This window comes from Haemorhous mexicanus, chromosome 6 (assembly GCF_027477595.1).
Source record: "Haemorhous mexicanus isolate bHaeMex1 chromosome 6, bHaeMex1.pri, whole genome shotgun sequence".
Lineage (NCBI taxonomy): Eukaryota > Metazoa > Chordata > Aves > Passeriformes > Fringillidae > Haemorhous > Haemorhous mexicanus.
In genome coordinates, this window is record NC_082346.1 from 25,712,642 (window position 1) to 25,836,274 (window position 123,633).

Consider the following 123,633-nt stretch of genomic DNA (forward strand, 5'->3'; position numbering starts at 1 on the left):
TCTGTTCTGCCCATCATGGTTTCATGGCACATTGGCTAAAGAATGGCAATTATAGGACACCACATGCTCATGATGCTATACATCTGCCAGAAGGATACCATTCCTTTTGACATATTTCCACTTTTGTATGGAAAAAGCCAACAGCATTGCCCTGCAAGAATGACATTGTGTGTGTTTCATTGTGCATTACCAAGTAGTCATCAAAAGCAATGATGAGCTTAACTCACAGTGTTTTCCCAACAATTTTAGTCAGCTCATCTACTATTGTGGCATTGTACATTACCTAACCTAGTTTTCTGAAATTACACAAGAGAGAAAAAGAGCACTAGCTATACATACCTGGAGGCAGAATGCAAAGCTCTGTTTCTCAAAGTACACATGAAATGCACCTCTGCAATACCTGAGAGAGAAGCTCTCAAATAAATCCATTGGTTGAGTTGCCTTCTTTCTTTATAGTTCCAACCCTTCTCTCAGGTTGGGGATTGTTATCACAGTTGGAAGCTGTTAGTTTCACAAGGTAGGACAAAGAGGTAAAGTCCCGTTTCATGTTTTCCCTCTCATGCTGTTTTTTTACTTTCTTGTTTTGTGAAATATGGCACTGTATCACTGATCAGCTGGACTTTTCTGTTAGGTGGAATGAGAAAAACAACCAAAGAAAGCAGCAAAAAGTAATACTTCATTTTCCAACAAAGAATTGAATTTCACTGGATTGGAAATCAAGAACCAGAGACATAACATACTGCACAAATCCTACTATAAGTCCATTTACAACTTTGGTGAAAGATGCCTTTGAAAACTCTTCCCTAAAGGACTTGTCTCTTACAAAGAGGAATAAAAGGGGAAGATGGCAAAAGAGAGATAGGAGGAGACAATGTGAGGTCTCAGAGCTACTTTTTATTAAACTTCATGTTGAAACCAAACTGAGAATTGGCAAAGCTTCCAGGAAAATTTAGCAAAGAAACAGCTTGCAGTAATCTACCAACCAGGGTTACTATGGCAATAGCAGTACACTGTGAAATTTAGTAGATATAATTTTCCATGATTCACTGTATATTTTTAGCTATTTTTCTTTTTGTTCTCTCAGGCTGATTTCCTCTGAGAAGAAAAGGAAGGACTGAATGGTTAGGTCATGCCCTCAGAAAAGATAGAAAGGTGTCAGTTGATTCTTAAGCGAAGCTCTTGTGTTCCAGCCTCAAATGATCACCTGTCCTAAGGAAATTTGGGGTCTCAACTCCTACCCCATTCATGCTGTCTTGAACCTTTAAGACTTCTGTTCCCTGTTTTTTGAAATCCTGCCATCCCTTGTTCACCTTAATTTACTTCTCTAATGATTCTTCCTTCTACTTCACAGTCTGAATCACATGAATAATTTTTCTCCTTTTCTTTTTTTCCAGCTATTATCCAAAGCTAATCTTTTCTAGAATAACACCTCTTTTCATTGTTGCATGTTTTCATTTTAGGGTCTCAAAAATCTCCTGTGTCCTCACAATCCAATTGCACATCACCTGCTGACTGATGTCCTGCCCATCCCTGAGCATCAATCTGCAGGACTTCAGACAACTCCCCTCAGTTTACATACTGACTATGACGTTCCACAGTGTGGAATTTTCCTTAGTGCAGTTCAGCTGCTCCCTCCCAGCTTCTTGTGCAGCTCCTTACCAACAGCCTGAGGAACTGAAAAGTCCTTGCCTTAGGGTAAGCACTACTCAACAACAACTAAAACATCAACATTGTTCTAGTATGAAATCCAAATCACAGCACTGCACCAGCTACCAGGAAGAAAATTATCTCTACCCCAGCTGGGTAGAGATCAGGACACACCCTACATGTCAGAATCCAAGTACATTTATGCAAATAGAAATCTACACAGAATCCCAGGCAATTATCAGGATGTGCTCATGCTACTGTTACTTGACCTTCCTTGCTCTTCACCTCTGACCAATTTTTAGTAGAATTCACTTTTGGATTGTCAGTCTGCATTGTAAAAAGGGCTCTGCAGAATCCCAGAAGACAATAAGTATGTCGCAAACACTGATAGCTGGATGACTGTGGAGCCAACCAAGGATTACTGGCAATAACAGACAAGGATTGTTGGCAATAACCGGGGATTGTTGGTAATAACATGCTGTGGTTGGAGAAGGTGGTCATACAGAAGTAGGATAGCAATTTCTGTGACAAAATTCCTGTTCTTGTTACTGGATTTAAGCACAGCACAATACAGCACAAGCACAGGAATGAGGCTGAGAAGCTGGAATGGACTCTAGGGAAGGTCAAGACCACCAAAGATTTCTGGAGCCCTCTAACACATTTCCAGAAAGGTCTGAAAGGACTGTGCGTGATAACTAATTTGAAGAGAAAACAAGAAACCTGTCTTCAGGGTGGAAAAAATCTGTCCATAAAATGGTAACCTCACCAAGCCTGGGTGCACACCCCAGCATGCTGGACATCCCACCAGATGGACTGATACTGGAACCAGTAGTGGTGATCTTTTCTTTTCTTTTCTTTTCTTTTCTTTTCTTTTCTTTTCTTTTCTTTTCTTTTCTTTTCTTTTCTTTTCTTTTCTTTTCTTTTCTTTTCTTTTCTTTTCTTTTCTTTTCTTTTCTTTTCTTTTCTTTTCTTTTCTTCTTTCCTTTTCTTTTTTCTTTTCTTTTCTTTCCTTTCCTTTCCTTTTCTTTTCCTTTTCTTTTCTTTTCTTTTCTTTTCTTTTCTTTTCTTTTCTTTTCTTTTCTTTTCTTTTCTTTTCTTTTCTTTTCTCTTTTCTTTTCTTTTCTTTTCTTTTCTTTTCTTTTCTTTTCTTTTCTTTTCTTTTCTTTTCTTTTCTTTTCTTTTCTTTTCTTTTCTTTTTTCTTTTCTTTTCTTATCTTTCTTTCTCTCTTTCTCCCTTCCTTCCTTCCTTCCTTCCTTCCTTCCTTCCTTCCTTCCTTCCTTCCTTCCTTCCTTCCTTCCTTCCTTCCTTCCTTCCTTCCTTCCTTCCTTCCTTCCTTCCTTCCTTCCCTCCCTCTTCCCTTTCACCTCACCCCTTACCTAAAACCCACTGCCATGTGCTTATGTAGTAGGTCAGGGACTAACATTCAGGTTAGGATTAGCATTAGGGTTACATTAGACCCTCTAACTTTTGTTGTTCTTTTTGACCATGAGCAGCTACAAATCTTGGGTGCTCCCTTACCCTTAAGGATGGAACATAGGAGTCTCTAAGTGTTTCAAGACTGGGACTGTGTGCCTGCTATACTGCTGTATATAAACAACTCTATGAAGCTTCTATGAATTTTGTAAGGAAGGTATAAATGGAAGGAGCAGCAAAATGCTGAAAAAGAGCAATTATTTTGGCCAGTCAGGACTGGGGAGGCTTACAAGGATCTGTGCTGTACTTAAAGGGCCAGAACCTGGATACCCACTATTCTCAGCTCCTATATATTATAGTTCTAGCTGCTAATAACAGCATACATAAATACAAATAAACACATCAACAATAAGAAAACATTACTTGAAATAAAAGTTAAAATCCTACCAAAAATCATTTATTACAGCATAATATATTTGTATATTCAAACTTCCTGCTGCAAGATTAAGAAAAAGGCAGTGTGTATGTTTAAGTATATTCATGAGCATTTAAAAGAACCACGGTGCTTTTTTTCAAGACACAGCTGATCAGTAGCTGGGGCTGTGGTGCAATGTTATGTAATGCAACTTATTGACTTTGTAAGACATCATTTGCCTTTCCAGTATTTATGGGTTTCCTTTTTTTCTCTGTTTAGAAAGCAGAGGTATTTCAAAGAAATACTTGCTTTGTAGGGGTTTTTTACACCGTGAAGGACATACTAGATGCAATTCCAGTAGAAAATACAGCAATTCTGATTGTCTTCTGTCACAGAGGATAGCAGACTAAAAATATCTTCATCTTTTCCGTGGCAACAACCCTGTGTTCCTGAAATGATGCATTTATTTCTCTGAACACCCATGAGCCCTCACAATATGGGCATGAGAAGAAGTCAAAGGAAAAGTTTTTCAGTTCTAAGCAGCTCTCGGGAAATGCTGTATGCTTCGGAATTTCCTGATTTTAGACATGTCGTTAATGTAAAGAATCAGCACTCCTGGGGCTCCTCTGTAGTATCAGCAGACCCTCATGCTGCAGCAGGCTCAGCCCATGCTGCTGTGCTCCAGAGGGGCAGGTGGCATCCAGGGTGGGGGCTCTTGTCCAGCCTGCAGCATGGCTGCCCTGCTGCAGGCACCGAGCCTTCTGCTGAGAGCACAGCACCACCCTTGCAAAAAAACGGAGCCAGGAGTAAATTAAACAGTAACTCATCTGTGTCATCATAGCTGCTCATGATTCTCAACGTCTGTTCAGTTTTGGAGAGATTTAGAACAATCACTGTGGAATACTGCTGATGTAATTTTTGAACAGCCTTTTCCATGCATATGAGGTGCATCCCATTCTGCCAAATTAATGTCTGGCATCTCTTACAGCCAAGACTTTCAAGACTTTGATTTCCCACAGTGCTATATGTTTTTCTGGCACCACCCTAATTCATATTTCCTCTTAAAGGTGACTTGGACCACTGCCTGTGGACTATAAGTTCTTTTTTGGGTTTCATTGTAAAGATGTTCAAATGTTCCTATGGTTCCAATTTTTTTCAAATGTTACATTTGTAATTAAATGCCAATATTGTATACTAATATCCTGTTCCTACAGTTATCACACAGCACTTTCTGCTACATGAAGCTAGGACTTTTTAGGCAGATATCCCCAGGTTTTACCAGAGGAAAACATTCCAGAAATAAAAGAAAATGTGAAGTGTTCTAAAACAGAAGGAGTCTGAACTGTTCTGCCTATTCTGCATGGCTTGCCAAATACAATAATGGTATGTATCATACTTAGTATTGCAGTTTCCAAACTGTATTCTTTGCACTATCCAGCAGATGATGCTAATGTATTACAAACTGTTCTCTGGTCAATTTTAGAGCAAAGATGACCAGCTACCAGATGTAGCTCTGTCACATGCCAAGCATTCTTAAAAATTTTCAGTTGTCCTCTTTAATTCTTTTATTTCCTAAAATGCATGAGCCTGTGTGTCAAGATGAGTGGGTTTTCTGAAAACTTTTTGTTACTAAAGGTTGACCTTTTCAAGTAGCAACCCACCAATCTTTCATAACCCTCTGACATTCCAGTGTGTTTGATATATGTTTGACCATTTTCAGAAGTCCTTTGGCTATATTTACTATCTCTTTACTCATTTTTTGTGACATACAGCACAAGGTTTTCTGCTGTGTCGAGCATTTATTCCTGGTTTCAGACTGCAGTAAATAAGTGAAGTCAAATCCTTGCACTAAAGAGACAAAAACTAGAAGAGGAAATACACCATTCATGTATATGAATGAGAAAGGCAGAACTGAGTTTCCATGAATCTTCCAGGTACTCAGCTTTCTAATCTAAAACTACACATTAATTATAGACTGTAAAAGGAAGCTTTATAATCACTTCTACCTTGTGATGTATTCTGATTTTCTTACTCAGTGAGACTTGCTCCTAATTTCACAAGAAGCCTCCACAGAGGCATGAAAATGCTACTAATCATATATATCAGAGCCCAAGATTTTTCAGAGTGGCAGTACCTGCATAGCATTTATAGATATTTTTTTACGTTTTGCTGCTAAAAGGAATGTAGGGTATAAAGAACAGGTTTTCCAAGGTGGTTACAGGGGAAAAAAAATGGAATTTTCTTTGTTAGATCAGTCTTGTCCTCATTCTCTGAAGTGGTGGGATCACACCAGCCCTCTCCAGAAGCTAGGCACCAGTGACCAGCAGACCAGCACTTGTGGTCCTTCCAGCCGCGGTATCCTGCACTCCTGCCGGCTGAATTGCTGCACTACTCGGAGATGGGCCAAGAGGACCACATCTCAACTTCTGAGGAGAAAATAAAAACTAGAAAAGAGGAAATTGAGCTGTCTTTCTTTGGCCTTTATTTCTTTTTCTGTCTCTTTATTTTTTTAACTCTGCTCCTTTGGGAAAAGTATGGGCCCCTGAGGAGAAGGAAAAAGAACCATCTTGCTTCCTGCAGTGCAGAGGGCTGATGTCTATCCTTTCCAGACTGTGAGTCTGAGACTAATTAGACCATTTGGCTTTTCTTACACTGTTTTCCCCCCAGGGGGGCTGAGTTATATGAGAAAACTGAAACTTCTCATGTCGCTCTGCAGCAGGCTCAAGGTCAGGCAAAACCCATTGCTGATAACTGTATTGCAAGAGTTTGGCAGCATAGAGGAGATCTAAGAATAGGCTGCCCAACAATCATCTAGGGCATGAAGCAGACAGGGCTTCCAGGTGTAGGCCTTAGGCCTTGTGTGTCTTAGGGGGACAGCTAGGGGAAAAGTTGTTACAAGCAAATCAGCACAAAACCCTTTATCAGAAGCCTATTTATTCCTGTAAATCAAATACAACTAATTGTGTAGTTGATTCTTGTGCAGTCATTAAAGCAAAGGAAAACATGAAATTAGTGGGTGGGCAAATAGAACAAAGACCACCCAAGAGTCTCATGAGCTTCTTCTGTTTCCCTGGCATCAGTCACCAATAAACACTTCCAGGACCATGTGCAAGGGGAAGAAGAGGAAATGAGAGAGGAAAAGAGAAATAATAATGCTTCAGCCAATAACACTTCCTTTCCCTTGAATAAGAACCACTTGCTTGGGCAGAAACCAGCCTGAAATCTGGTTTTGTGAGTCCTGAGCCTCATGCAAATGTAGTAAAGACACTATAATAATGTTAGAGCTAAATCACTGAAGTAGAGAATAAGTGTTGAACACTCACCTCTAGCAATCTAAGTAAGGTCCTACCACAATGTCCTGTTAGGTAGAGGGCTGGAGGGCTTAATAGAAATATTTGTGTTCTGCTGTTCAGTGATTGCCTCTGTGAAGCAAGAGACATAAAAACCATTTTCTTGAAATCTGAAAGAAAGGGGAATGGGAAAACACAGAGGGAGCTTGCCTTCAGCCATAGAACTGGGGAGACAAATATTAAACAACTGGGTTTCTTTTCATTTAATTTGAATTTTGATACACCTACACCCCGGAGAGGGGCAGACCTTTTGTATAACTGACAGGGATTTTAACATAGAAGTACAGCTGGATGATGGGAAAGAAGCTGCTGGTTGCTGCAGCTTAGCTTGATAGAATTCATCAAGGATGACTTTGCTTCCTGTGATGAGTAGGCACAGGAGACATTTGATTGCTACTGTGAGGACTGTTTTTAATTCACTGGATACATTTGGGTTAAAAGGATGCGCTTTATGGGCCCTCATATTAAAGTAATTTGGAATAATCTGAAGCATTACAGGGGAAGCTATGTTTAGAGTGTGTTGATAATCAGGAAGAAGTGTTGTAGTCAGCCTCCATAAAGTTGTGGGCTCAGTAGTAGGCATAGCTTTGAATGTGCACTGCATTGTATGCATTAAGCTGGGTATTTTTTAGTTTAGTAGAACAATTTTGCCTTTAAATTATTGCATCCAAAAAAAGGCAGATAGTGGGAAATTAATTTCCAAACAATTAGCAGGAGTGCAGATATCCAAGAGGTGTTATCTAGAATGTGGAAGAATTTTCTTTCAAGGTATCAGGGGGTTTTTTTAGGAGAAACTGAATTTTTACTGAGAAAAAGGTTTAGAAGACTTGCATTCAATATTAAGTACTTAGCATTCCAAAGGAATTCCAGGTTCCTTGTCACTTTGAACAGTGCACAATAAAAGTACAAAAACTTGTATTTCTATCACTTCCTTTTGTATGCAATCTCTGCATGCCTAAATTACTTAGCAAATCATACAGCTAGCAATCCAACACTGCGTGATTCCCTTGTGAGACTTCAGGGGGATTGGAGCATACTGGGTAAGTTGCACATTACAATGTGAATGTTTGGGATCTCAAGAAGAACTGTAGATTTTCTAAACAATTTAATGCAAAGAAAGAGTATTTACAGAGTTAGAAACTACCAAATAGTCGAAATCCGATCGAATTTACTTTTCCTATAGAGAAGCAGGGAATGGGGGCAGAGTTGCAAAGAAAGTAGGGCATGATGAGAGTTTCTGTCCAGTTATGTATGGTATTTAGAAGAAAATGGAATACAGTTTTGTACACCAATATTTCTGCTCCAAGGAGTGACAAGAAAAGAAAATTACTCATATATTATAATGAATTGAATATGCATTAGGTTCAGACCATAATTTCAATTAGACACGTGAATATCAGGAAAATATTTTTATTCAAACAGCAAAGCTCAGTGTTTGCCGACAAAGGACCTGGCACAGATGGAAAGACAAAAGTACCTTCTTCTGTCTGTTGAGTTATATATGTATAATTTAACACAGATGGCAGTTGGGTAGGAAATTTTTTGAAGGAAAATTACTTTTTGAGTGATAAAACCAACTTGGAGTCATCTTCCATAGCACCTGTCTCAAGAGTGACAGAGAAGGTGGTTTCCAAATGTAGAAGTTGTCTTCAAAATATATGCTGTTCATTTCTTTTTTTTAAATTAGTTGAGGACACTGCTGCTCTCTGATCACTGATTCTTTTCAGAAACATACATAAAGTAAATGGCTTGGACTTTGTTATGAATATTTGGGCTTCAGTCAAAGTTGGCTTTAACAGGGAATGAAAATAGGAGGCTGCTATTTTCCAACACTGTTTGAAATAAAAAATAGTGAAGAAATCATCACTCAAGAAATGAGATTTTATGGCTGTGTTCTGTTGAGTGGGCAGGGTAGTGTAGATGGGTGATTTATTGCAGACACTTCTGTTGTGTCATAATTCACTCAAAATAATGTGACTTATCACACATGCAGACTGGTAGCTTATTTCAACAGACACAGTTAAGTGCTAAGTTGAGAACCATGGAAGTGAAAAAGGCTATCTCAAAGAGCTGGGGTGTTTATATATGATTATTGGCTGTGCACAGATTTAGAGAAAGGGGGATTTTACCCACATTTGAGACAGTTGAAGGAACTACCTAAGCACAGACAGGTTTATATAAACCCTGTGAAGAAATCCAACATAGTGTTTGCAGCAGGCTGTGTATGTGCTTGAGGATGCTGGTTGACAAACATTTCTTCTACTGCCTTAGGCTGTCCTTGCCCTTGTCCAACTCCTGACATATGCCAGGGCAATCGTTAGTGGAAATGTGCAATGAACAGGACCAGGAACCTCATCCAGGTGATGAATTGCATTTTCTCTTCTTCTTTGACCATTTTTCAGATATATCCATTTCCTAATGTGGATTTACCACGTGGCAGTCTATGTACTCATTCAGAAACATTTAACAACACAATTGAGGGGAAGAAAAAATTGCAGAAGGTTACAGGTTACTGCTCAGACCACTGCTGTTTGCATTTGTTCAGTTATATTCACAGAGGTTCAGAATTTCCAAGCATGTTGTTATTGGTAAAAATAGCTTGGCAACGTGTTTGTTCTATAATTTCCACTAATAAGGAGAGTTCTTAAATCCCAAGGAGAGCCAAGACTGAAGGAGAGCTGATAGTAATAAAAATGTGTCAATTTACAGAATTTTAAAAATGTGAAAACTCAGACACACATAGAAATGAGGAACATGTTGGATTTCTGAGAAGATGCACATTTTCAAATTGAAACATTGAAGAACTTAGTTACTGAAAAGATTGATCAACCCTGTAAAGATTTTTCTCAGCTTCTTTGACACATGTTCCGATTAGTCTCTTAGAGTGAGGATGAGGGTTTAATATTCAGATTTTTAGGAACACAGCTCAGAGATAAAAAGTAATTTTATCTGTTGTGGGTAAATACCAACATAATTCAGAATTTAATTTAAGGGACACGAAGGAAAAACAGAGATACATAGATATAGGTACACACTGTGGAAAGGAAGATTTCAAAATTATTTTATTATTGACCTAAAATAGAGAATTATCTTGTCCTCATTTGGATATGAAAGATAGTTTGGGAAAAATATCAGTCATTTTTAATAGGCAGATTTTATTATCACTAAAAAAACTTTGAACTTAGCTGTCAGTGGATACCATTTTAGTTAAAGTATTTATGCATTAAGGAAATAATTGCTTCTCTGCTTATGTAGCTACCATCTACAAATTTTAGGGATTTATTTGGGATTCTGAATGGATCCAATTACAATGGTATTGTTAAGATTTCCTGCTTGCATATGCTAACTGATCTTCATCTTTAGAAGCTGATACTGGATCAGTACTATTGAATATGGACATTAAGGTCTTGGTTATGATATTCAACTTGTATCCTAATGATATGTGAAAGGACTAAATTTCCCAGAATATTTGTAAGGAAAAAGGACAAAGACTGCATGAGGAAAGAGGAAAGCCTATACCTGTAAAGATGGTTTTCTTCTTTGGTAGTTGGATAGGAACTAACTTGTTGCTAGGCAAACTGTTTTAAAGTGGTTTTTATTTGGGTTTCATTTTGTCTGCTTGCTTGCTGGCTTGTTTCTCCTAACTGGGTGAGATAGATTTGATTGTGGTGTCAGGCGATCTCTTGTTGAGTTTATACAAGACCTGAATATGTGTCTGCAGGTGTCCCAGTGGAATTCAGAGTTGCACACCTCTCTGACACATGTCAGCTTCCTCAAATATAAAGGAAAACATTTTGTTTCTTCCAGGAGAATTTTGACATTCTTTTCATGTTTGGTCATTTTGAAATGCTTGTCAGGACTTTAAGTTTCATGAAAGTATACCACACCGTCCTTCCCACAGAGGTTATGTGAACCATCAACATTCTGGAATTCCTATGTTGTGAGTTATATCAAAATTCTCTTTATCATCAAGAATTGTGTTTTATTATTTTTCTTCTCAGGATCTAGGAGACAAACAAGTGAAATATTTCTCTAAATTCTTTGACACCTTATTGTGTTCCATACACTGAATTCAAAATGTATTTTTCTACATTCTTTTATTGTCAATTTTTTGTGTGCCTGGCTGCTTCTCTGGTGGAAAGATCAGCATTTGTGTCTGTCATGTGCATCAAAATTGCAGCATTCTGCCCTGTTATCACTGTGCTGTTGGCTTCATCTGTCCTTTTTTTTTCAAGGAGTCACCAACAGCTACTGCTCACCTTCTTGCAAGAACTTCCATCAGATATCTCCTGAAATTTTTCTGTTACATATTGCCAGACAAGCTCCTCAGTCAGTGTCTTGCTGGGAGTCTAATACCTATTCAGTAAGTTGAGTGTTTACCAGATTTTTTTTTCCAGTCAGTCACAAAAGTTTTGTACATTTTCCTGGGGCTGTTTTCTCTGTGGCCCCTGCCAGTGCCTCCCAAAGTAGTCTTTCAAGAAATATTAATCTGCTCTCACTGTACACAGAATTGCACTTCAATCACATGAACATAAATTATGCTGCATTTCTGCTGGCATGCACCACATGCACCCAGCATCTTTTTGTACTGGCAAGAAAAGGAAAACACAGCACACCCAGCACAGACCACAGCTGTTGATCCCTCCTCATTCACACACGTGGCACAGAACTGCTCCTCTAGAGACATGATCATAGCTGCCCTCTGATCTACCTTTCTAGATGGAGATACTCCAAATTTCAACACTAAATTTCTCTACACTTGGTTTTCTGACATTACAACACACTCCAGACACTTGATATGACCAGTGACCCTCCAGGCTCAAGCTTTAAATTCTTCTAAGGGAAATGGTACACATATGACTCTTAAGTAGGCTATTCAGAATCATAGAAACCCAGACCATGAAAAGAAACAAACCAAAACAAAGCTCACCAAATCCCTTCATTTCCAAGAACAGTATTTGCAGGTGGGGTGTCAAAAAATCATTTTAGTTATTCACCCATGATAGTCACTAATTATGTCCTTTGCTGTTGAGAGACTCCACTGTAAGTCAAGTGACAACATCTGCTAAGACCTGATCATTCCATTTCCAGGTTTGTAATAAATAAGTAAACAGCAGCAGCCTAATGCAGGATTTTTGACACATGGACCACAAAGGTTTATTTCTCTTAGCCTTACACTGTCCCACTATAAGTTGGTTTATGTATTAGTGAGTCTTTATATATTCTTGAGGTATTCTTTTTAATCCTTAGGCTTGTTTGAATCACTACTTGTTCTGATATTTTGTATCTTTATAGTGATACAGTAAAGATCAAGGCTTAAAAATATGGCACATATTTTTTAACAAGGGTACAAGCAAACAATAAACCAGGTAATAAGGAATATGCATACATCAAGACCAGAAGGTCTGTGCTCTGATACAGTCACATCAAAGATGACCCATCCCTTTTCTCTCAACAGGAAGGCAGTAATAAAGATACCCAGAATGAGAAAACAAAGATGATGGGCAACAGCCTTGCCTCAGAATTAGGGAGGATGAAAAATGCAAAACCGAGGTCATAGTCATGCCATGACATCTCAACTCCCAGGGGTCATGAAATAGCTTGTCAAAATTATGGTTTGTTATGCCTGATCAAGACAAACCTAAAAGGCATGCAAGGCCTCAGGAGCTTTGTCCCCTGCCCTCTGTGTCACACACACCCATACACAAAGAGCCATGAGCAGACCACACACACACATATCTTGGCACTTGTTGACTACGAGTGGATGTGTGAAATAGGAGTGAACGAGTACAAGTGACTGAAATCAGTTTCATTTTAAAAAAATATAAGCATCCTCTTCCACAGTCTTGAGCTTTATAACACTGATACTTTCAAGGCTGCCATTTATTAATGACTTATGCCATGAGAATTTTCAGAGTACTGACACAGAAAAAGTATTCCAATGCACCCATGGGGCTTCATGTCCTTGTGGGGAGGACTATCAACTGCAGTGAAGGCAACATTATGAGGTGGGACTAGAAGCTCTTTTTCTGCTCTCTGTTTTTGGGAAGTGTATTCCTTTCTCCCCATAAAACCTCCACCTTCTCCTGCCTCTTTCCTGGGAGCCCACAGATAAGGCAGCTCTGCTCTGTTTTAGCACTTTTCCAAGGAGATGTGTTAAATCCATTAGCTGTTACTGGATGGAAGCACAGTTGTCTTCTCAGCCCTCTGCCTCTCCTCAGCTGGGGCACAGGAGGCATGTACTAGCATTGCCCCACAGAGAAAGAAAAACTGTCTGGCAGAGGCAGAACAGAGCACCGCTCATCAAGACTACACAGGATAATGCAAAATATTTTATAATACTGTAGTATCTTAGTACTCAATCACTTTGACCCCAGTGGCACCATAGATATTTAGAAGGATAGTTTATCATACTGTTGATAATTACTCATCACTGCTATCATTGCTAGATGATTAAAAGGAATACATTTGTCTAGTTTATCTCCAAGATGAGCATTCTCATATCCTGGGAGTCAGTGGTCCATTCATTCCTCCAGAAGCAGTGAATTGAGTGTTGAGTAATCTGTCCTTTGAAATGTGTAAAGAAGCTGTTAAGAGAGCACAAAATATGTTTAGCCAGCAGTACCAGCTGGATGTGAGCCCATCCAGGATATACTCTGCTCAGCTGACAGCTGTTACCAGACCCACATGAGGGTTAGTCTCTAACTCTCTCATGTCTCATTCTGCCTGTCATCGACGCCTTTGTTTCACTCTGTAGGAGGGAAGGAAAAAGATATAACATGGGGACAATGCAGCACCTGGTGGGTACAGAGCTAGGGAGGATTTGCAGGGTGGCAGGTATTTAATATGATATGCACACCACGTTAGACAAGCGGTAGGAAGTTCTTGTTATGCCATAAATTGCATCCTCGCCCCAAAGAGTAAATTACTTTCTGGTCATTCCATCTGTCAGTCCTCTTCCTCTCAGAAGAAAGCTTTTTTGTTTTCTTTTTTCTCCATCCTCTGTCTATTGTAAGAATCCGCCTTGTGACTGATACATGTCTTATGTGAAAACTGATTCAAACGTGTCTGTTGCTGCAACAGGAGAAAGTCCTGGTGTCTGCCACAAGAGGGTAAATGGAGATGGAGATTGGATAGCAGAGCATGCCAGCACAGGGCAACAACGGCTGGACAATCCACAAGGGGAAACATTACTAGGTGCCCCATCTGTACTCTGAGTGAGTACACTGGCATTTAGATTCTTCCCATAGCAAGTGGGTGTTGAAGGGTAAAAGACCTTTAGTGTTGGAGAGCCAGAACATTTTATAACATCCACATCTTTAAATCTTCTTTTTGGAAGTCAACATTAGATTCTACAGGGTTAATAATAAACACGCTTTACAAAACCCCAAATTTGCTCTTCAAGTCAGATCAGGAATGTGAAAAGCCTACTATTTTGCTGTCAGCAAAAATCAATGCCAGCCTTCAAAGGAACAAGTAGTAGCCTTTTTGTTGTTAGGTGATGATCTAAGGCAAGCCAAGCTTTCTAGAGAAAGATACAAGCTTTTGATAAACCAAATAACACAGCTAGTCTATAGACATGCTTTGGGACTCACAGAGATCTCCAGAGCAGAAGGTCAGACATGAACATGATCTTGGGTAGCCAAAAGCCTGTCTCTTCCCCCAGTCACATCCTTTGGTCTAGCTAAGGCTGTTTCCCCTCCCTCATCGGCCTGACCGAGCACGGCCGGGGTGGGAGCCCCGTCCCGGCTGGCTCAGCCCGGGACTGGAGGGCTCTGCGCTGCCGCTCCACGGCGGTCCGGCCGGGGCCACTCCGCTGCCCTGTACCCCGGGCGGGGAGCGGCGCGGGGACCTCGCCCGCCTCGCTCAGCCGCCTCTGTGCTGAATGAAGGGCATCATCCCGCGGCTCCCGTCCCCCAGCGCCCTCTCCTCCCGGGAAGGCAGCGGGGATCCCGGCCCGGCCGTGTCACGGCGCCGCATGGCTCGGTCACCCCTGTCCGTGTGGCGCTCACACGCCCTCCCGGCCCGCAGCGCCCGCGGGCGCCGGCGCCTCCCGGAGGCCGCCCGGGCTGCGGCGGTGACGGGGGCTCCGAGCCCCTCGCCCTGCCGCCCCCTCCCCTTCCCCGCTCCCGCCCGCCCCCGGGCCCTCCTCCCGTCACTGATTCGGCGCCGGAGCCCCGGGTGCCCGAGCCCCCCTCCCAGCCCCGGCCCCCGCCGCAGCCGCGGCTCCCGAGCTGTCAGTGCGCAGGCAGCGCCGCGGCCCCGCTCCGCACCGCGCTCCGCACCGCGCTCAGACCCCGCCGCCGCGGAGCCGCCGCCGCGGGGCGCAGCAGGTACCGTGCCGGGGGAGCCGCCGCCGCTGGGGCCGGGCTGCACCTGCAGGGCCGGGCATTGAGATGGGATCCCCCGCTCGGACAGGGGCGATGGGAGCGGGGCCGCGGGCGGGCCTGGCCCCGGCGGCTCCCAAGGGGTGGCCGCCGCGGTTCAGGAGAAGGGGGGCTGCGCTCGGGGCACCCTGCGGTGTCCCAGCCCCTGGCCCTCGGGGCGGCGGGCAGGGCGCGGGCGGGCTGCACTCCCTCCGTTCCCGCCGAGCGGCTGGACAATAGCGGGAAATGCCCGAGTTACCCTCCCTCACACCTACCATCCCCAATATTAAATGGTTGTAGAGTTTATGTGGGAAAGGGTATAAAATTTTGGCCCCACTTGTCATGGAGACCAGGTAGGAAAACCTCCTAGGGACTCGCCATTGTGAAGAGCATCCTGGCAAATTCCCACAGGGACAGTTTCTCAGGTGGGAAATAGCATTAATCTTGCATGGATCTCTGGTTTCTTGGTGGAACAAAGTCCCGAGGGTTTTTCCAAGAGTAGCATATACAACTGGGTCTGTAATGTACGATTTTCTGTTAGATAATACGATTTAATCCGCTGTGTACTTGGCCATCCCACTGTCGTCTCCTCAACCCACTCTGTAAAAGCTCCCAGAGAAGTAGGTCAGTATTTCCAGATGATGTTTCTATTAGACACTGTTGAGTTTCTGCACTGCTGGCTGACTAGAAGGCAGCATTGTGACCCTTCCGTTTATGCACATTCTGAATGAGCAGAGTTTCAATTATTCATTCTGATGCTATTGCAACCTTCTGCAGTTTCTCTTCTCCAGGGACATGATGTGTAACAAGAGTTTGAAAGACACCAGTGAGGCTGCAATCCTATCTTGGCGTATGGCAGCTGTTTCCTTGTGTGGCCATTTTTAAGGGTTAATTTGTAGCACTAGGAGGTATGTCAGGGAAGAATGACGATTCCCAATAGAGCAGCATTACCCAGTGAATTCCTTCTGTTTCCATCTAAAAAGCTATAATTCAAAGTGCTGAATGGCTCATGGACTAGGCTCTACACATGAGTTTTGTATTTTCCATCTGAAAGAAGCAATGCCTTCAAAGGGCATTTGGTTGCCATTAATGGAGAACCTATGGCTTCGATATAGAATTGGTTTAAATCTGACAGTTTGTTGGTGTTATAGACATTTGCTGGTTTGTAGGTGAAGAAACAGATGCAGAAATAAAATGCATTGGAACCTGAGATTTGGCGCCAAAACTTGGAACCCTGTTTGTTGTTATTTATGTTTTAGTTGTGATGTTGTTGTTATTTGTATTTTACTTGTGTAATCATCTATCCATTGTGCTGTGCTCTCCATTCATAAACTGTGAGCTATTCATGTTTTCCAAATACAGAAGGCTGGTTGGGCCCACAATGGCAGCTGCTATACTTGTGAAAAAACAGGATGATTATCCTGTGACCTGTAGTCATGTAGTGCATGATAGCTTTTATAGTCTCCATTTTAATAAAAGGTGTATTTCAGAAGAGCAGCAAGGCTGCCTGTTCATCACCAGCTCTTGGAAGACTTGTATTAAATAACCTATAACCTTTTGTGTAAAGTAACCCAGATGAACACAGGCACACAGAGAAAAATGATATGTCAAAGGTGTAAAGAGACAAGATAGTTTGAACCTTCTGTGCAGAGCACCCTGTAATACAAAGACCAAAAGAAAAAGAGGCCAGTGCTAGCAGAAAATGGACAGGCAGTGAGCCTCTGAGTGATCACTGTCATTGTGAATTTCACCCATTCTTATGGTTAGGTATAGGCAGAAGGCATTGAAATGAACTGATACTGGCAGTGACAGTAGGTTTCTAAGGGGGTGAGTACCTCTGAGAATATAATATTTTCAGCTGAGAAATGTCTCCCTCCAAGAGATACTCATCTTTCCACTGACTTTCAGGCAAAAGAATAGAGAAAAAAATATGGTTTAAATTGCTATAGTCTTAGAGATGCTGAAGTCTACGGCTTTGTTATCAGCATCTGAGGTCAGATGTTAGGATTTGGTGGGTTTTACTCCTGAACTCTTCCATGCAGCTACCTTTTAAAATCACCAAAGTATGAAGCATGCATTCTACTCCAAGGTACTCCTTCCTAGTTTAGGAAAATAATGTTTCACTGCATTACAGTTTACTGACTGATCTATAGGGGTGAGGTTCTTTGTACTGTCTTGGAAGACACATTAAGGCTTGGCAATTTGATACTTCATCTTACAATATTTGAAATACTGGCTCTGATATTCACCCAGTAGAAATTAAAAGCCTCTTACTTCTTGTTTGGCACTCAGAAATTTAGTATGGATCCCGCTGGCCCTCCAATCCAATCAGAAGTAAAGTCAGGACTTCATTTTTCCTCTCAACTTTTCTGTACCTTTTGCTTTGACCCTCTCTAGATAAGGAAATTTGTGTGGTGTTCAAATGAGATAAGTCAGTACTACACAAGTGCTGTGCTGCTGGTGGTCTGTGAATACCAAGTCTGCCTCTGGGTTCTTGTCCCTATAAAGCTTCTTTCTAGTTGCATGTTTCCTCCAGACAGGTTAGAGAACAAAGGAGAAATTCCTGCTGCATCTAATCAAAGGTCTGAGGTTTCCAGCAGAGGTAACACTGCTAGAATCATATGATCACAGAGCAAGCAGTAAGTGACTACTCCAGGGGCTAATAATTGATTACTGGGAAACAGGGAAAATTTATAAAGCCTTATTTCTCCCTCTTTACCCTCCAGCTGGTTAATTTGCACCCTGCATGTTTTCTGCTGTGCCAGGGTCTCAGCCACGGTGCCAGGAAAACTGTCCATATCGGGTTAAGGAATTTGGGGGCACTGTGGTAATGACTACTGGAATAAGAGTCAGGGCTAGACGAGAGAGTTAAGCCCCTGTTGTCAGGAAGAATACCCGATCATCTTTATTCCAGTGCACACAAAGGCTCACTGTCTGTGATGTGCCTGCTTGTGACTCTCACGGCTGGCGTTTCAGCTCCGAGGAAAAGATCCTGCAGTCATTGGTCAAGAGCAGATGCAAAGGAAATGTTCAACCCATTGAAATCAACCAGCTGCCTTGGTGCTGCCCTTGAAGCGTGTGCTGCTGTTGTAACTACAGTGAATGTAATAAATTAGGGCACTTCTATCATACCCCTAAATCTATAAGGAGAAATGGTCACATCTTTCCCAATTATTTTGTCAGGATCCCAGTGGGTTCCAACAGAATTGGCTTCTGTTCAGTTTACATATTAAAGGCTATTTGTAGAACAAGAGTGAGAGATTTCATTTGGGTTTTGGGTATTTTTAATGTAAAAGTTGAGATTCTTGACTATGGTTAGCACATTAATGCAAATATTTGTTTTGGTGAGGCATGGAACATAGCAGGCTATAAACTGGGTAAATATGATTATCTTAACAGGCAGATCTTCTTTAAATATCAGAAGATTCAGAGCTCATAATATGTATGCTTTTAGTATGTGCCAGTCCTTCAGAGAGGCCACAAGCTGCTTAACACTGACACAGTAGCTGCATTGCGTTGATCTGGACCTGCTTTTATTCAGTGTTTTCTTAGAGGACCTGGATGGTAATACAAGGAGTGGGTATATTACATTTTCCAGGGACATAAAACTGTGACACTTGAAATATGCAGGAGGAAAATACTAGAATTCAAATTTTTTCTAATAAATTGGAAGACCTTCTAGGAAAAGACCCGAATTAAATTCAGTAGGGATAAATACAAGGTACTACAATAAGGCAGAAATTACCAACTAAATAAGCACAAGGCAGAAGTAAATGACTAGGTTGCATGACTCCACAGAAAAGAATATGTTATGATAGATCACAAGCTGAATATGAGTCAATGTCACGCTGTTGCAAATAAAGGCAAACATCTTGCTAGGATATGTAAAAGACATGGAAGTCTGGAAGACATGAAGCAATCCTTTTGCTCTGAGGCCAAAGGCTCAGCTTGGGGGCTGTGCAAAGTGTTGGTTGTTGCACTCTGAGACAGGTGCAATTCAATCAGAGGGAGTCCAGAGGAGGGCGGTAGGACTCATCACAGGTCAGAAAAATGTGACCTGCAAGATGATTTGAAATAACTGTAATTTTTAGACCAGAAATTTGACAGGGAAATATAACAGTCTTCAGATAAAAAATAGAGGGGGAAATGACCTTTTCTTCAGGCTCCTGGTGATGGAGCAGAAAGCAAGAAGCAGCAGAAAGTAAGATTATTTTAAACTACAAGAATAATTTTCTAGAACCTAGGATAATAAAAACAGTTGGATATTTGATATAGGGAGATTCTGGAGACATTTTAAGAACAGGTTAGACAATCATCTGTGAAGAATCAAATAAGGCTAGTGATCCTATAAGGGGAAAGCACTTTGGACTGTTCAGTGTCTTAAGTTCTCCTCTAGACCATTCTTCTAGCATTTGTAGATCATTTCATGATCATTTCATGTGAATGAAATTAAAGAAGTCTGCTGGCCCTGTTCTGATGTTTGTCTGATATCCAGGGGTAGCACAGCACCAAGACCATAGACCAGCTCTTTCTGAAAAGAGCCTGAAAGAAAAGTAAGAACTTTCTAGAAGACAGTTAGAAGAGGTCTCTCTTTTTAAAAGAGAGGGGAAGGAATGGAACATTCTGATTTTCCAGGAGCAAATGCTCGACTGAGTTTATGAATGCTGAAAACAGTGCTATGGAAGAAGAAAAATTAATCAAGATTAGCAGTTAGTAAAATTATCTGAACTGAAAATACAAACTCTTCTAGTGTTTTATGCCTTGAATGAAAGGCTGTAGTGCAAAAATGTTTTTTAGAGGTAAAATGAAATAAAATAATGGAATTCAGAAAAGGAATAAAATAAATCATAGTCCTATGATTTATATTTTTAAGCATTTATCCCAGGAGAGAAAATCTAGGTCCTGTAGTACTCATGGTTTAACATATATTGTTTAATATAAATGGAACAGACAGTCCCCTGTGCATGGTGAAAAATCCTGGATCTTTGTGAGGAGACAGGTAGAAAGAAAAAAGAGAGCAATGATCAACACTTGGGGATGCTGAAGTGGTGGGCTGCACATAAGATCCTGAATAGAACACATTCTGAGTCCAACCAAATAATATTTTAATCCTCTAAAGGGAGAGGGATTTTTCTCTCTCCTCAGGCTTTAGATCTTTTCACTCAGACAAAAAGAAAAGCTCTTAGAGAAGCTAAAGACGTACTGGGAGCAGTGGAAGTGTTTTTACAGCAAGCAGGCAATAGGGAATTTTTTCTGTGAAAACAGGTACTCTCTAGGACTGAAAGGCTGCAAAGCAACTCCTGGAAAGAACCTCTGTTGAATGGACAAGACAAGGAGAAAATGAAGAGTTAGGCTGCACTTTTTAGTAGCCTGTTTTCATGGAGCTGTTGCTCAGTGAACATATTAGCATAATAATCTCTTGTAATTTAAATAGTATTACACTGGAATTATCCATAAATTGATGGAAACCCTGATTTTTTATTTACTCTGGGACACATGAGCACAAACTGTGACACTATGTAAGCTGTGATGGATTTTCCCCTTCCCCCCCATCTTCCATTACTGCTGGACCACCTTGGGAAAAATAATTATATGCTTAGAAAGCCAGTCACTTGATGCCCCAGATATTTCAAAGGGAATTCACATCCCTTCCACCCAAGGACTGAGCAGTGCTTGACATCAGCTTATACTGCTTTGCCTGAGTTTATTTCATCATTCCTCTTCCCGTCCTTGCTTTTACTGTCTTTACTTGTCAGATGAGTGTATGGAACAGTCTTTATTTGAGAGACAGAAAGGGTATCCAAAAGGAGGCTTACTGTGATCCAGTGCTAAAGGAAATTTAGCTTTGGAACAAGGTGGTTCTGGAAGGAGATAAAGCAAATATAGCTAATGTAAAAAAAAAAAAATTCCTATTTTTACTCTTAGGAGGAGACAACAAGGTGAAGGGGTTATTTTCCAGGAAACTTGTGAGGAAATCTGACAGGCTGTGCAGAAAAATACTGAACATGCTGGAGGGGGTTCTGCAGATGGTAAATGTTTCTCCTGGTGGAAAGTGTTGATAATTATCTTGAAAAGGAGAGGTGTTAGACAGAAGTAGCTACAAGGAAGGTAGGGGACTGAAAGAGTTTGAATAGAGGAAGCACTGTCTTGAAATATGAACTGAATATGAATGTTTGGGTTTAGGGTGCATGACTGGAATTTCTCAGTGTGGCTGTAAGGAAATTGTGTAGGCTGTTGCAAATGGCCCTTCTTTCAGTATGAGCTGTGTATTTAATGCAAAGTAATGATATCCAAGCCTGCTTTAAATTAAACATCTGCATAGCCAGGTTCAGAGCAGCCATATCATTCGTTTTCTTTTATTTCCAACTAGAGTCTAAAAGTCAGGTAAAACCTGCCAATGCATTGCTGCAGGTGTTATTTCAGTGTTTTAACAAAATTCTTTTCCTATGAGAAAAATCGGAGGCATCAGCTTCAAGCTGTCAAAGGCAATTTTGCCTGGGAGGAACGTGGCTGGTCACCGAGATGAGCCTGGAATCTGTGAGCACTTGACAGGCACTGAGCACTTCCCCCTGTGAATGAGGAGCTGATGAGTGAACGGAGGTGACCAGAAGTGCTTTTTGAGGGCAATGCCAAAGCCTTTTACCTGCAGCTCCCCAGTGCAGACAGTTTTACTGAAATAGTCACACAAGCATTTCTGCTGCCATGATGAGAGAACTGATGTTTTTTAAATACTGGAAGCAATATAAAGCTAGAAAGCAGATACTGGAAGAACCTTGTAAAGGTAGGTTTGTATTGAGGGCATGTTCAGGAATGCTTCTCTCTGTCCCTCTATCCAGGGACATAGATTCTGTCTTGTAGGCGGCAGCACCTCGGTGTCAGATTGTCACAGAAAAGTCCAGGTTCAAAAACTTGTGAAGTGAAAACTTGACTTATGCAGGGTGTTGGGGAGGAACTTCACAGTTCCTTGTTGAAAAAGATGACAAGCTGATTAAATCAATGGACCAAAATATACTAAATGTTTTAAAAGTGGAATCAGAAACTGTGGTTTTCCTGAAGATATCTAATATCAATTCACAGCCTTGTCTCATTTGCAACAGCTATAGCCTTCTGAGAAATAACTGCAAGTAAAATGGCTAAAAAATTGAAAGAGCTCAGGTTCCAGCTGTCTACAGACCTTTCTCAGAGAGGTCTGGTCACAAGGGATTTGGCAGGTAAGACTGAAAACAGGGAACTACACATTGCTGGTTGTGAAGTGTTAGTATTAATAAGCATGACAATTACTAACTGTGCTGATTTACTTTGCTGCTTTGAATTGTCACTATAGGTCACTATATGTATTGGAGAATTTCAGTGTTCATCAAGAACTTCATCAAGAACTGTTCCGTACCAGGGGAAATCTCTGTCTCAAGGGGTCTCAACTGTCTGGTGACAAAAATGGGGGTAATCCCAGGCAGTGATTATTCTTTCAATGATTGTTTCTTGATCTGTCTACCAATTCACTGAGTAGACACAAAAGCAATAGGATTATCATGGATATAGGAAGAAATTCTTTCTTCTGAGGGTGATGAAGCAGTGGAACAGTTTGCCCAGAGAGGTTGTGAATGTCCATCCTTAGAAGTGCTCAAAGCCAGGTTGGATAGGACTCTGAGCAACCTGGTCTAGTGGAATGTGTCCCTGCCCATGGAAAAGGGTTGGAACTAGGTGATCTTTTAGTTCTCTTGCAATCCATATCATTCTGTGGTTCTATGATCCAGTTGGACAGCTGGAGAATGGGACCAGAAAAAATATTAGCACATACAGACTTTGACTGACACCCCTTTTTCCCCACTCAAGAGTTTTCATTCAGATCTGTGTCCTGACCCTGTAGGAGGAAGGGCAGAAATGAAAGTGCCAGAGCAGAGATGAAAGAGAAATGGATCTTAATGCCTTTTATCACCTTCTTCACTAAACTAGAGCTCAGTGGATTTCCAAATTGAGATGTTGCCACATGTTGACAGTGTAGAGCAGCACTGCAGTGCAATTCAGTGTTCTCTGAGTTTCTTTACAGTAATGAAACAGCAGGGCATGAAAAGAAATGAATGTGGGTTTTTGGCTGAGTGTGGTGGCTGATGTTAAAAGACAGCATGTTTTCCTGACTTACCTGTCAAGACACGCTAAAAAACTTGCAAGGAAAGCAGCATTCCTGTAGGAAAATGCCCCAGTACATTGAGAGGTTTTACAGATAGATTTGCAAAGCCTACTGTCAGAAAACAGTAGTCAGTATAAAACATAGCATTACAAGTTGATTTGTAAGCAAAGTAAAACTAATCTCATCCTTCTGACAGTTTTCTGTTAGCTGCAGGTTGTCAGGATGGAGACCAGATTTACCCACCTTGTGAAAATTTTTGGACTGCTAAATCAGCTCATAGCAGACAGTGAGTTCAGACATGACAATGAAACAAAAATGATTTTTGTTGTCATGGCATGTAATCCCAGCTGGCACTCAGCTATCCATTAATTCCCATAGGGGACCACTGCTGAACTCCACAGTTTTATCCCAACTTGAGGTTTGATGATTAACCAGCAAAAAACAGCATATTCCCTCTAGCTTTCACTCAGGTGGGTGATGTGTCAGCTCTTAGAGAAATGACTGGAGGACAACATTCCAGTGAGTGGGGGAAGGGTTTGAAAACAACTTCTGCAGGTGCAGAGTTCCAGGAAAAAATTATGATTATTTGCCCACTGAAGTGAAAAAGAGAGAGAAGGTGTGGCTATGCAGCTACGAAAGAAAACAGAAAAGAAAAATCTAAAGCTTGTTTTTATTTGATTAGGATCTTGCATTGCAATTAAATTAAAATCGCTGATACAAAGTGCAGGAGCACAAACTCACAGAAGGAAAATTGAGGACAAAAAGTCATTACAGAGAGGACAATGAACAAGCCTTGAGAGCACACCACAGGTTCCAGTATCTCTTGTAATATCATAACAATTTCCAGGACAACAGTCTTCAACAGGAAGGTGTAACACAAAATTCCTGTAATGTCAATTGCTTTCTATTTGCTGCATCTTTGTGGGGCTCGGGTCCCACAGGTTCCTGTTAGTTCCTGGACACACAAACCTGCTGTTAACAGTTGTTTTCATTCTTAGTGAGGAAATGAGAAGAACATGAAAGAATCACTGCAAGATTTTGCCCAACTGATGGTGCCATAGTGTGCTGCCTGATGACTGGAAATGTGAATAAAAGTGGAAGGCAACAGGGAACAGGAAGGAAAGCCTGTACAGCCTGTGTTTAACTGGAATATTTACTCTCATCTTGATGACCTTTACTTTAATGTCTCTAAGTATTTGTTACAACTAAAGATTTAAAGAAAATTGACAAATACAGCATTAACTCTGAGAATAGCCCAGGAACCTCCTCTTCTGGTGAGCGTGAGTGGAGGATGAAAATATTAATTCAGCTGCACTGAAGCAAACTGTTGCTTAGGTCCATAGAGGAAAGTGTGGTTCAAAAAAAGTCAAAAACCTGCCTATCCTGTAGGTTTATTTACCTATACTAAACACCTGCTAATGTTCTCTGAACTGTTGCTGGACTTTCATTTGTTAGCATAGGGAGGGGAGATTTTACTGAGAGCTAAACCTTACTTCACTGGAAGGAAGTAGTGTAAAAAAACTGCTACAAAAAGCTGTGATGTGTAACAATAAAACAGAAAGAATAAAGGGGCTAGAATTCGTTGATGCCAGAGTACTAATTCCAGTGTTATTCTGCATACATAGTGTTTCCACTTTGTCACTCACAGCTCAGTTTACCCAATTGAGTTTAAAGCAGATATGATTTTTTTTTTAATGTCCCTAAGGATTTGAACTATCCTGCCACTTCAGGAAAGCCTTAATAAGCTTGTGATCAGTGGGGCTGTCCAAGCATTTTTCTTTCTGTATGAACCCATGCTTGTTATGTTATTGGGGAAAATGATTTCTCTTTTTCCTATACAAACTCTTACTTAAAGAGAAAAATTACAGCAGTAGTCTGGGATGCTGAACCCATCTGCATTTTACTTAGGTTCCCAGTTTTTGTCTCCAACCTAGAAAAGTATTTGGTAAACACTTCTAAGTTTTCTCCCTCATTGCCTCTTAAGAGTCTCTCATTTGTATAGTCATTGCCTTCCTCTTCACCTTGTCTTTTAGCACTGCTGTGCTACTAAGTGGGTCTTGCTTGTTCATTCCAGTTCTGTCAGATGATGAAATAAAACCATATTAATGCATAGAATCATTTGGGTTGGAAGGGACCTTAAAGATCATTTAGTTTCAACCCCCCCCCACCACCATCATGGGCAGGGACACCTTCCACCAGACCAGGTTGCTCCAAGCCCCATACAGCCTGGCCTTGAGCACTTCCAGGGATGAGACATCTACAACTCTTTGGGAATCCTGTTCCAGTGCTTAACAACCCTCGCAGGAAAGATCCTTTTCTAAATATCTAATCTAAACCCACCCTCTTTCAGTTTAAAGCCATTCCCTCCTGTCCTATCACTACATGCCCTTGTGACAAGTCTATCTTCTGCTTTCTTGTAGCCCTTTAGGTACTGAAAGGCTGCAGTAAGGTCACTCTGAGGCCTTCTCTTCTCTAAACTGAACAAGTCCAACTCTCTCAGCCAATCTTCATAGAAGAGGTGCTGCAGCTCTCTGGTTATCTTTGTAACCCTCCTCTGGACTCACACAAACATCTTTAATATCCACATCCATCATATTCATTTTAAGTATCTTAAGCCAGGTGAGAAGTTTAAAATAAAAACCCTGTAAATAAATCTTGCTCATTTTTAAAGACTAATTTCACATTGGAATAGCCTGAATTACTTGTACTCAGCATTCTTTCTCATAAAGTGTCTGTCATCCCAGTAGGTCTGTTGCTGGTACAGGTTCTGGCAGTGTCCTTTTGCTTCTTACAGTTTTACCTTCACAGGCAAAAACACCCAGGCCTTTTGTGGGAAAGTCCTCCTCCTACATGGCTTCTAGCCCAGCCACCTGGAACAAGGGAATTGCCCTCTACTCCATCCTCTGAGTTCTCTGAGTCCTCTCTCTCTTGAACTTGATTGCAGCGTGCAGTCTGCCTTTGGGGCCTTCCTCTCTCACTCTCTTAACTGAGATCTTGATGGTATTCTCTGCCAAAGTGTCAGATACTTTCTTTTGCCTATCAAAATACCTCCTGGTATTCCAGGCCAGACTCTTTGTTAATCATTTATGCCAGTGTAATCTGCCTCCTGGTGCAGCAGTATAAATCCTGCTTGGAGAGATGAAATATCACCTTATTGCACAGTCTCAGCATCTCTTGTGCACACCAAGAAAAAGAAATGCACACATAAACCAGGTTAAAAAAGGAAATTATGTTTGGGGCTGAGAAAATAGATGGTTTAACTTTGGCACTACTGTAACTGTAGTGGGATCCATGTGAAAATTCCAGATGTTGAAATGGTCTCAGTGTTTTATGTCTAAAGGTAGCAGTGTTAAATAAACACTCCACAGCAACAGACTTTTGGTTTTCTCAAGATGTGGTTTCCAGTCGCCTCTGGCCTCTGCTTTCACAAAAGCTGTTTGTCACTGAACTCCTTCCCACCAATGGCTAGTGTTTTTTTACTCTTTATTGCTAGTATAATTTCAATGATTACTTATGAACTGCTGGTTTAACTGCGTGTGACAAACAGCTTTACAGTATTCAACACATTTTATGAACTACAGTTTAAACTCAAATGTTCTAGCTGTGTTTTCTGTTCTTCCACTTCTGGCCAGTGTTAAAGTATGTTTCTTTGCTTTGAAGCTTTAGTCCTGTTTTCTTGAGTAGTGTGTACGTGGTGGAGAGTTGGACTTGTGCAATGTGTTCATTTAGAAAAGGATATAAAAAATTATTACATCTTAAAGCATTAGTTTGCTGGAATAACTCCTTGCTCCCCCCTAGGATTTATTCAGCCATCTTCTCTACTAAAACACCATTTTGTCTAAATTAATATATTTTAAAATGTAATGGTAGCCAAAAAGGCAGATGCAGTGTATCACCCTGGCACTTCAAATGTGTATGACATATTTTCTTAAATTATGTTAAAGAAGAAAAATCTTAATGTCAGAACTACTCTGTTTTCATTTTGGTCAGTGAATTTACATCATTTCACATAACATCATTTTAGTTTAACCAGAGTTGTTAGGACTTCAGTTGAAATGGCAGGTTTCATCATATTCTGAAATGCAGGGTAACAGTAGTGGCTTCCACCAAAAAAGTCTCTCTGTTTCCTTTTCCTGAGTATGGCTGGAGTTGAGGCACTTGAAAATAATTTTTGCCTCTCCACAGATTTTTGAGTACACAGAAGCTGGTTTATTATGTTAAAGGACTCTCCCTTGACTCAGGAAAACATTCTATATTAATGCCATACATGTCTGTCATTCAAGACGTGACATACAGTTTCCAAAAGGCATCCTGAATGCTTCAGACAATGTTTTACCTCCCAGGATTGTGCCAGAGTTAAAAAAAAACCCACATTCATCCAAAGTCGAGAAAGGCCAGAGCCATAAGTGAATAGCTGATTTTGTTACTCGTGTACTCTTATACAGATTTTGCTTTTGAGGATGTGCTACAATTAATTTGTCTTTGATGTTGGAAGAACTGATGCATTTGCATCATTATCTGATGCTCTTAATCTATGTTGGATGAGTGGAACAGACAGTATGTGGTATCTTGGGAAAAGAAATCTCGCTAACTATAGTCCAAGAAGGATGTTCATTACACAGGCTTTCACTGATTCAAATAATTGAAACGTTTGCAGCTGTCCTTAAATATTAGGGTGAGAGCTAGGGAGAACAGGGCTTTGCTCTTGCATCTTACAGGATTTAAAAAACCTTTTAGTAACAGCTGATCCAATTCTACCACTTCAATTTTGTTTCATATCTCATTCTTCAGTGATATTCCTGGCAAAACTCCCACTGAAATTAAAGGACTCTTGCATAAGGTAGGACTAGGGAATCTGGATAATTAATATTTTGGAATGAAAAGAAAACCCTTGTGGGTTTCACAAGTAGGTCTGTCCTGCAAGTGTAGAAATGGGGTGACCTTTCTATTGTTGAATGTCCTTTTGTAAATCCATGTGTCTCAATAGAAGAGTAAAACTAATTGTCTTTTCACTGGTGGATTGATTCTGTTCCAGGACAGAAAAATCACCTCCAGCAAACTCAAAGCTATTAAAATTTCCTGGGTCATGCAAATGGTGAATTATGACTTTCTTTTCAAGAAAGTTTTGCAGCTCATGTTCTACTACATGAGTCAGTACCACTTTAGCCCCTTCTTTTCAGGTCACTAATTTAATGCCAGTGTCTTTGAGGACTGTTTAGCTGCATCATGTGTTTTGTGCCTCCTATTCCAAAATTTATTTCTTAACTTCTCTGTGGGCTGCTGTCCCTGCTTGTACTGCCTAAAGTAAAAGCAGTAGCCTACCAAGTTTATCCCTTGGCTCTCTGCTTAGCTTCTTCCATGCTTCTGTGGTGTTGGGACAATAAGGAATGGCAGGGTAGGGGACAAAGGGCCCTGATTTGTGTGTAAATGTAATGAGAATAACACAGATGCCACATGCTGAAGACCCATTTTCCATCTCTAGCCTGGGTCTTTCACCTCACTCTTCAGTTTTAAGACTTTGATCATAACATGAACACAGGGCTGATGCCACAGTGTCCACATCCAGCTTCACATCCCTGGTGCTATCTCTTCCCTGCCAGAAGAAAACTATAGCAGTAAAAGAGACTTGGGCACCATAAACAGTTTTGGGGGGAGGAACAGGGCATTTTGGCAGCTTTATCTTTCAGAATTACTATGACAATACTCAAGTCCAAAAGCTGTCACGAGTTGCCTCTGTTTGTAGAACCCCTTTAGCAGGATGTGTCTTTCTAATGATTGGCAAATTATTCTTAGACTGGTTTAATTTGAGAGGCAGTTATTAGATACTTTCCACATTATTTTTAAAAGAACCTAAATAGTGCTGAAAGTGGTGAGTGGGAGCTGTCAAGGAAACAACTTGCTAATGGAAGCACAGCATAATCAACTGCCTTATTTAAATGACTTGCTTTGGAAAGAGCTGATAAATAAGGGACAGCAGCAGCAGAGGGTCTTTGCAACTGTACTGAGAGACCCAACATTTAATAAGTTACATTTCAAACAGAAACAAGGATAGTGGTCATTTGAAGGCTTATAAGGTTAGATTCACTACACACTTTATTATACTTGTTCTGTTTTGTCTTTCTGTGCTTTTTGGCCAGCAGTGATGTGCTTTCAGTATCCCCCCTGACTCCTGGATATGCTGAACAAGGTCTGGGGCACAGGCATCATTTCAGAGAAGCAGGCCTGTCACTAAAAATGCAAATGCCAAATCCTTTCCTGTTGTCCTTTCCCTTTTGTTGTCTCAAGAGCACGCAGCCATGTCACAGTCAACTTACTTCTCCAGGCAGCCACACCATGGTCATCACTGGAATAACAATGGAATGAGTATGAATCTGGAACATCTAATAGCCCTTATAAGTTTGCCTTTAGGGCTTGGTTTTCTAAGCTGGAAGCTGAAATGAGCCTGCCATGCTAGATGTAGCGCTGCAAAAATAATACTGCTGAACCAGCAACTGGGCTCACAAGTGTGACAGTCTGGGATTAAGTTCTTGGTGGGCTATTAGGGTCTACTAGTATTGTTTAAATGGCAGCAGTAGCCAAATGCTGTACAGACATGGGAAGAGAGACAGTCATTGCCCTGAGAAACACGCAAACTACAAAGTAAGGAAAAATAAAGACAGCATGGAAGCAGATGTGTGACACTTAAGTATGGATTAATTGTTTCATTGAATATGCTTCAATTTGCTGGATGGAAAATAATCTGTTAGACCTGCTGTTAGCTGGTTAATTGCACGTAAGTGCCATGGCTAGGGTTATTAGGGAGTGAATTTTAAATGCAAGAAGTAGTAGCTATGGGATTCAGTTACAGGATCATGAATCATGACTTAGGAAGTCTCTAGTCCAACTTCCTGCTGAAAGCAGGGCCAACACTGAGTGCAGGCTGGGTTGCTCACAGCTTAATCCAGTTTTGTTTGTAAACTTCCAAGGATGGAGATCTCATCATCTCTTTGGGCAAACTGTTACATTCTTAGTTGCCTCATCATGGAATTATTTTGCTTATATCTGGTCTGAGTCTTCCCCTGTGGATTTAATGACCATTGTCTGTTATTCTTCCACCATGCTTATCAGTGCAGTACCTTGCACTGTCTGGAGCCACCAAAGGCACTGGAAGGCTGCTACTAGAACCCCCCAAAGTTTTCTCTTTTCCATGCTAAACAAGCCCAGTTCCATCAGCCTCTCCTTGTTGAGCAGGTACTTCAGACCTCAGCCGTCTTGGCTGCCCTCTTCTGGAGTCGCTCAAGTGCCAACTGAAGAGGAATAATCACAGTCTGTGGTTCCTGGCTGTGCTCTGTTCTGCACTCCAGAGTACCTGCAGGGCACAGCACTATCTCAGGTACAAATTACTGTTCTCCTGAAGCCCTAGATCCTTTTCAGATCCTTTTCAGACAGGCTTCTAACCAGTCAGTCGCCAGTCTGTACCAACACACACAGGTTAGTCCATCCAGGTGCAATATTTTGCATTTATTGCCACTGAATTTCTTTTCAGTCCATCCCACCAGTCTACCTGGGTCTCTCTGAATAGCAGTTGTGCACCCAAGTCAACCATCTTTTTTGATGTCATCTGCAATCTTGATCAGTGGGCATTCTTTCTGCTTCTCAGGACATTGATAAATAATATTGAAGAGGACATCTGAAATTAAACACTACTTCTCAAGCCTGATAATCCAGTCAACTTTTCACTTTTCTAGTAGCCCACTTATCTAACACCACAATTTGGATAGTGGAATGCTCTGGGAGACTGAAACAAAAGCCTTGCTAAAATGCAGGTGACATCCACTGATCTCTTCCCACAAGACAGCAGTCAGTTTGATTAGTCTATGCTCAATTAAACAAAATGGGCTAAATTGCATGTCCCTGTGGCTAGAAATTTGTTCTAAGAATAACATTCCATGATTTTCCCAGAGACCAAAGTGAGGGGCTAACTGGTCAACCACCCTGTAGTTTTGCAGGTAGTGTCACTTGTCTTTTCTGAAGATGGGTGCCACATTTGCCTATCTCCAGTCACCAGGGACTTCCTCTGATCTCCATCATCTTTCAAAGATGTTAGAGAGTGGCCTCAAATTGTCATCACCCAGCTCTCTCAGCAACCTTCAGTGCAGCCCATGGAGGCCTGAAGAAGCAGGCTAGGTCAGGAAAAACATTCTGAATTTAGGGACATGGAAGAAAATTCTGAGATGTCACAGGCAGAATGGGAGCTTCAGACAAAATTTATTAGAGAAGCCCTTCCCTCACAAACAGAAGCCACTATGTACAGAAAGGACTCCCTTACTTTCTAAATTCTTTCTGAGAGAGGAGCTGAGGTACAGCTGGAAGCAATATTAGCCCCAGACTTAGTCAATGTTTTATATCTAAAGAGCTACATAGATGAGCTATTATACAACTTCATTCTGCAAAATTAAGGATGGCAAGCCAGATATATTTCTATAAATAAAATTAATTATTTATTTTAATTTATTGCAATAATGATTAGGGGAAAAAAAACGTAATCAGAATTATTTACTACACAGCATGGATCACTATTACTACTGATTTAGTGCACTGTTTTTGAAGCAATTACATTAAAGCAATTATATTCAAGGTAGCAGAATAATTGTTAAGCAGAGATTGATGTTACTTACCACACCAACAACTGGGAAAATTTCTGTTGCTCACCCTCAAGGAATAACCTTGAGGAGTGTCCCCACTGAAGGGAAGGATCTTCACACACCTTAGGGAGGTATGCTAGAAATCTTTGCTGTTCAAAAATGACGCTGGCCTTTTATAGTATAAAGTGTTTGACTTTAATATGCATTCAAAACAGGCATTTTTTAGATGATGTGTTCTCAGGCTTACTCAGCAAAAGAAAAATGTGTTGGCAGCTTTTTAGTTCCTTCTCTTTGACTTCCTAATCAGGACCTGCACATCCTTGCTGCTCCCAGCCTCAGTCAGGGAGCCTCAGTCTTGCGTGTCCTTGTGGTGGGGGTGAGAGTTTGGTCAAGCTGGTCTCAGCATTCTTCAGCACTAAGAACAGCAGTGTTATCCTTGCTCAGTGTTATCACTCAGTTTTCCTTGCTCAGTGTTATCACTCAGTTTTCCTTGCTCAGTGTTTTCACTGATCAGCAGCCTGTCCTTGCTCCACTGAACAGCAAACTTTCCTTGCTCAGCCCTTCACGGACAAACTTACAAGCCTGCTTAGGCTGAGAGCCCTGCTACAGATGTCTATGAAAGAAGTGATCTAAGGTAAAATTGGGACATGGATGGATATTCTTTTAGTCTTTGCTAGTGTGCCATTTTCATGTAATTAGGAATCTAATTTATTCTTGGGTTCTTATATATTAAAGCTGTACCTCAGATCTCAGTTTTATTCTCAAGTGTGAAAGAGCAGGGTTCAAGTTGAATTCCTTCCAGTGAGTGATTCTAGGTATCACATCTTGCAAAAGCAGGATCCCATTGTCACCTCACAGTCTATGTGCATTCTGTCTGCTTTACTTCTATTACTGGGCCATCTCAGATGATTCAAATATTTACCCCTTTATCCATTTTAATGCAGGATTTGTCTTCAACCCTCCCCCCACAATGAGTTGCATGTTTTGTTTCTGTTCTGCTGGTCTGTGAATTCATTGTTTGCAGGCTGGCAAGGCACCAGTTTTGGGGTGACAGATGGAGCAGACTGCAAACCAGGCAGTTGCCTCCTAGCCTGAATGATATTTTAATAAGCACCGAGAGGTGACAGAAAGAGAAGCTTCTCACTGGAATGACTGGCAGTTTTGTTTCCAGCCTGAAAGCATTAATAGATAATTTTTGGCCTCAGTCCAAAAAAAAAAAAAAAAAAAGCAGAAAATCCTATTAGCTCCTAACTTTTTTAGGGGTCAAAGAAGTTTTTATGTCTAGTCCATTATCCATTTAGGGAGTTGTTCCCCCATTTTTTGGTATTTCAGTTCTCTCTCAGAAATTGTACACTTAAGGAGACTTCCCTTTTACTTTACCATTTTGTTTTCTTTCTTTTTTTTTATTATTTCAGCAATTTTCTCCATTGTCTTCCTTCCCTAAACATTTCTTCTTCTTCATATTTCTTTATACTTTTCACCGATTCATGCTGGAATAATGGGATCTAACAGCTTACTTGGCTTCCAGCTTCCACATCCTGTGAAACAGCTACAGCACTGCAAGGCAATGGCATCTCTAGAGCATGGGAATCTCTAGAGCATATGTCCTCTTCTCCCTGCCCTCCAGCTGTGTCTCATTTGTATAATACTGGGTTTGTGTAGGGCTTTGTTTCATCCTTGGTCTTATGAATAAAAAAGGCACAACAAAAGGGAGCTCTGGCAAATCCCCAGCAGGCTCTGAGATCCCTCTGCAGTGTGAGCAACATGGTGTTTTGCAGACAAGCTGTAAGATAGTCAGGCTTTCAAAGGAGAAGATGCTTTTTCTTTCCACAAGTACAGGTTAAAAAAGGTCCAGCTCTCATCAGGAAAATATAAAAGTGGTGCTGGGATCTGAACTACCGTGTGGTCCCATACACTGCTCCGAGAACACACTGGAAATTTCTGAATATTTGGACGTTGATCTTCATGTTTGCTTAGCAATATTCAGGTCTGGATTTCACCTCATTTGTGAGCTGTAAATTAATGCTATTCCTGCTAAAATATGCTTCTTTTTTCTTCCAGATACAATGATGACACTGAACATTCAAATCATCTTTGGCCTCCTTTGCTGCATGATTTTTCTTCCTGCAGATGGTTTCTCAGCAGACACCAGTACTGAATTTCGCTCTGCTTTCTCTGTGGCCAGGACCAGCAGCATGGAAGGGAGCTCTGAGATGGTGATTACCTTTGACAAAGTGTATGTGAATATCGGCAATGATTTTGACCCCAAGACTGGGTTGTTCCGCTGCCGGATCCCAGGAGCCTACTACTTCTCCTTCACCGTTGGGAAATACCCAAAGAAAAACTTGTCTGTCATGCTGATGAGAAACAAGAATGAGGTGCAGGTAATTGTGTATGACGAACATCACCGCAAGGAACGCAAGGTGGCCAGCCAGAGTGCCATGCTGCAGCTTGACTACGGGGACACAGTGTGGCTGCGTTTACATGGAGATCCCAAGTATGCTCTTTACAGCAATGTGGGGCCCTATACAACTTTCAATGGCTACCTGATCTATCCAGATACTTCTGCCTTCTTCCAGAATGCTCTTGATTCTCAAGAGCTCGGGCCACACCCTCACACAATTCATCAACTTCCCAGAGAGCAGACTGAAGCTTCACAGCGACACGTGTTGTCTGACCAGCCAAAGAGGGTACAAGACCCTCGCTCTGCGTTTTCAGTTGCCCGCTCACAAAGTCTCCTGGGGACAGATGAGAAGCAAACCCAGCACGAGCCAATCACATTTGATACAGAGTTCGTGAATATTGGAAAAGATTTCAATTCCTCCACTGGCGTTTTCACGTGCCGTATACCTGGTGCATACTATTTCTCCTTCACCATTGGCAAAATGCCCTTTAAGACTATGTCAGTGAAACTGATGAAGAACCACAACGAGGTGCAAGCCATGATCTATGATGACAACCACTCCAAGAGGCGGGAGATGCAGAGCCAGAGCATCATGCTGCCTCTGCAATACGGGGACACCGTTTGGCTCTACAGCCATCAGCATGATGGCTATGGTGCCTACAGCAACCACGGCAAGTACATCACCTTCACGGGCTTCCTCATCTATTCGGATGCTCAGCCAAAGTGGCTGCCAGGTGCCAGCTCACCTCAAGGGTCAAACAATTAAATGCAGATGGGAAAGAAGCATAAGAAGAGCCAAGGTGCCATGAACTTGGGTATAGCTTCTCTGAATATCATCCTCTACTTTGAGCATGCTGTCATGTGTCCAGTGCTTTCCTCACGCTGCACGCTTGTGCCCTGACTGCAGGGCCACTGCTGTGTGTGCCATTCATCCGTAGAGGCCTTTCAGGTTGTAGCTGTGTGTCCCGTGTTGGTGTTTGATTTAACATAAAGCATGAGGTAGTTTTGGGGCGGGGGGAGGCACTGTAGTGAGATGCTGAGGATCAGAGAACTACTGCAGTCATGTTACTGCAGATCTCCAGCATCCAGAGAGCAAAGGGTGTGGTGACTTTCTTTGTTTATCCAGGGAGGGAATAAATGTAATGAAAATGAATGTAATAAAAATACAAAAGACGAGAGCGTTCTCAGTTTGGAATTTTTGCTACTTTGTGAGTCTTGTGTGCTTGTCACTGGCTGAGGTACCAGCCAGTACTGAGCTCAGGTGAGAGAGACACATAGTAATTGTGTGAGCTGAGGATGTGTTACTGAGCCTGTCTGTGTACACTCTTTAATCATTTGTGTGTGTGAAGGGTTGGTACCTCTTAAAATTTTATTGCAAGTTTCACAGTGGTTTGTGCTTTTCTTTATCTGATGTAGATGAAGTCAAGAAGCTGTAGTTGAGAATCTCAGATTCAGTTTTATGTAAAGAATACATTTAGAAACAAACAAACAAAAGTGCAGTCTTCTTGTAGTGAAAGATAAGGACTCAAATCTATGAATGGAACATGCTCTGAAAGCCCAGAAGTGAGGTAAGTAAGAAGAATAAGAAATGTTTTTAAATCTCTAAAGCTTTGGATCAGGAGCAGGCTCATGACACCAAGGGTGAGTAGTACCATGCCAGCAGTGGCACTGTTGACCGCAAGGGCGTTACCTTCCCCAGAAATGAGCCCCTTGAACACCAGGGTGCTGCTAGCCCACCACGTGCTGCACTGGTAGCCTCCTGCAGGCAGGGTCAGAGGAACCCTGGGTGATGTTTTCAGCATCCATGTCCCAGTGGTTTTGTACATGCCGAGTTCCAGCCAGAGTTTTCCCTGTGGAGAGGCTGCTGTGGCTGTAGAGGACGCTGCTGTGTTCCAAAAGTCCGACAGAGCGGCGCGCTCCCGGCAGGATCTGCTGAGGAGTTAATGGGAGCACAGGAGACTTCATCATAGCACCACTGGTGTTGTTTCAGTTGAGCTAAACCCTTGTGTTTGTATCCCAAAAATACATAAACTGCAAAAGTGCATCACCTTAAGCATGTACAAAGCTTCATGACATCACTTCAGTGTACTTTATAATCTGTTCAACAGGCAGCAATGCTCTAAAACTGCTCCTAACAAAATCCTGAGTTCAAAGCAGTGTGTTGGCATCTGAGTCACAAGCCAACCCACTCAGCCTTTTTCCATATATTTGTATGGCTCAGGCTGTGCATTCTCCAGCAAGACAGTATTTCCATGCACTTGTGCCATCTCAGCTCAGCTTTTTGATGATACTCTGCTCAAAACTGGCTTGAATGCATCCACTCACTGCCTCTGTCACTCCATATATATCCTAGACATTAAAGACTGGGGGCATATTTGGCAAAAGGGTGAAGGGTAAAGATTGGAAGTATGTAAAAAAGAATAACAGAACATTAGGTGAGACAAGATGTTTTACTTCAAATTAAATTCTAATTTTAATTCCTGTATTCTTTGGGGTGAAAAACAAACAAAAAGGACCCCAAAGCACAAACCAAAATTAAACAAACACACAAAACAAAAATCCAGCACCAAACAACCTGCTTTAAATCTATCTCCTTCTGTCATAATCCTAAGCTGACCTCTAAAACCATTGTCTGCAATATCTTGCTTCCAGGCTTCTTGTTCCTGCCTTACCATTTCTCCTCTCCATCTGTTTGTCTACAATGGCTTGGAAAAAGATTAACTAGGTCAGAAGCTGCAGTTCCCACTTTGAAGGTCACACATGCCTCTTTTGTTGAACATGGAAAAATTATATGGATAGAATGGGAATTACGGATCCCATCATCTAAGCACGTGCAACAAATGTTCAAAATTTATGTACTTATAGTGGTAGCAGGAAATCTGATAGAAACAAGAACCAAAATCAAAACCTTCCTGAGGAGATAATTACATTTATTTAATTCCACACTGCAGTGTTTAAGACAGACAAATGTTAATGATGTCTTTCTGAAAACAATTATCTTTCTGATTTTGAGGATAGAGACTATGTATTTATTATGTTTGGCTTGTAAAATGCAAGGCTGCACAAAAAAAAAAAACTTTACAGAAGAGAGGCAAAATCTGCTGAAGAAATAACTAGGTCAGGATCCTTCAGAATTTAAATGAGATTTCAGGAAGTATATTCCAAAATGATAACTGAAACAAAGCTGTGTGTATGTGTAAATATGATATGGAAATACTAGAAAGCTTCATGGAATACATACAATTTCAGGTTGCTTTTTAAAGAAAAATGAATACATGAGATGGGAAATTGCTGTTGACACATAAAATATGATGCCACATGGGGAGAAAAATGAAATTAAATATGTGACCTATATCGTGAAACACAACAAAACCTGCTTAGCTGCTACTGGAGAAAAGATCTTGTATTTGTCTGAAACCACAGGGAGAATATAAGGAGAGTGTACTGAATTATCTGAAAGTCAGCTGTGACACCAGCATAATATCCTGGAAAAATACTTCCATGCCATCTCTCCTAAGCATCAGTGATCAAGATAGATAAGGCATCTAAATAGCACTGCCCCCTTCAGCACAGCCCACTTAGCAAAAAGTCAGGAAAAGGAGAAATGCTCTTTACAGTTTCATCCTTTTTTCATTTAAAAATAAAAGCTTGTGCATAAATCCTGATAGGGTTACCAGCACAGTGTAGAAAGCTGGATAAAAAGGTGTGGCATATTTATTCAAGTCCTGGACACTGTGGAAAGCATTGAAAATAACCAAGGAGGAAGATGAAGCCAGGTGTGCCCTTTCCTACAGTGGGGTTCCCTCATCAGGTTTCTCTCTTGGTCCTAGCCAGGTTAGAGCGATAGAAATGTTTCAGGGATGCTAAATGTGAAGGCTTCTCCTTCCAAGGCCAGGAAGCCTGGAGGAGAGTGGTATTTGCAGGGCAGAGCCCCTTGCACAGGTCACGAAAGATTTCATCAACCAGCTGAGAGAAAAAGCCAACCCAGGGGGTTTTATCCAGACCCTGCACAGAGCGAACCTGATAGGCACTGTAAACACTGGTGAAAAGGAGACGGTCAAACTCTGTCGGAGGCAAGGGAGTGTCAGTCAGTGAATAATATCTCAGATGCTGCTCAATCTCTGCCGGTGTTTTGGGAACTTCCTCCTCTAAAATCTGCAGGAAGCGCCGTGCCGGGCGTAGAGAGGCCAGCTCTTCATCCCGCAGCCGGATCGTCCCGTTGGCCTGAATATCCAGCCTTCCCCAGAGCATCTGGAAGAGAAGAGCAGCGCTGTCACGGAAAGCCCAGCACAACTCCATCACTCACAGAGCGCTGCAAGCAAAGCTCTCCGCAGCGCTGCCAACAAACCTCGGGCGGGCCAGAGGCGGCCGCTCCCTCACGGCCGGCCTAGTCCCGCTCCATGTGCCTCTCCGCCGGCCCCACGCCCCGTTTCTGAGCAGCCCCACGCCTGTTTCCCCGTGGGACCCGTGCAGCTCTTGCCTCCCGCCCTGCTATCCCTCCGCAGTCCCGCCTGGGGCGGGGGCTTGGCCGCTTGCGGGGCCGTCGGCAAACCCCGCGGGCACGGTCCCTTGTGCCAGCGCGGGCACCCCGTGAGGGGCCGGGCCGTGCGGCACAGCCGCCTTGGGCTGCGCCCCGCGGTGGGAGGGAGCGCAAATGCCATTAGGCATCGCCTAGACGTTCTCCAGGGGCTCCTGAAATCCGTCAGGGATGAGAGCAAACAGAACGGGTGAGTTTTTACGTGCAGGCAGGTGGGAGCATGGGCACTAACAGTGCCTCGGCCCAGGGCCCCCAGTGCTCAGGAGACCTCTAACATGATGCCAGCGTCCTCTGGGCCGCGACGGGCTCTGTTGGTGCCGCTGTGAGGGTGTTCATCTGGAAGACATCAGACAGAGCTTGGTAGCACAAGACCTTCCTGTTTACTGTTTTTGCCATTTGATTGTCAATAATGTCTTCAACATTCCTGAGCTACCACTAGCTTGCCAAATATGACAGATGCTGACCACGGGATTTTGATAAGCAAAACAAGCTTTTTAAGAGAAGCAGCAGTGGTTGAGGCGAGGTTTTGGATATCAGGGCCCTTAGTGCTGCCAGCAGAGCTAAAGCATACAGCAGCAAAGGCACTGCTTTGACAGGCAGCAAGGAAGCAAGGAGAATGGATGGGGTTTGAGCTGATGGGTTTGGCTGGTTAGCAGTTTTTGCTGGAGAAAGTAATGCTGCCCAATGAAAGGAGTGTGCTGGCAGGCTCCTCAAGCTGCTGCTAGAAACATAAACTGATGCTTAGCCTGGTTTTCTACTTCTTCCCTAAGCTTCTGCTGCTGGAAGCGTGTGAGGATAAAAGAAACCTTGTCAGATCCATTATGGCTCATTTGATGTCCCTATAATTACTTGCCGGGATGCATGACATCATGTAATCTGGGGAAAATGGATATGAGGCCAGAGGAATGGCAGTTTTTGAATACGAGAGTCACATTAATCCTAACAATTGTTCGATTTTCACTTCCTAATACTTACAGTGCTTTAACTGTCTGCATTTATTTTATTTCTTTTTTTTTGTGTGTATGAAAAAGGAGACACAAGCATTCTTGGTCCAGGACTGTGAGAGAGAGGCTGCATCCCTCCCTCCTCTGTGTTATCAGTGCCATGAGGTAGCCAAGACCCTCTTCTACTTCTTACAGACTCGCCCTTCAGGTTAAGAAACGTGAAATGGAAAAAGTTCATATAAAATAGCAAGCTCTCTTTTTTTTTTTTTTTTAATGGATGAAGGCTTTTTCATATATATTAAAAAAAAAAAGAGGATTTACATTGAATACTCCAGAGTTAAAGTCAGCAGGTGCATATGAAAAGTAGAAAAATTATTTAATACTATATATGTGTGATGACTGCTACCAAAAGACACTTCCAAATCTCCATTTTTCATTAGAACTTTTCAGGGAGATACACGAGCTGCCTGGAGAAGTGCACTGCCAGCCTGCCGGCTGCAGAGGTTTGTTTCTCTGCACAGCTGCAGGCTCTGTGATCCAAGCCAGCTGTGGCTTTGGAATGTGAGCAGGGATGTAGCTTCTTTTTCCTACTCCTCCACAGATGTACCAGCAAGGCTTTTAGCTCAGGTGAAAGCATTATATCATCTGAAAATTTCTTTGGTGGTACTGTCTCTAGTAACCGATGCTCTCGGCACACAGATCCCTCTCCTGAGAGATGTCTGACTAGCTGCAAAGTCAGTTCATTTGTTGAATAGGTGCCAAACTGCCATTATTAGTAACAGTCTCATAAATATTTTTGAGTAGAGAAAAATTTAACAAAGCATAATAAATAATGTATTGAAATAATAACATAAGTATCCTCTGGGGAAGGGAAAATCCTTACTTATTTTATCACTCAAGAGGGTTGGGCGGGGTTTTGCTTTCCAAAAAGCATATTAAAAACCCACAAACAGTATTGCAGGAGATTATTTTTTCAGTGGAAATCCAAGAAAATCCTCCCCTTGCCACCAAACACAGCAACAGATCTTCAACCTGCAAGGAGGTACCAGTGCCCCCACCAGCAAACCCCCTGCAGCTGGACTCCAGCTCTACCCCGTGCCAGTGCAGCTGCCTGAGGCCTCGGGACACATTTGAAGGAGCAGCAAAGCATCACACAAACGGCATTGCACAAAGGTTTGCCAAGCCAAGGAGCCGTGTCGCTAACAGATGTGCTCCCTACCTGTCAGCCTCTGGGATGCAGCAAACACACACAGGAGCAGCCAGGAGCTGAGCTGTGCCTGCGCCATGGCAGCGCTGCCGGAGCAGCTGCTGCGCTCTCCGCGACAGTGCCGACAGTGACGCTCCCCCAGCCACAGCAGCTCGCCTGGGGCGTCTTCCCGTGCTGCTTCGGATCCCAGCAGCCTCTCTTGGAACGGACCCATCTTTCTCTGTTTCTGGTCACAGCCCTGGGAAGGGCTTGCAGTTCAGCTTGTTGACCCCGAAGGATATTTTCCGTCATATTTTGGAAACTTGGAAAACTTTGTTGTGATGTTTTTGGCAGAATTGTTTAAGCTTCCTTTTCAAAGATTGACTTTCCACTGCAATGATTATATGAAGCTGTTAGCTGCAAGAAATTCCACTACATATGTTTGCCTCTCTTAAGAAGTGAGGACCCCCTAGTCGCTTCCATCTCTACACAGTACCTCTGTCACATTTCAGTTTTCCTTTTTCCTGGGTTCAAAAATCTGAAAACAATCCTGGAATGTCACAAACAGATAAAGCTAGCAGACTGCAGATTAATGGAAGGGCAGTAGCAGCCAAAACATACAAACAGGCAGAAGAAATGTCACTGTTCAGTTCTGTATCCAACCCCCCCGAGGGAGAACTCAGTACAGTGACCTAACAAACACCAAGAATCAAAGTGGCTCAGGCTTTAGCACCCCATTGTCCTCTCCTGTGAGTGGACTTCTGGGTTACAGTGAGCACAGTCTGCCTTAGATGTTCTAAATTACATAGACAGAACTTCATCTGATTCACTTTACTGCAGATATCTGTTCTCTACACATCTTAACATGTTGATTAGTGCCAAGTCCCCAGTCAAACTGTTCTGTATTTCTACTCTGTATGGCACAGAATGTAAAGCCAGGGTTATACAAATATGCAGTAATATGTATAAATGAGGACTAATACCATCTCTCTCAGGTTAAAGGGAGAAAGAAGTCTGCCTAGAAAAGAGAGAAGGTAAAGCTGAAATGCATTTCTTGCTCAGCAAGGTACAGGACATCGGTCAGGACATACTGTCATCAGATAGTGTACTAAGGGCTAGGATGATGACCTGGTTGGTACTACCTCCTGCCCATTATGGAAGAGCCACAGAGGGGTCCACAATTTCCAGATCCACTCTTCCTCTCAGTTTGGATTCAAAGCAAGACCTGTGTTTTCTGTTACAGGCTTAGGTATCTTCAGGTCACACTGCGCTGCTTTCGTTTTTTATTATTTTCCACTGCTTACTCTTCACTTGCATTCTTTTCTTCTTTTATTAAACTGAATCACAAGCTACCCAAGAGGCAGACACTTACAGCCCATCTGTGCAGTGAGATTAATGTGCCTTCTGCTTTGTGCCAGAGTCCCTTCTAGGCCACAGGGTACACATGACTTTGTCTAGAAGCCACTATGGAAAAACCCCTGTGTTTCGCGGGCCATGAAACAGCCTCCCTTTAACTTGCAGCACATGACATGAAGAGGATTGCCCAACAGGATTTTGGCCAACATCTGTGGGAGCTGTACATGATTTTGTCAACAGGAAAATTTCCTAGGAACGGCTTGCAGCTGAAGTGCCTGGAAGAGGACAGCCATGTTGGTGGAAGGGAGAAGAGAGGAGGTTTGGGGGCTGTGCTCAGGTGACTGACACAGTGGCAGATGAGGGACAAGCATCAGTGTGGATAGTGCCTTGAGCTATGGGAATTTTGTAGAATTACCTCACTATCCCGCAAAGAAATGCAATTTCAGAGTGATAAACATATTCCTTAGCTGTCTGTACAGCAGCAATACTTGCACAGAAACAAGGCTGAGTTTCTGACAGCTGCGCTAAGTCCCTGCATGTACAACTGCAGTGTTAGGCAGCACACCTGCTCCTCCGGAAGGATTTTGTCCTTGCCAGGTACTCACAGCTGAGCACAGCCATGCCACTCTGCACTCCCCTGGCCATTACCGTCTGTTGTTGGAGCAGTTTCAAAAAGTCACAGGCCAGGTTTATGCAGGGACAACTTCAGTGGTTTCTTCTTTTTCACTATGACCTCCTGGAGTGGAACATGGGAAATGAGAACAAGAGAAGAGGGGTCAAAAATTGCAGGAACTGGTTGGATGCTGACTGGGGCACAAGGTGTGGCACCAGAAGACCCTCTTTAGGGGGGAAGTTTCTTTGAAGTAGGACTTCAGGGAGATAGCACGTTCACAAAAGGGAAAATCTGCTTATGGAACTGAAGAAATCCCTTTCTTCCATCCTCTCACCCAGAACTTGGGGAGATTGCTCCCCAGCCTAGGGCTGTCTGGCAGATGCTCAGGGAAGGAAGATTGAAGAAAGAAGGGAAGGAAGAAGGACCTATGTGGCTCACAGAAAATGTGTTTGAGTTACTGGAGTGGAAAAAGTAAGAAAACCTTGAGGGAAGCAGGAGTGAAGCACTGACTGTAACCAGACAGAACCTCTGTAATACTGGTATTTTCCAGGTATAGTGCTGCCAGTCCTTACAAGGATGCTTTCCTTGTCCTTTGGTTTCGGTTTGTGAGCAGCATCTACTGCTTGAAGGAGTAATGAGCTGTGTAAAAGTGACAGGGAGGGCCCCATCCCACTGTACCTACTGCACATGAGGTAGGTGGACACCCTAACACTGTCAGTAGCCACATACTCAGGGAGGACAGTCTGCTTGCTTGGCTGTAGGGAGAAATGCCAGAGTACTGAAAAATACCAGCAAAACCTACTCAGCTGGAGAAGCTCAACGTGGTGACTGTGAGTCATCATCTAAAGTCTATCTGTCCCTTCAGCACCAGAAAATCTCTCTTCTGTATGGTGTGTCTATAAGTCAGCTACATCTGACTTGCATCTCATCCCACATCCTCCAGCAGTTGGGGAATCCACCCCAGGTGAACAAACCCTGCAGAAGCTGGCAGTACGCAACAGGCGGGGACAGAGGATTTGGAAGACAGCTTTGTGCTTGGCCAGGTTGACCACAGCCTTGTCCAGCACGAAGCAAGTGTCCACCAGCCACAAGGATCCCAGAGTGAGCAGGGTCCGTGAGCAAAATGGCCTCTGGATCTCAGGAGCAGTGGAGGAAGCAGAGTGCACAAGTATTCTGGGAGGCTGTGCAACCTCTTGTCCCCTGGGATAATGGGCCTAGGTGAGTAAATTGCAGCCTTCCTGATCTCCCAGGCTTCATTAATGATAAGAGATTCAGGTCCACTTGCAACTATTCCAAGTATTGAAGACCTGCTGGAGCCAATGTCTGATCCCACAGGGCTGGCGATTTTTCCAGTACACACATTCTTGAGCAAACCGTGCATATTGTCTAACCTGACAGGCATCATATCTGACATTTCTTGATGTCGATCAAATTCTCCCTCTGCACAAACATTAATTTTAAAAGGCAAATTTCCTAATGTTCCTGCTACCATCAGCCTGACTTATTGTACTGGGAAATAAATATTTTTATAATATATAGACCATAAATCTTGGTGTGGTGTCTCAAGCAACCTGAGATAAAGGAAAACACTGAGAGGAAATATGATTTATAAAGAATTTTCATGGTGATAGAAGTGGCACCAGGAACTTTTGTCTTGCAAAATAGGCATGAGCATGCTATGAGAGCCAATGCAAAGAAAACAACCAACTGTGGAACATCTTGTAGGAAGAACTTAAAGTTCATTTCCTATTTAATCTGCTCAATTGAAGACAGATCCAAAAGAGAGGTAAGAATTGTATAAAACCCCAAACTTCTGCTGATCTCTGTTCACTTCTCCTTCCCATGTAGAGTTGTAACTTTTAAGGTGAGTGGCAAATGCTATTTATTTTAAGCAGAGAACACTGTTGAGTCACATCCCAAACACTGCTGGCCACAGCAGCTGAAACAAAATTTAAAAAATAAATAAATTTTAAAAAAATTAACCAGCCCATGCTTACAAGGCTGGGGCAGAAACAATTATGAAACCAAATTCTTAGAATACAGTTCAGTCTTTATTCTTGAAAAGAGATCACATTCTAGTCACAGCAAGTAGGGTTTTTTCTTAATTGAATTTACTATTGTATCTCTTCCTCCATCCCATACCCTAGCCTCCCCCATACCCCTATTTTAATTAGTGCTTTTACAATTTAAAAGCTTAAGTATCAGTTCAGGAAATCTCTACCAACTGTTTGTGAATTATTTCATAAAATCTCTTATACAACAGTTTTCAGATCTAAATGAGGTCTGTCAGCTTTGTGGTGCAGAACAGCATTATGCATTTTCTGGACCAAGGACAAGGGACATTATTAATTAATGACTGCTGTAATGTAATCCCATTCAAACAGGTGGTGGGTGGACTGGAACTACAGCATTCTTCCAGCTTTTTTGGAAAAAAAAGATTTTCCACAAGAGCAAAGAAAGTGGTAATGCTATTGTATCATAGAGCTCAAAATAATTGGAATACTGACCAAAAAAAGACTCTTGTCTATGAAGCAAGAGAGGGGTATATTTTTGGCTGTAGGAAAAAGAGAACACACTCTGAAGATGCTGGAGAAAATAAAGACTACTTGATTGTGAAGAAAAAGCCAGACTGACGGAGTGTCACATTAGAAGTTACCTGCAGCTTTTTCTGTTGGGAGAAAAGGCACTGACCTAATTCCCATGGAAACAATAGAGATTTCTATAACTGTTTTGGTCTGGACCTGCATACATTTGTGTTGTCCTGACAGGAACTGTATTAGTAGCATTTACAGGCTTTGCCTTTCTGCCATATTATTACCATCTTCCCAACACTCATCCTGGAGCTAAGAAACTGCTGTCCCATTGCCCAAACCCCACAGCTGCTTCAGTGCAGTCTCTAGGGAGTGCTCAGGTTCTGATTTTTACCTGCTTACCTGCAGAACTGGTGGCAGTAGTAGTGTTCAGGAATCACTAGGCCACAGGCAATGCCTGTACTCTGTTCGATTTGCAAACCAAAAAGATAAATCCCCTGTTTTACAATTCAAAGCACCAGCTAAATATCTACCAGTTGGATCATAAGGACTGTAAATCAGCATTCCAGGGCCTTGTGCTTTTCATCTAGTTTGAAAACATTATTCACGAGATCACAACAGGCATGTATCTCATATCAATTTTTATTATTATAAATACTATATTGGAACAGAAAGGATGGTGCTGCACATCTGCTTCCTTCTGCTGCTATTTGGCATCTTCTTTCTTGGCTCCTGCTTCTATTTTCAGGGGTTCTGGAACTGGACGATAGGCAGGAAATGCCTCCCACGGGCTATTCAGATCGAACTTGCGAAATTCCTGTGCTAGCTCCACAGGCTCTGCCACCACCCGTTTGACTTCATCATCATACCTCACCTGGAACAGCACAAAGGACACAGGCCAGTCACTTGCACCCTGCTCCTGCAGCATGTCTGCTGTGCTCAGTGAGCCAGTAATGACCCAGACCACCCTCTGTGCAGACAACTCCACTTACCCATGGGAAAACCACAGGCCCACAGGCCTCTGCCACAGCTTCAGTTCTCCTCATTACTTAACAAGAGCTCTCTAGATGCTACTGAGATCTCTGGAGTGTCCAAGAAAACCCTCCTCTTTGCTTTGCTGCCATGCCCCTCAGGTGTCATGACTAAGCACCCAGAATTAGGAGCACCCACCCTAACAGTCCATGTGAAGTTCTGTGCAATAGCACGCTTAATATGTCATTTGACAAAGGAATTTCTCCTGAGTCAGTTAAATAAGATGGCACATCCTGGGCCTGCATGGCTGAGGACTATACTCATGAATCTTTATAATATGGCATTTGTGTGGTTTTAGTTGTTCTAATTTTCTACATAACACTCAAAACAAGGGGAGAAAAAGAAGACAACCAGGATGGAATGCAGGTGAGTACCTGACACTTCTGATTGATTTCCTTTATCCTCACTGTGCCAGTCCAGATCTCTGAACCCCAGCTGAGGAAATGCTACCTTATCCTTGCTTGCAGCATTTTGTTATTTCTACATTTCTTAAAACAGCCTCTTTTTTGCAGAACTTTGCTGTTTCCTTCTGAGACTCATCTCAGTCTTAACACTGCACCAAATACACCTGCTTCTACAGGGCAGTAATTTGAAACTAGAGATACCAAACACTATCATTTCATCTGTGGTTAGCATACAGAGGTAAATGGTAAACAGCAAGTCAGTTTAATCAGAGTTTTATAATCTGGGCCTACAAACATTCAACAAAGTTCCAAGTGAATCAAGAACGGTTCAGTCCTTTATCCTTCTAGACATCTCAGTTTTGCAGTGTAAACTTTAATCTTCCAGAAAACGTGCTGAAAGCAGAAGCACTTCCTCTGCCTGGCAGGTATCTTTGGTATATAGCACATAACATTTGCTCCATTTCTACAGCCTTAGGCTGCCTTATTATGGATGATATTTTGTGTGATAATTCAAATTTCTACGCAGATTTATACAACTCCTCTGGAATACAGACAAGTGATTGTAAAGCAGTCCCATCTTTGTACTGGAAGTCAGAAAAGAGCATTGGAGAGACCTGGTAACTTTAGACATGACTTTATCTCCTACCTCCACATAACCAGAGAGTGGGAAGTCCTTCCGGAATGGATGGCCCTCAAACCCATAATCTGTGAGGATTCGCCTTAGATCAGGGTGGTTGGCAAAGAAAACACCATACATGTCCCAAACCTAAATGAAAGGGAGCCAAGTTAGTTGAATTGTATTTGAAAAAAACCCAAAAACCTGCATGTGTTGTGTCCATAAAATTTCAGTTACATGCCTGGCTTTGTACAGTGACAGCAAAACTGATGCAGGAATTCATTCAAAAGCAAATCAACCATTTTATCTCCTACTCTGAAAAGGCAGCCAGGGAAACACTTCTCTTTCTTCCTGAGGGCATTGGGGAATCACTTAAATTGGGAAAATACAGCCTCTCTCCACAAAGACTGTTCCCAAGCACACCAGCACTCACCTCTCTTTCATACCAGTTTGCTGCCTTGTGCACAGGCACTGCTGAGTCGACAGGTGTCAGCTCATCGGTGTACGTCTTCACACGGATCCGGCTGTTGAACCGTAGCGACAAGAGGTTGTACACAATCTGAAGCACAGAACAGGCAGCATTTATGGATCTCCTTGCAGTACACCACTGCCTAAGCAAAGCCACTCAAGGACTATTTCAAATATTCTTTATGAGCTGGATCGCATTCAGCACTTCAGAGCTGGCCACTAAAAGACACTCCTACAATTGAGGTTCAAACAGCTTGTCACTTTGGTCCTTAGAAGTGTGACAGAAGTTATGAGAGACTTAGACATCATGACTGATGACAAAGAAGTAAAGATAAATACTAAATCTTAAAGAGAGAGACTACTGGAGGGATGTAAACACTTGACAATGAATGGTCTGTCTCAAACAAAATGGCCACCAATCACTCTTGCAATTACTATCAGTGGGAGAAAGCTAAGAAATAATACACTTAATTTTCAGCAAGTGAGTTGGATACCAGGGAACATTTCCAACGTCTATGGTGATAAAGTCTAGTACAGTCTAAAGCTGTTTATGACATACTACAAGCAGACTGAAAAGAAGATCCCAAAATTTTATAAGCAATTTTAAAGCCTTGTTTGATACTGTCTTGGTGACTGGAAAAGATGAATAAATTAGGGTCTATATTTCTATTACTTCTATGAATCTACTACCTTGATTTTTGAAAGAAAAATATTGAATTAAAAAAATATTCCACTTCTTCAGCAACTGCAGGCCTTTGACGTAAAGAATCCTTTCTACAACTCTTGAAACTTTTTTCTCACTGCCAGAAACCAAAGAAAGTGGTCAGAGCTGCAACAGCACCCACAGCCATCAGCACTTGTGTAGCCTTCCAAGTACTGCCCCTGTGAGCAGCTCCTACCTCAAAGCGGTACTGCCGAGACGGGACATCTACGGCAGTCAGGTCTGCCAAGGATTTGAACTGGGCATTGGTGTGATCACGAAGGAAGGTCAGGACGGGAATGATCCCATCCGGGTGGATCAGAAGTTCCAGCTCATTGAAACAGGTCACCTGATGAAAACAGAACAATGCATGAATACCAACACCAAAAGGACCGAACATGATGCTGGTTTCAGCAGAACACTCAAAGAGACACAGCAGACACAAAAAGGCATCAGATCAAGGGGCTTAAAAATAGCAGTACTTCTCATGGAATTTTCTTCCCCAAAACAACTTCTCTGAACAGGTAACAAAAAAGTGGTGTGTTCACCGGATCGTGTCCCACCACAAGAACAATTTCTTGAAAAGCACCTACCTGTACTTGCTGGATATACTTGGGCAGAATCTCAGCCACATACTCCCCAAAAACACATAGCTGCTTCTGCTCTACTTCATTTTTTGGTCTGACAGTAGCTAAGGAGAAAAATAAAGTTTCCAAGATGATGACAGGGAATACAAAAAGCGAGAGAAAGAAGAGTAGTAACTCCCTTTAACCAGTCTAGCTGTTTGTCAGAAACTACGCTATAGCAACATACTCATGTTACACAGAAGGTAGAACTAGACACTTTGATAAAATGAAGGAAATTTGTGTCAGGGCTAAAATTTTGTCAACTCTAAAGAGCAGCATGAACTGTTCAACAAGATGATGGAGAAGCAAATAGCCAGATGAAAAAGAGGGCAGCAGGGATGACAGAACAATCTGAACTTAAGAACTGCTCATGTCATCCAACCTGGGTCTAGAAAGGGTCTTGTTTTCTGGGTTTCCTGGATGTGTCAACATCTAAGCAAGCCCCTCGTAATCCAAAACACTCTTGGAACTCACGTTCTTGGGGTGGGTTTTTTCACTGTTATGATGAAAGCCCTTGAGGGTCAGGGAGATGAGGGGCTATGAAGCTGCTGCCCAGGCACAGCTTTGCACAGAAAAAGCAGGCTTGGCCTGCATCTGAGAGAGGATGCAGACAGGAACCCAGAGCAAGCACGAGAACCCTCAGCAAGCACGGTTATCAACACAGCCGCTTTTCTGCGCAGTTGGGGTTTTCGGGTGACCGGACCAACCCTTCCCGACAGGCTGACTAAAGCGGTTCCACCGCCCAGGAACGTCCGTGGGCCGGTTCGGTGCGCTTCCGCCGGCCGGCAGCGGCACAACCGCACGCCTCGGGCCCCTTCCGCCCCGCGCCCCCAAACCGGCCCCACACTTACGGCGAGTGTCCGCGGCGGAGCTCCCAGCCAGCCGGGCCCGTGCCGCCGCCGGTGCCGCGCCAGCTGCGGAGAGAAACGGACACGTCTCATCGACCACCGCCAACCGCCCGGCCCGGCCCGCGCCCCCGGTACAGCCCCGGTACAGCCGCGGCACAGCGCCCGAGCCTCACCTCGCAGTGCGGCCCGCGCCAGGACCCGCGCCGCCGCCGCCGCCCACATCCCGCCGGGACACGGACGGGCAAGGGCACGGGGCGGAAGCGGAAAGCGCCACCACCGCCGCGCTTCCCCCGGGGGCGGAAGCGCGCGAAGAGCTTCCCGGGTACGGCTCCGGGTCGGTGGGCGGAATCGGCGAGTGCCCGGCGGCGCCTGGCGCAGGGTGAGGGCCGGGAGCAGCCGCTGGGGCAGCCCGGGGCGGCGGCATGAAGGGAGGCGCCGCAGGTGGGTGCCGCGCGGCGCGGCCGGGGGAGCGGCGCGGCCGCCGGCCCGGGGACGGAGCAGCGAGCGCCGGGAGGTGCGGGCGCGGAGGGCGGCGGACCCCGGCTGCCGCCGGGCTGAGCCAGCGCTGAGCCTTGCACAGCATCAGCGCGGCCCTGGTGGGAGTCTGCGTTTCTCCGAGGGTCAGCCTCCCTTCCTGCCTTCTCCCCGCCCCGGACCGCGGGGTCGCTGTCAGTTGTGCTTAGGGGCTCCCCGATCCCGGGCGTCGCCGTCGCATCCGCCACTTTGTCAAGAGCAAGGAAATAAGGAAGCTGGAGCACAGGTCTTATGAGAAGCGGCGGAGGGAGCTGTGTTAGTTTAGCCTGGGGAAAAGGAGGCTCAAAGATGACCTTATCACCCTCTCCAACTGCCTGAAAGAAGGGTGTAGCCAGCTGGAGGTTGGCCTCTTCTCCCAGGCAACCAGCGACAGGGCGAGAGAACACAGGCTTAAGCTGCAACAGGCGAGGTTTAGGCTGAGCGTTCGGAAGAGTTTCTTCACAGGAAGGATGATTAGAAACTGGAATGGACTGCCCAGGGAGGTGGTGGCGTTGCTGTCCCTGGGGGTGTTTCAGACTGGATGTGGCACTCAGTGCCATGGTCTAGGTGACGTGGTGGTGTTCGGCCAGAGGTTGGCATCGATGGTCTCAGAGGATTTTTCCAACTTAAGTGACTCTGTGATTCTGTGAAGGAGGTGTATTAGGTGTTGGTTAAACCACTGTCACTGATAGCTAGGCCTGTGGAATGCATGGAGCAGACGATTTGGCTTTATGGGACAGTTAACTGTCCTGCATGCCTCTTTATAGCTGAGACACCATGAGTGCAAAGGGGAGCTTTGTCTGGGTGTCTGCAAGGAAGATGTGAGATTTGTGTAGTCTTTAGCTGCTTCTTGGCATTTCTTTCATGATTTGGCATCAGTCCTCTGGGAGTTGTGCAGGGCAGTGTGGGCAGCTGGTTTTGCCGTGCCAAGGGGGCAGAGTAGTTCCATTTGTCCATATCCTCGTGCTCTGTGTGGTCTCTTCTGCATTCTGGCCTGAAGTTCCTAAGCACCTTGACTGTATGGATAAAGAGCTTTAACCAAAGTGGAAGCCAATTTGCAGGATAGGCTCATATTTCATAAAGCTGGAAAAATAGTACTGATCTGTTCTCTGCTGACTGCAGTTCCTCTGTCTCTTATAGACTAATGTATACGTACTTTTCAGACAGACCAGGATGCTGTAAAATCAAGATGAGAGTATAATTAAGGCAGGCTATCACCAGAGATGAGATGGACTTGTCCAGCCAGTTAGGGATGTAGACACTACTTCCATGAACAGAATTTGAGCAAAGAACTTAGGAGCCCTCTTGATCAAGCAGAGTAATTGTAGAAAATGCATGTTTGGCAAGATAAACCATGGAAGAGTAACTATGAATCTGCTGTAGAAAGAAAAATCACATCTTTGTGAAACATTGTTCTTGAAATAATGTTTACTATTAATTGAAGAAATTTCTGATATTAGACATCATGGCTGGTAGTTCAGTTGTAAAAATAAGTCTAAAGTGAATGCAGGTAGGCAACTGTTCCTAATGCTGTCAAGGGCCATGGTAAAAAAGAGCTCCTTGCTGTAGTAGTCTTTCTGTGTTTCAGAAACTTTTCTGACACACAAACTACCCGGAGCACTGCAAAGATCCATGGTACCTGCTAAGAGGTGTTTTCTTTTAAATTTTGATCCCCTTTCCACATGAGAAGCAGTCTCTAATAACATCTAAAATGTTGGTTTGCATGCTGAAGTTGACTGGCACATTAACGAACAGTATAATCATCAGTTATCTCATTTGGTTAGTTTGAAGGACTGGTGGCTATGTCAGGCCGACATCTTTGTGCATCTTTTTGGTAAAAACAAGTTCGTCTTGATACAGATTCATCATTGGGTTTTGACGGTAATTAACACCTCCTGATGATATGAACTGCTGCCTGTGCTCTTTTTTAGTATGATGCTGTAATCCTTTTCACATCTAGTCCAGCTATGCTGCTGCTGCTTTTTTTGGCTTTGCAAGTTTCCTAGGGCAGTTGCTGGACTTTCCACTTGAATAACTTGCTGCATTTCTTTGTGTCAGTGAAATGAGTGGTGAAAAGATATGCACGTCTCCGAGCCCTGCTGGGATGTGATGTTCACTGTACTGGAAGTTTGGTATACATTATAATTTTAATTATGCCAACTTCTCATTTGCTGTTTGAGATTCTGAAGCTCAAGCATAAGTTTCTGGCTGTGCTATTTATGTTAAGTCTAAAATATGCTGGACTCTTACCAATATGTTTGATTTTTCCCTGTACCCAGAAGTACTGCATAATCTTGTTAGTGGTAAGAGAAAGCCATATAATTATTGTGATTTTACAGATTGCTGGAGGTCTGATTTGTGCAGCACCATGGACTCTTCAGAAGAGACTGGAGGCTCCTCTGCAGAAGAAAACTACTTTGTGAACTACACCTTCACTGACCGCTCCCACTCGGGCCGCGTGGCCCAGGGTATTATGAAATTATGCTTGGAGGATGAGCTCTTTGCTGATGTTACAATATCAGTGGAAGGCAAAGAATTCCAGCTGCACCGTTTGGTCCTCTCAGCTCAGAGCTGCTTTTTTCGTTCCATGTTCACTTCCAACCTAAAGGAGGCCCACAACCGGGTGATTGAGCTGCAGGATGTTAGTGAGAGTGTCTTTCAGCTCCTTGTGGACTATATTTACCATGGAACTGTAAAGCTGAGGGCAGAGGAATTGCAGGAAACCTATGAAGTGGCAGACATGTACCAGCTGACTGCCCTTTTTGAAGAGTGCTCCCGCTTTTTGGCCCGTACGGTGCAGGTTAGAAACTGTCTGCAGGTCATGTGGTTGGCAGATCAACACAGTGACATGGAGCTCTACACAGCTGCCAAACACTGTGCAAAGTCACATTTGTCTCAGCTGCAGGAGACAGAGGAGTTCCTACACCTGCCTCTCCGCCTGCTGACAGACATCCTTACAGGTAAGGATTCTAGAAACTACCTAGGATGTGGATGTAGAAAGAGACTTTCAGATTTTGGTCAGGTAGGGAATGAAATAGATGGAAAGATACAAACTTTCATAATCACTGTCTATTCAGAGACATAGCTAAGCAAGGCAGAGCAAAACATTCTGGATACCTTTATCAGGAAAAGCCCCAAACTATTAATTGTTACTGGACATGAAACAATCTAAGCTATAGAAAAGGGACATACAGGATGCCAGAAATTCACAGCAGTTCCTTAGTCAACAGGTTAGAAGTGTTACACATTTTTTAAACCCTACTTCCAACAATTTGTTGTAATTTTGTTTGCATTAGAAGTAAAACAAAGAAGCCTTACCAGAAATACACATCTGATGAAAGTATTTTTTATCCCTTTAGCTCATAACCATTTAACATAGCATTGCAGTAACTCAACATCTGTAAGAATGAGCACATATTTTAGACTATTTTAGTGTTATTTACAATTGTATATAATTGTTAGGATTACTTAGGCACTCAAGTGACTGAAATAGAGGCATTGTAACATCTTGAGTAGTGCAGTAATTGCCCTTCTTGTAAAGGTAATAGCCTTCCCCAGTAATGGATGCCATGACTCAGAGTTGTGAAGGACATGTCAACACATAAACAACTTAGTCCAGTTTCTACCAGTCCTGAAAGATCTGCTGCCCTAGTAAGTACAGTCAGTACTTGTTACCTCTCCAGGAAGCTGCAGTCACAAGTCCATTCTTCTGCAGTTATGTATCATTGCTAGAGGAAGCAAGAAGGTAGAAGCAGCTCATACATCTAAATGTGCCTCTTTCTTGCTTTTAATTACACTTTGTAGCTGTGTAACTAACTAGTCTTTGTGTGTCATGTATTTTATATGCAGTTGCAAAAATATACCTATCATGACTGGCTTCCTTGGAGCACTGGCAAATCTATCCATAAGACTTAAATTAGCCTTTAGAATTGCTGCTGTGCATATGAGAGTCTCTATAGATATTGCATTAAATTATCTCTATTGCATCTAAAAAAATTTAGATTAGTCAAGAACCTATTGAGTAAATGTACTGATAGCTCAAAAACCGTGATAAACTTAGAGTAATTTTGATAACTGTCTAGCTAAAGTTTTTAAAGTAAGTTGCAAGATCATTTAAAAAAACCTCTAAAATCATGAAATAAAACTGTAGAGGTCAATCACATTTAATTTCCTAGAGATTCCACATAAAAACAGTTTTAGGACTATGGACTTTAGCACTTGTGGTCCTAAATTAAAACAATTGCTCAGTATAACTTTTTTCCATGCATTATCTATTTTCATATGTAGAATCACATTACGCAGTATATTTGCCACAACTTAGCTCATGAAATGGATTAAAATCTGAAATACTATCCCTACCGCTGGGAGGAAAAATCCTTTTATTTTGCCTTTCCTGCATCTTCGTTTAGTAAATGGGGAATTAAATAGAGGAAATTTCTAGTGGCAAGGATTAAGATTAATTTAATGAAATAGTAATTTATTAAGTTTACCTTCTGTTGCACTCTAGGACCAATTTCAAATTTTTTTTTCTATTTAGTCACTATGTGTGATGGTTAGCTTATGCAAATCCTTTTAAGCAAAGTTGAAATACCTGGTTTTGTGCTACACTTTTTCTGCTCCCTTCCACTATAGAGAAAAGAATTGGAATTTGTCTGGTGCCTTCAGCATCATTGAATTCAGAGTTTGTCATGAGAGCAGACTACAAAATCAGAGTCTTCATAGGGAAGCTTCTCAATGAACACAGGCATAATTGCTGGCTTTCAAACTGGAAGGAAATACCTAAAATCTTTTAGGTAATGTACTGATGATGATGATGATGCAAGACTTTGTGGTTTAACCAAAACTTCCAGTTATGTCTTGAAAAAGTTTTAAATCTGATGCAGTGTCTGGAGTGTTTCCTACGGCCGCACAGCTAAGAAAAGCTCTAGTAGCTCATTGGGGATTTCCAAATGTTAAGAGGATAGCAGCAACATCAGATGTTCAGTCATGAGGGTCAGCTGCCTGACAGTGCTCAGACGTATTTTGTAGATGACTTTTGCTAGACAGGTTTCTAGGACCAGCCAGAAAGAAAGGCAGGTGCTAAGATTCTCAGTAACAGAATCTTTTTGCCTAAATGATTAAATATGAAAGTATTTGTCATCATCACACAGCGTGTAAGTTCTCTTTCCTGTCCTATTTCTTTTGGACATAGATTCCTGAATAGATTGTTGAAACTTCATCCAAAGTGCTTAAGATCTGTAGCTGTCTTCTTTCAGTTACCCAAATTAATTTAATGTATTTGGCTGGCTGGCAGTGCTGATCATGCCTGACAAAATCTATAAACACCTCTGTCTATTTTTTGTCTCTAGAAATAGGTTTTGTGGTGGGAGTGGAGGGAGGCAGCCACAGGAAAGGGGTGTTCCTGAGTATATACACCTTTGTCTAGATATCATAAATGCCTTTCTGTTCCCAAACTGCAGATGGCGTTCCGTGTTCTCAGAATCCAACAGTTGCCATAGAAACCTGGATAAACTTCAACAAGGAGGAGCGAGCAGGCTTTTCGGAGACTCTGCGATCGAGTCTGAAGGTATAAAAAGACCTTATGTTCTGGGGCTGATGTGGCACTTGCTGGTTTCACACTTCTCAGGGCAGGGTATTCTGCTCACAGGTCTGATTTGAAAGTCACAAAACACAAATATCATTGAAATTCATGGTGCTTGTGAGAGGATACTTTCAGTGTCATAAGTAGCAACCCCACTGACAGCTTTTTTTCATTTAACCTGAGGCTGCTTTCACTGGTGATTGGAGCAGTACTACAAATAACTTCTTTCAGCTCATTTACCAAATAAACTGTTCAGAAATCCATATTCGGCATTCCCCTGGTAACAACTGTACTCCATCAATGACGTAATTGGCCCTTACCTAAACTTGTGTTCCAGTGACATCTGTGTCTATTTCACTGTGTCAGATATGAATGGTATCTTGAAAAGGCTTTAAAGCTCTGAGTCCTGGATGTTCTAGGGTGGCAGGACTTGGGAAGGAGGTTACACACCTCAGGCCCACAGGAGGGTCCTAAACTGAAAAATTCAGTCTTGAGCAGCACTGGTGTTTGTGTGAACAGATCTAATTTTGCTGACGCACTTCTACTTTCACTCAGGTGATTGGAGAAAATGTTCACATCTACCTGATTGGAAAGGAGTCATCACGTACACATTCCCTCGCTGTCTCTCTGCACTGTGCTGACGATGACTCCATCAGTGTGAGTGGCCAGAACAGCCTGTGTCACCAGATCACCGCAGCCTGCAAGCACGGCAGTGACCTGTACGTCGTTGGTGGCTCCATTCCACGGCGCATGTGGAAGTGCAACAATGCAACTATAGATTGGGAATGGTGTGCTCCTCTGCCCCGTGACCGGCTCCAGCACACACTGGTCTCTGTGCCGAGCAAGGATGCAATATATTCACTGGGGGGGAAAACTCTACAGGACACTCTCTCTAATGCTGTCATATATTACAGAGTACGAGACAACGTCTGGACGGAGACCAGCCAGTTGGAAGTGGCAGTCTCTGGAGCTGCAGGGGTGAACCTTAATGGTGTCATTTACTTGCTGGGTGGGGAGGAAAACGACTTAGACTTCTTCACCAAGCCCTCTCGGCTCATTCAGTGCTATGATACCAACACGGAGAAATGCCACGTGAAGCCATACGTACTGCCTTTCGCAGGGTGCATGCACGCTGCTGTGCACAAGGATGTGGTGTTCATTGTGGCCGAAGGCGATTCACTGCTCTGCTACAATCCCCTGTTGGATAGCTTCACCCGGCTCTGCCTCCCAGATGCCTGGAGCTCAGTACCCTCCCTCTGGAAAATTGCCAGCTGCAATGGCAGCATCTATGTCTTTCGCGACCGCTATAAAAAGGGCGATGCAAATACTTTTAAACTTAACCCAGCCACCTCTGTTGTAACAGTCACAAGTGGCATCAAAGTGCTGCTCACTAACCTGCAGTTTGTCCTGGCCTAAACAGGCCCAGTGATAGAAAGACAGCAACAGTGTCTTGCTGTGCTACACCCACGACCCTCAGCACCAGTCCCAATTACTACAAGCTCACAACATCCAGTAAAGACCCCATCCTCTGTACCTGTGCAGAGGAAGTACAGGCTTTCTGACTGTGGGCCTATTCTTTTACATAGCACTATCGAAACCATATGGAACTGTCGTATCTTAGATTTCAGATGGACTAAATATTATTTGATTCCTTGATGATAAGCTGCTTGCATTTGAGGCCCAAACAGCAGCAAATGGCTATTTTAGCCTGGAACCAATCCACCACTAAAAATCCTGTGGCATATGGAGAACATTCTCCTTGGCCCAGACTGCTAGTTTTAACTGCCTAGGAGACTGCGTGTTGCTGCTGTATCAGTCACAGAGTTAGATGTGCACTGTGTCCCCCAGGGATGCTCCCATTTTAACATTCCTGTGTCCTATTGCAGAAGGAGGGCCTGGCAGACAGATTCCAGAACTGACCCCAGGACCCTTAGGTTACATTCAGCACTTCTCCTAGAGGAGTGGTAATCAACTGAGTACTTGCTTACTGCTCTGTCATCACCTAGTGTAAAGAGAAGAGGGAGATTGTTTTTAGAGCATTGGCTTTACTGTACAGGAAATCTCCACCTGTAATTATAACATAGTGTTGGTGAAAAGACAGAAATAAGACCACTTCCTCCTACCCCTCTCTGTTGGCACTGTAACCCTTTGGGTGAGAATCTGAATAAAGTCTCTACTGAGACAAAGTATTTTGGTTTTTTCTCTTTGCTTCAAATACAAATATTTTTAAACTTCCTGTGGATTGCAGTTCTGCTCAGCAATGATGTATGGAAAAGAACTATAGGACTCCAAGAGATCTAGGATATTAGCCATAAGGAAAGAAAGCTTTAATGAAACAGCCCTATTTCCCCTTTACTGTAAAATGTTCTTTATTGATTGTCAAGAATGAAAACCCTTAAGCTTTTGTTAGATCATAAAAACTTTTTTTTTTTATAGCAGCTGAAATGAGATTTTGATTTTGATTTTGATTTGTTTTTACTAAGTTATGCAGTTGTCCCAGTGATCATGTTCCTGTGAAATTTCTCCAGGACCTGGACTTGCTTGTGTCGAATGAGGATGTGGGGACGAATCTTGGCAATGGCCTCTATTGCTTCCTGAGGGCTCCAGTGATGCAGCTGAAAAGGCAGAAACCCAGCAAATTAAAATCCATTCCATCTTTGCACCAGTTAACAGAACCCTCCTGGAGGCTACAGGCAATATTAGAGGTGTTAGAAAGCTTGCTGCTGCTTTGCCCCTTAGGTTTACTTGATGTTCTTCTCAGAGAGGCCTGCAAGTCACGCATTCATGAAATGTGTCCCTCACTTATAGAAGAATGGTTGCTGCCTGGGCCCTCCACTTTCCATCTTGCTCACTCTTTCTTCATGTTGTGAACAGTTTCCTGTCCTAGCCCCACTAGGCCAGAGCAAAAATGCAGCTTGCTTTTTAAAATTTTTTTTCTAAATTCTACCGCTACTGCCATTGCATTTCAGCTCTTCGTGAGAAAGTTTTCTTTTCAACAGTAATGGAAAATTATCCAGGGAGCACTTAGTAACAGCAAGGGAAAAATCCACAGGTGGGATTTTGTTCTTAGTGCTGGCTTCCCCAGTTGCATTGGTAGAGGAACTCAGAAAACAAGTTAATTCTCCTGATCCTGATTTGTATTTATGGAAAAGCGTAGGAAGGCTCACCACTACTCCAGTGAACTAAGGAGAAAATACAAACAACAAAACGTATGTTTATCTGCTAAGTGAACCTGTGCTCATGAGTGACTTGTTATTCCCACCTCAATCTGTTCCTCCACAGAAAGAATTAATAAAAGAAGAATAATTCATAATTTGCATTTACATTCAAAACAAGGTAAGTTTGAGGCCTCTCTTAAAATGGGTGTCCCAGCTCTGTAAAATCATGGAATATTAACCTGTACGTGCTCAGGTATCCTGAGCAAGAGTAAACTGTGAAGGTTGTCTGCATTTTATTTCCATTCTTTAATGAAATTCACCCCACTTAGCAGACTCCTGACCTGAATTAAGTATGCTGCCACCATGGTGGCGCTGCGGGAACGTCCTGCCTTGCAGTGCACATAGACACTGTTACCACTGGCCCTGTGTCTCAGGATGAACTCCACGCCCTTGTGCAGGTTTTCCAAGGTGGGGACTCCAGTTAGATCCACAGTGCTAAGACGCAGTTGCTCCACTCCCATTGCCTCCCATTCCTGTAACAGACCAGATTTGGTCAGTGAACTTTTGGGTGGGTTTTTTTTTTACTGAAACTCAGAACCTGTTGAGAAAGTTGGGAAATTCAGAGAGGCTGTAAACAGACTTTGAACATCAATCCTTCAGATCAGACGTATGAAAACTTCGGTCCTGGTCATCAGAAGGTAGTAGTTAAAAGGGACTGAAAAAATGTGTTTCAGCTATCGGTCCTGGTCATCAGAAGGTAGTAGTTAAAAGGGACTGAAAAAATGTGTTTCAGCTAAAGGAAAAGAGGGAGGCTGAAATCTCTTCCCAACCCAAAGGCATTCCTGTATAGTGATGTACGTGGGTTCCGTGCTCCCTGTATTTCCCTGTCACTGCAGCTGCAGTTCACTCGCATGCTCACGTTTTACTGGTTTGTCGCATCGTTTTTAAAGTCGTCTTAGGTACGAGTAGTCCCGGCTTTGCTGCCACAGGACTTGGCGGTGGCTGCCGGGATGACAGGAGGCGGCTAAAGCCTCCCCTGTGCCGGGACAGAAAGCGACGAGAGACCTGGGCGGGGGGATACGCCAGCGATCCCGGTGCTCACCTGGGGAGAAAAACAGAGGAACCGGGTCTCGTAGTCCTCGGTGAGGGTGACCACGCCGCGCACGTTCTCCTCCGCCACCAGCTGCGAGCACAGGCACCATAAGGGACCTCCGTTCTTCCCGGCCCGGCCCGCCCCGCTGCGCCCGCCTTACCCTGCCGATGCGCCCCCGCAGCGGCAGCGCCCCGAGCAGCACGACGTCGTCGATGCGGTGGAACCAGGGCCGGCGGGACCCGGGCAGCCGCGCCCGCGCCACCGTGTACAGCAGCGACGGGTAGAAGAGAAGCCGCGCCGCGCCGGCGCCCAGCGCCTCCACCACCCCCATGCGCGCTGGGACCGCGCCGCGCCGGGCCGGGCCGGGCCGACGGGCGGGGGAGCGCCGCGGACGCGCGTAGTGAGCGTCACCAGAGGGGACACCGGCGGCGGGGTCGGGCGGCGGGCGGGAGGCGCCCGGCGGGGCCGGAGCGGGGCGGGGCCGGGCGGGGCGCGGCGGGGCCGGCGGAGCGGGGAGGGCGGGAGCACCGCCCCGGCCCCCCCACGCCGCGCCCGCCGTGGTCTCTCCCGGAAGCGCCGCCATCTTGCAGAGCCGGCCCGAGGCGGCGCAGGGAGCGGAGCGGGGCGCGGGCGGATCCCGGGGCAGGTGAGGGCGGTGCCGTCGGGAGGAGCTCGGGCCGTGCACGGCACGGCACGGCAGGGACGGCACGGCAGGAACGGCGCGGCGCGGGGCCGAGCCGAGCCGGGCCGAGCCGGCGGGAAGCGCGGTCTGCCTCTCGCAGGTAACGGCTCCTTGCCCCTTCTCCCCCGTTCCCCGCCGCGAGGCCGCTCCTGCCGGGCCGAGGCGGCCGCCCCGCTCCCGCCCGCGGGGGAGCCGCCGCCCCGTGCGCGCCATCCTGGGGCGGTGCCGCCCCGCCGGGAGCCCCTCCGGGGCCCGGAGCCGGAGGCTGCCGGGTGTCGTATCTGATCCGAGCGCTGACAGCGCCGCGGGCGGTGGCGGTGGCGCTGCGGGTGCGAGCTCGGCCCGCGGCGGCGGCGCCATTGGGGGCGGGGGGGCTGCGGCGAGGCCGGGCGGCCCCCCGCCATTGGGGGCGGGGGAGCGGCTGCCCCGGGCTCGGCCGCCGTCAGCCTGCCGGGCTGGGCGCCCCGGGCACTTGGAGGAACCTGGGGTGCGGTTGCTGTTGTCGTCGGTATGGTGCGGGTCTGTCCGCTGGAGCAGTGAAATGTGGGCTGGTGCACCAGGGGTGGAGGCGAGTCAGGCGTATGGGAAGCACGATCAGGGAAACTGGAGTTCAGCACAGTGTGAGGATTTACAGTCCTCAAGTATGAGAAGGCGTGACGGACACTGCTGGAATGAAGCAGGAAGAAGAGCATAAAAACCAGGAGAAACGGAGCGTAAAATCGGTGATAAATACGTGAAGAAGCAGTGAAGGTTGCTAATAGCATGCTTTTTTAATAGGACTGTTACGAGAAGGAAGTTGAGAGTCAACCTTAGAGTACACTCCTTTAAATTCCTGAGGAATTGTGGCCCAGACATTTTCACCTTTAAGGCACAGGCATTCTCTTCTGCCAGAAGTTGTCGGGGAACATTTTTCAAGCATTGCAGCTTTCTTGTATGTCCTGCTTGAATGTGGTCGTTGGGTGTGTTTCACCAGTTCGCTGAATTTATAAAAGTATTTGGTGGGGATTTATATCATGAAGCACACTTGACTTCTGGCTTACAAGAGCTTGTGTTTTCTGACTAGAAATAAAAGCACAAATTCAAGAAAACACAAGCTCTTACAAGAGCTTGTGTTTTCTTGAATTTGTGCTTTTATTTTTTGTGTATTTGTACCAGTGATCACAAATATTGCTGAACTCTCTCCTAGTGTCTTTTGTGGTCTCCTCTACTGTTTTTGTCTAGGTTAGTTCATCAGATAGGTTTTACTGCACTGACTTGGCATGGCACAGCCTTAATAAACCCATCACATTTTTATTCTTTTTTCCATTCCCCTTGGCTATGTTCTTGGGATCTCTGCATAATATGAGATACTGTATCTTCCTAGAATTGTGTCTGGGCCTAAGTCTTGAAGAAGCAGCATTGCTGGAAATACTGCTGCTGTGGTAGATGTTTAAAATTAATCCGTATGTCTTTAGATTGACCCAGGAAATGTTAGGGTGGGTACAGCTTGTATCTAGCAGCTTAATATGTTCTGTTGCATTCCTGCTGTTGAAGATCCCCCAGGACAGGAGCACAAATCTTATATCTGCTCATAGACATGGGTGTAAATGTATATACTACTAAAATCCCTAAATAGGAATTTTTAAATAGGGTGATGTGAAGAATTATTTTTTCTTTAGGTGGTTACTGTTCTCTTTCAGCCTCTGCTCACATTCAAAATTATTGCTGATACTTATTTTGGGAAGGTGTATGCTGTTCTGAGGAGTGTATTCACCATTTCTGAATGATCATTCTTGCATGGCTGTCTTTATTCTGGTTTTCCTTTCCCTGTCTAAATTTCTAATGTTACATTGGGGAAAATCAATGCCCGATCCTAACTGCTCTGTTACATGTTTCCCCTTTTTGTATCTGTTTTTTTTTTTTTAAATAGGAAAATAATTGATGCAAGCCTAGGACATTCTGTTTAAATGCAAAAGAGATCAGGAACACAGCATCTGTAGAAAAGCAGACAATTGAAAAGTGACTGTTCTGAAGTCATGAACACTAAAACAGGAAGATTTATTTGTTAGGTAGTTTTGTTTTGCAAGTGAATTGCCTACAAAGTGAGAAGAATGTACCCATCTTTCACTATGAGAGCATAAAGAAATCCATGGTAGCACTGTTGTGTACTTCTTACTGTATCCATGTTTCTGCTAGGCCTCCAAAACTTGATGCACTTGTCAGATTGTCTTTGCATGGCATGGGGAAGGTTCTTTGAGTTCTTCTGCTACAAGTAGGGGTTCTGAAAACATGGTCCCTGGCACCGCTTCTCTAAAGGGGAAAGCAAGAAATGTGGCAGGATCATCGATAGACAATAGTTGTCTATCTCATTAATAATAAATCCATGTCCTGCCAAGTAACCTGTACATCAGTTGAAGAATCATTGGTTGAAACAAAATATGAGGCTTTGAAATAAGGCAAAATATTTATCATGTTGTGTAAATTTTCTTCTAAAATCACTTACAGTATCCTGTATTTGTTGAATTTCATAAAAGGTAGAACCTTCTGTGATTCTTAAATATTTAGATTCACTTTGAGTTAAGTAAGATTCTACCTGAAACCCAGTATCTAATTGAGCTTATTGGAAAACTTTGTTGTGAGCAGGTTGCTCCTTAACTATTTCTTGCATATTTTTCTGCATTGTGGCTATTGATTATTATCAGTTACTGAGTCATCGGCCACAAATTTTTTCAGAGTGGCCACTCTGATTTTTACTTTAGTGCCTGTTTCAGAGTAGGTGGGAAGTGAGACAAATTCTCATAGTTTTTGAGATTTCCTGGTTATTAGCCTTTAGCACTGAGATCCAAGAACCCACTATTCCATCTGTTGAACTGGAGACTGTTCTTAAGCTATTATGTCCAGTTTTCCAAGACATAATGTGAGCTGGTTACTGGGACAGCTGCAATAGTCAAATGCACTCAGATCTATATTTCTGCTTTCTTATTTTTCAGTCTTGCCATGAATGTCTGAATTGTTTTATTTCAATTTGGGCATGTTTAGTATTGCTTGTCCTTCAAGAGTGTGTGCAGAATTATTCAGTGCCTTCAGGTAAGAAGGTATGATTTTTATCCATTGATCAGGTATTTGGCAGAAGAAAAAAATAGTGTAGAAGAGGACTAAAATATTTCAGTATTTATTAGAATGGGGATTGTAAATTGAGGAAAGTTATCTAGGGCCTCTAAGGGATATTTCCCAAGGTATCACAGAGCAGTATCTTGAGTGGTGATCCTGTTACAAGATTTCTTGAGGCAAGGGAGATCATTTTGATTGGAAAAAGTAGCCGGTAGTTTTACTGCCCTTCTTCCAGTCATCAGAGATACTTGTTATATGGATTAATGCAAAAATGCAAGATACCACATTTCTGCTATTGTTCTCTACAACCTGTTTTATAAAGATGCCAAGACGCTTTGTGTTTGGGATGTAAGAATGAAAAGAGAGAGCTTTAGCATTCACATTTCAAGAGGAGATTTCCCTAATACCAACTGAACATCATCTTGTTTGCATCTTGATGTGAGACTCAAGCAAGTAGACCTAATATGCATGTTGGGTCAAAGCTGCAGTGCCACTTAGTCTGCAAGTGCTTTGCTGTGGGGAGGAATAGCTCACGAGTCTGAACAGTGATGGACAGAGCAGGCTTATTTGTGTGACAGCAATAGAGTGCAGCACAGTCATCATCCCAAGGAAAGGAAGTCATCTTTGACATCTTGAGTAGCTTCAAACTCCCAGCTGTCTTAGCTCTGTGCTAAAGAAAATGCATCATTGCTAGCTAAGTTCAGGATGAACAATGAGAAACTAGATGGCTGAACAGAAATCTTCAGTAGTTTCCAACTCTTAGTGAGGAATTTCAGTTTAGATGATGTGGTTTGTGTCACAGGTATATGTAAGTGAAAGCCTTATGCCAGAAGAGGAATCCTTGTTCACAAGCTGTCTTGTCTGTCCCATGTATGCATGTTACCTTTGTATCTTCAGTATACTTAGTATAACATGGGCTGTCTTTTTGTTTTGTTTTTAGAAAAGGTGTGCTGGCTTTCTGGCTGCTCTGTTAGAGGCAGAGTATTAGTGACAAACTGACAAACTGCAGGTTTTGATAATGAGTCTTTACCAATTTAGAGTAGATTTATAACTGATTTAATGGCTTGGCTTGCAGTGGTAAAGTCCCAGGTAGATTTAAGTTTATGTAAACTGGGCTTAAAACCATATCACTCTGGAATTTTTACATTGGTTTGACTGAATTGCTTGTAATATAGCATGGAATAACTAGCTTGAGTATTGCTGAAATCCGTGCAAATGAGCAGGCAGTTTGAGTGTTTTGTCCTTTTCAGCAGCACACCTCAAGGAGATCTTGAATGAGCACATGGATGAGAGGATGGGTGTTTGTTGAATATCTGGTGTCCTGTTGGTGTGGTATCTGGCAGGCTTTCCTTTGCAGAGCATTTTTTTTAATGCTTACATGCTCTGTGTTCTCTCAGAACTGGATGCTCTCCCAGTTCATATAAGAGCCCAGGTGACTGTCTGAAGTTGTTTTTACTTTAAAATAATTTGAGTTTTTCAGGTCCATGGCTTCTTTTTTTCACCACTATCAAAACTGTTCTTTTGGGTAGCTTTCACTTCTGTCTGCTGGCTGTTTTGTGCTGCACCTTTCACAAACATAATGTAGTTGTTATCCACTAGATTTCTGTATTTCACATGTCAAAGTAAAACTGTTTTCCTTCAAACATCACTTAAAATTCAGGCTTTCACTGAACCCATGCATATTCTCTGCTATTTTTGTCCCAAACTATGCAGTTCAAAAGATATTCCAATGCAGGCATGCAATCCACAAATTTTTTAGACTCTGTTGGAAAGGGAATATTCATGTCTGCTTTTTCCAAAGCAGAGGAGTTTGTAATTCAAATCAAGCACTTAGCAGACAATGTCCAAGTCTACATACAAGAAATGGTAGCATCTTTCTTAATATAGGTAGAAATTTGCAGGATGGACACCAATCATCTTATTATCTCTGCAAAATCTTACAAGATAGAGTTTTGATAAATGTTTCTTCAGAAGGCAATGAAATATTGATCTTTCAGGAAGAGAGAATGTATTTTGAACATCACATCTAGCTTTTGCATTTCGTGTAGGCACAACACAGTGTAACAGTAATTCTCTAATTTATAGTTTTGTATTCCAAAGCAGAGCACCTTCTGAAAATATTTTTTGCCTACTTACCTGTATTTCCTTGTTATTGGTCTTCAAAAATTTTCTGTTCTCCATTTCAAATTCTGAACTAAAAAATTCTTGGATGACAGGTCAACTTTGTGATGAGTTGTATTTCTTCTTGGGTTTTTGTTGGTTGTTTTTTCTTGCACATGACTGTTCGATGACTACAATGTGGAGCACAATTGAGGACAAGTTGAAACAGTAAAAATTGCTTGCACGGTCCTAAGTGACCTTAGAAGTGATAACCTTGAAAATATCAAAATCTTTCTGGGGAAGAAAAAGGATTATATATTTACTTCTCTAAACAGTTTTGACTGCTCAGAAATCCATGATTATATGCATTGGAGACTTAGGAAAAGTTAAGTTAGTATTTTCTGATACTTATGGGCTAAAGTCACCCATGTTACACTCTGAATTATGCATTCAGTGCCAAATTTGATCACTATCAGAGACTGGCTGTAGGTGGTACTGTCTGTATTTCACAGTGTGGAAGCTGCTATGACACTATTTTTCTGATGCAGAATTTGCTTTGGAATTTCTTTAGGTTTAAAATCATTTTGTCATTTAATTCAAAACTAAGTTTAACAGGCATTTCTTGGGGAGGAAGACTAGGACACATAGTCTTGATCCTTATTTGTAAGGAAAATAATTTAGGCTGTGCTTAGGTGTAGACCTAATTCTGCATATGCTGGTATCTTCCTGAATTTGCAGGGAGCCTAAACAATTATCTCAGTAATGAAAAATTTGAAAAAATATCTGGACTGTTCATTTTAATGCCAGCACTTTTGTGTCTACTTGCACGTGACGTTAACAAAACTCCCTGACTAGTGTGCTTCTCTGAGTTCTGAATTGGCTGCTGCATTCCTGATAGAGCTGGAAGCTGCAGCTTCCACTTACTTGTATGAAAGAACTTTTCTGGTAGCTCCTGTAAGGTAGTTTGGTATCACCACATAAATATGGCATACACCAAGGAGAAGCAATAGGCAGCAGCATGTGGTAATAAATCACTTATGAATAATGATGCTTTTTTATATAAATGAAGCTGCTTTTGAGTAAATGAAACTGTCTTACTTGTGTAAAAATAAAAATAGACTGTGCCCCTTCTATAGTTTTTGTAGGTTTTTTTCTGTGAAGACCTATGGATTTGGGTCTTCAGTTACACTTACTCTGCTCTTTCTGTGCCAGAATGTGAAAGGGGTGGGAGAAAGAAGAGGATGCTGCACAGAAGTGCATTTCTTCTGGTTTTAAGAAGAATGCATAGGAAAAGGTTTAGTTAGGGTTTAAACACTGGCAAGAAGGACTACAGGGATAGCAGACAAGATATGGCAGGTCACCATAGTAATTAGTATCAACCAATAAGAAAGGTCATGCTTCCTGGTTTAGGACAATACTTGAAAAGGGAGAAGGGTTTAAAAAGATTTCTGTAATTCAATTTGGGCTGGAGGGGGGAGAAGGTCAAACCAAGAACTTAATATGTGGTTGTGTGTGTCCAAAAGCAACAAGGAAGCTTCACTAGTTACTGACATGCTGGTGGATGTGGGGATTCCCTAGGAGGAAGATTTTTGTCTTTTTTCTGAGCTGCTGCCCAGATTTTGTTACTGAATATTGTTAGAAGTTTGTGCATTATTAAGGTGGGCGCAGGAAAAGTAGAGTTGGAACTCATTTCAAAACAGGAACTCTTTTAGGTTTGTATACTTTATTATTTTCTCTCCTTGCACTGTGTGAGAGTGAGTGAGGGTGTGTATGTGTAAAGGAACTTGTCTTAGCAATGATCTCTTTCAGAGACCATGTATGGGTAAAGCAGTTCGGCTGGTTCAGCTCCTGCTCCTCCCTCTCAGGGAGCTGAGCAGAATCTCTTCTGCTGAAAGGGTTGTTCCACTTTCTGCTTTCTATATTTGTCCAGCAGAGCACACTGGCTCACCAGGCAGTGTGGCTGGCCTGGTGGGCATTTGCTGAGCAGAATTGAGAGCCAGGGCTTACGGTCTCTGTTATGTCCATCTATCTGTCTGTCTCTGCGTCTCTGGGTATGACTGGTGTTCCAGGTGAAAGGCGATCTGTTTGTGGTCGTTGTCTTTTTTGTAAACTGCAGTTCATCCAAATTTGGGAGTCTAGGGACTGGAAATGGAGGAGTTGTTTTGCAGGGGCAATTTGTAGTGGGTGCCAGTGGCATCAGGAAGAACCAGACTTCACCTCCAAAAGAGCTGCTGTCTTCTGGGATGAGGATTTTAATCTCCCTTCCTGCTTTGGGGAGTGATTAGCCAAGGCCTGTGTCCTTCCATAAAAGGTCTGTTGTCACTGTCTGCCTTGAAGATTAATGAAAGCTAGATCCTGTCCTGGAAGATCTGAGTGCTGTGATTGCTTGTTATGGGCAATGGGGATTAATGAGGAGCTAGACCCTGGCCTGCCTAGTTTGGAATCAGGAGTTGGTGTTCAAGGATGCGGCTTGTAGGAAATACCTTGTTAGGAAGGGTTGGAAAAACTTGCAGCTAAGACTTCCCTCACTGCTTGCATAAACTTGGTATTAAGGCACTGCACACATTGGGATTACTATTCACAATTATTTTTTTAAATAGTAAATCAGGTGAACAAATAGGGCAGAATGTCTGTTAGCTGCTACACTGTAGTAAACTGTTGATACAATCTTCGAGTAGCAGGACGGTGCTCAAAATAGTGGAAGCAATTGAATACACCATTAACTATGGCAATAATTATTTGAGGGAGAAAGAGGGCAATTGTTTATAGGGTACTTTTTCTGAATTTTAAGAAATACTGTCCCCTTAAAAATTCTGCTGTCTTTTGAATATCTTTGCAAATAGGCATCAGCCTTTTGTTTCTGGAATTTGAGAGAGGAAAACATTGTTTCAATTGTGAAGTTGATTTTAGCTAGAGTCTGCCTTTTTTGTTGAGGACCATGTTCTATAAACTCAGTTTGAATTATTTTTCTTTCCTACCACTGCAGTGTCTTCAGTGTATTTGTTCCTGAGAGAGCTGTGTGTCTCTTGGATTTGGAAGAAGGACATTTTGGAGGCAAATTGGTGGATCTCAGCTGCCTGGTAGTGTCAGGATTGTACTGATGTCTGCAGGCAGGAACCTGTCATTGATGTGTGACAGAGGGTCATCTTCTTGAACTGATTGAACTCAAGCATCTTTGTTGTGTGGCTGTTTTCTGATCAGTCTTTCTTTAATGGGGACACACTGCAGTAGTTTTTTCCCTCTTCATGTGGAAATCTTGCAGAATTTGTTGTAAATATGCAGCCTGTGGGATGTTAAGGTTGTTACCTGAAGTATCTTGGTATTTTGCCTAATTCTGGCATCCTCTGCTAGAATTAGGTCCTCTGCCCACCTATCTTCCCACTTTTCCACTTGCTGACTCCCTAGCTGACAACCTTTCATTTATATGAGTTACCAGTTAAAATAAATTCTTGGTACTGTTGGAGGCCAGTGACTGGAGTTTTATGATTCCTCAGCTTTCAGGTGTTTTCTTATAGCATACTCACCATTTCCTCCAAGTAGTCTTGAAGCAGGAATATAATTAGGCAGTTTCAAAGGCCTCTTGGAAGTACACTATTACATGTTTAAAACTACTGTGTGTCTGTTCTGTGAAAGATGCCATGATAAATGGCTAGAACTCTGAATAAATAATAAATATATGTGCATCAAAGGCATTTGAGTAGTAGAATGGCACTGGGGAATTTCAATCATACCATTTTGTTGTAATCTTCCTAAAGGCAATATATGAGAAAGAGGCATTGTTCAGAGCTAAGCCAAGTCATCAAGAAATCTTGTTTGCTGTATATACTTTTTTTTTTAAGGGAGAATACCCAATAATCCATTGTATCTTGACTGTTACCCTGTCTGCAGAAGAGGTTTAATCAGGGTACAAGACAAATGAAAAATTAACTTTTGTCTGATGTCCTTTGAAGATACTGAAATTCCACAGGAAAGCATAATTTTTTATTTTCTTCTTGCCCTACTGCTTGCTTTCTTCTTCTTTTTTTTTTTTTTTTACAAAAATAAGCCCTTTTTAAAAAACACTATAAATATGCAGTTGAGTAATAAAGTTAGGTTAAGGGTGGACATATGGGAAGATTACAGGAATTTTATATTAAGTCCAGTGTGCATTTTAAATTAGTGAAACTTAAAACTGCTATTGTGAAGTATTTACAACTCCAGGAAGAGTGACTGAAAGTTGGAAAACATTCACTTGTGATTTTAAGACGTTAAATCAAATAGTATAATCAAGAATGTGAAGTGATATGTCTCTAATATCTGAGGCAGTCCACTGACAAAGAATTGGAACAGTGAAGATGATTATATGGAAGGACACATATGTATTTCTTACAAACATAGTGTTTTCTTAGCAGAAGCAGTGGATGCCTTGTTTATCACTTGAGGCCTTTAAAAAGGATCAATCAATCAGAGATTTATTGTGTAAAATTCAGTACCTAAATCTGATGATCTAGTTCCATGAGTAATTTAAATGAGCATCTGACAGTATTGTTCTAAAAGAGATTTGTACAATTTTTCATGAGTTTGTCCTTTCCTTTGTGCTACCAAAAACATCTGTGTGGTTGTGAGGTGAATTGAATCTAGGAACACATCTGGGTTAAAACTATTATTTTCCTGTTGTTGGTAGTGGACAAGATCCACACCTTGACCATTTCCTCTCTCAGGCTTGTTACACAGAGGTGGGCATGGACAGCTGGTGAGGAAAGAGTTGTGCACTGTTCTTTTGGCAATAGCACCAGTTTAAACTGGGTATATAGCAGGAGTATCTCAATCTATTCCTTTGTATTTCTTCCCCATTTCTATTGAATGTTTATGGAGAGCTTGTATCTAGTCTTCTCAGTTGTAAAACCTGAAAATATTGAGCGAGAATTGTTTGGCTGTGTTGCCTGCTAGGGCACATATAATTTGGTTCTAGACAGGGAAGTCCTAAATTTTGTCTTAACATACTTCTTAATGAATGCAATATTTGGTACACGCTGTGTTTGATGCTGCTCTACAGAAAGCCTGCTATTCATTTGGGAAAAAATTGGTGAGTTTTTCTTATGTGAGGACAGAGAGAAAATTATGTGCCACATAGACTGTCACATGTAAGGTTTTGGAAGTATAAGGTGCCTCCAGAATCTAGGGATAAGGTATAGAGAATTCAGAAAGATACTTGTTTTATGTCCATTCTGCATGCTTATGCAGCCAAAGCTGTATTATAGCACTTGTTTTTGCCATAAAGTTTATGGAGTCTCTTCCTGCTGGAGGTGTCATACTGTGCCTTCCAGTAAGAGTGATGGAAATGGATTGATGGATGAGTAAGTGAAGAACATCTGAAAATACAGGAATAAGACTTCAAGCAAGGACTCAACCTCTAGCTCTTGGCAAAGTACATTGACACTCTTGATCCTTCTCCACCCATCCAACTAAAATCTAAGATCAAGTTATGGATCCAGCCTTATACAGTAGGGAGAGTTTCTGAGGCCTTGGGAAGGCAAAGGAGCAAGCAGAGTTTGCTGTGCTGATGTAAGAATCAGTGAGCATCAACCACTGGAGATGAGCAGCCTGGAGAGGGTGTGTCAGGGTCACAAATGGACCAGGAGGGTAGTTTGTGGGGTAAAAAGCTGCTGATACCAGCAGGAAAGGCATTCTATTAGTTGTATTCACATGTTTGTCACAAGGAATGAAAACTTCTTCAGACAGAGGAAAGTTCATCTGAGGTGTGGCATTATATTTGTGATTGGTAGTCACACAAAAATGGTGCTTCATGGCATGTGTTCGTGTATTCATGTGTTTTCAGCAGATTGTAAATGAATGCACTTTTTTCCTTAATAAGTTTTTCTGTTTTATTTACAGTTGTATGTTTCAGATACTATATAAAGATACTGAAGAGGGGAATAAATGTTGCAAAAAAGAAGTCAAAGTATATACAAATGATGTTACAAATGATGACAAATGAGAAACCTTTAAAGATCTGGACTAGAAGCTTAATAAGAACTGCTTTGCTCTGAAATGGTTACATTTTATTAAATTTGTGTTTTAAAGCAAAAGTGGAACATTCCTAAGTTGATGTTCCCACAGCAATGCCAGCATTTGCCTCTGATGGAGAAAAAGAAATAGTATGAAATATTTTTTAAAGCTTCAGTTCTGTACACCCAATATTAAATCTCTTCAAGTGTTAATGAAAATTATTTGCTGTTAGAAGTGATTTGAATCAGTATTCATTGGTTATAATAGAGCAGTAACTCCAACTCTTTGCAGATATAAATGAATGTAATTTGTTTGCATTTACTTCTGCAAAGGATTTACCGTGTTCCTGTTACAAAATAAAGATAAAATAATTGAGCATATTTTTACTCTTTGGTTTGCAGGCGTGGCAATGGCAGATTCTGCATGGTAGAGTTCATGGCAAGTATTTGTCTAATATAAGGCAAGCAAGACATACAAGCTTCAGGTAAATCAGTCTTTCTTAGTTGTGCTTCTTTGAAATAAAATATAAATGTTTATTCTTCAACATTTTTCAAATACAGAATTTCAGACCTACTCAGAATTTTGTATACAGTTCAATTCTGATCTTTCAAAATTTGGACACCTCAAAATTATTTTCCTCCTGAAGCAAGCAATGGATGCTGGAAACAGTCATCTACACTTTGTCCTCCTTTGGCATTTTAGGTGGGGTAATATAGAATAGTGATTGCATTTGAGGATCTTTGTGGGAGACCTGCAATACATCTTTATTCTGTGTTTGCTCTTGAATCTATTCCCTTTTGTACAATCAGAAAAAAGAGTGTTTTAGTATCTTGAATTTTTAACAGAGAGCTCTGCAAGCTGTGTCTGTCTAAACATTGCACAGGGGTGGTTTCCCCATTGAGATTTTTTTTATCTTGCCTTTAAAGATAGGTAAGTTGAAAGTTTTAGTGTTTGAATCTTGTGGCTGAGATGGATGAGGTTGTTAAAGTTCAGCTAAAGTTCAGTTCCTTCTAGGAGTAGGCTTAGTGGTTAACCTGAAAATTTTGTGTTCACTAAGACTCAATCTTTTACCCAAAAGACGACCAAGCTCTGCTGTATGTGATAGGTCTTCTGTGGCTTGTAGAGTCTTCATAAAGCAAAACATGAGTGTGTGCTTTCTTCATCCAAATAGTAAATGAAATGTTGCTTTAGTTTGTACCTTCTCTATTTGCAACTCCTGGTATATTTTGAGAGTTCTTTAATACCATAATCTGGAGAGAGAGAGCAAACTAAAGTCTTTTGTTGGTGAGATTCTTTGGATTTTATTAACAGACAGATTTTTTTGGAAATTTTTTTTGTAAAGTTGTTTATGAGGTTTTTAGCTGAGATGCAACTGTAACAATGTGATGATACCCCTGACTCTGATTAAATACATTCTGTCACTAGTTTTCAAAATACCTTTTCACAAAGAAATAAGATTATTATTTCTTTGCACATATTTGTTCATATCATACAAATAGAAACACTTAGGACCACAAAGTTGCTATTCAGCCACATAGTTAATAATACAAGTTATGTCTTCAAAGCCGCAGTCCCATGTTTTCAGCAGTAGGCTGTGGGATTGGTTTGTATTGTTAAAGAGTGTCTTTAATGCTTTCATTTTGGATTGTAAGACTTAATGATCAATCTTGGGCTGACTAGACAAGGAACGCACCTTGCAAATAATATCAACATCCCAAATCATAAGTAACTTCTGATGTCCTGGTTAGAGTAACTTGAAGCATAGCATTTTAAATGTTTTCCTGTCTTTTCATCTTTATCTGCAGTGGTCCCAAATTGTGCACCTCTTCTGTTCTTCATCCTGTTCTTCCTGTTACATCTGAAGTTGAAAAAACTTACATTCTTATAGTAGAATATACTGTCATGAGTAATTCAACTTGCTAACTGGATAGTTTGTCTGCTACCCTGTATACCCTTTGCGCTGGCAGTGCTGAGAAAAACAGTATTTCACAGCTCTGTCTGCCAAAATAAATTGAGCAGGCACAGTGACTGAGCTGTGGCCTTACATTGAACAAGTAGCTTCTGGTGCTGAGAGGTTTGGGTGGTGTAAAGATTGCAGTAGAAGGGCACTTCTCAGATAAAAAAGTTCCTTCTCTGGTAGGGTTTTTATACGGCGGGAGTTTCCCCTTGCTGTCGCTGTTGTGTGTAGCCTCATTAGAAGGGTTGCTACAAAGTGACATTTCTGTGGGTTGTGGCCTGGGCTGTGCAGTGATTGAAACTTCCTCTGGTTTCTGTAGGACTCTCGGTTCGTTATCTGTGTTGTGCACTTGCTCCGTCGCTCTTTGGTGCATCCTTTTCTCCCCCCTGTACTTCTTCCAAAGAAATAGTTCTTTCTATATTTTCAAATTTTCATTATTGGTCACATGGGTTCCTAAAAGTATGTAAATCTGCAGTGAGTCCAGACTGAGCGCTGATTTATGTGAGAGACTGTTGACGCCAGGATGTATCTGAGGCTGACCTATGTGGTCTGTTTGATCTGTTGGCCTCTTTAATTGCTAATGGTAACCTTGACAATCCCATAAACATTAGTTCCTGGAAAGCATAATGAGAAATCAGAACTAACTGGTCTAGACAAAGTGCTGACTATGACAGTAATTTCATTGATCAGAATCCATTAAATGATCTGGTATTCTCTTAGATGGTCCCGGGTGCTGGTGACACAGAAGTTTTACCACTTAGTAGGAAAACAATATTACTTGATTTATAGGGCTTATATCCATTGTCTGGTACTTGGATAGAGCCACTTCTTTTTATTACCAGCTGCAGTTCTATTTATATTATATTGCATATCAAAAGTTGCAACTGTTCATCAGCAAGAGTATATTTTGTTACCTTTAGATCTGGCAAGGCCATTAAATCTAAGCATGAAACCTTTGGTTTTTTACATGGAGTACTCAGGTAGTGTCAGTAGTTCCTCCCAGCTTTGAGCAGTAGTTGAAAGTGACAGCTGTACTCAGCTGCAGCACCTTAGTTGGGGGACAACATGAGGAAAATTTTTATGCAAGCTGTGATGAGAGATCTGAATTTACCCCATTAACTGTTTTGTTGACCACACTAAGCATGAGTGTGGAGCTATGAAAACAGTTGGTTATCTGCATCAAATGCTGGCTGGGGAGAACTTGCTTTGCACAAGAGCTTACTGCCCCATCAGTTAATTACAGAAGTGACCATGCTGCACACATGGCTAGCAGCACCCAGCTGTGTGTATGTATATACCTTAGTCTGAGGGATCCAAGACCCAGTTTTTCCTGAGAACAAGCACAGTTGTCAGATTCTTTGGCCTTTGGGCCAGGTTTGTCTGATGTATAAACTTGGATAAATTATTCAGTGTATTCATGTTCTGCATGCAATTAAATAAACCATACCAAAACAATTTGTGATTTAATAGCACTCTCCCCGGCTTTCTACACGTGGTTGTCAGATTTGCTGCTTGGTTTTTGAAGTTTTTATTGTCTTGGATTTTGCCTTTGATTCAGTGAAGTGTATTTTTTCCCAAAGGTATGGGAAAGAGTTATGGGTTCCTCTGGGTATGTTAGCTGCACTTTTGGTTTCTTTGAAGTTTTTAAATTAATTCACTAGGGTGTTACAGTTACATGTGCAAAGTGAAGATTTTCTTTTTAACATCCAGAAGTTGTTTATAGAGAGATTCTTAAGCATTCATAAGATCAAGTAACTGTATATTTCATTTTATCTGAAAGCTGATTATCTAAGGAATATAACTTAGCATATAAGCAAAAAATTTATGTTACATGTTGATTTGAAGACATTAGAAGTTAGGCATGAAGAAGGTCTGTTAGCAGGAATCTAAGACCCTTTTTTTTGGCCGTAAACAGATATTTTGTAATTAAACTAAAGAAAAGCAGAGGAGTCTGGCTGAGGTGAAAGAACTTTCTTAAGGTAACGTTTGCCTCAATCATGAATTGGAGCTTCATAATCGAGAATGTTGTTGTGAGACAGAACATAAATAAATATGTGAAGTGTTCTCGGAACAATAGTCAGTTTTGAATAATATTCTAGGAAAGAAAAAGTCATAATTTTGAAAATACACATTTCAGATAACTGCATTATGTTTGTCAGGATTCATAGTTTGGGCTTTGTTTTCAACAAATATTATAAGAAAATTAATTTTGTTCTTGTTTAGGATTCTTTATTCCTTTAGAGGCTTTTGTACTTTATTAAATAAATTGAACAAATAGAATTTAGAAGAATTGAAATTTCTCAAGAGATCTACCTTTGAGAAAGAGGGAATGAGTACATGTTATAAATAACCAAGTATATTACATGGCAAGTTAGAAGAGGATGTGGCTCGTTTATTCTTGCTTACTAAAATAAAATAGAACAAAGGTTAAGTAGAGCCTGCTAAGTAGTCAAAATGTGGGAGCTCAGATAGCTTTGTATAATTCTCCTTGCTGGTGGATGCAGTTTTTAGTTTGGTAACTATAGGTAAGTAAATAGATTTGGATTTTCTGTAAAATACTGCTAAATTGCCATGTATGTAGTTCTGCAAAATAATCCAGGAGGAGGCAGAGAAGAAGTTGGGTGGGGGGTGGGGAAATCAAGAAACCTCACAAATAAAATATCCCAAGTTTGTTTTTAAATACAGACTAGCTTGTTTTGAGAGTCTGTTACTGAGTTTGCAAAAAGAGAACTTTTGAATCATGAAGTAGCATCCCCTAGCTATGAGGTTCTAGTACAGAAAATCTGTATGGTTCCTGTCTGATGATTTGCTTAAGATGTAGAAATAACATTTTTTCCTTGTGTTGTTCAATTCTGTGTTCCCTAATTCAGCACTTTTTGAGACATTTCCATTTATGCAGTCATACATAAGAGTTCCCCTCTGCAGGTTCATGGTCATCTGTTAATGCTGCAGCTGTCAAAATAATGTCTTATAGGATTCTAGGATTGTGGCTGCTGCTGTTGGTAGCTGCTACTGTTACGACAGCCAAAAGGCCAGAGAGGTGGCATAAGTCCACTGAACATTCCAAGGAAGCTCTAAGACTTCAGCCATGTTGTGTTTGGAGTCCGTTTTTGTGCACCCTTTAATTTACCCTGTATATTTGAAATATGCAGCTTCAGTTTTGATGCTCTTGAGAGTTGTTGACTTCTGTTATTAGAAATATATGCTTACTTTCCCAGTCCTCAGTGCTTTACCCGGTAGTGTTCATGTAATGCTTGTCATTATCTGATGTTAACTCTGGAGTCCTCAATGTGTGTTTTTCCTTATCTTTTAGAGTGAAGACTGGAACAGCTGGACGGAGGTGCATAGCTGCAGGTATGAACCAGCTAAAGTGTGTATCCCTCAGTTGTGTAGTAGAGCTTCCTTATAAAGGTTTGGAGAGATGTTGTTTTTACATTCAGTGATGAAAGCAGTCATTTTCCACTGCAGTGAGCAGTGCTCCATGAACCTTAAACTCTGCAGTTTCCTGCCTTTGTACTGCCAAAGGGGGTTGGGAGTGTTAACAGTTCAGGGCTGTGAGTACTGAGTCAATAGATGTCTTTAACTCCCTCTGTAATTTAATAATTTTAGAAACATAACTGCAAAGTAGAAATGCATGTCTTCATAGTAATTTCTTGGCCAGAACAAATCTGCAGAATTCTGTAGTACATGAAATCCTAAAGGTGAGTATTAGTGGTACAACTCCTGGGCTGAGACAGATTTGATTATGTGCAGTAGAATGGGAACATAGTCCAGTATGAAAATGCATCGAGTCAAATGTGAGGATCTTTTGGTGCAATTTTCTTCGTGCTAGAAGTTCAGTAAGGATGTAGTTTCATGTGACAGCTGAGGCAATTGCCCCTTCTCAGCTTCCAGCTGAGAGTTTAGTGCAGTGTCCTTTGGTTATGCTTAGTTCTCATGGTAGCTTGCATTATAGACAGTCAGCTTGACAACCCAGTAAAAAGCTCTTCTGTGATCTAGTTGTTTCTCTGGTTTAGGAATGATTTACTATGTGGTCAGAGGAGTACAAAAGAACGTATCAGACTGTTTGTACTGTGCACTTCAGGAGTTTCAGTTCACTTCTGAGACAATTGACCTGTAACTGCTGTGTTGAGTAACACTGTCAGTATCACAACAACCAAAGTTTGGTGATTTTTCTTCTGCCAGTGAATCGCCTTTGCTATGGCAGAAATATTTAAGGTGTGTTGTAGTCTGTAGACAACCAGGGAGAATTGAGTTTGCATACTGTCTTGAGGAAAGAGTTGTTTTCTGCTATGGACAGACATTTGTTGCAGTTTTCATAAATACATTGGGAAGGATTTAGTTATGTCTGTATCAGAAAGAAAAACAAATTTGCCTTTAAACTGCAGGATATCCTGTCTTTCTATGTGTTACTCATCAGGGTAGAAAGATCTAAAGTTGGTTTAAGAAATCCAGGAACACCTTCATTTTCAAGTGATTTTTTAGAGAATTGATGATTGACCTCTGTGTTTGGAAGTACAGGTTCGAGGACATTTGTCTCCAGGCACTGTGTGGGTTTGCAAAACACTCAACTTCTTTTCCAACGTCCGGTGCTCTGTACTTTGTGCTTCCTGCTCCTATGGTGTCCAGAAGATTGGAAAGAGAGAATACTGATTGTTATGTTTATGGCTTTTTTCTGAAGAATTTTCATCTTTTGAGACAGACTAAACTGATTTGGTCTAGTTTTTCAAACTCATGGGATTCTCCAATTGCAAAACCCAGGTCCAGAATCAATATATTTGGATTACTTAAATAACAAAACAATCAGATATTTAAATAGCAAGATAATTGCCAAGTTTCTGGTTGATGAAAATAAGTTGCTTTGATTTGGTGCAAGATCCGTGGTTTCTCATCTTAAGAGCAACGTAAAGTTGAATTAATCTGCCTAAATGTGTATGAGAAAGGTGACCAAATGGAAGAGAATGGAGTCTTTTCTTGAACATCTAATAATGGTATATAAAAATGTTTGTATATGTTCCAGTATGAAATGTCTCAGCATGGTTAACACTACCAAGATAGATATCAGAATATACGGAGATATACATCAGAATAAAACTGATGGTATTCTGCTTCTGGTCTGGTACAGAGAATAAAAATGAGGAGGAGTCAGTTTTGCTCTGAGATAAGGAGTCAATCCTACTTCTGTATTGACTGTTGTCATATACACATCTACCATGCTGAAATATGTCTGTGTTCAAGTAAAATTTCTGCATATGAGATATGAGCCCCTTCCAAAATGGAACTCTTTGGCATGGAGATAAAAATGGGCATTAAAAGATTGTAGATTGTGATCTTAAGAGTCTTCTCCAACCTTAAAGATTCAATGACTAGAGTCTAGACAGAGACTAGACTCTTGACGTGATGCCATGACAGAGTTCAACCATTAACCTAACACTGCCAAGTCTGTCACTAAACCTGTCCCTAAGCACCACATCTACACATTTTTCAAGTACCTCCAGGGATGGAGATGTTAACACTTCTCTGGGCAGCCTGTTCCAATACTTGACAGCCCTTTCAGTGAAGAAATTCTTCCTAATATCAAATCTAAGCTTCTTCAGGTGTGACTTGAGGCCGTTTTATCTGGTCTTGTTACTTGGGAGAAAAGACTGACCCCCTCCTCAGTACAATGTCCTTTTAGGTAGTTGTAAAGAGAAGTCTCCCTTCATCCTCCTTTTCTCCAGGCTGAACAACCCCAGCTCATTCAAGTTCCCCCCTGTAAGACTTGTGCTTCAGACTCTTCACCTGCTCCATTGCCCTTCTTTGGATGTGCTCCAGCACAGCTCAGTGTTCTTCTTGTAGTGAGGGGCCTAAAACTGGGCACAGCTCTTGAGGTGTGGCCTCACTAGTGCCAAGCACAGGGAGACAATCACTGCCCTGGTCCTGCTGGACACACTAGTGCTGATACAGCCCAGGATGCCATTGGCCTTCTTGGTCACCTGGGCACTGCTGGCTCACGTTCAGCTGCTGTCAGCCAACCTTCCTAGGTCCTGCTCTGCTGGGCAGCTTTCCAGCCCCATTTCCCCCAGCCTGGAGCACTACATGGGGTTGTTGTGACCCAAGTGCAGGACCTGACACTTCACCTTGTTGTGCCGCACACAGCTGGCCCCAGTCTGTGGATCCAGCCTACCTTGATCTCTCTGCAGAGCTTTCCTATCCTCTGGCGATCAACACTCCCACACAGCTTGGTGTTGCCTGCACACTTGCTGAGGATGCACTTGATCCCTTCACTCAGATCATTGATAAAGAGATTAAACAGGACTGACCCCAATGCTGAGCCCTTGGGATGGGGTCACCATGGTGACCAGCCATCAGCTGGATGTCACTGCAGTCACCACCACTCTTTGGGCCCAGCACTCCAGCCAGCTTTTACCCAGCAAAGAGTACACCCATTCACATCACAGAAAGTCACTCTGTCCAGGAGTATGCTGTGGGAAACAGAGTCAAAGGCTTTACTGGAGTTCTGATAGACAACATCAAAAGCCTTTCCCTCATCTGCTCAGCAGCTCACCTTGACATAGATCAGGTTGGTCAAGCAGGACCTGCCTTTCAGATACCCCTGCTGGCTGGGCCCGATCCCCTGCCTGTTCTGTGTGGGGTAATGGCACTCAGGATGATCAGCTCCATGACCTTCCCCATTACAGAGGTCAGGATCACAGGCCTGTGGTTCCCCAGATCCTCCTTTCAACCCTTGATGTAAATGAAGTGTAACATTTGTAAGCTTCCAGTCAACTGAGACCCTCCCAGTCAACTGAGAGCCCCTGTCTAGGCCACGTTTCAACTTTCTTTGGGTAACATGCAACAAAAAGCTTTCCTTTGGATAAAATGAAATGAGAGAGATACTACAACAAAAATACTACTATTTTTGTAGTATAATATTAACTGATTCTTGTTTGTATCCTGGTACTATTCATAAAAACAATTTGAGATTAAAGGACTTCTCAAAATCCTTGTCCAGCTGTTCTGGTGGCCGCAAAGGACAGTGGAACTTAAGACTCGTTGCTTTTAGTCCAAAAGGTCTCTCGAAACTCAGAAGAAGAAAAAAAAGACTATCAGAAAAAAATTTAAATGTGTCTAAGTGCTATTCTAAGACATTTCAGTGAGGAGAATAATAATTTGTAGTTTGTTCCTTTGAGTTAAGGTAACATATTACATTCCTTAAGTAAAAAAAAGTGACTGGCCAGTTCTTACTTTAAGGTTTTAGTTTACATGTGCACAAAATGTGTTGCTTGCCATAAACTTAGAAGTGTTTTTTGATTCAGAGGTTCTCCTCCTGCAGGTTAATATAAATAGTATAAAAATAAAACAATCTTTGTACATGATATTGTCTTGGAATTGTGTAGCTGGTTCTGTTGTTTCCCCTGCAACCAATATGCAACCACACAGCCTTCTCTGTGTAAATGTAGTTGCTTTGCCTGCTGTAATGCTTTATGGCATGTTTGGCTTGAGGACAAGCAGACTGTTAAGAGCTTTCCAAGAATGACTGGATTTCCTGGTCCTTACTAGAGGAATAACTTCTGGCTCTGTTTCAGTGTCAGAAGACTGTTCTAAAATGTGTAGACGAGTCCTTAAAAATCTGGTGAATATTGTAGAGATTGCAAAACTGTTTTTTCCAGTGTATCTTTTTGACTAAGTACAGAGCTTCAGATTCATGTCATACAGGAAAGGACAGGAAAATACAGGAATATCTGAAACCAGGTTTGTAGGTACTGTGTTGGTATTGACAAAGTGAAAAAAGTTAAAACAAAATTCTCTGTTCCATAGAGCTGCTTGCAGGAATGTTTCTTGCACGAAAAGATGGCTAGGAGTTTACCTTCAGCTATATCCATCTTAAAAAGAAAAAAACTAAACCAAACTCAGAGGCAACATTTAGGAGAGAGAAAGAGGGCAAAGACACTGTTAAGTGAAATCTGTACCTTGTCTTCAGCACAAGATTGCTTGCAAGCATTATATTCTTATTCTCTTGCAGTAAAGATTTGAGCATTGAAGTGCAAGTGTGATATGCCCTCTGTATTTCTGTGTCTCAGGGTCTGAATTCAGTCAATAAACAAAAAGAAAGGGTGCAAGGGGAAAACTCAAACCTTGCCGCTGCCTAAAATGTTTCATCCTGTCCCCTGGCCTTCCACAGGGTAGAGATGTGTGTCCTCTCCTCTTATACTCATTTCCTGCTTTGTCTCCTGTGTCATACAGCTGCCTTCATTTCCTCTTGCTATTGTTGTGATCAAGCCACTTTTCCTACTTTCTCAATAAGTTTTTTTTTGTCTGCAATGTCAAAGTGTTTACAGGTCTTTCCAATCTCTCTTAGGATTTATGGTTTCCATAGTTTTTTGTCACTTGCAAAGTGCAAGAATTTTTATGTTCTAGCAATGTGATTAGAAAAATTCAAAATGCTTCTCAAAATCAAACTACTGGAATGTTTGGGTATGTTAAAAAAGTACAAATTTAAAGTGATATTTTCTTTACATACCTTACTGTAGGGCTTAAGCAGTACCTGAAATAGATATTTCACATATACTTATAAAAAAATAAAAAAAAAACCCCAGAATCTAGAGGTAAGGATAAAGACCTTTAATTTTTTTAATTGTTTCTGTTATTGTTGTCTTTAGTATACTAGAACATATACTACAACTAGTATACTAGAATGAGGGGAAGAAACCTGTACATGTCTGCTTTAAAAGCAATTGCCCTGAAATACATCAATGCTTTTTCCTAATATCAATTATTAATTGTAAAATGTCTTGCAAAGAGGGTTAAGCATGTGATGTTTACTCCTTGTCTGTGATTTGACAAAATTAATTTTTCTAGGGAACCTGCATTAAGGCTTGTTGTTATCTCTGCTACAGGTATTGGTGCTCTAAGGGGCTGTCCTGCATTAATTGATTCAAATTTATTATTTGGTCTTTTAGCAGTTTGTTTGCTTTGTGTCTGGTACCTTTAATACAGTGTCTTCTCAGCCAGACTTTTGTTGTCTTCTTTGCATCACAGTAAGTTTTCCTGTGCCCTGTGCCTTAGTTTTAAATTCACAATTACGATTTGCATTCACAACTCTCTGCATTCCGGTAGTCTGAAAAAGACACAGAAATCTGCAAAATAAACAAATGTATCAGGGAAAGACAGAAATATAACATAAATTTCAGATCACTGTTCTGAAGGTAACAGTTGAGAACTTTAATTACAAAATTTCAGCTAGCAAAAGAATATATGTTACAATATAAGGTAAAGAAAACAATACAGGCACCTCTTATATTTCTATGAAGATGAATGTAAGTATGTAATATATCGTTGGGGAATGGGCATATGGAGATAATTAAACACCAAAGAGAATATAAGTTTCTAGGAAACTGTCTTAATTTGAAGATTTTACTTACAAATAGGCATATTTTTTCCCTATTTCACTTTGCTAATGTAGTAGTCTGCTGTCCTAGTGCTGCACAAGTACTCTCCTTAAAAACAGGGTGAGTGCATACTGTATGCCTTTGGAAAAATCCACATATACTAACTGAAGTTTTTTATCACTCTGTACATAGCACTATGGCAGACTGAGGTATTTGAAATTCTTTGGAGGTTTTTTATGTAAAAAAGAAAATTAAATAGATACAGGTTCTGGAAGGGATAGTTGGATATACCTCAAGGTAATGCTGTGAAGGCTATCAGCTTTCATACTCCATATTGACAATAAGGTAATGAGAAATTTTATGGTCAGAGATGGATGTTTTAGGTCCCTGTCAGGAGGTAGTCTCATGGCCAGGCTATTCCCTTTTTCTCTCTTTGGTAATGCCTGTGCAAGCCTTTGTAGCATCATCACTGAAGCAGCAGACACAGCTGCAACTGGTCAAGCACTGGGTTAGCAGCCTCATGCTGCTGTGTTAGCTCTCAGCTGTGCACTAAGAAGGTAAAACTCAGGGTAGCCTTGTGCAGCTGTTCTTTCCTAGAGAAGAAGATCATTGTCTGCAGAGCTGTGGGCTGCTCACATGGCAGAATTCCAATAGCCACAGCCCCACCAGGAAATTCACAGCACAATCCTGCGGCCCCTTGCAGGCAAGCAGGTGAAGAGGCAGTGTATCAGAAGATGAGAGGAAAAGTTTGTAGGCCACTGCCTTAAACTTTGTGGACTTCATACATGTGTTATAAGAGGGTCCTAAGACTGGTAATTCATCTTCTTCCAAGTTCTCATTAGACGTGCTGTCAGTAGCACGTGCTGTCAGTAGTACTGGCAGAGCAGGACTTAGTTGCAGTTTGGGGTGGGTTTTTTTTGACTTCTCGGATTTGAACAGATGTTGTAACCTGTTTCCTGGTAGATAAACTCTCATATTGCAGAGCTGCTGTCTGCCATTTGGTGTAAGTTGTCCTCAGGAGTCAGCTAGATACTGAGTATATCACAGATTGAATTTGTTCATCAGTTATGTGGTGACATAGTGAAAGCAATTGCAAGACATCATAAAAAGAAGGGAAAGTGTATATACTGATTGCTGTCTGTGCTGTTACATTTCCTGAAGTCCAGAGGTGTGGGGTTTGGGGTTTTTTGTTGTGTAGTTTCTGGTGTTGGGGGAGCTCTTGGGGAGGATTTAATGTTACTTACTAAAGCAATTGAATATAGTGCAGATGTTTTGAATGAGTGTTTGCATCATGTGTGTACAGTTCAGTTTTTGAGTAGCTTTAACAGGACAACTCTTCCTTTTTTTTTTTTTTTTTTTTTTTTTTCCCCTTACATAGTGTGGTTTGGTTTATCCTAATACAAATGCATAGGCAAATTCCGGCTCTTTGGTATGTTCTAGGCCTATCATTGCCATTCACAGAGATTCTGTGTGAAATGTATGTTGTATAGCAGGAAGAACAGACAATCATGTGTATTTGAAGAGGCCCATAAACAATTTGAGACAAAAATGTACCTGTATGTGTTTCTTGTCTGTCTTTTTATAAGCTTCACTGTTTAGAATTAATTAGAATAATAAATTTCCTCACTTCAGTGCCAAGTTTCATCTCCTTTTTCAAGAAAAGTCATTCCCTAACTTTTCAAAATAAATTTTATACAATTTACTGCTACAATTTGTCTTTAATATCAAAAAAGGTTTCATTTTTCTCTTTCTAAGAGTACTTAGGCAGAGAAAGCCTCATCATGTAAGCGAGAAGGCTAGGTGACTTGCTGTTTCATCTGCTGGCAGAGAGTTGGGAGTCCTGGGGATTCTTCAGTCAGACGAAAGTTCATAATTCATTCCTTTTGAGCTTTCACAGAATTAATTGAAGTGGAAGCTAGAGGACTTCACTCACAAGCCAGAGAAGTAGATCAGGAATGTAATTGATGTACCTCAAAAAATTTTCCCTAGAAATATTTTGAGGAAGGGGAGGGGGAAAAAAACTTAGAGTACGATCTATTTTTAGAATTAAATTTATTTACCTGATTTGTAAAAATTCATCTTCATCTGCATCTCATTTATCTGCTCTCAGATAAATGTATAAGAAGGAGCACTGCAAAACTCTGGTAATTCCAAGGTAAAGGCAGTTGTCTTCCCCTCCTATCCCTTTTCTCTACCTTCTGGGAACTTCTACCAAAGTTCACATAAATAAAATGTTTTTCAGTTAATTTAATCTGAATTGTAGGCAGCCCAAAAACTTCATGTATTTTGATGGTAAATTCAATATTCTCAATGTGTCAGATTTGTGTACCCACAGTGCATAATAGTCAAAGAGATTGGCAGAGGAAGAAACTGCAGTTTTGGCAACTAGGTAAGGGGCTTTTTGTACCCAGTGAGGCATGGGGAGACAGTTTGGATTTCAATACAAGCAGAAAATATTCTGACCACATGCTTACATGATCAACAATGAAACAACAAAATATTGACAAGCAACTACTGTATTTTGATGCATGTAACCTAGGGGCTATCAGTTTAAAAACAAAACTGCAATTCAGCAGCACTGTAAGAATTTGGATACGCACAGATAATACAAGGGGAAGTTTATTCTAGGACCTGTCTCCTTCAGAGCTTCACAGTGTCTGATTTCCCCATAGCCTACATCCTTTCCCATAGCTTGCTCTCACCATGCCAGTAGTCCCTCAGCTTCAGATTTGTGTATGCTGTCTGAGTACAGAATGTATAAAATAAAAGATAATATTATCTTCAGCTTTCAGAGTTAATTGCTCATAAAAAATAGGCTTTCTTAGGAAAGAAAATATGATAGAGGATTTCCAGTTTTGTGGTGAATTTCCAGGATTTTTTTGCCCTAGGATGTGATGTAATTCTGTAAACTTAAAAAGCAAATAACTTTCACCATTTGTACTCTGCAGTCTCTGAGGAGCACATATAATGATACATTCTGCAGCATCATCTAGGGCTTCAGAAGTGTAAAAATTGAGATCTAATATGTAGTACGTAGAAGTTTTTTAATGTTCATATTGTCATATGAGCACCGCAGTTAAATGTGTAGCTACAGTCCATGGAGCTTGGAATTTCAGACATTGTTTCTGTTATCCTTTGAATAGAAACAGTCAAAGAATGGATCTGGAAGCCAGCAGGAATTTGACATCTGAGCAAAAAATAAGTGTGTTTAGCTCCCTTATTTTTCTTTCTTTGGGAGAAATGCTTAGGATGATTTTTGTTTTTTTCTAACTTTAAAGAAACACTTTTTCCTCATTTAATTCTTATTTCTGTGCATTAGTGAAATATCAGAAGGAGTAGAAAAAGATGGTATTTTCTCAAGTGAAGTCTGTTAGTCTTTTAATTTCACTAGCTTGAAGCCTTCAGTTAAATAGCACTAAACCAAACCCATTTGTACACTGTTTTGTCACTGAAGTGGCCATCATTAATTCAGAAATATGGCACCCAGAGGCACTGAGTCTTGGCTAACATATCTTCAGGTATTTATTCACCATTCTAGTATTGATTCTTCCTTTTCCAGCAAATTGTGCCTATAGCATTGCAGTTTTGTCTTAATAGAACGAGAAGATAGGACTTTGATTTTGAGGAGCAGAGAGATGGAGGAAGGGGTGGGCATAGGATCAAATCATAATGGTGTAGTTATTTTCTTAAGTAAACTAATCAATCTCAGTAACATTTTTAAAACCCATTTTCTAGACAATGTGTTGCCAGCAGCATTGTCTTTCTTCTAACTTACAGTGAGCATGGCAGCTGGGGCATTTTACTGGCTGCTGTAAAAAGCTAAAGATGAGTGAAAGACCAGAAGGAATGAGTTCTGGTCTTCCTGGACAGGGCCAAAATTTACAGTGTTGGTCTATAGAATCATCTCATCTAGGAATCACACCCTGTAATCTGTTGTTCCAATCATATAAATCTGAAAATTTTTTTCTCTGCAGTCTCATTTTAGACAAATGCATGAAATGGGCTCTAGGATCAATTTAACATTTGAATATGATTAATATGATGGGCTTTACTCAACATAGCCTTTTTCAAGCAGGAAGCCTGTAATGTGTGTCTAAAGGTAGACAGAACAATTTCATTTACTGAAAGCTGAAAAAATGACCTGTGCTCCCTAATGCCTATTTGCATGTTCTTAACGATGGTGCTTAACGGATAGCTTACACCTCTTTTTTTAAAGAGAATGCTTTCTTGCATTTATCACATAGTAAGACCTTGTATGAAGTAGTTTCTGTTGAATATCTGATGTGTGAGAAATGCATGTCCTCTCTTATTTTGCAGTGTATGCATATCTCTTTGTAATACAAGGCCTAACTCATTTTAATTAACCTCACTGCTGGCAAAAGTTAAGAAATGTTCTCTTTTAAAAGTATTTTTTTTATGAAAAAACCAATTGACATACTGTAACTGTGCAAGCTTAAATAAAGCTGTGTATACTGGCCAGTCAGAATAACTGCAAGTACATATTGCATCCTTTGACAGAGGAGAAAGATGAGATCACAGCTGCTCCAACATGCAGTCCTTGACGCCCTGAGAGGTTATTTTGTGGTTGTAACGACCGTATGTAAGGGTTTCTGTCATGGAGTCATGTTAGACTCCAATTAACCATTCCTCCTGGAGTTCTGCAGCACACCCAGCTGCCTCTGCAGCACTCACTCCACTCAGTCAAATATTTCTGCATTTCACAGTGTATCCAGTTTTATCCACATTATCTCCCCATGAGTTTGGGTATTAGAGATTTAACAAGAAGCCTGCATCGCGTATATAAATGCTTCTCACAGTTCCTTGATCAACGTGCTGTGTCTGTTTTAATGATGAAGCAGCTGAGGTGTTCTGATCAGTGTTCTCAAAGATTACAAAATGGCTTTCAGTAAATCGCTGGCTTTTTTCCCTTTCTTGATCATTTATAGACTCTGTATATCTGAATTTTTAGACAAAGTATTGTTTCCAGAACAATGTATGTTTTGCTTCTATAAAAGGAATTGGTTTTGAGGTTCTGTTTTTGTGAAGGAATTTTTGAATAATCTGAGCTTTGATTTTTTTTGGCAGGTTTGGTGAAAAATTGTAGTTGGGATTTTGTGTCATAGAAGTTGAGAGTGTCAGTAGTAGAGCACAAGGTGAAGAGAATGAAATCAGCTATTAAAATGTTTATGGTGGAGGAACCTCTTGACTTCACACCTTAGTATTGCTGATTTGGAAAGCGTCTGAACTTCAAGGCCTTGGTCTGCCATTTTGGGAGACAAGGAGTTAGTTGGGGGTGGAAAGACTGGAGTTTGTATTCTTTCTGCTCTGTTACCCATTGCTATCTTTATGGATCTGACACTCTGTTTATCTGACAGTGCACTCAGTACTGCTTCGCCAGGGAAAATTGCACAAAACAAGCCTAGTGCATCAGCATTTTCATTGTGTATTAAGCTGAGCTTCCCTTCACATGGTCACATCCCCTTTTTAATCTGGGATTCCATGTCCCTTTCCCAGTCCAGCCTGTTTCTGTGGTGTCTATTGCTGGTCTCCCTGAGCTTCTGTTTCTGTGGTTTGAGTGTTTTTTGTGTGGCTGAGTGTTAAGACCTGCAGGACTTTTGGAAGTGGCATTGTGGGGGGTTAGGCAGTACATTGATTTAGTGTTAGGAGTTTGTCAGAGACTGAGGTGATGGCCGCGTTCAAGTTGGATTTCCTCCCAGAGATGATGGTGGACCATTGCTCCTTGAATGCAAGCCCTGTGTAAGTATTTACTCTTCATGTCTAAGTTGTAACTAAAGTGATAGCTGGAATTGCTGCCTTGAGCCCCTGCTGTCTGCGGGACAGGAAGGAGAGATAGGACAGCCTGCAGTTTGTTTTCTTGAGGAAATCCTAGTGGTCATGGAAGATTGATGTTGGTTTCAAGATGGGGGAAAATGGTCTGCTAATTGTGGTGATAAGGACTAAGGAGGAATAAAGCTGTTTGATGATACTGTTTATGGTATGCTACAGGTACTGATATTATAACACAGATTGTTGAAATCACTTGTGGGAAGAACTGTTTCTGTTCTTCCCTATTAATGACTCCAGACTAAACCTTTTAATTAGGAGTAAAATATTCCTTGAATACTGTTGAGGTCATGTTAAAAGTTGCCCAGTTAACAGGAGCCATCTTGTGCTCTTGAAGCTACCCATGGAAGGCAGGGCTGAAAATTATTATTGGATAGGGTAAGCAATATCTAATTGTTCTTAACTGAAATGAAAAGAGGCAATTTACATATTTGTAAAAGATGTTGTTTCCCTTGGCTATTTGGAGTGGTGCTGACCCTTTCTGAATGGAAAGGTTGAGAGGAGTGAAAGGATTTATGGTGATTCCCTTCCCTTCTAGTAAGAAGCTTTGTTGTTTTTGAGGTCTGTTCATACAGCTATAAAATTATGAGCTTTCCCTAACATCAATTTTTCCACAGTCTCTGAACAGCAGTGTATTGATGGGGGAAAATACTAAACAGTACTGGGCTTGGATATTTTCTTTAAATTATTTTCAGGGGGAAATATGATTTCAGGTGGACAGTGAGAGAAATACTCTTTACTATCATGTGCAGTTAAAAAGCCATTCAAACCATCTTCAAAGGAACAAAGCAGAGATGAAGAGAACTGACTGCTCTGGTAGAAGACCACCTTCAGCAAAGAGTTTGGGGGTGGGGGGAATCATTGTATAGTTGCTGTTCCACTCTCCATGTCCTTTCTAGATTAGGCAGAGATTGGTCAGCAATTTTAACCAACTAATCACTATAGCTACAATAGGGTGTCGTTACAGTCAGACTTCTGCAGGGAGATGTGCTCTGGTGTACCAGGCTGGGAGTACTGATATCAGACCTCACACTGCACCTAACAAATAATGAGGAGTCAATACAGGGAGCAGTGTAGGACTTGTCAACTGGCTGGGTGGAGCATAACACAACTTTTATTAATAGGGTGTAAACTGCTCATATGGCTAGACAGAATGCCTTGGAACCTATTGAGGATTCCCATACTTTAAACTTCGGTGTTGTTGTCGTATAAGAAATGACTTTTTTTTTCCCTGTTAGAACCCTGACATTATTGAACCTGATTCAGTCTGTAACTAACTGGATTGCCCAATCCCAGCCTTTTCATGTACAATTTAAGCCTGTTTTTTTACCAGTTATTGTTGAAAGCTCTCTAGTTTCACAAAGAAGTACTTCCTTGTAAACCTTTAAAGAAACTTATCATTGGATCAATTTATTCTGTTTCTCTGTTTTAAGATGGATCTTCACCTTGGGAAACAGTTACAATTAGTCTCATTTAAAAATGTAGTAATAACATCCTCTCATTGTTGGTTGCTACCGGTAACTTTGGTAGATTGCAGGTAGACTGAGCTTGGGTTCCTTTCAGATCTGGTTTCTTTTTCTGTAAAACATGGCTGAACTAGTGTTATTTTTCAGTTATCTCAGCAGATTTTATATCCTGAATCCCAGATGTTGACTACATTATGGGAACAGAGTTTTAAACAGCTGTGTAGAGTGTGTTTCATTTCAAAGTACATAGCTTGCCCGTAAATGTGAATGTACTCTGGTATGCATACTGGGAATGTGCAAGAGTTCCTTTTTATATGTATATTTTCATCATACACATTTATATATGTGTAGAAAATTAATTTTTCTTTAATTTTGCTGTAGGCATGCTTTTGTTTAAAATTTGTAGAAAGATATAAACCAGAAGTTCCTTTTTGTTTTTCTTAGTGCAAAGAAAATGAATGGCACACTGGATCATCCAGACCAACCTGATCTAGATGCTATCAAAATGTTTGTGGGTCAAGTCCCACGGAGCTGGTGTGAGAAGGATCTAAGAGAACTTTTTGAACAGTATGGTGCTGTCTATGAAATCAATGTCTTGCGGGACAGGAGCCAAAACCCTCCTCAAAGCAAAGGTGAGAATTTCTATAATTCTCTTGTGAGACTTGGGGTTTCAGCCACTTTCTCATAGTTGCAGTCTTAGCTGTGTGCTTATTCAAACAGCCCTGTAGGAGCTCTGTGTGACTGGGTGTGCATGCAAGCCCAGACTTAATAAAGCCTTTAAGTGTGTTTTTCTAATTAAAGTGTGATCCAGTCATTAGCTGAGCTCAGAAAAATCATAATTTTTTTAGAGCTCAGCAGTGATGGAGATGCTTGAGGAGTATGAATTATAATTGTAAAGCAGAACACCCAGTAATACTGTGTTGCTCCAGAGCATCACTGTGATGCTGTGATATGATCAAAATGTGGCTGGATGGGACACAGTTTCAGATGAATATGAAATTGGGGTTTTAGTCATTCATGTTAATCAAATATTTGTAAATATTAAATTCTTACTAAATTTTGTGCCTGCATTTGCAGTTCGGTTATATGCAGTATTTCCTGTGAAGATAGGTAGGGTTTTGGTACAGGGAAATAATTGAGTTTGAAAATGAAGTAGCCAACGGATGTATCTAAGTGTTTGTTTTAATGGTGTAGTAGGGATGTTGGGTCAGTTCTGAACATATTCTATTTTATTACACCTGGAAATCTTTCTTAAACTGTCACAGACAGTAGCACCTACCTGTTTCAGCAGCTAACCTCTTCTACTTATCATACATTTTGCATTGGAAGGATGGAAGTAGGGCTTGCGATTTCTGTACAGCACTCCAAGATTGGGTGTTCTTTCCTGGCTAACATTTTGTTTCAATTGCAGGGTGCTGTTTTGTTACATTTTATACCCGTAAAGCTGCACTAGAAGCACAGAATGCTCTTCACAACATGAAGATCCTCCCTGGGGTAAGAGCAGAGCTCTGCTTTTTCACAGCTCTGTCTTGTTTCTCTGAGCTCCAGCACTACTGAATCCCAGAAGCACAAACACATTATGTTGCCCTAAAATAATGTTGTAAAAAACTATTCAAAAGATCAGTGTTATGAGATCTATATAATAACAGATCTTATGGGAATTTTGAAGTATATAAAAGAATGATATGGCAGTGAAGTGGGTGAAAATGGCTTTTATAATACTCTGAGAAGGAATGATGACATATAATTAGAAAAGCCTTTTCTTGGAATTTTTGTAGTGTTACATGTGCACCTCTCTTGAGGCAATTTAGGCTATAATTTCTTTCTTTCACAATTCTTATGGGATGTATTTCTTATCGTATGAAGTGGCTGTATCTGGGATTAAATAATCTTTTTACATTTTAGATGCACCATCCTATCCAGATGAAACCAGCTGACAGTGAAAAGAGTAATGGTAAGCTTTACTAAAGTCCCAGTTTGGTGTCATCATTTGTGCTAGTCAGGAAACTTGAGGATCTCCCTTTTGATTAATGGCTTTTGATGAAGTCTTGAATTGGAGGCCTAGTTTTTTAAAAGAAAAAAAAGTGAAATCAGAAAGGTGTGTTTTCAATAACAGGTAGTGTGAGTAATGTCTCTCAAATTCCATGACTCAGAGTATCTCTGCTGCTGCTGCTTGTGGTAGAACCATGTTGTCAGTTAGGGAAACATCCAGTGAGTTCTTCTTTGTACTAAGGTGGTTTAAATCTTTGTTGGGGACGTGGACAGAGGGATTGAGTGCATCCTCAGCAAGCTTATGGGTCAAGCTGAGTGCTGTGGTTGATGCCCCAGAGGGAAAGAAGCCATCCAGAGGAGCCTTAATGGGCTAGAGAGGTGGGCCTGTGTTGATCTCATGAAGTTCAGCAAGGCCAAGGTGCTGCAAACATGGTTACAGGCTGAGTGATGAGCGGATTGAGAGCAGCCCTGAGAAGGATTTGGTGGCTGAAAAAATGAATATAAACATGTAGTGTGCACTTGCAGCACAGAAAACCAGTTAAATCCTGGGCTGTATCTAAAAGAGGGAATAACAGGTTGAGGGGGTGATTCTCCCTCTGCTGTTGTAAGACCCCATCTATTGTACTGCATCCAGCTTTGAGGCTCCCAGCATAAGACATGGACCTGGGAAGCATGTTCAGGGAATGGCCATCAAGATAATCATAGGGATGGACACCTCCCCTATGAGGACAGGCTGAGAGAGTTGGGGTTGTTCTACCTGGAGAAGAGAAGGCTCCAGGGAGACCACCTAGCAGCCTTCCAGTACCTGAAGGGGGCCTACAAGGAGGATGTGGAGGGATTGTTTGTCTAGGAGTATAGTGATAGCACAAGGGATCACAGTATTAAACTGAAAGAGATTTAGATTAGATTTTATGAAGAAATGCTTTCCTGTGAGGATGGTGAAACACTGGAACACAATACCCAAAGTGGCTGCCCCGTCCTTGGAAGTGTTCAAGACCTGTCTGGATGGGGCTTTAAGCAGCCTGGTCTAGTCAAAGGAACTAGGTGGTCTTTAAGGTCCTTTCTACACCAATCTATTCTATAATTTTATGAAATCTAGAAATGATTTTCCAAGTGTTTGTCCAATGTGAAGCAAAGTCTGTTGCAGCTAATGTGGGAGTCATAATACTTCTTGTAGCATACAAGAGAGGTTGAGAATTTCTGCACATTGGCCATTTCAGATGGATTAAGAATTTATCATCTACCACTGGGTAAATGATCATTTATCCCTGCATTTCCTTATGAGAAATGCCTTTCCTTTATGTACCTACATATGTGGACGTTCAAATATGTGTGTATCTGTATTGCTGCAACCAAAGCAAAGAAAGCATTTAGCATCCTGTAGTTTCAGCCCTTCTAGGCTCAGCTGAATTTTATTTTCTTCATTTGCAGTAGTTTGTGTTGCATCATGGAGAGGATAGCCCTGGTTTGGGAAAGCTTATCCCTTAATATATTAGAAAAATAGAAGTTGGAATGTATGAGTTACATGTGGTAGGAGTAATTCCATCTGCAGATTCTTCCATGGGTATACAGGACATGTTCCTGTGTAAATACATCTAGAAAGGAGTCATTCTTTTGAAGTATTTTTGGGAGGAAAACAGAATACGTTCTCTAAACTAAAACTAACCTTGCATTACATAGAAACAGACATACAAATATCCTGGGAAAATAATGGAAAGTTAAAAAAAGTATTCAGTGGAATTTTAGGATGTTATTTCTGAGGCTATTATTTAATTCTGAGTGTTAATAAAAAGTGAAGGTGACAACAATAAATAAGAAGGCATTAGTTATGAGAGTATTTGAACTTGCCACCAAGACAAGGGATTCTTTATCTCTTTAACTAAAATGGTCAGCTAAAAGGATTTGAAAGCAGCTTTCTGCTGGAAAACCAGAAAAGTAAGTGGGTACAACATTAAGATTTAATGGCTGGTTAAAGTCATGTCTGCTAGGATAGTTCAGTGTCTTCCTTTCCAGCATCATAGAAGACTCAACAAATAAGTTGATTTCCCTTCACTATAGCATTGAATAGGAGAAGACTTTTTTGAAGTTTTAAAATGTGCTAGAGTCTTCATCATTTTATATTGTGATGAATGTTGTATAACTGTTTTATATTTTCAAGTGATATTGTGAATAATTCACTTCATCCTTTAAAAGAAAGTGTTTCAGAGGTGATCAGCATCCTTAAATAAGTAAATTGAGAGTATAAAAATCTGTTCTGAGTTTAGATTTACCCCACTCATTCAAGTGACCTTTAGCTGACCTTAGTAACAACTAACTGAAAAATTAAGAGAAATGCCTTTCTAAACCATTTATTTTAAATAGTCTACACACTAAAAGTTATTCTTCAACTGTTATATATTTAATAGCATCAGTATTTAGAGCCACCACACAGTCCATGGTTTGATTTGAGGTATTATTTATGTGCTTTTGGTGCAAATCAGAATGGGCGTATCACTAACAGAAGTAAAAGTGTTTGGTTTTAGCAACTGCTGTTGCTTCCACTCTTGAGAGAGGAGCATGAGGAAATTGGCATATCTAAATTTAGGTGATTGGCATGAGGCTGAAAAGAAGCTTTCTACAGTTCACTTGCTTGTTTATATGCAGTTAGGTATATGTTGGTAGTCTAAAGATAGAATAAGCAGAGGAAAGACAATGAAAGTAGTACAATAAACCACATTCAAGCCTTGCCTCACCCAGAACTGAGGAGATACAGGGAAGTGCTGAATCTGACATACTTTTTTTCTTTTTTTTTACATTCCTGTTGTTCACAGACTCAATAGGCTAAAAATAGTCAGCAAATTATAAACATAAAATCATAAAAAAGACATCTGTCAGGTTCATTGAAGGACCTCACATGCATCCTCTTAAACTGAAGACACAGTCCATTACTGGGAATCTGGTTTTGATAAGCCCATATCCTAAAGACAAGGGAAAGAACTGTGGTTAACAGAGAAGACCTTAGATCTAGTAAGCACATATTAGCTGGTAATACTCTTTATCTTTTCCTTCCTTAGCAGTAGAAGATAGGAAGTTGTTTATTGGAATGATATCCAAGAAGTGCAATGAAAATGACATTCGAGTGATGTTCTCCCCCTTCGGGCAGATTGAAGAATGCAGGATATTACGGGGCCCGGATGGCCTGAGCCGAGGTAAGCAAAGAAGCTTTTTTGGTAGTTTGTGGAGGCTGGATGCTGCCTTTTGCAACTCAGCCTGGCATTTGAGCTTTTTCTGTGATTCCCACCTACACCCCCTCCCTATCCAGTAAGCATCTTCGTTCCTGTATTCATCTCAGTAATTGTGGAGGTAGTGAACAACTTGATTCCTTTTTGTTCTTTCCCCAGGTTGTGCATTTGTGACTTTTACAACAAGAGCCATGGCACAAACAGCAATCAAAGCAATGCACCAAGCACAAACCATGGAGGTAAAACAAGTTAGTGGGTGTCAGGAGCAGATGCAATTGTCAGGCAGTCACTATGGAGTTTAAGGGAGTAGACAGCAGAGAGAAGGACAAGTGCAGTTGTGTGTTTCTTCACAAAAACTGCTCCTGGACCCTTGTGTTTGTTTTGCTCTATTTTTAGAGTTGGAGATAGAAAGTTCATCTGCAGAGAAAATACCAAAATACAAAATAAAATTAAAAAATTAAAAGCAAACAAGATTTTGAGCCTTTGATGAAATGTTCTGTTTGAATATATATATATATATATATATGTGTGTGTGTCTGTATGTATGCATAGAAGAGGAGGGAAATGATTCCAATGACTGGGTCTTAATTTAGTATTTTTGTGACTGCTGGGGATAGCAAGTATGTAATTGTTTGAATTGCTGTTTGCAGGGTTGCTCTTCTCCCATTGTTGTAAAATTTGCAGACACGCAGAAGGACAAAGAGCAGAAACGAATTGCTCAGCAACTTCAGCAACAAATGCAACAGATCAGTGCTGCCTCAATATGGGGAAACCTGGCTGGTCTTAACACACTTGGACCCCAGTATTTAGCAGTGAGTTTCTGATTTGGGTTCTTTTCATCTCTTCAGGGATTGAAGTGTCTGACTGTCTTGCAGTGTTTAATATATTCATTTTTAGAAGGCTCTTGGTAGATGGGAGCTGGGTTCTTAATCCCCATTTTGTGGATGAGAAGGCTGAAATCATGTTGTGTGTTCTCATCTAGTTGGGATACTTTTATAGGAGGATTTCAACACCAGTCAGAGTAGCCCTAATTACAGAAACCTTGGGTTTTTCTCCTGCATTCTGTAGAATGTGCTTTTTCTTTATATAGTACTGCCTCAATGTTTACCATATAAATGTCCTTTTCATATCTATCTGATAGTTCTTGTATTGCTTTATCATTTTCCTTTATTTCTGTCATCCTCTTCCAGTGAAACCTGAAACAGTACTTGGTACTGTCCAAACAGAAAAGATGATCAGATTGGAAGCAGAGTAAATTAACCCAAACAACAACCAACCAAATAAAAGCAAACCCTACAGAAAGTAGAGAGGAGCTATGCTGTTTAATAAATAATGTAACAGAGGGTAGACTGCAGTTTCATTTCAGTTGATTTTGCTGGGTTCCTAAAGGATGAACTTTTCAAAAACTGATGTGCTGTGACTCATGAGAGTTGCCGGAGTAGCTCTGACAACTGTATTCATGTAATATTAAGTCTGAGGAACAGAAAAGGAAAATTTCATCTCATTCTTGGTATGGTGTACAGTTAAAATGGGACAATTCTCTTGCTACCCTTTTAGTTTTGGTAGATTGGGATTTTTTTAATAACAGCCAGTTAGTAGAAAAAGGAATTGGAAATCTCTAAAAACTTTCTGAGCTGAAGCTTGAAATGTCTTTTATGTCTGCTGTGCATAAGGAGAGTAGAGGAGGTTCCCTCTCCTGGTGGCTTTTTCATTTTGGTTTGGCATTGCCATTTGGCCCATGCTGGCAGTGTCAGCTGTACAGTCTGTTTTGAGGTAGCATATCCTTAGGGTTGGTAATCCTGCCTTAGGTGCTTTGAATAAGAATTCTCTCTCGCTACTGATTCTGCTGGTTTTGTCTTGGTGTGTTGGCTATAATCTTCCCTCAGCATTGCTGATGTTGAGTGAGGAAAGCATTGTGTTGTTGCTTTGGCTACAAAGTGCTGCATGAGCTGCGTGGAGCTTCACTGTGGTGGTGCTCTGGCTGTGTTGTTCAGGGATTCTCTTTACGCTTTGCTGTGGTGTGGTGCATGGGCTGCAGGAATTCATTTGTGACGGCGCTCTGGCTGTGGTGTGATGCAGTTTCTCCCAGAAGCAGAGCCAGCCCTCACTCTCACTCTTGTTTTGTTTTTTGGTGTAATGTCTAGCTTTATTTGCAGCTCCTTCAGCAGACAGCAGCTGCTTCATCTGGGAACTTGAACACACTGAGCAGCCTCCACCCAATGGGAGGTGAGTTTTCTTCCTCCAGAAGACAAATTCAGTGCCGAACAAAAGAGAGCTAGGGTAGAAAAAGTAGCCGAAAGTCTGTAGGCATTTTAATCTCATTTGAAATAAGTAGTCCTGTGTTTGCCTAGTCCTTTGAAATGACAGGAATTCTCTGCTACAAGTGTGGATGTTCCTTCTTAATCTTAATTAACTATTGTCCCCAAGGTAAGTGGTGGTATCTCCCCAACCTCTGGCATTTAAAATTATCTTCCCTTATGGGTAGCATAAAGAATGCTCTCTGTATTTGTTTTCATCCAAACAGGTGCATATGTGAAGAACTGTTTTTGAAATAGGCACTCACTAATGCACATGTTTTCAGTGATTATGTATTCTTAGTTTTTCCCATTTTCAATGCATTTAAGAACAAAGCATTTAAGTTGGAAATACATTGTTGTTAGGAATGTGAGCTAGGGCCTAATTCAGATTATTTTGTTCATTCATTTGAATTACAGTTCATCATGCCATTACTGAAAATCAGCTTCATAGATAAGAGCCAAATTCCTTGCTGTGGGCTGCTAGTCGGAATATTCACTGAGTATAGCAGTCCTGGAGCTGTAAATTGGTTGTCCCTTTTGTCTTCACACAGTTGGGAATAATAAAACACACTAGCCACTCCATTCACCACATTCTCTAAATTCTTCTGCTGGCAGAGAAATCTATAGTTTTGATTTTAATACTGAAGACTTTTGACTTTTCAAATTGCCTCCTGGAGTTTGGTAATTGCCAGTATCACCTGCCCTTTCTGTGCAGAAGTTCATCCCAAAGTGTCTTTGTAGATCAGACTTGTGTTGGCTGGTGCACCCATCAGTAACAATTACAAGCGTTTGCAAAGTGTTATATTTTCATGTGTAAGAATTTTGATTTATACTGGAAGTTGATTCTAAATTCAGCTTGCTACATTGGCTTCTTTCATGTTAGACCTCTGCAGAGCTCTTGGATCTAAAACTCATGCAAAAAGCAATTTTTTTTAAAAAAACATTTCACTGATATCCTGTGCGGGGGTGATCTATAAATGGTTTTGCTCTGCACATGATCCTACTTTCTCGCCTCTTGTGTCTGCTTAAAAACAAGATGTAATAAAGAAGAAAGTCCAGCAGTAAGGGCTGGGGGAGAGGGAAGGGGATAGCTATCTGAGATTGAGAAGTTTCCAGGGTAATTCTTTCTTCACTATTAAAAAACAAAACAAACAATCAAAAACCCATCACACCTTAAAAACTGAAAATCCAGACATGTAAATAGTATGTTGCATGGTTATTCCAAATCTGTGATTCCCTACCAAAAAAGTTGTACTTTTAAGGTCTTGATAATATCTCAGCTGATCTCATTTCTTGAAATTCATAGAAAGAAAAATTAAGTAGGTTATTAGATCCCACACTTTATCAGACTTTGCAGACAAAATTTAATCTCGACACTGTTTGAAAGCAGATGGGAAAACAGTGTGATGACAAGAGGACAGGTGCAGTGTGCACATGACAAACTGCTTCAGTAAGGAGCAAGCTGCTCTGTTCTTCATTAGCTTCAACACTTGCACTCTTAACTCTCTGTAGCACAGTAAAAGCAAAATAGAAAATGTCTTGATTTTAACTTCATGCTTTTATGTTACAATGGAATTTTGAGAATCTAAATACAGGCAGAATCAACTTGTTTCTGGGAACTAAATTTGCCAAAGGAAGCAGATCCTGCCACAAACAGAAAACAATTGAAAAAGAGTTTAAAAAAACAAACAAATTATACTAAAGGTATTAGAAGTACTTTAGAAAATAATTTGTTTGTAATGCATTGTCACATTTTTATGTTGTCTGTTTACTGCTTAAATTACAAAACTGAGGTTTTAATTATTTGAGATGTGTGCTTTGCTCTCAAGGTCTTACTGATCTAAGAGATGAGATGATGAGATACCACCTCTGCTTAGGATGTTCTGATGTTTTTAAAGGAAGGGTGATTAATTTAGTTTTGTTTCTAATTATGTTGAGAATAAATATTAGGGATTGTCTGAAGTCAGATGAAGAGAGGAGGAATTGTTTAAATAATCAAAGGTAGAGACAAAAAATGGAAAACAAGGGAAAAGTGAAGGGATGCAGAATTGGAAGAATGGAGCTAGTCTACCAAAGGATGGTTAAAATTCAGGAGGAGATCCATTCTAATGGATCCTCTGGCAGAAAAAGAGAGCAAAATACAGTCAGTACTTACCAAATGGTTTCATTCAAAAATGTGGCTCAAAATGAAGGTGAGTCGGATGAATAAATTGACCAGTAAAATTCATAAACACAGGGGTCCCTTCCTCCCCTGCAGTATTCCTTCCTTCCTACACACAACATGCCTGAAGTTTCCTGTTTTCCTTTCCAGTGGGTTTGACCAGTCTACACATACATTGATAGATCTTGTGGTCACGAGTTGCCACTTAATAATTGTCTCACAATTGGCTGTTGCTTCTTGGCTGCCAAGGGGACCAAACAAAGCATGCTGATGCTCAGATGATGGTGGGTTAAAGCCATGACTTTGTGGCCTCTGTGGTGTGAGGCCTTCAGGAAAAGAATTTTGCAGTTACTGCTGTCCACATGCAAAGAGTGTGGAGGGACATAAGAGTGGGAGAAGTTATTGGCCTGGTGTTTAGGCAAATTCTGTAGCTTGCACATGAGCTCTCAGACCCTGGCTTAACTCCTCTGTTTTGTTGGCTGGAGAGAGCACTGCTTGAAAATTTCTGTCCTTTGGAGTCTCCATCTGGCATAATGACTACCTGGCCTTTTCCAGAATCACATCTGTCTGGGCAAAGAAAAAGATCTTCGGTTATAGCAGGGAACTGCCATGTAGAAAAGATCAGTAACCTGTATTAAGCCTGTTGCCTTTAAGCGCCTTCCCGTCCGTCCCTCGTGGTGCGCTTGCTGTGTGTGTCAGGCGTGGGTGCCGGTGCTATGCCGGGAGACACTCGCATTGCTCCCTGTGTTGCAGGACTGAACGCCATGCAGTTACAGAACCTGGCCGCCTTGGCAGCTGCGGCCAGCGCGGCGCAGAACACACCGAGCGGCACCGCTGCGCTCACCTCCTCCAGCAGCCCCCTGAGTGTGCTCACCAGCTCAGGTAAGAGACTGTCCCTGCTCTAGCCTCACCTGCATTGCTCTGGAAGTCCTTTCAGGATAGATGTCACCTGTTTGTCTATCCCTTTTTGTCACTTTCATGTTGATCTTTAGTAGAGAAAGAGTTTACTAGTGGATTCACTGGCCTCTGTTTAGGATAGATATCTTTGCCAGTAGCAAAAGCTTTTTTGCCTGCTGTGTCTCTTCCTCCAAATGGTCAGATTAATTTAGAATAAAAAGAATTTTTGAGGTCATCGTGAAGCAGAAAGGTAGGTGACCTCCTTCCAGTCATATTACAATCTCATCACCCATTTGGTTTATCTGTGATTTTAAGCAAGCACAGGTAAATACACCCTGTTCCTCTCAGTATGGAAAGAGAAAATGCCTTTAGCATGAGGCAAAGCATTCTGTGCACTAGAACAGTATAGTTTATATTCCATTAATGAGGACAAGGATGTTATAACTTCCTCATAAAAGTAGAATAAACAGATACCTATCTCTTGTACTGGAAAGTAGTTGTCTAGAATTTAGTGTATGAGTTGCACATGAAAATCAGTATCTTCCTTTTGCTTGCCTTTTTTGTGTTTTGTTTGAGTTGGTTTTTTTTAACTTTAGGTTATATAGATTAACCAGAGATACTGGAATGTCCAAGTAGTATGTTTTGCTGCCTTATTGTTAAATGTGATCATTTAAATTCAAGTGTGTTTATGGCAGACATACTAAGTTTTTATCACAAATGAGGATCAGTATTCTGCTCAGTTATTTCTATCCTATTTTGAGTTAGTACTAAATCCTGGCATGAGAAGGGAGACCCTGTATTTTCAGGGTGTCAGTTTTCCAGCATCTCTGGCTTCTGTCCTACAGAGTTGACACCCTCACCTGTGATTGTGAGAGACCAGAGACGGTTGGAGGGAGGGGGTTTTAAATTTCCACAGGTAGATTTTGTGTTGCGTAGGAGGACCAAGGAGCCAGTCTAAGAGATTATAATGAGATTACAAGGAAAAGCTCTTTAGAAAACCTTCTGTCACATGACTGGGAGTTAAACCATGGGTGCTTTGCACAGTTGTCTACTTAAAGAAATTCCCAAGAAAGAATTAGTCCAAAGAATGTTCTGTTGCAGGACCTTTTTTACATAAAAAACTTAGTGGTCTGCAATCATTAAAAGATTGAAACTTTCAAATTTATCTTGACTCACAGCTATGTATCCTGCTCTATAATTAAAAAACAAAAGAGAACAAACAAAAAACTATGAAGAGTTCTTACTACACAAGTGCTGCATTCAAAACCCACTAATGCTTCTTCATCATAAAGAAAGCATGAAGGTGAATGTATCTGACAGTTTCTCCTATATTTCCTCATGCTTTGTCAGGTTACAATTTGTTAAGATTGGCATTTAGAACTAAGATTTCCTTATTGGCTGTCTCGTCTGATGACTGCAGCAAGTTTGTTCTCTGTTTTGTTGAGGTGGAGAAGGGCTGGCAGGTTGTGAAGTTCAAATGTCAAATGTGCTAGAAAAAGCAGAGGCAGCCTCTTCTCAGAAGTGTGCAGTGAAAGGACAAGGGCAATGGACACAAGTTGTAGCCAAGAAAATTCTAATTAGATAGAAAAATAAAATTATTGGCAAGAGTGATCAAGCTCAGGAACAAGGTGCCAGAGAGGCTGTGAAATCCCCATAATTTGAGAGACTGAGAATTCAGCTGGAAAGGACATTTTCAAATTCAGAGGTTAGATCAACCCTGAGCAGACTGTTAGGATAATCTACAGAGGTCACTTTCAAATGAAGTTATGCTACTACTCAGTGATTCTTTGGAATTGGCTTCCCCTCTGTGAATTTTGGCTGTTCCACAGAACTTCATACTTCAGGACTCTGTTCCATACTTCAGGACTCTGTTCCATTTTTAATCATGCTCATGAAGGGGCTCAGGGATGGGAAGCAGCCCATTTTCTGTGCGGAATTCAAGTAACCTTCAGATCATCAGTAATATCACAAAATGGTTGTGAGTTAACAATTCAGTTATGATGGTAGATCATTTGTATTAATATCCTAAACAGATTTATCTATTAACTCTTCACAGGCCTGTAACATGAAGCAGGCACAACAGCATTGCTCTTAAAACCTAATTTCAAATATAATTTTAAAGAGTAAAAATTAGCTTTGTTCAAAAGAAATAAAAAGTTTGAGGGCATGTTGTCTATAAATAGTCACTGACATCAAATTCTGAAACAGTTCTAGTGCCTTTTGTTAGAGGTATAAATAAATATGCTTCACCTTTTAGAACTACACTCAAACTGGGATGGAAGGGAAGCCTCAATGTGTAGAGACACATTCAATCCCATGATACTTCCTGTAATTATCCAGCTTTTTGACTCTTTAGTCTTCAAGTAAACTTGAGATTCTGTTTTGATTAATATTCATATGTGCATTCACTCTGTATAAGTTCACATAGAAGGCTGTTGGGCTACACACAGAGAACATCTATCCCTCCTGAACCACACCCAGACCTTGAAGAAATTCAGTATATAGCAGTTCAGTACCATGTGTTAGTAAGTGCCTGCCTTGTCTGAGGGACATATGGCAACATCTACTGCGATAACCTCTTAAACCTAACTGCAGATGAGATGACTAACTCCTTGACTTCTCTCCATCTGTCATCCAAATGTTCACCTGATTCTTATTCGGACATCTCTGCTCAAATTGCATAATTAGTGAAAAAATTCAGACCGTCCTTCTGCATAGCTGCTTTCTTGACTTTCTTTCATCTGCACTGATACCATTTGTATTTGGGGAGCTTGGAGGTCTACACAGTGCAGTCCATGGACTTACAGATGGGTTACATGTAGGAATGGTGGAACTCAGAGGTGTTATCTATTGTTGTTGGGCTGCCTTCCTACCCATTTCAGACAATTTTCTTTAGATAGTTCCAAGCACTATCCAAGTTGTGTATTTTGATGTAGGATGGGGTGAAGTAAAATCTTCAACCTTGCAGAAGATCAGCTCTTGGAACTGAACAGTCTGCTGCTGTTATGTAGTTGTTGCAGAGACTGTGGCTGTAAATAAACTCAGACTGCTAGCTTGTGAAAGGAACATCCGAGGAAGAACTATAGAAGTATCTCAGGTTAGGGGTGTCTTGTCTGCCCTCTTTTTGACTTGAGCAGCAATAAACAATTATCTGCTTCAGAGGAAAACAGAATGGTTGCAAACACTAAGGAATGTTTCTATTTCTCTTCCTTCCAAAGGCAACCTCAAAGTTTAGATGATTTTCCTGGCCTTGATGTGTCTCTGGCAAAATTGTTTTCAGAGATAGCAGAATGTTTCTGGTTTTACTGGAACTAGTTCAGGTATAGTTCAGTCAGATTCATCACCTGAATTTAACTTTTCTTTAGGTCATTGATTGGATGCTACGTGACTGAATTAGGACAGACTTAGTCTTCTCTCAGTTTACCTACCTCCACAAGTTGTTACTTGATGTCCTTGTCTGAGTTTCATTTTCTTTCTAATAATGTCTTTCAGCATCTTTCTACGAAGCTGTTCTTTATTACATATTCAAATTTTCTTAAAACCTTCTTAAGCATTTTCAGCTACTTCAGTTGGAGTTCACCTTTTTTACTAGATATAACTCAGTATATAGGTCTGAGAAAACATAACCTTAGTAGCAATAAAAATTCCCAACAACACACCAAAAACTGCACCAGAAACAATGTTAAGAATTAGGGATAGAGTAAAGAACATGTATAAAACAATATTGATTTCCCTTTCCCATTGCTTTATTCTCTTTTCTGATCTAAAATATAACACAAAAAACCCAGAAGAACAGAAATTATGACTAGAGTAGTGGAACTCCTTTACTATTAGGAATACTCTGAAAAATAGAAGACTGACGTGTGCGAAGGATATGATTGCAGCCTACAAATACATTAGTGTGTGATGAAGATGAATAAGGAAAAAACAGACATTAGATATTTCAAGAGCAGAATTGCAGGATATCAGGTCAAGTTGTCACCTGATCATTTAAAACTAAAAACCAGATTTTTCTTAGCATAGTGCATGATTAAACTGCAGAAGTTGTGCCTTAGAAATTTGGTTTTCACATTGCACTGAAATTAATGAATGAAAATTGTAACTTTATTACAAAGACATTGCCTTTGGCTGAAAAAATCCTAGATTCACAGATGGCTCTGTTGGTATATAGGCTATACACATGAAGCATTCCTTTGTAATTGGCCTGTATTTCTGCTCTACCATTACTTTTCTGCCTTTTGTCATCATCAGAAATGGGATGCTGTCTTCAATTCCTATGTACACAAGATAAACAAAATACAGACAAGTCTTTGGTTTTCTTGGCATTTTCAGTACTAAAGCATTTCTTGTTTTGTCTGAAGAAATTTCTGATAAAGGCAGCTAAACTAAAATAACTGTGTGATCAGCTTTTTGTAGTGGTTTAACTTAATTTATTTGAAATCACAGCCTTTTAAAGTAGGGAAGATATCCATTTTCCCTCTCACTTTGTTCTCTAGCCTTTCTTTTCCCTAGCTGCTGCTATTTTATTTGGGATAGGTTTGAAAGGGTTTTTAAAATGGTGTTCTCATCTGTCAAATATAGCATCTTTTTGAATTATAAAGATCAGCAATGAAATGTTGCAGAAACAAGTGATATTCTAAAATCAAGGTAACTGTATGATTTCTGAACTCTGGCTTTTATTCAGCCAGCTGTGCTAATTTTTCTACCAGCTTGAGGGTTTTACTGTAACTTGTTCCCTGTGTTTTCCCAACATTTAATATGCTGCTGATAGTAAGACAGGAAGTGTCTCCTTTCATCAGAGTAAGCATCTTAAAATAGTTTGGGACATTGTCTTTCAGTTTTTGATTTATTAGGACAGTTTGTCTTAACATGTACAGGAGTAGGTTTGTCATTCTATCTGTTATTACAAAAAGTGATATGAAGTGCAGCTCTCAGGTTCTCATGCAGCCTTGGTTAGGTACAGCTACTTTAGTTAGGGGGTTGTTAGGCTTTATTGCATTTGAATTGTTCCAATATCCCACCCCAGCAGAGACTTTGTGCTACAAACATGAAATGGTAAATATGTAGTGTGTGTGAAACTGCTTGAAAGATGCTAACAGGTCTTTTAAAAGTTTCAATGGATGTGTGCCACATAATTGAGAATCACAAAAACATGAGGAAAACTGAAAATGCCTCACATTCAGTTCTTCTCTTACCTTCTTGGTCAAACTGATAAATTCCTCTTGCAAGCAGATTACAAGATGCCTCTACAGCATCAGTCTTCAATTAATCTTTTTGGCCATCTTTTAATTTTTAGCAGCCATAAATATTTTCTAGTGCATCTTGTGCAGGAAATATAAACATCTTGGTTAATAGCAATACACATAGCTTTTCTTCTGCACTACTATACAAACCTGTTAGAAAAACCACTGCTATACAATCATAAAAATTCTATGCATTTCTTATTTTATCATGTCCATAAATCTTTATAGCTGACCTCAATATGAACTTCTTTTTCTTTTGATATACCAGCTTTTTTTTTCTTATGATTTTGATGTTGACTACTGTAGAACTAACTCTACCTGGTGTAGAATTTGGTGAGCCATGTAAGCTGGTACTGTCCTAGGTACTATATTGGTAGACTTCTCTAACTGAGTCAATGTAGTTGAAGATGTTACTGGAATAGAGGACAGACTATTTTTGGATGTACATTTCAAGACTTCTCTCAGTCCTAGCCCCAGCTGCAGCAGCAGGATTTTTAATAGAAAATTATTAAATGTGTCAAAATAATCTGAGCATGTAGTGTTCCTGTTCTGGCAGTATGGGAAAATTGTATGTTCAGCTTTCTTTAATGTGCCTAGTACCTGTGTTGCAGGTCTTTTTCACTTTGAGTGATGTTTCAAGGATATATGTTAATACATAGCAACTGACTCTTATTTTAGGCAGCAGGAAACATGGCATCACTGCTGGTTACCTTATGTTGAGATACAGAGCCAACATTTGTATAATGTCTCAATCATACATGTCTTACACCCACTGACATTATTATTGCTACAAAGAGTAGATGTTATGATGAAGTAGAAATTTTTAAAAATGTATAAGGATGGGCTTAGAACATAATGTCTGTGTTCTTATATAAGAACATATAAGCAGTATGATCAATCAAGTTGTGTGGGTTTGGGTTTTTTTTTTTTGACATAAAGTATCCTGTGTTGCCTGGATCTGTTCCTTTCTAGTTTTTTCTGCTGGAATAACTTAATGAAGAAGTTGAATCATCAGGACTAAAAAATATTAGTTGAAGTTTAATTGTTTTATTTTAATAGCAGGTTCCTCACCAAGTTCCAGTAGCAGCTCCTCTGTTAATCCAATGGCTTCTCTTGGAGCTTTGCAGACACTGGCAGGTGCTACAGCAGGCCTCAACGTCAGCTCTTTAGCAGGTAAGTTATGTGTAGTGCTGCCTTGGGGGAATAGCTGATTCTCATTCCTCAGCCTGTGATGGGTCTCTGGGGTGATTTTTTTTTTTTTACTCCCTGCTTTCTGTAATTGTGCAGAGCATTTGAAAGGTTATTGATCTGACTCAGTGGAAGCACTCAGTCCTTTTTATTTTCCTCTTTCTTATACAGGAATGGCAGCCTTAAATGGAGGACTTGGCAGTGGTGGTCTCTCAAATGGGACAGGTAGCACAATGGAAGCCCTCACACAGGCTTATTCTGGAATCCAGCAATATGCTGCTGCTGCACTGCCCACACTCTATAACCAGAGTCTCTTAACACAGCAGAGTATTGGTGCAGCAGGAAGTCAAAAAGAAGGTAGGCAGAAAGTTGTAGAAACTACTTGAGACAGGTTTTAAAAAGGGCAAGCTTAGCCCTTGCATCTACTTTACCTGCAGATTTTTTATTTGGTGTCATATTTTAGAATCCAGGAGTTACTGAAGATAAAAAAGGTCTGTGGGATCTTTCTACTAAGGGCTGCCCAAAGTAGTTTTTATACAGGATGTTTCTCACGGGGTTTGTCTAGTCTTAAGTGCTTCCTTAATTGCACTCCTGCATGTTCTCAGAGGGAAGGAGAATATGAGTCCACAGCCTGACAGATCCCACAGATCCCTTCAGAGAAGCAGATGTGGTTTTGTTAATGCTGTTTTCTGGGTCCTTCACCTCTTCCAACAGCTACTTATGCCAGTCTTTTCACTCTACAGATTCAGGTTAAATTTAGTATGTAATGTAAAGTAATGTAGGATTAGGTTTCCAGCAAAATGTTGCATGTTTAGAAGAGAATCTGTCAGATTACAAGCAATGTGATTATTTGTATTTTGTTTGGAAGTTTACTTAGTTGCTTTGAGACCACAATTTTTGCATAGCCATTTTTTGTTCAGTCAACATCTAGCATTCAAACTTACTGTTCAGCTGGCATTGCAGCAAATATCTGTGAACCGGTTTTGGCACAATGTGTAAAGTACAAACAAAAGTGGTCAGAAAGAGCTAGAATTATTTGAGTGATCAATCCCAGCAAAGGGTCATGCTCATTTGTTCTGGAATCAAGTGCTCTGCAGTACTGTAAACAGTAGTTTCATTGTTTTATCGAGAAAATTTGTCTTGACTGGCTCTTCCACCTTTATTTGTGCAGTGGGTATGTGGTATCCGTGCTCTTTCTGAATTTATTTTCCTATTCTTTGAAGGTCCAGAGGGAGCCAATCTGTTTATCTACCATCTTCCCCAGGAGTTTGGGGATCAGGATCTGCTGCAGATGTTTATGCCATTTGGAAATGTCGTCTCTGCCAAGGTTTTCATTGATAAGCAGACCAATCTAAGCAAGTGTTTTGGTATGTTGGATCTACAGCTTCCTTCAAGGGGAAGCAGTGGGGCAGACTTTGAGCTCTTCTCTCTGGTGACCAATGACAGGACCTGAGATAAAGGCCTGAATCTGAGTCAGGGGAGGTTTAGGCTGGATATTAGAAAATGGTTTTTCACCCAGAGGGTGCATGGGCATTGGAAGAGGCTCCCCAGGGAAGTGGTCACAGCACCAGACTGACAGAGGTCAAGAAGTGTTTGGAAAGTGCTCTCAGATGAGCAGTGTGATTCTCAGGGTGTCCTGTGCAGGGACTTCAGTGATCTTTATGGATCCATTCCAACTCAGTATATTTTGTCATTCTAATAAATCATTATCTGTAAAAAGGTGGCTTTTATAGTAATCTCTTTTTCAGTATATTGTCTAGTCTAACTATTAAGTAGGGAATCTCTATATATTCCTAATAAATAAATAAACCAAATGCTTCCAGCAATAAACTGTATTTTCCTGATTTTCAATGTGACTTTTTGCTTTTCACAATTTCTTTCTATTGTGCCCTATTGTAGTGTTCTGGCCCTAGATATTTCTCACTGAGATCAGCTCAGTTGGTTAGAGCACTGTGCTAATAATACCAAGGTTGTGGATTCAAACCCCTTTTGGGCCATTCACTTAGGATTTAGATTCCTTGATCCTTTTGGATCCCTTCTAACTCAGAATGATATGTGATTATTATTTGTGCTTGCAGACTCTAATCCTGAGATAGTTCTTCCTCTTGCCTCTTTGTATTTTTTCAATAATTTGTATAAATTACTTAGTACATTATTATTATGAATTATTTCTATTAATATCTTTATAAATAACTATTGTGTGTACCATATTGCATTTTTGTGGTGCCATAACCTCTCATGACTATTTTGATAGATGGAGATTTCTTGCGATGGAATAAGAGAGGTGCACCTTTATCTATGGTTTTGATAGCTTTGTGTCTACATAAAATCCTGAATTTTTTCCTATTTGAGCCAAAAGATGTGGACAATCTGATACTTTGTGTGAGCACAGAAATATGCTGATCATTCAGTTATAATACTTATATATGGACACATAGCCATTGACTGGAGTGGGAGTTATTCTCACTCCAGACATTGAGTGGAGTTATTTAAAATAGGCTCCTTCAAAACACTGGAGAAGTTTATTTTCAGGATAATCTTTTCCAGGAATGATATGCAACCTCCCATCTGAGAGCAATCTAAACACAATAGTGGTACCAGTGCTACCCTTCCTTGGCAGCTATTTCACCCCAAACAAATCTGCTCCCATAATGTCATGAGGGTGATTTCCATCTTGTATCTTTAATGAGCTTTTGCATCTGGATGAACATTTTCCAGGTTTGGTTTTCTCCCAGGTATGAGTTCTTATAAACAGCAGTACTTATTTTGTTGATTGACTAAAAAAAGTTAATTTCCTGAGCTGTGTGTATCTTCTGGCCAAAGTTCCATTTGTCAGAAAGCAATGAGAGCCTTTAGAAGCTATTATGAGGAGTCTGAAACAGTTGTGAGCTTCTGAAAATGGCACTTCATGCAAACCTCTGTGACCTTGTGAGTGCCTGCGTTTCCAGTTGTGAGTAGCCGTTATGGGCAGCTCTGGCATGGGGTAATTGTGTGTTTTCCTCTCCTCAGGTTTTGTAAGTTACGACAATCCTGTCTCTGCGCAGGCTGCCATTCAGTCAATGAACGGCTTCCAGATCGGCATGAAGCGGCTGAAAGTACAGCTCAAGCGCTCCAAGAACGACAGCAAGCCATACTGAGCACCCCTCCCCTCCGGGACTGGAGTGAGAAGGATCTTCTGGTAAGTTGGAGAGGAGCGCACTTAGTGATTCGAAGCCCTAAGGCTGTGTTTTTACAGTCCTGGAAGCTGATCCATGCCTTCTATCTGGCACATCTTCCCTTGAAGACTCTGCTGCAGCCTCTGCTGAGAATCCCGCTTCGGATGGAGGACAAGTTTGTGCTTTTGTTTCCAGTGTTTTACTTTGGAGTTTAGGTGCCATATCGCTGAGGTTTTTTTGTTTAGTTTTGTTTTTTTTTTCCCTCCCTTATTTGAAGTTTGCTGTGTTTGTAATGAGTGTGTGTTGAGAAGGACCAATGCCAGCTCCTTGGGGGTGGGGAGAGAAGGTTAAAGGGAGCAGCAGAAACTGACACCACACTGCCTTGGGGTAGAGAGGAGCAGGGAAAGCAGAAATAACACAGAACAGCTGATGAAAACAAAGATGGGCAAGGAGAACAGAGTCCTGGGTGAGAAAGAACCAACTCTATGTGGCCTTTGTCATGCCCCATCCGCTCTTTGGAATTTCCTTAGCTGTACGCCACGGTGGGCATTTATTAAATCATCTCTAAAGCAGGAGACGGGCTAAATGGTTGAACACATTAACAAGCCAAAGGAAAACTGCAGTGATTTTTTTATTTTCTTTGCTGTATATAAACTAGGTTTTATATAGCAGTGTGAATGTACACAGCACTTTATAAAACTATTAGATAATGTCTCTGCCCAGAAAATTTCACTCTCTGTCTACAGTGGAATATTAATGAGATGCAGTGAATTTCTCCATGTATAAGAAAACTTAACCTATGTACTTCATCTAGGTTTTGTGGAAAGGTAGAGGCAGCTTAGTCTGGATGAATACATCTAGGTCTGAAAACAATAAACTTTAGATCCCTGATAACCTGCAGAAATTTTTGACAATTTTTCTTCTTAACACATCACATTGCCCATTTCTGTGGAATAATGTCCTTTTTTTGCAGAGATTGCTATGAATTCCTTTTCATAAGCATAATGTAAGTGCTGATTGTTTATTGAAATGATAACTTCCTGTTTTGTTGGGGTTTTTTGTTGGTTTTTTTAATGAACAAAATTCATGCAGTGACTTGGTCTAGTAATAAGGTGTATCTCTCTGCTGCAGTTTTCCTTTAAGGTGGTGTGTACCAGTGCAAAACAGGCTAAACCAGGAGCTGCAGAACCAGAGTATTGAGCCATTCAGTCTTTTTCTGCCTTTTGGTACAAGCTGTTATCTTTTATATTGAAGGAAAATGGAACGCACCCCTTCACTGAACACACGCTTTTTCTGCACCGCACCAGTGAAATTGCTAGTGCATTGCTAAGGGCCTTTGGTATTCACTGGGTTTAGGGGGCTCAAAGGACTTTTGACACTCTGGCCTGAGCTGTTTCAAGAAATCTGTGTAGAGTTCCATTTTATAACCACCAAAATCCACCTCTGTCACAAGAGGAAGTTTACAATTTCTGTGTCTTTAACAGAAGTTCGATTTACCTCATAATATTTCTTTTTCCTTGTTTTCTTTGTATTCCTGAGTTGTAAGGCTGTTTCCCAGGGCTCCAGCTAACACTGCAGTCTGGGAGCCAGCTGCTAAACGATGTGTGGAGGTCAGACCTAGGGTCAGGATTTCGTGTTCTGCTCCACCAGGAGGAGCACTAAACCCATCAAACCTGAGATCTCGGTTCCAAATCCCCACTTGTGTGCTGTGATCTGTTGGGAATCTTGGGCATTTCCAGGGACTGGGCCCCCTGGGATCTCAAACCTCCAAATTTCAAGGCCTGATATGTAACATCCAAGGGGAGCCCTTTCCAGTTCTTAGACTGAAAATCAAACAGTTGATGTCAGTCTGTCCATATTGATGGCAGACAGATAAATCTGTCAGTATTATTTAAATAATTTTGTGGTGGCAAAGTTTCAAAGGCCAGATTGCCAAATTTCCCAGTTATGCTGGCATGTGGTACCCTTCTATGTTAATTATTTGAATCTCTCTAGAAACGTAAACATACACTGAAGTGAACCATGTACACTTGAATTCTGCACCATAGGAAAGATGTGTCCTGGTTTTCTGAGAAAAGAGTGTTGGAGTGTGAAGGCCTCCAGGGTGATGATGGGATTTTTTTTTATATATATATATATATATATAAATTATATACTTTTCAAAAAAAGGAAAAAAAAAACATAAAAAAACATAGTTGGGAGCATCTGCTCCAAGTGCAACCTGCTGTAACCAAGAATGTTGTTTCTATTTTTATAGAAGTTTTATACCGCTCCAGGGTGGAGAATATTTATTACCTAAATTATTTCACTGGAAAAAAAAGGCCAGGGTTTTGTAGAATCCTGAATGTGATTGTTTTACACACATAATGATGTGCATGATTGAAACTACTGATTTTCAGTGGCCTGTTTGCAGCCCAACAACTGCTAAACGAGGAAGATGAATGCTGTGAACCAGTGGAGGAGAGCACTGTGCTCTGGGGTCTCTACAGTCACTCTTACCTTCTTTGCATCCTACCCCACTGTACCATCCAAGACCTTTGTCCTGTTTTTCTTTTAACCTGATGCTCTGGCCTATTTACTAGTCATTTCAGTTGCCCAAAATTAGATATTTTAGCTTCTTCATCCCATACTGCGTCCTTAATACTGTAACTTACAGATCAAGCTTGGCATTGTTGCAGATAGGTGTGACTCCTATTAATTTTAGGAGATTCACCAGTTTACACTGTGGCTTAGTTTGATCAGTGACTCTTCCCAGACATAATCACCTTAAGACACCTAACTTGGGCTAGCTCTTGTGCCTTACTGGCGTAACTATAAGTATTGCCAAAAAGAAAAAGAAAATAAATCTATGCAGGTTAAATTTTAAAAGATGTAATCCTCAGATGGTTTGAATCAATGCAGTTCAGCTCTCTGAATGCAGTAGAGCTGCATCCGTTTTCACCAGCTGAAGATGTTGCCCTTTTTGTGTATTTGTTTCAGATTTCCCTTTCTTGGTGTATCAATGTGTATGTTGCCAAAGTTAATAAATGTATCAAGTTTGTGACTTGGGCAGATTTTTTTTTCTCATAACAAAACTGATCAGTAAAAGTCAACATTTCTCCGTCTGTTTGGTGGCTGCTGCTGATTGTGAGGATTTAGGCTGCTCTTACCTTTCAGTCTTAGGCCAGTTAGTTCTTCCTCACTTATTAGCAGGAAAGTCTGGGATTCTGGGGACTTGGGGCTTTTAAATTTTTAGTGTCAGATCATGCTCTCATTCAGTGTCAAATGCTCTATTTCCTGGATAGTAAGATAAGAGCTGGGGGAGTTCAGATAAACTCCAGAAGGTTTGCTGATGCAGCCACATGGGCAAAGAGTACTATATGCTTAAAACCAAAGAACCTGATTTTCTACAAGAAAACCTAAAAGAACTGATAAAATAGAATTCCTTATTACATGTGTCACCAGGAAATACTTAAAATATTCTTAGTTTATGAGGTGGAAATGGTCTACTTCATAGATTTATTCTTTTTCTCAGGAGATATTTGATTTACTGATGTAACAAGTTGAAAAAATTGTGAACTTAGTCTGATACTGCTCAGTGTCAATACTATAGTAAATGAAATCATCGTTTCTTTAGTCCCCTAGATAATCACCAGTCCAAAATAGGATAGCTCTTTGTAGTTTAGTTTTTTTATAATACAAAGCTGGCATTATTAAAAACTTCCAGCTCAGAAGAATCTCACTGGCAAATGCATCTATCAGGAAAAAGCTTTTCACCTGAATACTGAAAGTCACATATTATGATACTTCTATCATGCAAGCTGAATCTAACTGAATTGGTAATGGCTGTGGATTAGGGAAGAGCAAAAAAGCAGAATGAGTTTGTTCCTATTTTATTTGGAAATACCTAAAACCAACTTGGATAAAGGAAATTGCAAATGAAGGGTGCAACTATGAACAGGTAAAATGCTTTGAAAGCTTCTTGTTGCAGACATTTAAACCTAAAGATGATTGATATCCCTAGCAGACCTGCCACAAAATATAAAACACAGAAGGCAGAATTATTATTTTGAGAATAAAACAAGGACAAACTGGAATAACTTTCTCCAAGTCATTAAGACATTGACCAGCATCTCATGGTTCTGTTTTTATAGGCCAGTCTTTCCATTGGGCTTAGATAAAACTCAGTCTTTGCCCTCAACATAGCTGAGAGAAATATTTGAAGAATCCTTATCAAGAAAATCCCCAGACAAATCACACAGTTTATCAGTGGTGCATGCTAAGATGTCACTTGATTTCATGCTTCTTGATGTTTCTCATGCCTCAGTTCATGATGAATTTGCTTTTCTGGTTTAAGAGTGAAATCTGGCACCTATCTGCAAATTATCTACAGTATTTCTTGAAATACAGAAACAAGTGCAAGAGTTGCATTGTACTCTGCTGGAGTTGGTTTAAACTCTGTACTGAAGTCCTTTTCCCTTTATTGGAAAGCATGAAAAGCAAATTAATCTCAGCAGCTCTAATAAGAGGAGTGTTGCTGATTTAGTAGACAATGTGTTTCTTGTTGCAGTGGAATGAGAGTGCGACACTTGCTATTCTCAAATTATGTTAGATAATATGCAAATCTCACCTTGTTCTAGTCTGTAACCAGAAGCTTTGAGATGTGATGAAGATTAAGGCCAAACAGGAGCTAAAGGGGAGTTGGGGGTATGGGGAGGCAGAATAAGAAAACAAACCATATCCTCTCTCTTCTGCCTCCCACTCTCATCCCAAAATGTTCCTTGATACTTGCAGCTCACAACATGAAGGGAGGGAACAGAGGTATTTATGTCACTTAATATAAGAATTATTTTTTATAAACTCTTCAAAAAAATATCAGGAAACACATTTTTTCTGCTCATCAAACTGGCAACAGTGACTGTAGAGCTTCTCAGAGCCCAGAATCTCCTCCTCATGAAGCCAGGGAGCTGAGGGCTGTTACATAAAAGGTTGGGAATGGAAAATCCCTGTGCAGGTCTAATGGTATGACAAGTGCTCAGCTAGGACAAGTCTTAACTTGCAGTCAAGTCTTAAGAAATTCTTCTCTGATGTGTGGGCTTTTTGTCTTGTATAATCTTTTTTTTTTCCCTTTTCCAAATCACCCACCCCCAGTTACATGGGCTCCTAGGGAATGAGAAGAAACTGTAGCTAAAGGAAAGAACGTGGATTTTCTGGGCTACTACTGCCTAAGAATTTCCCATGTTAGAGTGCAAGAAAAGTCTCAAACGTCAAACCACCTGTGAATCCCTTGTGTCCTCTGTCTTGTCTCTCATGGTCTCAGTCTCTGTGGGCAAGTGTTTGCCCTGGAGTCACATTTTTTGGAATCGGTCTCCTGGGGAGGGAGTTTACTCTGTTCTAAACAGAGGTAGTAGACACACTGGGCACGGGGCAAGGTGACTGCATTCTAACCAGTGTGTCACTAGGCTGTGGAATGCTCCACAGACTGGGTGCTGAGAGGGAAATCCAGGCCTCTGCTTCCATTTGGTTTCTGGCAGTTTGATGTTTACTTGGTGTCCTTCATGTACTTTGACTTTTACTTGTCCATCGTTGGCATGTGCTGCCCTTCCCTGTCAACTCCCTTCCCCAGGAGATCTCATTGTACAGTGCCCATTCTTGTTCTCTCTCTCCGTGTTTGGATGTACTGCTCTGTGTAACTCAGTGGGTCTCCCTCTTTCTGGTTTGTTTTTTTTTCTAGATTCCTGCCGTTTGTTCATCGTTGTGCCTAAAGCATGTCGATGTGGCGTTCAAGTACATCGTCCAAATCCTTGTCTCTTCAGCTTCTCTGATGCTTGAACTCTCACCTTTGACCTTGTGTTGACCTTTGATGCTGATGTGTATTTTTATTATGTTTGTTTCTTTTCTTTTTTTTTTCTTTTTTTTTTTTTTGTGCTGCCAAATTGGTTTTGCTAGAAAGACTGCTGAAGGGGAATATTTAAACTTGCATTTGAATATAAAAGAATTTCTATTTTTCTAGACCTTCGTAAGATAACCACTTGATTTTGTGAATCTGATTCTTTGTAATTTGTCTTCAGAGCAGCCTTGCTAGCATACCTTGTGGAGTATTTGTATTTCTGTGAACATACAGCCAATCACTTTCTAGGCTTAGTTTTTTTCAGTGTGCTTAGTTTTAAAAACAGAGTTCAAAGAAAAAGTCAGTTATATGGTGTGACTCAATCTTTCAGGAGACTTCCTAGTCACATTTTGCTGATCTGGTTTCTGTGCTTGAGGAGACAGCATGTGTTTTTATGAGTTCAAACTTGTGACTTGAAGTGGCATCAACAGAAAACACTTGAACTACGTTTTCCTCTGATTGTAGCTACATTTTTGCCCTGACATTTACTGATTTTTTTTAATTATTATTTTTATTTTTTCCCCCGCTTCCCAGTGTGATTATCAGTCTGCAGTGAAAATTTGATCAAAATTGTTGTTGTATTTTGTTAAGCTCTGGCATGCTTGGTTTTTTTTTTGTAACTACAATCTCCTCAGCAAAATGTGATGTTTTTGTTTTAATCTTTCAAACTAAGATAGTGCCCAAAAATGTTGTGCATGTTTCCTGCTGTTTTCTTCACACCCTCGTATATATCACCTTCACCTCTCTGTTTTCTATAGTTTGTGCAAAAACTGAGCAATTTGATAGGTTTCAAAGGTATCCTTTAAATTGGTGGTTTTGGTATGACAAATATCTGATCAGAAGCCACCTGAGGGCATCTACCTGTGCACTTAGACTGTCTGCCTGACAGAGCACCTGGACCTTGCTCCATCTCCAGTGCTGTCAGAAGCTCTGAGGGTGCTTGGTTAAACTGTTCCCCTAGTGGAAGCTTTGGTGGAAGGGGATAGCTGGGAGCAGGAAGGTGGGGGAACTCACAATATTTCTGTTTCCAAAGCTGTCTGAAGCGAGGGCTCATTTCAAACACTGAGCATTTTGCACAACTCAGGGCACATTTCTGTGAAGTCCAGCCCCAGTCTAATACCATCAGTCAGAGTTTGGTGGCAGGATTCTGGAAGGATCCAGGTTAGCTCATGAAATCAAGTGTTTTAAATTTCCCAGAGAAAGCATTTGTAACACTGGTCCTACAACTGCTGGCTCTTTTCCCAAATGACAAGCACAATACAGCAGCCTCTGGAGCTGTTATCTGAACAGGGTACCATCCCCAGCTCTCTTTTCAAGGGCCTTAGCTGGGGAATCTCTGCGGAGATTTTTTTAGTTTTTGTTTTGTTTTTAATTGGGTAATGAGCTGAGCAGTTCTGATGGCTTGCAGGATGAACTAGAACAGGTTACTGCTCTCTGGGTAGCAGGCTTCCCCTGCCCTACGTACCATCTGCACAGGTAGCAACTGGGAAGTAGCTTCTAGATGAAGGCACCTGAAGAGTGTGTGCTGTGATGAAATTTCAGTCAGAAGCAGCAGCAAGCTAGTGTAGGTATCTTAAAAGTTGAAATAATGTGAAATGGAATTCCAGGAGAAGGGGTTTTGCTGAGAAAACAAGTAGAGTTTGATTGGATAGAAATCTTCATTTTGTCCAGTGCTTGGGATAATGTAAAGATGCAAAGATTGTTTTCTATCCTACTTCTGAGTTGGTCGAGGATACTGTATTCTGACTAGGTGTTGACCAGAGTTGTGTAGACAGTCCTTAATCTGCTTACAAAAGAGAGCAATTGGAATATGATACATGTACCTGGGAGTGAATCGTGAGGCTGAATGAAAAAGGGCAGAGACTGGTTTATTTGGGAAGTAGGGTTGGGGGCTGGCTGCTGTTAGTCCCACAGTCTGAATGCACAGGGCTGTGTGCCAGGGGGCACTGATACCCTGCGGTGTGTGGAGGAGCTGCCAGTACGTTTCTGTACGTGTGCGTTTGGTTCCGTAAGGAACCTTGGGGAAACCTGTGGAAAAATATCTGATGAAAACCAAAATGCCAAATGTTGGGTGTTTCTTTCCTTTCTTCTTTCCTTTTCTTCCTTTGGTCGTTTTAATTGTTCTGTGGTGGTTTTAATGGATTTGAGACAGTGGAGCAGCAGCTGCCTTTCTGATTTTTGGCTGCTTTTTGTGAATAATTTAAAAAGAAAATTTACATTTTGGAGACAAACCTGTGGGCTTTTTTATTGGTACAAACATTGTATTTAACACTAGGGGTTTTGTACAGTTTTTTGCCTTTTCTACTAGAAAACAATGTAAAGTGATTCACAATGTGATGAGAAAACAAATTGCCACTATGACCAAATGTAGAGTCTGTTCTGCAGTTAACGGGATTTAATCAACTCGAAGTCGTGGTTCAGTCGTAGAAATGCTTTTCTTTACCTTGTTTGAGCTGTTCCTTTTTTTCTTGTTTTGATTTGCAAAACACAATGTCTTTTTGTGTGAAATTGTGTTGTACTCTGTAGAGAATTACAGATTTTACTTTAATGGTTTAAAAAGCAGAGGAGCGCGTGTTGCTTTTCTGATCTGATCACAGAGTTTGTGTAGTGGATTTAAAAATGAAAAGATTTGTTACAAGTTTGGAACAAGCGAGTATGTGTTAAAGGAATTTTCTTCCTTTTGTGTGTGTGTTTTTTTTCTTTTTGTCCCAAAGGGCAACTTAAAGCTGTTTTAATTGCACAGACACACCGACAACAAGTCATTTTGTATATGCCAAGTGTGGTACCTTCCTTTGTTTATTTGCTATTAAACTGTTTGAGAAGAGTCCTTGTGTGTTGTATTTGTGTCTTAAGCTTGAGGTTCTTTTTGGGGTCCAAGTGTGAGAAGATGAAGAGAAAGACAAGAGAACTGTGAGGCACAAAAATATTCATGGCCCAGTACCACTTGTTCTGGATGTACAATATCACCCTGGACTTTTATTTCTGTGGAAATGAGCTACTTTGAGTAGAAACAGAAAAGGTTTTCTGGTTGATATACGTCCAGTTTGGATCATTTGTCAGTCAAGTCCCCCTTACATTTGGAAAAGCTGAGGATCTTGGATAATGCAAATATGTGCAGCACTTGGGAGAGAGGAGTAGGCATATCCAGCCTCACAGAACTGGTGCCATGCAGCCACTTGCCTGTCCATGCACTTGTGCTTCAGGGTGTTTCAGGGGCTCAATACCTTGGGTAGAGCAGCAGCCCTCAGTTCTGCAGGAGCAGCACCAGTGCGTGGTGCTGTGTGGGGTTAGAGAGGCACAGCTTATGCCACCCTCACAAGCTGCACACTCTCCACCACCTCCTTCCCCTTCCAGGAACACGGCCAAGCTGGCTGAATCTCTCCTGGTTCTGCAGCATCAAGGTACCTGCAGCCCTCGGTGCTCCTCATCCTGGAAACACTACACAGGGAAACTGCAAATGGATTTGGATTACTTACTAGTGATAAGCAAAGGCTACCTCCTTTGCTCTTAGAACTAAGATATCTTTTATGATATCTCATCTCAAATTAATAAAAAGTATTTAGCATAGCCAGAGCATTTAGAAACCTGCCACAAGTTTGACACGAAAATTGCCTCTCTCAGAAGGAAAGTACCACAATGGCCATAATTTTGCTGCATTTCTGAGAGCTCCTAAAATTCCCTGATGTTCCTTCCTTCTGCTGTCTTGCATCTTGGAGGTTTGCAAGTGTTTTTAGGACAGCTACGATTCTCCTCCGTGTCCTTTTCCTGTGTTATCTGGGATACTCTGTTTCACCCCATCACTTCCTACATGATTGTAAATCTGAGAGCACTTGCAAAGCATCAGGATTCAGTGATGCATTCCTTGCCCTGAGCGCACCAATTGCGGCACGAGGCACGGAGCCACCTGTTGCAGACTGTGCTGGGATCCCTGCAGTTAATTTGCAGCTGTTGAGCAGAGAGGCTGGAGGGATTTCAGTTTAGATACAACTTGAGGCCAAGGATGGAGAGAAACAATTGAATCAGAAAAAGGGTTTGTTTAGGCTGAAGGGAAGATTCCAGCTTGTGCAGAAAGTTCACTCACCTTGTCTTACACAATCAAAGCTTTGCCAGCTACATCTTACAGAACTGACACCAGATCTCTCTTGGGTCAGAGGGTTTTTTATTTTTTGCAAGGCTTTTCCTTCAATTTAAAAGGCCACCACCAATCTGTACACAATCAAACTGCACTTGAGAGCCAGTATATTAATCTCTGAAAATAATCAGCATTTTCACATTACATTTATCAGCATTTTTAGGAAATACACAAAGTTGCAGATGAAATCCTGATGCTGAATGTTCTAGGAGAAACCTTTTTCCTCTCACATCCACCTCCACCTTTCCCTATTTGTTTTGACTCCAGTCTTCCTGACTTCACCCACCACATTCTGCTCTCTTCATGCGGCCAGGAGTCACCGGGGGCATTATGGAGAGCAGGGGGGAGGAGGAGAAGCAGGTCAGTGGGGTCACTGAAGAAGTGAGTGCATGATGAGCCACACTGCATGTATGACAGGTAAGATTCCCTAATTTGATGTTGCCAAGCACCATTCAGGCTCATTTATTTGCACTTCCTCAGGAGAAACTGTGAATCATTTAACTGTAGAAGCTGTACCTGAATCTTGAATGAATTACAGCTATCTTGAGCCACAGACAGATGCCATTGCTTTTTTTGAAGTAGCACAGGCAGGCAATGTTGATCTTTCATCCCTCCTTATTTAGGCAGCTGCAGCTGGGCTCAGCGTGGTATGTTCCATATCAGAGCATGTTCCTGGTTTTTTGAAAATGACCTGTTTGAACTTGATGGATTTAGCCCTTACTTTACTAGGGTGTTTTTACCTCAACAGGTGAGTTGCAAATTGATTGCTAAGAAACTAAGCACTGTTTCATAGTGCTCAAAAGCAAGGAGCTAAAGTGAGATTAACAAAATGCAGGGCAGATCATCTTCTGTTAGATGGGTTTTGTCAGGCTGCAAGGCACCTCTTTGTTTTGGCTGTGCTGTGTGGGGAAGGGAGCAGTGCTTTGCTGACATGGTCCAAAAGAATTTCAGGATGAGTTTGTGTTACAGGCAGCTCACTTGTGGGAGGTTAATTTTGCATAGTCTGATCTACCAAGAATGATAAAATTTTTGTTTTCCCCATCCCTGAGTCCTGGCTCCAAGTGACTGCTCCCCTGGCCTCTTAACTTCTCCAAGTCTAGAAATCTGAATGGCTTTATGATTATCAATGCCTTTCATGGGGACTGATCTTCTGCATCTTGTTTTCATCCCACCGCCTACATCTAGAGAGACATAAAAGAATTACTGCAAGGAGGAGAGATTTTTTAATATTCTGAATCAGACTTTTATGCAAGTCCTAAAATCCATAAAGTAGCTAGCTAATAATTTCAACAGTGCTGCTGAAGTGATTTTCACACATTTACCAGCAGTGCCTCACCATTAGTTTACTTCGGCTTCTGTAGATTTTTCCATAGTTTTTACTTCCAGAGTTTGAGACTACATACAGTCTATACTGAGCTATCATCTAGCACATTACACCTCTGAAAAACAACGCTAAGTTAAATAATGCAAATATCATAGTGTATATGACCTCCCAAAAGAGAATCAGTCTTACTGTAGCAAAACTCTTCTACAATTTAAAACATTTTTCTTTTTGAAATATTTTTCTGAGGGAATTTTGGATAAAGAACAGATGTAATCCCTTAAGATCATGAGTGTGATGATGTAAAGCCTCTAGGTAGACTATCGTTCTTTATTTTGTGTCCTGCTTTCCTTAAGATATTACCTCAGGAAGGCTCCCTTGGGTTTTTGTTGACAGACCAGGATAGTCTGAGTGGTACCCTTTGAGGTGATTCTGTAGGTGTTTACCTTTGCTTGGAGACGAATTGCCACCAAATTCACCAAGAATCAGGGAGGCAGCTGGAGACATGACTGGTTTTGCAGGCAGGTCTATTAAAACTTCAAATTGCTTCTCTTTGCCCAGTAAAAGGATCACAAAACTGGTTCCTGGAACTTCTGCTTCTGAAAAACATTCAATATCCCTGTAGCATTCTCCACCTGCCCCCTCCTCCCAGGTTTTATGTATCTTCTTAAGAAGGACTGAATAAATCTCTGGACCACCAAGGCTGTAGCACATTGGTGAGAGTATTAAATGTGACTCCTAGAGGAACCAGTCTGATTTTTTCAACAGAGTGTGGGAGACAAAGCTATCTTTTAATGGGGCTAACACCTCTGCTGCAACCAAAAAGTGCAGATATCTGTTGTTCTGTGTCTTTATTGTTATTCATCATAAAAGATCATCAAGTTCTGGATGCAGAACTTAAGCAGTGCCATTGACAACTTCTGCTGGCAACTTTTGGAGGACTGCCACACTCATCTGATGACAGGGAGCAACATTCAGTCAAGAACAAAGGTTTTCAGCATGGTTAGCTCCTTGTCCCTAAAATTAGGAAGTCAGAGGTGTATTTGCAGCAAATCTGTGACAGAGCTGGCTGACCTGTGTCCATAAAAACAGTCCATGATGCCAA

The 123,633-nt window shown here is 41.3% G+C and overlaps 6 protein-coding genes across 22 annotated transcripts; 3 read left to right on the forward strand and 3 right to left on the reverse strand.

The window, feature by feature from the left end:
* Nucleotides 1-15,022: 15,022 nt before the first annotated feature.
* Nucleotides 15,023-35,524, forward strand: C1QTNF4 (C1q and TNF related 4). Its single transcript, XM_059849313.1, has 2 exons — nt 15,023-15,159; nt 34,006-35,524. The coding sequence occupies exon 2, from the start codon at nt 34,011-34,013 to the stop codon at nt 35,112-35,114; it is 1,104 nt and encodes a 367-aa protein (XP_059705296.1). The 5' UTR covers nt 15,023-15,159; nt 34,006-34,010; the 3' UTR covers nt 35,115-35,524.
* A 260-nt stretch (nt 35,525-35,784) lies between these two features.
* FAM180B (family with sequence similarity 180 member B) lies at nt 35,785-41,226 on the reverse strand. Its single transcript, XM_059849314.1, has 3 exons — nt 41,049-41,226; nt 39,154-39,221; nt 35,785-38,599 (listed from the first exon to the last, which is right to left on the reverse strand). Exons 1-3 carry the CDS (start codon nt 41,113-41,115, stop codon nt 38,156-38,158), a joined length of 579 nt encoding a protein of 192 aa, XP_059705297.1. The 5' UTR covers nt 41,116-41,226; the 3' UTR covers nt 35,785-38,155.
* Nucleotides 41,227-46,139: 4,913 nt separating this feature from the next.
* On the reverse strand, nt 46,140-50,448 carry NDUFS3 (NADH:ubiquinone oxidoreductase core subunit S3). Its single transcript, XM_059849319.1, has 7 exons — nt 50,383-50,448; nt 50,213-50,275; nt 49,329-49,426; nt 48,935-49,084; nt 48,001-48,126; nt 47,598-47,717; nt 46,140-46,389 (listed from the first exon to the last, which is right to left on the reverse strand). Exons 1-7 carry the CDS (start codon nt 50,429-50,431, stop codon nt 46,222-46,224), a joined length of 774 nt encoding a protein of 257 aa, XP_059705302.1. The 5' UTR covers nt 50,432-50,448; the 3' UTR covers nt 46,140-46,221.
* A 34-nt stretch (nt 50,449-50,482) lies between these two features.
* Nucleotides 50,483-58,489, forward strand: KBTBD4 (kelch repeat and BTB domain containing 4). 3 transcript variants are annotated; one of them, XM_059849317.1, is made up of 4 exons: nt 50,483-50,588; nt 53,062-53,682; nt 56,182-56,288; nt 56,859-58,489. In XM_059849317.1, the coding sequence occupies exons 2-4, from the start codon at nt 53,091-53,093 to the stop codon at nt 57,717-57,719; spliced, it is 1,560 nt and encodes a 519-aa protein (XP_059705300.1). In that variant the 5' UTR covers nt 50,483-50,588; nt 53,062-53,090; the 3' UTR covers nt 57,720-58,489. The 3 variants fall into 3 exon arrangements, with proteins under 3 accessions (XP_059705300.1, XP_059705299.1, XP_059705301.1); XM_059849316.1 differs by having other exon boundaries at nt 50,492-50,650; XM_059849318.1 differs by lacking the exon at nt 50,483-50,588 and adding an exon at nt 50,726-50,829.
* Nucleotides 58,490-58,647: 158 nt separating this feature from the next.
* On the reverse strand, nt 58,648-60,950 carry PTPMT1 (protein tyrosine phosphatase mitochondrial 1). The gene is made up of 4 exons (XM_059849320.1): nt 60,715-60,950; nt 60,564-60,644; nt 59,803-59,994; nt 58,648-58,918 (listed from the first exon to the last, which is right to left on the reverse strand). Exons 1-4 carry the CDS (start codon nt 60,883-60,885, stop codon nt 58,787-58,789), a joined length of 576 nt encoding a protein of 191 aa, XP_059705303.1. The 5' UTR covers nt 60,886-60,950; the 3' UTR covers nt 58,648-58,786.
* A 166-nt stretch (nt 60,951-61,116) lies between these two features.
* CELF1 (CUGBP Elav-like family member 1) lies at nt 61,117-119,899 on the forward strand. Of its 15 annotated transcripts, none has more exons than XM_059849327.1 (16): nt 61,138-61,200; nt 72,816-72,898; nt 77,685-77,725; nt 91,497-91,684; nt 92,464-92,546; nt 92,958-93,006; nt 96,101-96,232; nt 96,425-96,504; nt 96,916-97,077; nt 98,410-98,491; nt 101,477-101,605; nt 107,923-108,036; nt 108,223-108,408; nt 109,275-109,418; nt 111,061-111,229; nt 116,920-119,899. In XM_059849327.1, the coding sequence occupies exons 4-15, from the start codon at nt 91,507-91,509 to the stop codon at nt 111,186-111,188; spliced, it is 1,467 nt and encodes a 488-aa protein (XP_059705310.1). In that variant the 5' UTR covers nt 61,138-61,200; nt 72,816-72,898; nt 77,685-77,725; nt 91,497-91,506; the 3' UTR covers nt 111,189-111,229; nt 116,920-119,899. The 15 variants fall into 15 exon arrangements, with proteins under 15 accessions (XP_059705320.1, XP_059705310.1, XP_059705311.1 ...); XM_059849328.1 differs by having other exon boundaries at nt 107,926-108,036; XM_059849331.1 differs by having other exon boundaries at nt 61,139-61,200; nt 98,422-98,491.
* The last annotated feature ends 3,734 nt before the right edge of the window (nt 119,900-123,633 follow it).

Bases quoted from the DNA above. Each gene is read 5' to 3' on its own strand.
- C1QTNF4 (XM_059849313.1), top strand. From the start codon at position 34,011: ATGATGACACTGAACATTCAAATCATCTTTGGCCTCCTTTGCTGCATG.
- FAM180B (XM_059849314.1), bottom strand. From the start codon at position 41,115: ATGGCGCAGGCACAGCTCAGCTCCTGGCTGCTCCTGTGTGTGTTTGCT. The intron at 39,222-41,048 runs GTAGGGAGCACA...GATGTCTTCCAG, and splicing joins TGCATCCCAGAGGCTGACAG to ATGAACACCCTCACAGCGGC. The intron at 38,600-39,153 runs GTCTCCTGAGCA...CTTCTCTTCCAG, and splicing joins ACGCTGGCATCATGTTAGAG to ATGCTCTGGGGAAGGCTGGA.
- NDUFS3 (XM_059849319.1), bottom strand. From the start codon at position 50,431: ATGTGGGCGGCGGCGGCGGCGCGGGTCCTGGCGCGGGCCGCACTGCGA. The intron at 49,085-49,328 runs GTAGGTGCTTTT...TGTTTTCATCAG, and splicing joins AGTATATCCAGCAAGTACAG to GTGACCTGTTTCAATGAGCT. The intron at 46,390-47,597 runs GTAGGAGATAAA...GTGCTGTTCCAG, and splicing joins CACTCTCTGGTTATGTGGAG to GTGAGGTATGATGATGAAGT.
- KBTBD4 (XM_059849316.1), top strand. The intron at 53,683-56,181 runs GTAAGGATTCTA...CCCAAACTGCAG, and splicing joins GCTGACAGACATCCTTACAG to ATGGCGTTCCGTGTTCTCAG. The intron at 56,289-56,858 runs GTATAAAAAGAC...ACTTTCACTCAG, and splicing joins CTCTGCGATCGAGTCTGAAG to GTGATTGGAGAAAATGTTCA.
- PTPMT1 (XM_059849320.1), bottom strand. From the start codon at position 60,885: ATGGGGGTGGTGGAGGCGCTGGGCGCCGGCGCGGCGCGGCTTCTCTTC. The intron at 59,995-60,563 runs GTGAGCACCGGG...GGTCTGTTACAG, and splicing joins TCCTCTGTTTTTCTCCCCAG to GAATGGGAGGCAATGGGAGT. The intron at 58,919-59,802 runs GTCAGGAGTCTG...CTGCCTTTTCAG, and splicing joins TGGCAGCATACTTAATTCAG to CTGCATCACTGGAGCCCTCA.
- CELF1 (XM_059849337.1), top strand. From the start codon at position 91,507: ATGAATGGCACACTGGATCATCCAGACCAACCTGATCTAGATGCTATC. The intron at 93,007-96,097 runs GTAAGCTTTACT...TTCCTTCCTTAG, and splicing joins TGACAGTGAAAAGAGTAATG to CAGTAGAAGATAGGAAGTTG. The intron at 98,492-101,476 runs GTGAGTTTTCTT...CCTGTGTTGCAG, and splicing joins CAGCCTCCACCCAATGGGAG to GACTGAACGCCATGCAGTTA.